This window comes from Bufo gargarizans, chromosome 3 (genome assembly GCF_014858855.1).
Source record: "Bufo gargarizans isolate SCDJY-AF-19 chromosome 3, ASM1485885v1, whole genome shotgun sequence".
Classification (NCBI taxonomy): domain Eukaryota; kingdom Metazoa; phylum Chordata; class Amphibia; order Anura; family Bufonidae; genus Bufo; species Bufo gargarizans.
In genome coordinates this window covers 408,141,355-408,285,533 of record NC_058082.1, presented here as the reverse complement: position 1 = coordinate 408,285,533, position 144,179 = coordinate 408,141,355, and the positions used below count along the sequence as shown (strand labels likewise).

Below are 144,179 nucleotides of genomic sequence, written 5' to 3'. Positions count from 1 at the left end.
GATGGGAAAAACAGCAATTCTTCCATTGCGTTTTTTCGTTATAAATTTTACGGTGTTCATTTTTCGGTATAAATAACTTAATATCTTTATTCTCTGGGTTAGTACGATTACAGTGATACCAAATACATATAGTTCTTTTTAATGTTTTGCTACTTTTTTTGCAATAAAACCTCTTTTTTTAAAAGGAACACCCATAACTTTTTTCTTTTTCTTTATATGGAGTTGTGTGAGTGCTTGATTTTTGTGGGACGACTTTTGGAGTAAATGACGCTTTTTGATCGTTTGTTATTAAAGTATAACTGTCATATATTTTTGTTTGTTTTTTGAGTATTGGATTGTGGTGATATATATCTACTTGGTGGCCCTATTTCAACTTTTCACTGTGTATTCAATTACCCCTTAAAGGGAACCTGTCACCGGGATTTTGTATATAGAGCTGAGGACATGGATTGCTAGATGGCCGCTAGCACATCCGCAATATCCAGTCCCCATACCTCTGTGTGCTTTTATTGTGTAAAAGAAACTATTTGATACATATGCAAATTAACCTGAGATGAGTTCTGTCCCCGACTCCTTTTACATACATGACTCATCTCAGGTTAATTTGCATATGTATCAAATCGTTTTTTTTTACACAATAAAAGCACACAGGGCTATGGGGACTGGATATTGTGGATGTGTTAGCGGCCATCTAGCAACCCATGTCCTCAGCTCTATATACAAAATCCCGGTGACAGGTTCCCTTTAAGGGGTAATTGAATACACAGTGAAAAGTTTAAATAGGGCCACCAAGTAGATATAGATCACCACAATCCCGGTGACAGGTTCCCTTTAATTCCACAGTTTAGTTCCCTGTACTGCCTATTTTTACTTGGGCTTAAAATCAGGTTGCTATGCAGGGTCCGTCTATGTGTTGAAGGACAGAGGACGCAGAAGCACGCAACGTGCAAGGTCAGATTACAGACAGCCAGGGACTGTAAGTAAATGATTAAAGCCAGGTCCTCCCCAGCAGCTGATAACAGTGCCTGGGCTGTGTGCACTCCTCCCTGTCCCTGCGCTTGGCAGATGCTCCCTCACTCAGCAGACTGGGACAATGCAGAGTCGAAGCAGCGCAGAGCAGGGAAGGGAGATCTGCCGTCTGCTCAGTGTATAAATGAAAGCAACGTGTGGTAAAAGGACCCCTTTGTGCTGCAGGAGATTAACCCTTTAGGGGGAGGGTTGTGGTTACTGACACTTTTGGGGGGCTATTGTTACTGGCTAGTGAGGGCAGGTGGGATTAGCCTTGGGGGGGGGGGGGGGGGCAGTGGCGGCCTTCTTAACTGAATAGTGAAATTGCAGTTTTATGCAGACTGGTTGGTAAGGGCTGAATCTTATTAAATATGGGGTAAGTCAGTCTAATTGTAACTGATTCTGGAATATCATGTTATTAGTAACTACATATATGAAAATTGAAATTAGGGTCTAAGTGTGACAGTTATCCTTTAAGTTTTTTTTCGTGGCAAGAATAAATGAAATAAAAAAAATTTCTACAGCTTTCACCTTGGGGGATAATTTACATAATATTTAAGTAGTCCGGGTCATTATGGATGCAGCCTTATCAAACATATGTGGGAATTTTTTTTTTTTCAATTCCATTATCAATGGACAAAAAGCGTTTTTTTTTTATGGAATTTTTTTTATTTAATAAATGTTTTTTGTTTGTTTTTTACCACTTAATAGTCCCACAAGGGGATTATAACAGACAGTATTTTGATTGTTTTTAAAATGCAAAACACTGTGCCTATAGTGCATTGCATTTTAATGGCAATGCTATTCTGACATTGACCTGCAGGCTGCGCTAGTGAGGTGTAGCCTGCTGGAAATTACTCAAGGCTGGTCTGGGGCCCCAGCCAGCCTTCACACACATTGGCACCCCGCGATTGCAAAGCGGCAGCCCAGCCTAAGGCCCCTTAGTGACCCAGTAAAAACACGTATGGGTGGTCACTAAGGAGTCAAAGGAGGGAGTAGGATTATGGTCTAATTTAAGATATATATATGATGATCCTGTAACATTTAGCTTTTGTTTGTAGCCATGATCATGCTTCTGCACCTTTTCTTGAATTGATGTTAGGGGGAGATGCCCAGGTTTACACTGTTACTTATTGTTAAGAAACTGCGGGAAACAAAACATTGATGGCAACTTCATGTAATCTTTTCTTAAAGAACCAGCTTTGATTGAAAATAGATTGGCACAGAGAAAACAACCTAAATGGACACTAACAAGAGCAAACATACTGCTGCACAAGAAAATAGATCTCATCTATTGGCCTTTAAGAAAAAGCCTTTGCGCAAAATAATCCTGCAGTGTTTGCCACCAATTATGGTATTGACATTTTACAAATCTGTTCTATTGTAAATTAGGCAGGTGCATAAATTTGGCCACCACAAAAAAGAAATGAAATCAATATTTAGTAGATCCTCCTTTTGCAGAAATTACAGCCTCTAAACGCTTCCTGTAGGTTCCAATGAGAGCCTGGATTCTGGTTGAAGGTATTTTGGACCATTCCTCTTTACAAAACATCTTTTAGTTCATTCAGATTTGATGGCTTCTAAACATGGACAGCTCTCTTTAAGTCACACCACAGATTTTTAGATATATTCAGGTCTGGGGACTGAGGTGGCCATTCCAGAACGTTGTACTTATTCCTCTGCATAAATGCCTTAGTGGATTTTGAGCAGTGTTTAGGGTCATTGTCTTGTTGAAAGATCCAGCCCCGGCGCAGCTTCAGCTTTGTCACTGATTCCTGGACATTGGTCTCCAGAATCTGCTGATACTGAGTGGAATCCATGCGTCCCTCCTCAACTTTGACTATGGTTGAACGATGCACAGTGACTCTATCTGCAGCAAGATGATGTTGTAGGTCTTTGGTGCTGGTCTGTGGGTTGACTCTGACTGTTCTCACCATTCGTCGCTTTGTCTATCCGAGATTTTTCTTGGTCTGCCACTTCGAGCTTTAACTTGAACTGAGCCTGTGGTCTTCCATTTCCCCAAAATGTTCCTAACTGTGGAAACAGACAGCTGAAATCTCTGAGACAGCTTTCTGTATCCTTCCCCTAAACCATGATGGTGAACAATCTTTGTCTTCAGGCCATTTGAGAGTTGTTTTGAGACCCCCATGTTGCTACTCTTCAGAGAAAATTAAAAGAGGAAGGAAACTTACAATTGACCTCCTTAAATACTCTCTCATAATTGGATTCACCTGTATATGTAGGTCAGGGGTCACTGAGCTTACCAAGCTAATTTGAGTTCCAATAATTAGTTCTAAAGGTTTTGGAATCAATAAAATGACAACAGTGCCCAAATTTATGCACCTGCCTAATTTTGTTTAAACAATTATAGCACACTTTCTGTAAATCCAATAAACTTCATTTCACTTCTCAAATATCACTGTGTGTGTCTCCTATATGATATATTTAACATTTTCTATCGTAACAACCAGTGATTTATACAGGAAATTCATGACGATAAACAAGGTTGCCCAAACTTTCGCATCCCACTGTAAATAGCTGTGTTGTAAATGGTCTGAACCACAGATATGACCTAACCTTGCACTATTAATTATATTTTTAAATTGTGTTATTTTGGACATAGGTGTATTTTATTTACAGCTGTGTATAATTTAATGTGATTTTTCTTTACATTTTTATTGGTTATTCACTACTATATACTGTAGGTGTCTTGTTAATCTTAACATTATATCATGAGTAAGGATCAGAATGTGATGAAATGCATAGATTGTGCTATTATTGTTTGTGCTTTTTAGTTTTATCCTTGTATTTAAATAAGCCATCAATTTTATTGGAAGCTGTACTTTTTCTATATTTTGGGGTGTATGTGAATTGTATCACTTTTTATTTAATTTAAGGCTAATAGCAAAACAAACTATATTTATTACCATGATTTTCAAGTTTACAGACAAAAACCATACTTGGTTGTTAACTGCTGTGTGGGCACATGGCAGGGCTTAGAAAGGAAGAAGTGCCATGTGATACCCCTACGGTGGGGTACCACTACAGTGGAACTCCTAAAAAGTAACCCCATTTTGGAAACTACACCCCACAAAGAATTTTCAGGGAGTGTACTGAGCACTTTAACCCAACAGGCATTTCATAGAATTTAGAAATGGCTGGAAAAAAAATAATATTCAAATAATATGACCCAAAGTTTTTATTTTCACAAGCGCTATCAGGAGAAAATAACCTCTCAATTTTTTACCCATTTCCTCCTGAATATGGCAACATGCCATATGTGGTCGGTAACTGCTGTATGGGGACACTGCAGGAGACGGGAAGGAGCACCATTTGGCTTTTGGAGGGCAGATTTTGCTGGGGTGTGTTTAGCATTTTGATCCAACAGATGTTTCATAGAATTTTGAAACACTTGGCTGTGAAAACGAAAAATTGCATTTTGTTTTTACAATAAAATGCTGTATTACCCTCAAATTGTTTATTTTAACAAGGGGTAACAGGATAAAGTGCACCCCACAATTTCTTACCCATTTTCTCTGTGAATATGGCAAGATTCAATATATGGTCATAAACTGCTATATGGACACAACATAGGACTCAGAAGGGAAGGAATGCTATATAAGCTTTCAGAAGGCAAGCCTTACAGTGGAAACCCCCAAAAAGTGACTCCATTTTGAAAACTACACTCTCCAAATAATTTTTCAAGGGTTGTAGAGAGCATTTTAACCCCACAGATGTTACTAAGTGAAAATTGCAATTGCAAATATCTGCCAGTGTGACCAGTCAGCCTTCAAATTATTGTGCTTTGCTTCCAGGTTTTAGAAACACCCAACATGCAGCCCTTTCTTTTGTCTGACATTTTGAGGGCCAATGTGGTGATTAGCACCACTTGTGCTGACAAATGTAGAGGCTCTGGGGCAAAATAATAATGGACCCCACTTTGGAAACTACACCCCTCAAGGTTTGTTTTAAGGAGTCAGCATTTTGATTTAATGAGTATTTCGCAGAAATTAATGCATAGCCTACTGTGCAAAGTGAAAATTGAAAGTTCTTCACTGATATGACATTTCAGTGTTTAATATGTTGTTCCTGTCCATTGCCGTGTAATACACACCACTCCAGTTAAGTTGTTAGGCGCGTTCTACAGGGTATGGAAATACCATAAATGTGTACAGAAACTGCTGTTTGTGTATGCTGCAGGGTTCAGAAAAGAAAGACCACGTTTCGGCTTTTGCGGCACAGATTTTGGATTGGTTTATGGGCGCCATGTTGTTTTTGCACAACCTCTAGGATACCAGAACAATCATTTTCTAACGACCATAGTTTTTTTCTTTTTCTCTTGACAGAGCTGTGAGGGCTTAAATTTTTGCTGGATGAATTGCCATTATCATTGGTACTATTTTGCAGTGCATATGATTTTTGATCACTAAATATTATGATTTTTCTTAGGCGAGGTGACCAAAAATGTATGTTTTGGCATTGTTTTTTTTTTTTTAAGGTATTAACCTGATGGGATAGGTCATGTGTTATTTTCATAGAACAGGTCATTACGGTGTGCAGCTATAACAAATATGTCAAAAAAAAGTATTATCAGTTTTACACAATAAAGCTGTTTTTAAAGTAAAACATGCTTTTCTGTTACCATTTTCTGAGGGCCTTTTTTCTGGCAAAGGCCTTTTATGAGGGCTCTGTTTTCTGCTGGAAGAGTTGACATTTTTGGTACATAGCAGGGGCGTAGCTATAGGGGAAGCAGGGGAAGCGGCTGCTTTGGGGCCCTGACCCAGAAGGGGCCCATCCAGGAAGAAGAGGACTAAAAGATTTTGTCAGTGCCCCCTCAACAGTATTACACATTAAAATTATATGCAGTGGCATTATAGACAGTGTAGAAAACGGATGTAACAGCTGCCGGGCCTGGTGTGAGAGAGCGATCTTTACTAGCCACAGGAATGGAGGAAGCATGAAAGGAAGGGGTTGTGAAAAAATGACTGGGGAAGGGGGGCCCCATTCAAAAATTTGCTGTGGGGCCCAGTCATTTCTAGCTACGCCATTGGTGCATAGTACTATTTTGGGGTACATAGTACTTTTCGATTGCTCGATATTATGCTTTTTGTGACGTGAGTTGACAAAGTAAAAGTGGCTTTTTTGGCACCGTTTTTTTTTTACTTTTTTAATGTGATATTTATATATAGGAGGTCATTACGGAGGCAGTGATACCTAATAGGTCTAATTTTTCTTTTTAATCGTAAATGGGTTGAATATTTCTATCAAATATTAGAGAGGGACTGCAAGAGAAAAGTGGCAGAGCTAAGATTTACTGAGGGGCTTGGGCCCACCCTGGGTACACCTAACAGCTCATTAATGTATTGAATTAAGTCTTTTTCTTGGGAATAAAGCAATGGAGGGCAAAAAGAAACCATTTTACAACAGTAGCATTTTAGTACACTAAACAAACTCTACCAGCCATTACAGTTTCATTGTGAATTTCCTGCGGACAGTTACCCTATAAGATCAATAGGTTTTGGAACCGCGCTGCTGGACACTATGTGTTCCGGTTACAGGTGAATGATACAAGGGTGTCCACCCTCTCCTCAATGCCAAGGAATACGATCCTCCCAGATCTCCTCCTCTACAGGGTTTAAGATGATACGAAGAATAGTGAAGCACCCTTGAGAATCTTATCTTTAAAAGGTTTTATTCTACTTACAACAGATCAGTAGACAAAAGGCATAAAATACAAGTAGATCGTCACAATCCTGCCCGACCCGGGTTTCGCTGCCTCGCTTCTTCAGGGGCAATGACTGAGCATGCTCACCATTGAGCCCTTTAAATAGCCCAGCTGTCTCGTTATACCAATGGGTGTGATTCCGATCAATATAATTTGCAATTTAAATCTTATATAATGACTTTAAAATCAACAATTCATTAGGTGTAGTCGCCTTTAAAATATAAACAGAATATACACACATACAAGAGCAACTTCTTACTCCCTATACTCAAATTGGACATCTTCAGGTTTCCACTAATATCCGCATTGAATATATAATCAGCCTTCTAGGGATCATTTTTCCAAAAAGTTTTCTTATACCATGCAGGTATTCCAACTCTAACTTTTAATCCTATCTTCCTCCTTCCATTCACTTCTAAATTATTTGACAAATAATGACCGTCTATTCTCAGAACATTACGTAGATTTTCACCGCCCATTTGCGGGGCGTTCGTTCATGCCTGGGGCGTCACTTATTTGTTCTCCGCCCATTTTTGGAGCGTCACTAAGGTGGACGTGTCATGGTCTTACCTCCTTGCTGTTCCCTTCGTTTGACATGTGCTGGCGGCCATCTTGGTTTCTGGGTTTTCTTGTAGCCTCCCACCCTGCGGCTCCTCCTTCCCACTGGGAGGAGCTGGATGCCCAGCTCATATATATAGGAGGTCTGTGGCTTCAGTTCCTTGCTTGGTCCCCCTGTGTTCACATGCTTCCAAGACTGCTGCTGCTTCTGGTTCCTGATCCTGGCCTCGTCTGACTACCCCGTTGGTTCCTGATTCCGGCTTCGTCTGACTACCCCGTTGGTTCCTGATTCCGGCTTCGTCTGACTACCCCGTTGGTTCCTGATTCCGGCTTCGTCTGACTACCCCGTTGGTTCCTGTTCCTGGCTTCGTCTGACTACCCTTCTGGTTCCTGACCTCTGTCTCCGCAAGACCCTGCTTCGGTTTAGCCATCCGTTCGGACTTTGCTTACGGCTTGCTCTTCAATAAAACCTTCTTATTTTCCACTTATCTCTTGTTGTACGTCTGGTTCATGGTTCCATGACATTAGGACCAAGCCATGAATTCTGACGGTACAGGGCCACCCTCGCTACCTACGCTGGTTGCCAGACTTGATCAGCAGGATCACCTGTTGGGTCGGTTCGCTGTGGCGTTGCAAACCCTGCTTGAACGCACAGCTCATTTAGCTTCCGTTGCCGATGGGTCGGTTGTCGCTCCTGGGCCCGCTCCTACTGCCGCTCCGGTTGTTGCGCCAGAGTCTACCCTGACACCTGTTGCTGCGCCTGTGGTGTTTCAGGGTATGACCGGTTCTGCCCCCCTTCCACAGCGCTTTGGGGGAGAGCCAACTCAGTGCCGAGGTTTCCTTAACCAGGTGGGCATTTACTTCGAGTTGCTGCCACATGCCTTTCCTACTGAGAGATCAAGGGTGGGCTTCTTGATCTCGCTGCTCTCGGACAAGGCCTTGGCCTGGGCCAGCCCTTTATGGGAGAACAACAATCCGGTGGTTGCCGAGTTTTCCGGTTTTGTTGCTTCTCTTCGGAAGGTATTCGATGTGCCGGCTCGTGCTGCCTCTGCTGCGAAGCTCCTTATGTCCATCAGACAGGGTTCACGATCCGTAGCTGAATACGCCATTGAGTTTCGTACCCTGGCAGCAGAGGTGGGCTGGAATAATGAGGCTCTGGTCGCTGCTTTCTCTCATGGTCTCTCGGATGCCTTGAAGGATGAGGTTGCAGCTAAGGACCTACCTCTCTGAGGCCAAGAGATTGACACCACGTCAGGCCAGATGGGCTCTGTTCTTGTCACGTTTTAATTACGTGGTCTCCTACCTACCCGGCTCCAAGAACATCAGAGCGGATGCCTTATCACGGCAGTACTCCGAGCTGTCCGGGGAGGAGTCGATTCCGACTACGGTCATACCCCCGAATCAGATCCTGGCCGCTATTCGCACCAGCCTGACTTCTCCTCTGGGTGAGCAGATTTTGGCGGCTCAATCTGGTGCTCCCTCTGGGAGACCCAACGGCAGATGTTTTGTGCCTGAGGAGTTGCGCACTCGGTTGTTGCGAACCTACCATAACTCCAAGGCCGCGGGGCACCCTGGAAAGAATCAGCTGTCCTGGGCGGTTTCACGTCTGTTCTGGTGGCCTTCTCTACGTTCCGACATCGCCGCATATGTAGCGGCATGCTCCGTTTGTGCCCAGAGTAAGTCCCCTCGGCACCTTCCGTTGGGCCTTTTGCAACCCATAGCCACCGGGGAGCGTCCATGGTCACACCTGGGGATGGATTTCATTGTGGACCTCCCTGCATCCCGAGGCCATACGGTCATTCTCATGATTGTGGATCGGTTTTCCAAAATGTGCCACTGTGTTCCTCTCAAGAAGTTACCCTCTGCACAAGAGTTGGCCTCGATTTTTGCCAGGGAGGTCTTCCGGTTGCACGGTTTGCCCAAGGAGATTGTGTCGGATCGGGGGAGTCAGTTTGTGTCCAGGTTCTGGCGCGCCTTTTGCTCCCAGTTGGGGATTCATCTCTCTTTCTCCTCGGCCTACCACCCTCAGTCCAATGGGGCCGCAGAACGATCCAATCAGGCCTTGGAGCAATTCCTTCGTTGCTATGTCTCCGATCACCAAGACAATTGGGTTGACCTCCTGCCTTGGGCTGAGTTTGCCAGGAACACGGCGGTGAACTCTTCCTCTGGGACGTCTCCCTTCATGGCCAATTATGGGTTCCAACCTGCCGTGTTACCGGAGGTATTCTCTCCCCAGGATATTCCGGCTGTGGAGGATCACCTTTCCGTCCTACGTGCTTCTTGGGTACGGATCCAGAGGTCCCTTGAGGTCTCTGCGCAGCGCCAGAAACTCCAGGCTGATCGCAGACGAGCGCCCGCTCCTTCCTACCAGGTCGGAGACCGTGTATGGTTGTCCACCCGCAACCTCAACCTTCGAGTGCCCACTCCCAAGCTGGCGCCTCGCTTTGTTGGTCCCTTCCGAGTGCTTCGCAGGGTAAACCCGGTAGCCTATGCCCTTGCGCTTCCTCCTGGCATGCGGATCTCCAACGTGTTTCATGTCTCCCTGTTGAAGCCACTGGTGTGTAATCGTTTCACTTCCTCGATTCCTCGGCCTCGTCCGGTCCAAGTGGGCAATCGTGAGGAGTATGAGGTGAGCAATATCCTGGACTCACGCCTGGTCCGCGGCCGGGTGCAGTTTTTGGTCCATTGGCGTGGTTATGGTCCAGAGGAGCGTTCCTGGGTTCCCTCCGCAGATGTCCATGCTCCTGTCTTGCTCCGAGCCTTCCACGCACGCTTCCCTCAGAAACCGTTCCTTACTCCGCGGAGGAGGGGCCCTTGAGGGGGAGGTACTGTCATGGTCTTACCTCCTTGCTGTTCCCTTCGTTTGACATGTGCTGGCGGCCATCTTGGTTTCTGGGTTTTCTTGTAGCCTCCCACCCTGCGGCTCCTCCTTCCCACTGGGAGGAGCTGGATGCCCAGCTCATATATATAGGAGGTCTGTGGCTTCAGTTCCTTGCTTGGTCCCCCTGTGTTCACATGCTTCCAAGACTGCTGCTGCTTCTGGTTCCTGATCCTGGCCTCGTCTGACTACCCCGTTGGTTCCTGATTCCGGCTTCGTCTGACTACCCCGTTGGTTCCTGATTCCGGCTTCGTCTGACTACCCCGTTGGTTCCTGATTCCGGCTTCGTCTGACTACCCCGTTGGTTCCTGTTCCTGGCTTCGTCTGACTACCCTTCTGGTTCCTGACCTCTGTCTCCGCAAGACCCTGCTTCGGTTTAGCCATCCGTTCGGACTTTGCTTACGGCTTGCTCTTCAATAAAACCTTCTTATTTTCCACTTATCTCTTGTTGTACGTCTGGTTCATGGTTCCATGACAGGACGTCACCGATTATGGTAGCGTCATGAAGGTGTTCTCAACCCCGCCTCCACCTCTAATGCTCTTACCACGAGTCTTCATGGACCAATGGGACAGCCAGAGTCCTGACGTCATTCGAAGGTCCTTAGGAGGCCAGGTAGGGAACAATCGGATGACGCCACCAATAACTTCAATTTACAATAAGCAGGGTTTTAGGTCAAACTCAATGTTGAGTCCACTGGGTTGGAGGGTCCCTAGCTGGTAAATCCACTCCACCTCTTTTTTATTGATTTGTGCCAGCGAGTCCCCTCCACGCCAGTGTGGCCCAACAATTTCCACTCCAGCAAACTTTAACCCATTAGGGTTTTTTCCGTGTATTAATTTAAAGTGTGCTGATACGCTATGGGTCATTAGGCCTTTTCTGATATTCCGTAGGTGTTCTTGTATTCTAACTTTCAAGTTCCTAATTGTCCGTCCTACGTACTGGAGCCCGCAAGGGCATTCCAGTACGTAGATAATGCCTTCATTTTCACACGAGCAATTACTTTTTATGCGAAATTCGACCCCATTCTTTTTGGATATTATATGTTTAATGTTTATTAGACGTTCTTTGGAGTTCCGATTCTTACAGCCTGCACAGAAACCACACCAGGTAAATTTACCTTCTTTTTTCTTTTTTAAAATTGTTGGGGGTATCGCACTACGTACGAGTTTTTCTCTAATGTTGGTCGCTTTTTTAAAAATAAAGGATGGGTTCGCAGGTATTATTTTACCTAATGTTGGATCGTTTTTTAACACCCCCCAGTTCTTTTTCACAATTTTTTTGATGTTGTCTGACATGGAACAAAATTTGGTCACAAATGAAAATCTATAGTCCCTATCTTTCTTATCCACTATTCCTTCTGCATGTTCCTTTTTCCTTTTTGTTTCCACCTCTACATTTTGTATACATACATCTAGATTGGTCTCATCATATCCTCTCTCCACAAATCTGTTTTTTAACACCCCACATTGTGTTCTATAGTCATTCACTTCTGTACAGTTCCGGGCCATCCTTTTGAACTGCCCTTTCGGAATGTTCTTAAGCCATGGACCGTAGTGACAACTCTTCATATCAATATAAGAGTTCACATCTGTCTCTTTAAAATAGGAGCAGGTAAGAAATCGCCCCTTTTCTATCCGGATGCATAGGTCCAGAAAATTAATACTTGTGTTACTGATTTCTCCCACAAATCGTAGATTCCAATCATTCTGGTTCAAACCCGCGATGAAGGACTCAAGTCCCTCCCTCCCTCCTTCCCACACTAGGAGACAGTCATCAATATACCTTCTCCAGAAGGTCAGTTTTCCCCCTGGGATGTCCACTCCTAGTGTGGGAAGGATGAAGTTGTCCTCCCACGCCCCCATGAAGATATTAGCAAAACTGGGGGCGAATTTCGCCCCCATCGCCGTGCCAATACACTGTACGTAATATGAATCTTTGAACCAAAAATAATTGTAATCAAGGCAGTAACTGAGGCATTCCAGAATGAAGTTACCTTGTTGGTTCCCCATTCTGACATCATTTTTAATTCTGTTCTTCACTGCATCCATTCCTAATTTCTTTGGAATCACTGTATATAAGGATGCCACATCAATTGTGGCCATCCATGTATTCACAGTGGGGGGATTTAGATCTTTAATGAGCTCCAATACAGACCCAGTGTCTTTCAGATGGGAAGGATTTTGCAATACATATCCTTGTAAAAAGAAATCAATGTACTCCGTGACTCTGCACGTCAGTGAATTGAGCTAATAAACTAGATGAGAATAAAGAAAATATTTTACATACACAAATGAAAGAAAAATCTAAATTTTTTCCGAAAAACCCTAATAACGAATGCATAGAGGCATTTAAAACCGGATTGGTAAAAGGACTGGAAGAGATGAATATGGAGAAGGTGAAATATAATCTCACCTATAAAGAGAGAAAAGCCCTCAAAGATCTGGAGAAAAATCCGGATATAATTGTGAAACCAGCAGACAAGGGGGGAGGGGTGGTTATAATGAATAAAGTGAAATATGAGGCCGAAATGGTAAGATTAATATCCGATACTGTAACTTATAGGAAACTGAAGAACAACCCTACCCAGGAATACAAACGAATTCTTGATGGTATATTAACAGGGGGCCTCGAAAAAGGAATACTTAATAAAAAAGAATTTAACTATCTCACCATCCCTTTTCCCTTGGTGCCAGTAATATACCATCTGCCCAAGGTCCACAAAAACCCAGTAGATCCCCCGGGGAGACCGATAATTTCGGGGCTCAATTCACTGACGTGCAGAGTCACGGAGTACATTGATTTCTTTTTACAAGGATATGTATTGCAAAATCCTTCCCATCTGAAAGACACTGGGTCTGTATTGGAGCTCATTAAAGATCTAAATCCCCCCACTGTGAATACATGGATGGCCACAATTGATGTGGCATCCTTATATACAGTGATTCCAAAGAAATTAGGAATGGATGCAGTGAAGAACAGAATTAAAAATGATGTCAGAATGGGGAACCAACAAGGTAACTTCATTCTGGAATGCCTCAGTTACTGCCTTGATTACAATTATTTTTGGTTCAAAGATTCATATTACGTACAGTGTATTGGCACGGCGATGGGGGCGAAATTCGCCCCCAGTTTTGCTAATATCTTCATGGGGGCGTGGGAGGACAACTTCATCCTTCCCACACTAGGAGTGGACATCCCAGGGGGAAAACTGACCTTCTGGAGAAGGTATATTGATGACTGTCTCCTAGTGTGGGAAGGAGGGAGGGAGGGACTTGAGTCCTTCATCGCGGGTTTGAACCAGAATGATTGGAATCTATGATTTGTGGGAGAAATCAGTAACACAAGTATTAATTTTCTGGACCTATGCATCCGGATAGAAAAGGGGCGATTTCTTACCTGCTCCTATTTTAAAGAGACAGATGTGAACTCTTATATTGATATGAAGAGTTGTCACTACGGTCCATGGCTTAAGAACATTCCGAAAGGGCAGTTCAAAAGGATGGCCCGGAACTGTACAGAAGTGAATGACTATAGAACACAATGTGGGGTGTTAAAAAACAGATTTGTGGAGAGAGGATATGATGAGACCAATCTAGATGTATGTATACAAAATGTAGAGGTGGAAACAAAAAGGAAAAAGGAACATGCAGAAGGAATAGTGGATAAGAAAGATAGGGACTATAGATTTTCATTTGTGACCAAATTTTGTTCCATGTCAGACAACATCAAAAAAATTGTGAAAAAGAACTGGGGGGTGTTAAAAAACGATCCAACATTAGGTAAAATAATACCTGCGAACCCATCCTTTATTTTTAAAAAGCGACCAACATTAGAGAAAAACTCGTACGTAGTGCGATACCCCCAACAATTTTAAAAAAGAAAAAAGAAGGTAAATTTACCTGGTGTGGTTTCTGTGCAGGCTGTAAGAATCGGAACTCCAAAGAACGTCTAATAAACATTAAACATATAATATCCAAAAAGAATGGGGTCGAATTTCGCATAAAAAGTAATTGCTCGTGTGAAAATGAAGGCATTATCTACGTACTGGAATGCCCTTGCGGGCTCCAGTACGTAGGACGGACAATTAGGAAGTTGAAAGTTAGAATACCAGAACACCTACAGAATATCAGAAAAGGCCTAATGACCCATAGCGTATCAGCACACTTTAAATTAATACACGGAAAAAACCCTAATGGGTTAAAGTTTGCTGGAGTGGAAATTGTTGGGCCACACTGGCGTGGAGGGGACTCGCTGGCACAAATCAATAAAAAAGAGGTGGAGTGGATTTACCAGCTAGGGACCCTCCAACCCAGTGGACTCAACATTGAGTTTGACCTAAAACCCTGCTTATTGTAAATTGAAGTTATTGGTGGCGTCATCCGATTGTTCCCTACCTGGCCTCCTAAGGACCTTCGAATGACGTCAGGACTCTGGCTGTCCCATTGGTCCATAAAGACTCGTGGTAAGAGCATTAGAGGTGGAGGCGGGGTTGAGAACACCTTCATGACGCTACCATAATCGGTGACGTCCACCTTAGTGACGCTCCAAAAATGGGCGGAGAACAAATAAGTGACGCCCCAGGCATGAACGAACGCCCCGCAAATGGGCGGTGAAAATCTACGTAATGTTCTGAGAATAGACGGTCATTATTTGTCAAATAATTTAGAAGTGAATGGAAGGAGGAAGATAGGATTAAAAGTTAGAGTTGGAATACCTGCATGGTATAAGAAAACTTTTTGGAAAAATGATCCCTAGAAGGCTGATTATATATTCAATGCGGATATTAGTGGAAACCTGAAGATGTCCAATTTGAGTATAGGGAGTAAGAAGTTGCTCTTGTATGTGTGTATATTCTGTTTATATTTTAAAGGCGACTACACCTAATGAATTGTTGATTTTAAAGTCATTATATAAGATTTAAATTGCAAATTATATTGATCGGAATCACACCCATTGGTATAACGAGACAGCTGGGCTATTTAAAGGGCTCAATGGTGAGCATGCTCAGTCATTGCCCCTGAAGAAGCGAGGCAGCGAAACCCGGGTCGGGCAGGATTGTGACTATCTACTTGTATTTTATGCCTTTTGTCTACTGATCTGTTGTAAGTAGAATAAAACCTTTTAAAGATAAGATTCTCAAGGGTGCTTCACTATTCTTCGTATCATCTTAAACCCTGTAGAGGAGGAGATCTGGGAGGATCGTATTCCTTGGCATTGAGGAGAGGGTGGACACCCTTGTATCATTCACCTGTAACCGGAACACATAGTGTCCAGCAGCGCGGTTCCAAAACCTATTGATCTGACTTTGCCAGTGTGAAACCTACCGCACTATTCCGGGACTAGCAGCAGCGCAAGTAATTGTCCGTGTTGTGACATAGGACTGACCACTTTGCTATATCTGTATTTTATTAGTTACCCTATAAGAACTCAGAGTCAATCGATATATTCAATAACAAACAAATAAAACAATATAGATAAGTCATGATTCTGATTAATTGTAATATGTTGCATATATAAAGACTGGGAATATAGAATAGCTTACTTACATGTATTTGCATGAGCAAGAAAGCAGCTGACACATATATTTCTTACAAGAAAAAAAGAAGCTATATGATACTATGCATTGTGATTTAGTGATTTACTTGCACATGCCGCAGTTCACTGCACTATGTTATGCACATCTTGGTTTAAAGAAACTTTAGGACAGGCATAATAGGAAGGAAGGGAGGAGTTGTCTATGTGAAAGCAGAACAAAGCAAAGAACTGTATTTCTAGCTATATTTGACTGTGGCAGTAGCAGAAGTACAGATGTTAAGAAATATGTCATACATTTTGCTTGGTATCAGTAATTGACTATGGGCAGTGTAATGAGAATGGACGGTGATATTTGCATATTTGTCAGGTTATATATTAACAATTGATAATCTAATTTCATAGCCATTCATTGTGTTAGATTGTATACCTATTGCACCCTGCTTGGTACCCTAGGGCACCTTCACCCTTGCTCTGTTCCTGACTCCCGGCTCAGGGCATCCAGTACCCAATCTGAAGTATGGCCAAAATGAACCATTGGCCTTTCTAAAAAGGAAGCTGATCATCTGACAAATGAGGTTGTTTGTTGGCAGAGTGGATATTTGATGTTTGCATAAAAATGATCTTTTGTTGGCACCACGCATTCAGCCTGATGGTGGTGCTAGCCTGATCAAAACCCAGAATCTAGCTTTAACAGACCTTATCGGAATGATAGTTCTGTTTGACTAATAACTCTCACCTGTCTGTACACACTCTTCAGTTGAGTTTTAACATGCATTTTTCATCATTAGTTACTAGAAGGAGCAGTGGTGTCATTCTGAAGCAATGGATTATTCAGAGAGTTGGATTCACATAAACACAATTCACAGTGAATATTACACCATCTTACAGCAGGGGCTCTGGGAGTGCGCTTGGCTTCAGAGCATGATAGTTCTATAGCAATTAGACTCTCCATTATTGAGAGAGCTGGATTCATTATATATACACAATGCAAGGCACATATCTCTGCATCTTCATCATGGGAGCTATTGTAGTATCTAACAACAAAAGCTATTTAACATTTTAAAATGGGGTTTGAACCACACTGCTTTTCTTTTTAATCCGGCCTCTTTCTTTGGTGCAAACAACCAAGTGATAAGACAAAGATACATGCATTCTTTGTTCCACGAACCTCCGAAGGATTCTCTATAAGGTATCAAGGATCACAAAATAGTGTAATACCTCTGATGCATTTAAATAACAAGTATTTATTATACTCACAAGCATATTAAAATTGCCAGCATATCATAAAATAAGTTCGCATCTCTGCCCAACCCAGGTTTCGCTCAAGGCTTCGTCAGGGGCGATGTCTAAAACTGCTCTGATGTGAATTCATTTTAACTTTACCATCCCCCAATCCCTGAACTTGCAGGAAATTACATCATAGTTCAATTACCATCCCATAGTGGGATCCACCCTATACGGTGGTAAAACCCATCTGGAAGGATTTATCTATATACCAGATCCACACTCCCTCCAAGTAGGTAAAATACCATCAACGTATGTAAAATATGCTTATATAAAACATTCAGGATACAAATATCTACATATATATATATTCATCAGAGGTCACATGTTCCAATTGACCAATAGACCAAGCTCTCATTGTTCATTAAAAGATCATATGTGCAAACTACACATCGATAATCACATCTTTCAAACAGCCAATAAGCACATGCTCTTGGTCTCCATTTATAATATTGTCCTGTCTCAGCGTTTTTCTACGGGCGATTCTCCCAGTTCACACCTACGAATTTCTATGTTTTTCTAGAGCGCCCCATAAGATGATCAATTGGTAAGTTAGGCCATATTAAATGGACGGTTATTGGTTATATTTACACCAAAAGAAATTCAATCTTCCCTTATTAACCAATGATTCCATCTTATCTTCATTTTGGCCCCTATAGACTCATAGCACCTTCACTAAATCCCAACACGTAGATATTAATCTAATACCTGTAATGCCTTAGTTTGCAACAGGATCAGACCAAACAAGGTTTTAGATCGAATTCTATGTTCATCCCTTTAGGTTGTAGAGTATTGAGCTTGTAGATCCATTCTACCTTTCGCTTGTTTATCTGAGCAACGGGGTCACCCCCTCGCCAATAAGTGTTTACTGTCTCAATCCCTACAAATTTGAGGCCTTTTTGAGGATTTTTTTCATGACATTGTTTAAAATGTAGGGAGACACTATGTTTTGTCAGACCTTTCTTAATATTCCTTATATGTTCTAGTATCCGAACTTGTAAATTTCTCAGTGTCCTCCCTATGTACTGGAGGCCACAAGGACACTCCAGCACGTGAATGCCATGAGATTGTAAAGTCCATGGCCAATGGGCAGGAGTTTAAGATAAATGGTCTGTCCTGTTTGAAATAGGGGGTCATTTACGTGCTGGAGTGTCCTTGTGGCCTCCAGTACATAGGGAGGACACTGAGAAAATGTAAAGTTCTGATAATATAACATATAAGGAATATTAAGAAAGGTCTGACAATACATAGTGTCTCCCTACATTTTAAACAATGTCATGAAAATAATCCCATAGGCCTCAAATTTGTAGGGATAGAGGCAGTAAACACTTATTGGCAAGGGGGTGACCCCATTGCTCAGATAAACAAGCGAGAGGTAGAATGGATCTACAAGCTCAATACTCTACAACCTAAAGGGATGAACATAGAATTCAATCTAAAACCTTGTTTGGTCTGATCCTGTTGCAAACTAAGGCATTACAGGTATTAGATTAATATCTACGTGTTGGGATTTGGTGAAGGTGCTATGAGTCTATAGTGGCCAAAATGAAGATAAGATGGAATCATTGGTTAATAAGAGAGGATTGAATTCCTTTTGGTGTAAATATAACCAATAACCGTCCATTTAATATGGCCTAACTTACCAATTGATCATCTTATTGGGCGCTCTAGAAAAACATAGAAATTCGTAGGTGTGACCTGGGAGAATCGCCCATAGAAAAACGTTGAGACAGGACAATATTATAAATGGAGACCAAGAGCGCGTGCTTATTGGCTGTTTGAAAGATGTGATTATCGATGTGTAGTTTGCACATGTGATCTTTTTATGAACAATGAGAGCTTGGTCTATTGGTCAATTGGAACATGTCACGCCTTGCCCTGTGAATGTGCGGAGATCTGCCAGGCTAGCTGCACATGTCTGACTCTTCTCTTTGTTTTGGTTTGGGTTTGAGCTGGATCCACCTTCCCTTAGGTGTACTGGGTTGATTGTTAGCGAGACTATTTATTCCTCCTTCTCCCAGTGGCCTGTGCGGGTTATAGTTCATTCCTGTGGGCTTTGGATGTGTTGTGGATCGTCTGCTCCAGCTCAGCTCAAAATAAGTCCGCTCTGTTTCTTCCCTTGGTGTCTTTTATTTAGGCCTCTAGGGAGACACTTGCTTCCTCCTGTTTGAAGAAGCAGGTCGCCTCTTCCCCTTTCCCTACTGCTCAGGGTTTTCCCAGGTTTTCCACCATAAGGGTATGCACATGTACACAGCAGTATAGGGAAAGCCTTAGGGATCGCTAGGAGGTGACCCTTTTCTCTCTAGCTTTTGGGCCTAGTCAATTGTTCTGTTTGTCTTCCCTGTGTCTGGTTATTTCCCTGCTTACCTACCTACCATGACAGAACATATGACCTCTGATGAATGAGCTGTGGAGAACATAGTAATTAGGAGCTGTAGTTTTACTTTAGACATGTGCATTGTGGATGTTTTATATAATAACTTTTATCCTTACATGTCTTGATGTTATTTTATTTGATTTTGGTGAAAACATAATAGCAACAGTCCCTTTTTAGTAGCGCCCAAACGTACTTGCTGATCGCCGTGTCGGACGCTCTGGGAGAAATATGTTGGTTCCCAGGTGTGAACTGGGACCGTCGGCCTTTGAAAGACGCAGAGGCGGGATGCTATCATAAATAAAGACTAAGAGCGTGTAATTATTGGCTGCTTGAAACATGTGACTAGTGATATAGAGTTTGTACATGTGACCATTTTATGAATGAATAATGAGAACCTGCTTTATTGGGAAATGGGATCTGTCGTTTTACTATAGATATTTGTATCCTGGGTGTTTTATATAAGAATCTTTACATATGTTGATGGTATTTTACCTACTTGGAGGGAGTGTGGAGCTGGTATATAGATAAATCCTTCTAGATGGGTTTTACCACCGTATAGGGTGGATTCCACTATGGGATGGTAATTGAACTATGACATAATTTACTGTAAATTCAGCGATTGGGGAATGGTAGAGTTAAAACGCACTAACCTCAGACTCCCTACAACCACGTTGAATCGGGTTTTGGACAAGGTCCAGCATTTCCTAATGGTAAAAGAGTCAGATAGTAGGTCGGTCTTCACGTCTCAAGCATTAAAACAATTCCCAGGGGCACACAGTACAACAACGTGCGGACCACGGCTAGCAGATAGCTATTGTCTGGGGAACTATTCAAGGATTCTCTTCCTATCTACATGGTTCTTTTTGGCCCTCATTCCTGCATAGTCTAGGCAGTTAGGTTTCGGTACCACAATCTCCTGAGGCTAGGGCATTGCCAGTACTTGCACTAGAACCAAAACTTTGCAAGGTTCAGTTGGTTTTCATGATACATTTCACAATGTATTCCTGGTCCTCCATGCTGCTTTGGGGCAGTATTCGCAATATTGAGCATCATGTCTCTGGCCTTGTCATCCACAAGATGGGTTGTAGGTCTCCTTCTGGTCTTGCCTCATACACCCCAAATTTTCTCTCTAGATCCCTGACGCCTTGCAGTTGGCTTGGGGATTAGTTTGCACATGCCATTCGAGTTCCTTTTCTATCCTACTTGGCTTGGTTTTTGCCCACTTATAGGCCTACCCATGATCATGGCTTGGGGCACACAACAAGCCATTTAGTCAGGTTAGCTAAGACACGCCTAGCTGGGTTAGGTTGTTCCCGTTGTTTTCCCTCACCTGGGTTCTTCGGATATCTCTTGGCCGTAGCCATGACCACAAATAAAAGTTTATAAAAAATTAAAATTACAGCCTGAAGTTTGGAACACATAGACATCACCAGACGCTGGGTTTCCTCCCTGGTGATGCTCTGCCAGGCCTCTACTGCAACTGTCTTCAGTTCCTGCTTGTTCTTGGGGCATTTTCTCCCTTCAGTTTTGTCTTCAGCAAGTGAAATGCATGCTCAGTCAGATTCAGGCCAGGTGATTGACTTGTCTATTGCATAACATTCCACTTCTTTCCCTTTAAAAATCTCTTTGGTTGCTTTTGCAGTATGCTTTGGGTCATTGTCCATCTGCACTGTGAAGTGACATCCAATGAGTTCTGAAGCATTTGGCTGAATATGAGCAGATAATATTGCCTGAAACACTTCAGAATTCATCTTGCTGCTTTTGTCAGCAGTCACATCATCAATAAATACAAGAGAACCAGTTCCATTGGCAGCCATACATGCTCACGCCATGACACTACCACCACCATGCTTCACTGATGAGGTGGTATGCTTAGGATCATGAGCAGTTCCTTTCCTTCTCCATACTCTTCTCCTCCCATCACTCTGGTACAAGTTGATCTTGGTCTCATCTGTCCATGGGATGTTGTTCCAGAACTGTGAAGGCTTTTTTAGATGTCGTTTGGCAAACTCTAATCTGGCCTTCCTGTTTTTGAGGCGTACCAATGGTTTACATCTTGTGGTGAACCCTCTGTATTCACTCTGGTGAAGTTTTCTCTTGATTGTTGACTTTGACACACATACAGCTACCTCCTGGAGAGTGTTCTTGATCTGGCCAACTGTTGTGATGGGTGTTTTCTTCACCAGGGAAAGAATTCTTTGGTTATCCACCACAGTTGTTTTCCTTGGTCTTCTGGGTCTTTTGGTGTTGCTGAGCTTACCGGTGCATTCCTTCTTTTTAAGAATGTTCCATACAGTTGTTTTGGCCACGCCTAATGTTTTTGCTATCTCTCTGATGGGTTTGTTTTGTTTTTTCAGCATAATGATGGCTTGCTTCACTGATGGTGACAGCTCTTTGGATCTCATCTTGAGAGTTGACAGCAACAGATTCCAAATGCAAATAGCACACTTGAAATGAACTCTGGACCTTTTATCTGCTCATTGTAATTGGGATAATGAGGGAATAACACACACCTGGCCATGGAAGAGCTGAGAAGCCATTTTTCCCATTACTTTTGGTCCATTCACAAGTGGGAGGCACATATGCAAACTGTTGTAATTCCTACACCGTTCACCTGATTTGGATGTAAATACTCTCAAATTAAAGCTGACATTCTGCAGTTAAAACACATATTGTTAGTTTCATTTCAAATTCATTGTGGTGGTGTATAGAGCCAAAAATACTAGAATTGTGTTGATGTCCCAATATTTATGGACCTGACTGTATGTACAGTATGTATTTATGCATTTGTGTTGCCATGCCAGCAGGCATTGATGAATTAGTTTAAGGCTGCATATAGGCCAAGATGTCCGCCCTCATACCGGGGAAAATAGCAGCCTGCTCCCCGGGGGTAGTTTGCACAGAGATGCTAAGCGAACGAAGATAGGCCCGTTTGCTGGTCACACTCGGGACAGGGGACAGCAGACTCTTCGGTGCCTTGTGTCAGCATGGGGGCTTACTAACCAGAGCATGAACCATAATTCGTAATCCTTCATAACTTGTTCATGAGAGAGCGGATGTCCCCAAAATCTAGCTTATCATCTCTGGTATGATGGGGGCATATCATGGACACCAGACATGGCATATCAACTCACCTTCATCTTCTTAAAATAAGGATCTCATCTTCCGAGTGTCCTGGACATGTAGCGTTTGATATGCTAGGAATCGTAACGATAAAATATGAATTATGGGGTCTGTATCTTCACCAAGGCAACTGGGAAACTAACTTTTTTTTTTGATATTTTCATACCTGTGCCACCGTTGTCCAGGGGGCCGGGTGCATGGGTAATGTAGCTTGGCCCAGAGGGGCTGAGCCACAGGTGGGAGTGAGAATCTCCCTTAGGCCTGCCCCTGGAGGAAAGGCATCAAAATGCAATCCCTGGATATTTGGGTGTCACAAAGTGGGAGATCAAATCGAATTGGTCTGTGCACCATTACTCTGCCCAAATCTCCTGGGAGGAAAGGACTTTTACCACACAAATGTTAAGTATTAGAACTTTCTTTGTTTTCTTCTTTTTATTTTACAATTGTTTGCCATTTATGTATGTCTCTTGTTAAACATTTTTAGTAACTAAGTACTGTCTATTTTTTTACATTAAACCTAAAAGTTTGATGGTTTGTCTTGTAACCTTAAGAACCTGTTAGCTCCATGAAGAGTTTGTGTGCAGTCTTTGTTGTTTTTCTGTGAGGCTTGCTATCGTGTGGGTGTCTGCTTGCGAGTGGAACACTCAGGGGTGTCCTGTTGACCTAATAACTGATGGGTGGTGGCAGTGAAAGTTTTGTGTTAGTGCGTCGGTGTGCTTGCAGGCTTCAGATGGTGATTTATGCTCAAGTTACTGCCCGGCATAGGGCGTAACAGCGTGTGAGGGCGTAAGGTGAATTGACCTGAAGGGCTTGGGCAACTCTTGTCACGTGACATGGTGGGCCGGTTTGGTCCCTGGTATGTGACAAGTAGAATATTACTTTATGTTTAGCGTATATCTGCACTGATGGTGGTCTGAATATGTCAACAAATCTGATCCTGAAATACTGGTAGTATAAAAACATTCAAAGTTTGAATTCCAAACACACATAAACTGCTAGTACAAGGCCATGGTGTATTTTCTTTGTTTATCCCTAGATGGCGCTAGTACTCCTATTTTGAATTTCCTGTATGTACAATTTAGTCTATACAACGGCTGCATTCACATTGTGTTTTAGCCCTCCACAGGACTTTCAGGTCAAATATATATATCGAAATACAGACATATACCCCTGATAAAAAAAAAACTGTCTTGGCTAATGTGAATGAAGTCTGTCTTGTTGTTGTCTTTACCCCTTGGATTATTTCTTAAACATTGTAATGAAGTAACAATGATTATAATGTATCTATCATGCGACAGGCACATTTCCAATAGTGGACAACTAAGCATAAAGATTATCTTGACAGATAGGAAACCAGTCCTAGAGTTTTTTTTTGTTTTTTTTTTACACGCTTACTGTATTTAGACCATGACTTGATCAACTGTAATTGGAAACCATAAAACATTTGAAAATATGTCAGTAAAGGGCCTATTGCTACAAATTATCCCTTGGAAATATTTATTCTTATTTGCCTTAAAAACATAGTTCTAGGGAAGAGGCATTTATATATAGGTCCCTGTATTTCTATCACTCTTGTGGTAAGTATCTGTTGTTGCTTTTCCGAAGGTCATTATCTGCTTCCTGCGCTGAAGTGCTACAGATCAGGTTCACATCATCTGAATCTTCAATGTGTGGAGTGATTTTATTGGTAATGTAGTATGTTGAAAGAGGTAAACTCATTGTAACCTCTACTTGGTGCACTACAAATGGTGTTCACTTGACTTAATGGGAAGTTTTTGAATGTCAGCTTTACAGAGGCCCCTTGCACGCCCTATTTCACAATGTACGGTATATGTTTCTTTAGATTCAATTTTGGGGACTGATTTGAATGTGACACAAAATGTATATTTTTTTATTCAGTAGTGTTATTGCTTTTTGCTTGTACGTTATTTAAGATACTCAAGATACTCTCTGGAATTACTGTGCCTCAGCCCTGGTGTAGAACTCTGGTTTCAATCGTGAATTACTACTTGGTATTTCTAAAAGAGGTTTCTTTGTTAGCTTTTCCATTTTAATAATGTCTTAGTTTTCATCGAGAACTTATGCCTGACCTCTTAAACCTTTGACTTGTTTATCCTCAGACCCATTGCCTGGGGATTGCTTTAAATACATCCAGCTGTGTCCCTTTAATGCATCTTGCCACCTCCACCATTATTCCAAATGCTTCAATCATTAGATATATCCTTTTCAAAAGTTCTGAAATACTGCTACAATTTAAGAATCTGGACACCTGACCATCACTCCTTTATGATCCTGTTGAACATCCCATTATAGAACTCATGGGTTGTTGGGGGATGAGGAGTTGGGGGTCTTTTCACAAATCTTTGGAGTGTGTCTGGGAAGCCATGAACATTTGTGAGGTCAGCACTGAAGTTGGATGACAAGGACTGGCTCACAACTGGTGTTTCAGTTTGGGTTGAGGGCAAAGCACTGTTCAGACTGTCAAGTCTAACTATTTGACAACCGTATTCATAGACCGTGGTTTTTGCACAGGGCCACAGTAATGCTGGAGCAGGAAAAGCAGTTTATCACTCTACTGCTCCAGGGGCAGCATGTTTTATATCACTCCAGTGATGCATTGCATTTCGCATGGTGAGTGTAGGCTTCTGTGGAGCTGGTTAACCATTTATTTCATGAAGTTTCTGACACAGATATTGTCCTGATGTCAGGTCCAGCGGCAGCTTGAGGCAATGTTTCTGCTGTATTTATTAGCAGTGCTTCCCTTTGCAGGCTACATTTCTAATAGTCAGTTTTCCCTGAGTTCTGCTAAAGGGTCGGTGGGCACTGAACTAAACTTGCGTCCTTGGAGTGCTCTCCATTGACGTCAGTGCCCTGTTCTTGAGATAGAAGTGGGTCCCAGAGATGGGACCAGCACCTACCGGACATTTATGCCATCTCTTGTTTATGCTTTTTTGTGTCAGAAAGTTAGTGTACGTCTTTGCTAAATATGCCCTTTAGTGTTACATGGCTTAGTACATCAGTATGTGATAACCATAACAACCCTGCTGACAAGCCGATAGCAGTTCAGTGTTCTCGTGCTGACTGACGTGACATTATGTATGTCTAATATGGCAGGGGTAGGCAACCTCCGGCACTCCAGCTGTTGTGAAACTACAACTCCCAGCATGCATACTTGCTCTGCTCTTCTAAGAACTCACATAGAAATAAATGAAGCATGCTGGGAATTGTAGTTTCACAACAGCTGAAGCGCCGGAGGTTGCTGATCCTTGATATATGGCAAGGAAGCGTTTTACATGATCTCTCCCCCACCTCCTCAGTAATGATTTCTGAGTTCAGTGCTTTTGATCCAGCAGTGAATATAATGGGAAATTTTAAGACATCTCCTGCAATGTTAATGTGAGGATTGCAATAGTAATAAATAATAGACAACTTACGTAGATTTAATCTGAATGTGTCAATCATTTACTGAAATAAGGAAGACATTACAAAGCTCAGAAATGTTAAAAATCTCTTTTAAGAATGCAACCGAGAAAATTTTAAGGCTGAACATTTAAAGCTTATATTCACATTTAAACCCCATTTTACAGTTACAAAATATAGTTTTAATGTACATCAAAAGTTACACAACTTGCACTGGTCCTGACTTACTGCCTTTATTATTCTCCAGAGCTTCATTCACAATTTTGTCAGAGTTTTGCCTGCTGAAGTACAGTTTCATTTACAGCATATACTGTTTGGCATGTGTGTGTAAAATGATTTTTGAAGATGGATACACCCTTTAAAATATGACATCCAAAAATCATGTTACCTATCAGAAAAGAGGCCATGTTAACATCCCCACATACACATTTATGTTTCAAAAGCTTACTTTAAAGGGATATTCTGGTTATATTAAGTTATCCTCTTTCCACAGAATATTGGATAACCATTTGGTTGGGATCCTACCGCTTAACCCCATTGTTAATCAGAACGAGGGCCCTATACTCCATGGAGCCCTGCTTGTTGGGCATGGACGCAGCTGCTCCATTAATTTCTATGGGAGTTCTAGAGATAGATAGCTGAGTATATCACTCAGCTATCTCTGGACGCCCATAGAAATTAATTGAGCGTCTGTGCTCATGCCCAACTGGCCACTCTGTTTATTTCGAGGGGCTTCACTGGGTACGGGACCCTCGTTCTCGTGATCAGTGCAGTTCCCAGGGGTAGGACCCCCATCGATCTTATAGTTATTCCACTGTCCTGTGGGTAGTGGATAACTTAATATAATTGAAATACACCTTCAAAGGCCATGTATAGCTTTGCAAAAAAAGTATTGTCTGTGTACATATAAAGCAAAGAACAGGTCTTTGCAGTAGGTTTTAATCAAAATGTTCCTATCGTTTTGTTTCTACAGCTCCTCTGCAGGCGATGCATCGCCATGGTGACTGACAATCTGGGTAGGGTAACCCTGCAGTGTCATACTTTCTTCCATTTCTTAGTTTCTTCCAATTGTTAATTTGGCCAAAAATAGATAAAAGTTGACATGACTGCATGATCAGAATATGCTGTATACAGTTTGTTGTCTGTTACCATAGCATAGGAGCTGTACAAAAATATAGTGGGAAATGTTTAATTAATATGTACTGCAAAGTTGCTTCATATTTATTTTATATGCATTCAAAAATGTTTGCAAGGGTGGACATAGCCTGTAACTTGCCAAGTGTTTTAGATGAAGCCGTCATTTGCACACTGCACACTAGATTTATTTTGTGTAATCTTTCCAAGCTGTGAAATAAAAATAAAATCTGATGACCACAGCAGAGGGAATGTATAGAAATCAGTCCAATGCCCACTGCCGTTTACAAGTCAAAGTCCGTAAATGGATCAGTCGCACTGTTACTAGTTTTCGACATGACCCCAACATGCCTACATTGAGAGTTCGAGGAAAAAAAAGCTTAGTCTTCTGGAGGTGCGATATTCAGAGGCTTTTTACATCTTTATTTGCTGTAAATAAGTAACAGTATCGCATCCACTGTTTGAGAAAAATAGAGTAATGTATTACAGGCAGTTAGGCTACATTCACACAGCTGTTTTCAGAACAATTGAAGTCTATTGGCTTATTCATGTGGCTGTTTTTTAAACAGCCCCTAAAAAATGTCCATAAAAAATAAGACATGTCCTATTTTGGCCATTTTCACGACCCCACAGCCCCCATACAATTTAAGGGAGCTGTTTTTAACGGCCATCTTTTAGAAAGCACCTGTTAAAAAAACGGCCATCAAAACCAAGAGTGTGAATGTAGCCTTAGAGCTCTTTCATATAGTGTCAAGAGTAGACTTTATGGGTGTAAATATCACCCAGCCCCCACAGACCTCACATTCTAAAAAACCTTTGTTACACACCCTTTAGCAGTCCCTCTAGAAAGTACAATGAAAGGGAATTATACAAGGTTTGCCCTTTAATCACTACAAAGGTAAAATGTCATTTCAAGTACGTTATGACAAATTAATGAAGAGTCTACTTAACTTTATGACTATATACAGGTTAGAGGTTACTGGTATCTGTGAAGGTATATTATCAAACTTTAAAGGGGTTGCCCACCATTACATATCATACTGTAGATGATCAAAAAAATAATACATATTTGCCACTTATATGGTGTTAAAGGGGTTGTCCGGGTTCAGAGCTGAACCCGGACATACCCTTATTTTCACCCCGGCAGCCCTCCTGAGCCTGGCATCGGAGCATCTCATGCTCCGATGCGCTCCCGTGCCCTACGCTAGATCGCGCAGGGCACAGGCTCTTGTGTTTTCAATAACACACTGCCGGGCGGTAACTTCCGCCCAGCAGTGTGTTCGGTGACGTCACCGGCTCTGAGGGGCGGGCTTTAGCTCTGCCCTAGCCGTTTTACTGGCTAGGGCAGAGCCAAATCCCGCCCATCAGTGCCGGTGACGTCACCGGGCTGCCTGTCAGCCCCATAAAGAGCCCGGTATGTCACCGGAACTCAGAAAAATGCCTTTGCCCTGCGCGATTTAGCGCAGGGCAAAGGAGAGCATCGGAGCATGAACTGCTCCGATGCTCATGTCAGGGGGGCTGCCGGGGTGAAAATGGAGGGATGTCCATTCTTGTGAAGCATTTTGACATTTACATACATAGTATGGTGCCATCTGGTGGTTAAAATGTATAGCAACATGCTATATAGCAACGTGCAGAGCAGCTAATAGAAATAGATTTCTTCAGAGAAGAGATACATTTTTGGTAGCTCCTCTGAGGTGAACACAGGTAAGAAAGCTATTTCTCGCTATACAGAGACCTGGCTGTGAGTCAGGTCAGGAATGAGAACTTAAACTGGCTGTGGAAAAAAAATCTAAAAGTACCTGCATATGAGTGGGCCTAAGTTGGCAGCAGGTGGGGCAACACAAGATATGATGTCAGCAAACAGTCAGCTGTAGCCACATTGATAGTATCACTGGATCTTTTTTTAACAGTATACAAATGGCAAGCATATTTTATTTTCTTTATGATTTTTATTTTTTTATTTTATGCACTGCTAAATTCTCCAGCGCTTTATAGACATTAGCATCAAGCTGTCCCCAATGGGGCTTACAGTCTAAGTAACCCTAAGGCCCCTTTCACACGGGCGAGATTTCAGCGCGGGCACAATGCGTGAGGTGAACACATTGCACCCCCACTGAATCCTGACCCATTCATTTCTATGGGGCTGTGTGGACGAACAGTGATTTTCACGCATCACTTGTGCGTTGCGTGCAGCATGCTCCTCTTTGTGTGTTTTCCACGCAACGCAGGCCCCATAGAAGTGAATGGGGATGTGTGAAAATCGCAAGCATCCGCAAGCAAGTGCGGATGCGGTGCGATTTTCACGCACGATTGCTAGGAGACGATAGGGATGGAGACCCGATCATTATTATTTTCCCTTATAACATGGTTATAAGGGAAAATAATATCATTCTTAATACAGAATGCTTAGCACAATAGGGCTGGAGGGGTTAAAAAAATATATAATAATTTAACTCTTGTTCGCGCAGCCCGACTTCTCTTCTGTCTTCATCTTTGCTGTGCACAGGAAAAGGACCTGTGTTGACGTCACTGCGCTCATCACATGGTCCGTCACATGACCCATCACCAAGGTAAAAGATTATGTGATGGATCATGTGATGAGCGCAGTGATGTGATCAAAGGTCCTATTCCTCAAAGAAGAAGACAGAAGAGAAGCCGGGCTTACACGAACAAGTGGATTAAGGTGAGTTAAATTATTTTAAATATTTTTTTAACCCCTCCAGCCCTACTGTACTAAGCATTCTGTATTAAGAATGCTACTATTTTCCCTTATAACCATGTTATAAGGGAAAATAATAAGGGAAAATAATACATTCTACAGAACACCTAACCAAAACCCGAACTTCTGTGAAGAAGTTCAGGTTTGGGTACCAAACATGCAGATTTTTCTCACACGCGTGCAAAACGCATTACAATGTACGCAACACACCCGCATCTTATCCGGGCCAAAAACATGACGCCCGTGTGAAAGAGGCCTAAGATAAATATGATAAATAATGTTTGTGCAACCCCTTTAAAGGTCTTCTTGATTTCAGTGCCTCTCTTGTCTGGTACTGCAGCTCAGCACCCAGTTATAAATATTAGTCTTGTGACCATACGAGAATAGCTCCCAGGGTAGGCCATTAATATCAGATTGATGAAGGTTTGACACCACTCACACACAGCACAGCTGCTTCAGAATACCCCTAGAAGGAAGTAGGCATTGGACCTATAGAGCTCTGTCTATCGTGCAGAAGATAGAACTGGTTACTGTAGGCCTGCTTACATTGAAGTGAATGGCCAGAGCTGTGTAGTTTTGGTGTGTACTTCAGGGCGGAGCCACTCTAGAACAGCTGATTGGTGGGGGTGCATGTTATTAGACCACCACCGATCAGATTTTGATGGCCTTTTCTAGATATAGGCCATTAAGATACAATACTGGAAACCTCTTTCAACTATCTTAATAGACTATATGACTGAGGCCATGGTTAAATGGGTTGTCCCATCTGGTACATTGATGGCAGAATGCTATAATAGGCCATCAATGTCAAATATGTGCAGATCTCTTCTGGGACCTGCTCCTATCTAGAGAATGGGGCCCCCAATGTGAAGGAGAGCACATCACTCATTTGTGAAGTGCTCTCCATCCATCACTATAGGAATTCCGAAAATAGCCAAGTGAGCATGTTGTACCTGCACTTATCGAAAATTGATGCCATAGCCTAGCGATATGCCATCAATGTCCCAGATGGGCCTACCAATTTAAGGAGATTTTAAGTCAGACTCCTATTGCCACTTTTTGGTCACTAAACCATATTTAATCTGCATCCCATAGATATGACTATAATAATAACAATGTTAATAAAATAATGTTCATGGGTAAAAAAAAAATTGTCTAGTCTCAACTCTTGGCTTAGTGAAAATGAAGGTTGTTCACTAAATACATTTTGCAAAGGAAAGATGGTCAAAAGTGTGAATTGTGATCTGTCCATTAAAATGTTGTCCATGTGGGACAGCGCTGAATATTATCATCCACCATTGGAAGAATACATGTCTTGTCTTGCACCAGGGTCATACTGACCCACCATAGTACTAGAAGATCCTCTAGTGGGCCCGGACTCTGATACAATAATGGGCTCCAAAGATCCAGGGGAGAAAGAAAAATATTTGGAGCTGCCTTTGGAGATAATCACTTAACGATAGGGTCTATTGCTTTAATTCGAAACCCATTACACATTGGTGATGTAAGGGTTGGACCCAGAGAATAATTTTCTCTGGTGGGCGCAAGGAAGCCCACTCTGACACAGTCTTGCACTTACTAAATGATGGATAAATTGCATCAATGTGATATTTTGCATTTGCCCTGATTGTATTATTATAATATGAAAGCATATTCCTTACAATGTCTAATTTTACCCATTATATGTACATATAAAGAGAGCCAAAGATCTTCACACTTTATCCAAACCATATCAATTACTTACAAGGCTGAAATTAGATTTTTCATTATAGGCTCCTATGTCTCCTATGACATTGGAGATAGTGGAATAGGGGAAGTGTATCAATGAAGAAAATTCAAAAGATTTGAGTGTTTTATACTTTATTGATACACCTAATGTATTAGGGATAGTTTAATGCAAACAGACTCTCTAAGGGTCCATTACTTTAATTCACACCTTTATGGTGTCTGGTGTTAGAAAATCGGCAAGATAAGGGTAACACCACTTTGAAGAAACATATATTTGGAATGAGCTTGTTTTCCATTGTACTAGATTGCTATGATAGATTTTAGCAACCCTCATCTAGCTTAATCAAATAACATATGACATAATCTGTATCTCTCTTAACAACCAAACAATGTATCTATTAGCACACTCATCTTATAGTTCAGTATCAGAAACGGTTTGTTTCTTAGTTGAATGCCCATTACTTGCAGCAGGGGAAACTGTTTGACCTGTTCCATTCTCCCGGGTCCCACTGTTTGGTTTGTCCTGAGCATGGGCAGATACAGACACCAGAGTGTTTCCTTGGCTGTCCGATTCGGTACAGTACGGGTCTTCACCCTATACAGGCATACAAACAGCAAGCAGGGTTAGTGTGGAAGACATCACAGCCAATAAGATTTCAAGCTGTTTCATGCATTAAAAACAGAAAACATGATGGCTGTTAGAAAAACAGCAGTATCTAATGATCTATACATGACGGGACATGCACTAAGCTTTAACACTCAGGATTATTTAACAGATTACAATGAAAAAGCACACAATAAATGCTGCAAAACAAAATAAGTGGAGCACTCTATGCACATTTATGGTACGTTCAATTTCCTTACCCATTCACATTACAATGCCTAGGACTGCCTACTGTCTGATCTACAAAGACTAAAAACTGTTCTACAGTGAACTGTACTTACATATAAATCCATTCACCATAGTGGAATGGTTATTTCTTCCTTGGTCTGACAAGGAATTGCACAGTACATTATTACTCTACAGTATATATTCATAGTGTTTTTTTAATGGAATAGGAACATCCAAAATATTCGACCTGTAACTACTGTCATACTCTATGCCATCATAAGATGACATCACATTATCAGCTGGCAGGGCAGTCATCAGGAATTTGAGGGCCCTATACAGTCAAACCATGTGCCCCACACACACACTGACTAAATTTTTTTGTGTGTTTCAGGCCATTTTACCATACACATAAGTAAGATTTTAATTTCTATCAGCTTTTTATTATAGGTTAAATGGGGGTGGAGAATCACCATATTTTATTTACACTGTTTACTGATCACCAACATATATAATGTGTTACCAATATTGTATGGGTTATTAAGATTACAAGGATAAGTATGTTACAATAATGTATTTATTGAAATGTTTTGTGCTTCATTATTATTATTTTAGCAACATGAACTTTGCAGAAAAAAATATTTTTTACCCTAAAAGAAAAGCTAGAAAGTAAGTTAAATTTTTCTGCCATTTTTATTAAAGAAAGTATTTCAGAGGTCTCTATTGTAACATGCTTATCACAATACAGTATTTGTTATTCCTGTTCTCATAATAATCTGTACAATATAGTGAACTCATCACTATGGTGATCGGTAAACAGCATAAATAAAAATAGAACAATTGTTTTTCTCATCATTTCAGTAATACAATTGATACTATTAATGTAATATTATACATGTGAAGAAAATCTTGCTAATATGAAAGGTCTATAGTGTAGAAGAGAATCTGCTGCCTGCCGTATAGAAGGTCTAGGGTTTGACTTCCACCAAAGAGCTGCCAATTCAAATAATTCATTTGGCCCCCTCCCCCAATCCACATCCAAGGGAAGGGCCAGACAGCCTGATTAGTACTTACTGCACTGAAGTGATTATTAATTAGGATGACAAGTCCGGACCCCTGACTGCATTACCACCCGTACTGCCCTGATGGTGGCCCTGCCAGCTGGGATTACCCCTTTAATTCATCTTTAACACAAAACAGGCAGCTTCAAACCTACCTACAAGGACTGTAGGACACTAGATTATCTCGGTCTATGAGGGGTAGGCAAGAGAAAAGTGGCATAGGATACAATTTTCTTCCCTCTCTTGGGCAGGAGGAAGGCACATGTCAATATGCCCAAAACATGATCAAGAGTGAAGTGACACTCATGCAATACTATTGCTGATCATACAAAAATATGTAGTTGTCAAACAAAATCTTTCTGCTGGCAAGAATGGACTGTTGGAAATAGAGTCCCCTAAAAATGTTAGGGTGTTGGGGATTAGAGTAGAGGAGGCAAGTTATCTTTGTTTATGTTGTTATAACTATCAGACTGCACTAAAATGATTTCTTTTTTATTGCCTTAGTTGTTACGTTTACAGTTGGTATTTCTTTGCATATGTACAATTTTGATATATTATTCTAAGGATCACATCATGGCTCCCTATCATAATGAAGCCATGACACAGCTACAATGGATCAGTTTTCAAATGAATCCTGTAGTCCCCCATTGATTTCCATAAACAATCCATATTACAATCCTGGGCATCAATACATATACTTTAATTGTGTAACCTAATTAAAAATATAACTCCTGCTACTCCTAGTGAACTCATTTTTTGTAGGAGTTATACTTACAATGGGGCCCATAAAGTTTAATTTCTAGTATTTTTTAATGGCAAAATTAGCACTGCATTCTTTTGTCAAAAATACAGAAGTTGCTAATGGAAAGGTAAAACCGCTTAAATGAACTAAGAATCATAGGGCATGTAAAATAATAAAAACTGAGGTCATGATAATGGCTGTGCCTCCATGGGACAGTGATACGGTGGCTGCACCCTCGACTGCCAATGGGCACATGAATTTATAGGTAATTCCTCCATTAACCCACCCCATAGAGTCCCAACCTTTGCATTGCTACATATAGAAATAAAGACTGTATATTTGACATACTCTCATCATATTTATTCTGCTCTATGAAAGCAAGACTTCAGTTCCAAAAATTAGATTAAGCTTATTGATACATTAGCTTGGTGATGGAAAGTACAAAACACCATCTGACACTAACTGCTACTTTGCCAGCTGTATAAACTAACCAGTCTCTGTCTTCCAGGACTCCAGCTCTCTCTGTTGGAAAGAAAGTATCCAGCCAGAATAAAAAAAGCCAACAAGACACCGCAAGTGACTAAGGCGATCATAGTCTTCTGTGATCTTGTCTGATGATCAGAAATTTGTCCCCATTCCACCTGGGTGGGTCTCTGTAAATGAGAAATAATATAACATGGATGTAGAAATATAACAAATTGGTGTGTTAAACATTCATCACCGTCAATGTACATGTACAAACCCAAAAAGAAAACTGTATTTCATGCTGTAAGGGAGCATCAACATTTTTGGGAATTTTCTTTTTCTGATTTTTATTTATTAAACAGTGTTCAAAGATGGATGGGACTATGCCCTAATCTTTTTATTAGGATTTAAAGTGATGCACCAGATTGCTAATCATACAAACTTATCACCAAAAATATTTTCAAAGAGGTATCTACCAAGAAAGAGAACCATCTTGCCAGCGACACCTATTGGAAGTATCTCTCTATGAGTCCAGATCCAATTTTCTGACAAGCTTTGGAATTTGGCAAGAGAATATAGCTAAGCCAGATAGCCACAAATATAAAAATCCTAAAATTCTAAAATATGAAATTACCTGGTGTAATTAGTGAAACACCCATAAAATGTCTACACCAATAAAGGTTAAAAAGCGGAAGAAGCAATAATATTACATACATTACATTGCAATGTAGTGTAGCACAAGCACAAAAGTTGTATATCTGCTTAACAACATGTTCCTGTGCTTTCCTGACTACTGGTGTCTTATTGAGAACATCTCACAGGGTTTTGGATCATTGACCTTCAGGTCTGGATTTCTGGCTTCCACCGCCCACCTGCTACTGATTGCAGTAGAAAAACTGCCAATCATTGACCGATGGGTGGTGAGAACAGGAGCTTGTGAATATTAGGATTCCTTGGCTTGCATTGGAGCAGTTCAGTACAAGATTTTAGAAAAAATGTAGGTCTCCCTAAAACTGGTGATGGATTCCCTTTAAAAGAAATATCAGTAGGATGTCATGAATTTTGTGTGAAACAAGCAAAGAAAAATAGTATGTTTGATAACAAAAATCCGCCCAAATGAATAACATTAAAGCCCTTTGCTTGCAGCCATTGTATAATTGCTAACAGATTTCCATGAGCTCATTGTCTTTATTGCTGTGAATCCTGTGCAGCATTGTTCTGTTTGTCTAGGTTGTTGGATTCATTTACTCTTTGCACTGAAGCCAAAGACGGGCGGAACCATCAAATTTAAAGGTTATTCAACTAGTCATACTGTGTCTAACAAAATGAACTGTGTACACAGATGGGATCCGCATAAGCACTCTGCTGACAGATTTGCTATGCTGTACTGCCCTCATATGTTAAACGTACTTTGATAACCTCTGTATTATTTTGTAGCCCTTGTTAATGTAGATAAATCTGATCTTGAGAAGGGCTGTTTTTTTCCATTTACTCAAGTTTAAAGCAATGATCATAAAGACGTAGAACCTGTAGCTGCTATGGGGCCCGTGGAGAGAGAGAGGGCCCAGTCCTGGTTTATCCCATCCCCTTTGTCACTGAATGGCAAAAGCCTGTGTAGGTCACCGCTCTCAAGGTGATGCACTGTTAGCACACGGGTGGGTGGGGAAATTGCCCAAGAGACATGGAAAGGTTGTAAAAGGGGTAACAAACACCCTCTTGTTTAGCTTTGGATATAAGATGATGGCAGTGCTTGTGCATCGCAAGGTTTGTGAATGGCTTATTTATTGGAGCATCTTCTATTTTTGTGCTCAGCTTGAGAACGCTAATATCATGTATGCTAGACATTGTTCGCATTTTTTCCCATCCGTTTAACATATCCAAAAACGTATACGGTAAATTGATGCCTCAGACTTATGCCATACAGTGGTATCTGTTCACCATAGAATTCCATTGTAAAAAAAAAAAGGCCTACTTTTTTTTACCATTATTAAAAAAAAAAGTATACATTTATTTTTATTTTTTTTACCAAACTCTGCAGGATACCAGAACGTGGTGTGCTGCATTTTTGTATCCTTTTTTTTTTTTTAACGTATACGTCAAATGGAGGCATAAAACTTGATGTGAACCCACCCTAACATGCTTTTTGTATGACACTGACTCATAAGGCTGTGCTCACATTCGCTTTATGGCTTTTATTTAGTGAAAGTATTCAGGACGGATATGACATCTTCATTATCATCATTGACTTGTTACAGGTCCATTGGGTTTTCATGTTTGTTTTCACAATGGTTACACAAGAAACCTGACAAACCACAATATAAACAGAACAGTGATAGTATTGTACGTCTTATAACTTAAAGGGGTTGTCCCATTGTAAACAGTTGTCCCCTATCCTCAGAGTAGGGGATAAGTGCCTGATTGGTGGAGATCCAACTGCTGGAGACCTTGCATGTTCATGGCTATTTCCAATAGTCCCTTAAGGTTGACTGGAGCATCAACACTCATGCATGACCTTCATTTAGACAGGGAAACACAGGTCCTCCATTTTTATGATCAGCAGGCACCCCAGTGGTTGGACCCCCACTGATGAGTATTTGTAAAGGTACAGTCCCATTAAGTACACCCTTGAAGGATTTCCTGCTTTCAGCTGACCACACACACATTAGGAAAAATGTGGGCAAACCAGCCAATTTTGGCAGGATTGGGTGACAATCTAATGAGTATAGGGGTCCCAACTGTCTCCTGACCTTGGATGTCATGGGAAAAAAGGGTTGGGTACACTGGTGTACCTACTATGGAGACAGATCACACAACTGCTATGGGCTCTAGGAGGGGGATGGGTGCGTCGTTGAAATGTTTCTCAGTTTCCCAACATAGATTCGCTGCATTTTACATCAGCCATTACTAGGCGCAGCTCAGTGCAAGGAAAATATTCTATTCATATATACAAACCGGATTCCAAAAAAGTTGGGACACTATACAAATCGTGAATAAAAACTGAATGCAATGATGTGGAGGTGCCAACTTCTAATATTTTATTCAGAATAGAACATAAATCACAGAACAAAAGTTTAAACTGAGAAAATGTACCATTTTAAGGGAAAAATATGTTGAATCAGAATTTCATGGTGTCAACAAATCCCCAAAAAGTTGGGACAAGGCCATTTTTACCACTGTGTGGCATCTCCCCTTCTTCTTACAACACTCAACAGACGTCTGGGGACCGAGGAGACCAGATTCTCAAGTTTAAGAAATAGGAATGCTCTCCCATTCTTGTCTAATACAGGCCTCTAACTGTTCAATCGTCTTGGGCCTTCTTTGTTGCACCTTCCTCTTTATGATGCGCCAAATGTTCTCTATAGGTGAAAGATCTGGACTGCAGACTGGCCATTTCAGTACCCGGATCCTTCTCCTACGCAGCCATGATGTTGTGATTGATGCAGAATGTGGTCTGGCATTATCTTGTTGAAAAATGCAGGGTCTTCCCTGAAAGAGATGACGTCTGGATGGGAGCATATGTTGTTCTAGAACCTGAATATATTTTTCTGCATTGATGGTGCCTTTCCAGACATGCAAGCTGTCCATGCCACACGCACTCATGCAACCCCATACCATCAGAGATGCAGGCTTCTGAACTGAACGTTGATAACAACTTGGGTTGTCCTTGTCCTCTTTGGTCCGGATGACATTGCGTCCCAGATTTCCAAAAAGAACTTAGAATCGTGACTCGTCTGACCACAGAACAGTCTTCCATTTTGCCACACTCCATTATAAATGATCCCTGGCCCAGTGAAAACTCCTGAGCTTGTGGATCTTGCTTAGAAATGGCTTCTTCCTTGCACTGTAGAGTTTCAGCTGGCAACGGTGGATGGCACGGTGGATTGTGTTCACTGACAATGGTTTCTGGAAGTATTCCTGAGCCCATTCTGTGATTTCCTTTACAGTAGCATTCCTGTTTGTGGTGCAGTGTTGTTTAACCACCTCCCGACCGCCTAACGCACCGATGCGTCCGGGAGGTGGTTGATTTGTTCCTCCTGGACGCATCGGGGCGTCATCTCGCGAGACGCGAGATTACTTCACAGCCGGCCCGCGCATGCGCATCGCGGGCCGGCATTTCGCAGCAGAGTATTTCGTCAGCAGCCTGCCGGCCACGATCATTGGTTGGCAGGTTGCTGATTTTTAAAAAATCCAATCAGCAGCCATTTAACCCCACATATTAGTAAATATGATGGGGTTATATGGCTGCTGTGCTCCTCTGCTCCTTCTTTTGGTCGGTTGGTTCCAGCAGAGGAGCAGAGGAGCACACATCACTGTGAGTACCCACTACACCACACTTAGCCCCCAGATCACCCCAATTAACCCTTTGATCACCCCTTTGATCGCCCCTGTCAATCACTAGTGAAAGGAAAAAAGTGATCAGTGCAAACTGTCACTTTTTTTTTCACTGGTGTGGACCGTTAGGTTTCAGTATAGTATAGGCCCCTTGGTTAGGTAGTTTAGGGATCAGTTAGCGCCCAGCCCACCACACCGCAGTCCGTTATTCGCTGATTAGCGTATCGCTAATCAGCATTTGTACTTTTATAGTATCTGGAAGTGATCAAAACTGATCACGGTCAGATCTATAATAGTACTAGTGTCACTTTAGTTCTCCCTCCACCCAAAACGCAGTGTTTGCCCGATCAGGCCTGATCGGTCTCCCACACGTGCGTTCGCCCACGCCTGCCCCACCGCAGTGACAAAAAATATATATTTTTTTTGATCGCTGCACATTCACTTTACACGCACTGCGGCGATAAAAAAAATCAGTTTTGATATTTTTTATCAACCGCAGCAGCCTCCGATACTTCGCTAGCCTCCCATTTGTAACACAGGCTTGCTTTTTTTTTCTTGGGTAGTCTCAGGGAATACCCCTAAATTTAGTTGCCCACATGTCTAACAGGGGGTATTCCTCTGAAGAGGCCTACAGGCTTCTGACCCAGTCGGATGAGGAGTGGGAACCCTCATCTGATGAATCCAGCGGGTCAGAATACGAACCTGTAGAAAGCAGTGGCTCTCTGACCCAAAGTTCGGACGAGGAGGCTGAGGTCCCTGATAGCAGCAGGCGTACCCGGCCCCGTGTCGCTAGACCGCAGGTTGCGCAGGATCCGCTTCAAGAGCAGCAGAGTGGGGCTGGTGCTGTCGGATTACGTGGTGAGGCATACACCAGCAGCCCAGCCCTTCCTGGACCTAGTACCAGCACTGCCGTAGAACATGGTGAAGTAGCGAGCACCAGAAGGGCAGTTGAAGCTGGTACGGTGGCACGTGCAGTAGTGACCCCATCGCAGCCACCGCAAAGACGTGCCCGTAGAGCCCCTAGAATCCCAAAGGTGCTGGCAAACCCTGATTGGCAGTCCCCAACTTCAGCCGCACCTGTAGTTCCCCCTTTCACCGCCCAGTCTGGAGTTCGGGTTGAGACAGCTCAGATCGGTTCGGCCCTGGGATTTTTTGAGCTGTTCTTGACTGCGGAGCTCTTAGACTTAGTTGTGGCAGAGACAAACCGGTATGCCACACAATTTATAACCGCTAATCCGGGAAGCTTTTATGCCCAGCCTTTCCGGTGGAAACCAGTCCAAGTTTCCGAAATTAAAACTTTTCTGGGCCTCCTCCTCAACATGGGCCTGACAAAAAAGCATGAATTGCGGTCATATTGGTCCACGAACCCGATTCATCACATGCCCATGTTCTCTGCTGCTATGTCCAGGACACGATTTGAGACCATCCTGCGTTTCCTGCACTTTAGTGATAACAGCACCTCCCGTCCCAGAGGCCACCCTGCTTTTGACCGGCTCCACAAAATTCGGCCCCTCATAGACCATTTCAACCTGAAATTTGCAGATATGTATACCCCAGAGCAAAACATCTGCGTAGACGAGTCCCTTATACATTTTACCGGGCGCCTTGGCTTCAAACAATACATCCCAAGCAAGCGCGCCCGGTATGGGGTCAAATTGTATAAGCTCTGTGAAAGGGCCACAGGCTATACACACAAATTTTGTGTCTATAAGGGAAAAGATCAGACCCTGGAGCCGGTCGGTTGCCCTGACTACCTGGGGAGCAGTGGGAAGATAGTCTGGGACTTGGTCTCACCCTTATTCGGCAAGGGGTACCATCTTTATGTGGACAATTTGTACACAAGTGTGGCCCTCTTTAGGCATTTGTTTCTAGAACGGATTGGCGCCTGTGGTACCACGTGAACTAGTCGCGCGGGCTTCCCCCAACGGCTCGTTAGCACCCGTCTTGCAAGGGGGCAGAGGGCCGCACTGTGTAACGAAGAACTGCTCGCGGTGAAATGGAGAGACAAGCGTGACGTTTACATGCTCTCCTCCATTCACGCAGACACGACAATACTAATTGAGCGAGCAGCCCGTGTCATTGAAAAGCCCCTCTCAGTCCACGACTATAACCTTCACATGGGAGGGGTGGACTTCAAAGACCAGATGTTGTCTCCGTATTTAGTTTCCCGCAGAACCAGACGCTGGTATAAGAAGGTGTCTGTATATTTAATTCAATTGGCTCTGTACAATAGTTTTGTTCTCTACAGTAAGGCTGGGAGAACTGGATCCTTCCTCAAATTTCAGGAAGAGATCATCGAGAACCTCCTGTATCCAGGAGGTTCCGTGGCCCCATCCACCAGTGTAGTTAGCCGTCTACACGAGCGACATTTCCCCAATGTCGTTGCTGGTACCTCAACCCACCCGTCACCCCGAAAAAGATGTCGTGTCTGTAGCAGGAGTGGAATAAGGCGTGACACCTGCTATTTCTGTCCTGACTGTCCTGACCACCCTGCCCTATGCTTAGGGGAATGTTTCCGAAAGTACCACACACAGGTACACCTAGCATAGGGATCATCTCACCAGGATAGGCACACAGGGCTATTAGGGCCCATTCACTCACAGCTGCTGCAAACGTCTCCTTTCACATGGGACAAAGTGCATAACGCACTTCGCCACATCTTTGGGCGATTTGCGCTTTGCACATTGACCCATGGGGAAGGAGAGGTTTGTTCTATAAAGGTAAAAAAAAAAAAAAAAAAAACACCAGTAAGCAAACACGTTAATGTTTAGTTCAAAAAGTTAAAGTTTACATGTTCTGTTCCAAAGTTAATAAAATTATTGCGTTGTGGCCTGGTTTTTTCTTTTTTTTTTTGTGTTTTTTTACCTTCCAGGTGGACCAACCGATCTACTAGCTGCAGCACCGATGTGCATTCTGACAGAAGCATTGCGCTGCTGTCAGATTACACGCAAGTCGGTGTATGCGGCGCTGCAAGACGGGATTTTCTCCTCTGCAGTGACAGATAGGTTTGCCAAGGCATACGAGCTGAGGAGGAGGCGGCGTTCCTATGCTTTGGCAAACACTTTGTATATATATATAAAAAAAAATTAAAAAAAATCCCGGCAATGATTTATTCATCCACATCGATTAATGCGAATGGAGAAATCTGGTTTGCCAGGGCATACGAGCTAAGTGGGTATGGATGTAGGGCGGAGCTCCTATGTCCTGGCAGATGCCTTTCCCCTCCATTATTTTTTTTTTGGCTGAGATTTTTTCATCCACATTGATCGATGCGAATGAAGAAATCTGTGCCGTTCATTTTTTTCTTTCAGCCCAGAGGCTGAACGGGAAAAAAAATCTCATTACCTGTATGCTCAATATAAGGAGAATAGCAGAAACTCCTAATGCTGGCCATACATGTAATGATTGCGGAGACCCTTAAATGCCAGGGCAGTACAAACACCCCACAACTGACCCCATTTTGGAAAGAAGACACCCCAAGGTATTTTCTGAGGGGCATATTGAGTCCATGAAAGATTTAAATTTTTGTCTTAAGTTAGCGGAAAGTGAGACTTTGTGAGAAAAAACAAAAAAAAAAAAATCAATTTCCGCTAACTTATGCGAAAAAAAAAAAAAATTCTATGAACTTGCCAGGCCCCTCATTAGATACCTTGGGGTGTCTTCTTTCCAAAGTGGGGTCACATGTGGGGTATTTATACTGCCCTGGCTTTTTAGGGGCCCTAAAGCGTGAGAAGAAGTCTGGGATCCAAATGTCTAAAAATGCCCTCCTAAAAGGAATTTGGGCACCTTTGCACATCTAGGCTGCAAAAAAGTGTGACACATCTGGTATCTCCGTACTCAGAAGAAGTTGGGGAATGTGTTTTGGGGTGTCATTTTACATATACCCATGCTGGGTGAGATAAATATCTTGGTCAAATGCCAACTTTGTATAAAAAAATGGGAAAAGTTGTCTTTTGCCAACATATTTCTCTCACCCAGCATGGGTATATGTAAAATGGCACCCCAAAACACATTCCCCAACTTCTCCTGAGTACGGTGATACCAGATGTGCGACACTTTTTTGATGCCAAGGTGGGCTAAGGGGCACATATTCCAAAGTGCACCTTTCGGATTTTGCAGGCCATTTTTTACACATTTTGATTGCAAAGTACTTCTCACACATATGGGCCCCTAAATTGCCAGGGCAGTATAACTACGCCACAAGTGACCCCATTTTGGAAAGAAGACACCCCAAGGTATTCTGTGAGGGGCATGGCGAGTCCCTAGAATTTTTTATTTTTTGTCGCAAGTTAGTGGAATATGAGACTTTGTAAGGAAAAAAGAGAACAAAAAATAAAATCATCATTTTCCGCTAACTTGTGACAAAAAAAATAAAATTCTAGGAACTCGCAGTGCCCCTCACGGAATACCTTGGGGTGTCTTCTTTCCAAAATGGGGTCACTTGTGGCGTAGTTATACTGCCCTGGCAATTTAGGGGCCCATATGTGTGAGAAGTACCTTGCAATCAAAATGTGTAAAAAATGGCCTGCGAAACCCGAAAGGTGCACTTTGGAATATGTGCCCCTTTGCCCACCTTGGCAGCAAAAAAGTGTGACACATCTGGTATTGCCGTACTCAGGAGAAGTTGGGGAATGTGTTTTGGGGTGTCATTTTACATATACCCATGCTGGGTGAGAAAAATATCTTGGTCAAATGCCAACTTTGTATAAAAAAAATGGGAAAAGTTGTCTTTTGCCAAGATATTTCTCTCACCCAGCATGGGTATATGTAAAATGACACCCCAAAACACATTCCCCAACTTCTCCTGAGTACGGCGATACCAGATGTGTGACACTTTTTTGCTGCCAAGGTGGGCAAAGGGGCACATATTCCAAAGTGCACCTTTCGGATTTCACCGGTCATTTTTTACAGATTTTGATTGCAAAGTACTTCTCACACATATGGGCCCCTAAATTGCCAGAGCAGTATAACTACGCCACAAGTGACCCCATTTTGGAAAGAAGACACCCCAAGGTATTCCGTGAGGGGCATGGCGAGTTCCTAGAATTTTTTATTTTTTGTCGCAAGTTAGTGGAATATGAGACTTTGTAAGGAAAAAAGAGAAAAAAAATAAATCATCATTTTCCGCTAACTTGTGAAAAAAAAAAAAAAAAAAACTAGGAACTTGCAGTGCCCCTCACGGAATACCTTGGGGTGTCTTCTTTCCAAAATGGGGTCACTTGTGGCGTAGTTATACTGCCCTGGCAATTTAGGGGCCCATATGTGTGAGAAGTACCTTGCAATCAAAATGTGTAAAAAATGGCCTGCGAAACCCGAAAGGTGCACTTTGGAATATGTGCCCCTTTGCCCACCTAGGCTGCAATAAAGTGTCACACATGTGTTATCGCCGTACTCAGGAGAAGTTGGGGATTGTGTTTTGGGGTGTCATTTTACATATACCCATGCTGGGTGAGAAAAATATCTTGGTCAAATGCCAACTTTGTATAAAAAAATGGGAAAAGTTGTCTTTTGCCAAGATATTTCTCTCACCCAGCATGGGTATATGTAAAATGACACCCCAAAACACATTCCCCAACTTCTCCTGAGTACGGCGATACCAGATGTGTGACACTTTTTTGCTGCAAAGGCGGGCAAAGGGGCACATATTCCAAAGTGCACCTTTCGGATTTCACCGGTCATTTTTTACACATTTTGATTGCAACGTTCTTCTCACACATTTGGGCCCCTAAATTGCCAGGGCAGTATAACTACCCCACAAGTGACCCCATTTTGGAAAGAAGACACCCCAAGGTATTCTGTGAGGGGCATGGTGAGTTCCTAGAATTTTTTATTTTTTGTCGCAAGTTAGTGGAATATGAGACTTTGTAAGAAAAAAAAATAAAGAAAAAATCATCATAATTTTCCGCTAACTTGTGACAAAAAATAAAAAGTTCTATGAACTCACTATGCCCATGAGCGAATACCTTAGGGTGTCTACTTTCCGAAATGGGGTCATTTGTGGGGTTTTTCTACTGTTTGGGCATTGTAGAACCTCAGGAATCATGACAGGTGCTCAGAAAATCAGAGCTGTTTCAAAAAGCGGAAATTCACATTTTTGTACCATAGTTTGTAAACGCTATAACTTTTACCCAAACCATTTTTTTTTTTTTGCCCAAACATTTTTTTCTTATCAAAGACATGTAGAACAATAAATTTGGTGAAAAATGTATATATGGATGTCGTTTTTTTTGCAAAATTTTACAGCTGAAAGTGAAAAATGTCATTTTTTTTGCAAAAAAATCGTTACATTTTGATTAATAACAAAAAAAGTAAAAATGTCAGCAGCAATAAAATACAACCAAATGAAAGCTCCATTAGTGAGAAGAAAAGGAGGTAAAATTCATTTGGGTGGTAAGTTGCATGACCGAGCGATAAACGATGAAAGTAGTGTATTGCCGAAGTGTAAAAAGTGCTCTGGTCATGAAGGGGGTTTCAGCTAGCGGGGCTGAAGTGGTTAAGGGCCCAGAAATCACGGGCATCCAGTATGGTTTTACGGCCTTGACCCTTACGCACAGAGATTGTTCCAGATTCTCAGAATCTTCGGATGATGTTATGCACAGTTGATGATGATAGATGCAAAGTCTTTGCAATTTTTCGCTGGGTAACACCTTTCTGATATTGCTCCACTATCTTTCTGCGCAACATTGTGGGAATTGGTGATCCTCTACCCATCTTGGCTTCTGAGAGACACTGCCACTCTGAGAAGCTCTTTTTATACCCAATCATGTTGCCAATTGACCTAATTAGTGTTAATTGGTCTTCCAGCTCTTCGTTATGCTCAAATTTACTTTTTCCAGCCTCTTATTGCTACTTGTCCCAACTTTTTGGGGATTTGTTGACACCGTGAAAATTTGAATCAACGTATTTTTCCTTTAAAATGATACATTTGCTCGGATTAAACGTTTGATCTGTCATCTACGTTCTATTACAAATAAAATATTGACATTTGCCATCTCCACATCATTGCATTCAGTTATTATTCACAATTTGTTTAGTGTCCCAACTTTTTTGGAATCCGGTTTGTATTCTCTTATAGATATATACACATTCCTATGTACTAAGCTCCTCCTACTGTACATACATCTGTAGGTGTAGATTTATCAATATATTTATGCCACTTGTCTGGTGAAAATACATTGAGAAGTATGGTGGTCAGAATGATTTTTGAAGCACTTGTTCCACTTTTTCCAACATAGAGGTCAGAGTGGGTAAGGCAGAGGACAACTTTGTTTCATTACAATTAAAAAAAAAAAGTCTTGCTTTGCATTCTACTTTTCCTGGGAATGTTTGCTGGGTGGTTCGGGTGGGGGTGCTCATACTAACTTTTACTATGGGGCCCTTTGAGATCTGTGTATGCCCAGAGTTGGTCATGTTTAATTTTAAAAAAAAAACAAGCCTTTTCTTCTCAGAGAGATAAGCTGCCATGAGAGATGTCTGACAGAGGTTTAGGTGGATTTACACTGCCAGATAATCAGGCAGATTATTGGGAACTAGCGTTCCTGCGAATGCTCATTCCCAACAATCTGTCCGTCTAAGTGCAGCCGATCACCCGACGAACAAGCAAAATGCTCATTCATCGAGTTATCCTGTCGTTTGTGCAGGCACACCAATTATCGTTTTGAGTTGTCCAGCTTTTATGACTTTTTTAATCGACCCCCTGTAGCGTATTGTTCCTGTTGAATACTCATCTGCTCCTGCCGCTCCATTCCAGCTCGCGGCCTCTGTTCAGAGGTCTTACTGTCCCCAGCCTGTAAACTTCAGGACAAACTGGGAAATGTGCACCACCGCAGCCAATGACTCACCTGGCATGTCACTGCTGGATCATGTGCCACTTGGGGACACATCATTGCTGAACAGAGCAGGGAGCCAGACATTATTGGGATTATGTATCAAACTGGTGTAAAATAGAACTGGCTTAGTTTCCCATAGCAACCAATCAAATTCCACTTTTTATTTTCCAAAGGAGATGTCAAAAATAAAAGGTGGAATCTGATTGGTTGCTATGGGCAGCTAAGCCAGTTCTACTTTACACTAGTTTTTCAACAGGTAAACATGCTGCAGAGGTCTGTTAAAAAAAAATATGGACAAGCCCTTTAATTGTTGTACCACGATTGATGTTTTCTAACTATGTGCTTGCAACCATGAAATGACATTTTATGTGTAAAAACTGTCATCATTTAGGACAAAGTATCTGTGTGGGACTCTGGCTTGTGGTGTTTGTGGCTTGTACATAAAAACAAAAGTATAAAAGTGACCTATAGTTTTGTAACAAATGTCTGCGGGTTCTGCTATGTAAAATGTTCATGATTTCTCAGTTTAAAAGAATGCAGTGGATACAAAACATGACACCTGTAGCGTGACAGGGTCAGAGGCCCTGTATCTTTTGGGATGTCAAGGATACACCAACTCACATATAAACAAAAACATTAACTTGGTGAGTGCTTGCATTCACATAGAAGGAAGTTATTCTAAGGATAAAATCCAAGATTTAAATGCGAGACGCTTGCTGAAAAACATTCCCCAACAATGAGATATTTTTGTCTATACAGGGGAAGAGTGTTTTTATTTCCCCTGACCTGTTAGCTGTTTTGGTCTCAGAGAAACTTGGCAAATGTTGTTGGACAGGATTCAAAATCATTTTAAAGTGGTTCAGGAACTGCATGAACATTTGCTGCACCGATTGCTGAACCCTGTCAGATGTTATTGGTGGAAGATGATGACCCAAGCCAAGACCCCCGCCAATTTCTAGACGGAAGGGCTTCTGCATCCTAACTAGAGCTATGTCCACAAGATTAGTACAGTATTACAGTCCTTGGAAAATAGTCCAATTGAATGAGTGAAGGAAAAACCTAGGGTCACAGTTCTCAACATCCCTTAAAGGGCTTGTCTCACTTCAGCAAATAGCATTTATTATGTAGAAGAAGTTAATACAAGCCACTTATATACTTGTATAATCCATATTGCCTTCTTTGCTGACTGGATACATTTTCCCCTCACATTATACACTGCTTGTTTCCATGGTTACGACCACCATGCAATCCATCAGTGGAGGCCGTGCTTGCACACTATAGGAAAAAGTGCCGTCCTCTTTTGTGGCTGGGACCATGGGAGTGCACATAGGCTGGCGTTTTTACCTATAGTGTGGAAACACGACCTCCACTGATGGATTGCAGGGTGGCTGTAACCATGGAAACAAGCAGTGTATATTGTGATGGAAAAATTAATTCAGCATGCCAAGGAAGCATTATGGATAATAACAATACATTAATAAGTGGCTTGTATTAACTTCCTGTACATAATAATTTTTTTTCACAAGCTGTACACATATAGAAACACACACAGTATTTTTGTAGCCATAAGTATGCCAAGATGCTTATACTTTATTCCAAAAAAACATACCTGGTTATTCGTAGGAAAGTTTTCATCTTGAAGCCTGCTTTCTGCATCTGAAAGAATAATTATAGCAATTCAATGAGAATAATTGTGGTCTTAATTACAAGTATATTTCAGCTTTCTGTACAAATATACTATACTTTACCCAGGAGGCCTTCAAGAAGGTAGTTAGGACTCAGCGACATACTATTATGATTCTGCAAAGGCATTGGATCAGGAACTGTGCCTGCACCAACCCTTGTGGGTTGCAGCTGTGTTATACAGTTGGCATTCTGTTTTCACTGATGGGATTTAGGTTAACTCCAATTCTAGCATTTTAACCATTTAGATACAGCTGTCAGTGCTGACCACATCATCCCTTGTCCCCTTCTCCCCCGAAAGGTTGCGAAGGCAAACAAGTTTCTAACAATGAGCCCCTAGGTATCATGAATGGATGCCTGTTCAGCCTTGCAAAAGGGATGCTGTCAGTTATAGGCCCCATTCAGTTGTGCTTAGAATCTGGTAGCTTGATCCAGCTTAGGATCAGGCTACCAGAGCTCACCTTATCCTGCATTGCTGGATATGACCGTGCACTGCCAGATCCCCAATGACTATAATGGGATCTGATGGAAATCTGGCCTCTGAATTATATGCCTGGATTTGCCTGGACAAAAACTGTTGCATGCAGCGTATTTTGTCCAGCCGAATTCTGTTATATTTGCCAAGGAGCAGCAAGATATCCGCTGGATTTCATTATAGTCAATAGTGATAGGGTAAGCTCTGGTAGCCTTATCCTAAGCTGGATCAGGCTATCGGTTTCCCAATGCAACCGTGAACGGGGCGGGGCCTTAGTCTAATTGGCATAATACACAGCAATACAGTAGTATTGCTGTGAATTATATGAGTGATCAGAGAATGTTCAAGTCTGCTAGTGGAACACCATTTTTTTTGCTTGCAAACACATTTATTTGCTTAAAATATAAAATATATACATCATTGGTATTGCATATCTATAATGAACCTTACAATTAGAGATGAGCGAATTTTTAAAAAATTCGATTTGCCGGTTCGACAATTTTTTGGGGAAAAATTTGGTTTGATCCGAATATATTCACTGCAAATTTCGGTAAAAAATTGTTATTTCCTGTCTGCAGAGAGCCTTTATAGTGGTGTAGAACACTGTGCCTTGCAGTAACACGCTTTGGCAATTAAATAATACTGTGAGTCCGTATGACATGCAGATGATAGGATTCTGCTTTTAGAATCACTGCACACTTCACTTATTTGGGCAGTCATGGGGCCAAAACTGACCAAATAACTCAAGTATGAAGCGCACTCACAGGTCGAAGTATGAAGCAACCTTACAGGTCGATGTTCGCATCAAGAAGAAGCGCACTCCTTTTACACCGTCGGCAGCTGATTCCACATAGATGTCTACAGAACCTGTTCTATTAAATGCTTATCCAAGTAGAGCCCCCCCAACAGAGTGGAGATTATATCAGCAGTAAGTTTGTGTTGATATCACAAATTATTTTGCACTTCCTCTGATCCGTCAGAACAATTACCCACAAAAAACTGATCCTGTCTGTGGAGCATCTGCCTTCACTCAGTCAGCATTTGGTCAGTAATCCATCAGTATTGGTAATACAAAAAAAAGACAGGAGTGGATCCAAAACAGAGATGACTTGTGAACTGAATATTTGCAAGTCTTTTGTGTTTTGTACCCACTCCTGCTTTTGGCTACCAAATCATAAGCCAATTCTGATGGGACCATACAGCTGCTACACAGAGAGGATCTGTTGTGCGTCTCATTTTTCCTTATTTTTGACAGATCAGAAGAAGGGTCAAATAAATGATGATGTCAGCCAAGCCAAAAAGGCTAAATAGTGGCCCAGTCATGAAGTGGGGAGGGTGGGAACAGCATGATAAGTCCACAGAGTGGACCTATGACATAGTGGTGAGGCGGAAGCAGCATGAGAAGACCACAGAGTCCAATGACAGAGTCTGGAGGTGGTGGCAGCATCAGGAGGAGGCCACAGAGTGGCACAATGACAGTGTGGAGGTGGCTGCAGCATCAGAAGTGGCAAGGTGGCATAGTGTGGAGGTGGCAGCAGCATTAGTAGACCACAAAGTGGCAAGGTAACATAGTGTGGAGGTGGCAGCAGCAGGAGGCCACAGAGTGGCAAAGTGACATAGTGTGGAGGTAGCATCAGCATCAGGAGGGAACAGAGTGGCAAAATGACAGTGTGGAGGTGGTAGCAGCAGCCAGAGGCCACAGAGTGGCTAGGTAACATAGGGTGGAGGTGGCAGCTGCATGAGGAGACCAAAGTACCCGCTGAAGATGGTGGGTGATAGAAGACGCACTTGGAATCAGATGTCTGGCATCAGGTGGGTGGCAGCATGAGAATAGTAGCTGAGGCAGGTAGCCAGTAGAGTGGAGCACAAATATTTGAATAGCGAACTTTAATCGCAAATATCTGCGAATATTTAGAATATAGCACTATATATTCGTAAAATTTAATATTACGTTTTTTAAAGTTTTTTTTTTAAACACAGTACACATCAGGTGATCATCCATCCCTTCTTCTAGCTTGTGGGGCAATGAGGAGGCTTCGTCACAGCTTAGCAACATCCCTAGAAACCAATAGAAAAGTTGCCTACCCCTTACTATTGCCAGAAATTTGCAAGCGCAAATATATTGGAGCACTATAAAGCTATTCTAATGTTCTGCCATGCCAACCATTTTCTCTAGTCTCAGGAAACTTATACCAGTTTGAAAATATAGCATAAGTGACCCACGCCTGTATTTCACGGACATTACGTGAATATTATATTGCCGACTGTCACAATCAGGAATATGATCTTGAATTTGCGAATATATGATGAATATTCTACAAAATATTCGAGAAATATCGCAAAATTCAAATATTCCCCCTGCCTCTTATCACTAGTAGCCAGAAGAAACCAGTCTCTTTTGTCAAAGTGTTGGTGTGGCACCCTGGATGATCTAGTCTGATGCATCAGGAATTGGTCGGTGGAAATCCTGGCTGATCCACGCCTAATTCGTATTGACAAAGGTCAGTCTCTCCAAATTTTTGGTGGCCAGGCGAGTTCTCCTTGGAGTAACTATGGCCCCCACTGAACTAAACACCCACTCTGATGCCACACTACTAGCCGGGCAGGACAGCTTTTCCAAACTCGGCCAGTTGCAGCCACAAATCCAGTTTAACTGCCCAGTAGTCCAGCGGATATTCAATGCATGCTGGCAGGGTACACTCCAAGTATGTCACCACCTGCTGGTTCTGGTTATGCTCTATGTCTAGCTGCTGGTGAGTAGTTTCTTCACTATGCGGGTGAAGAAAGCTGCTCATTGGTGACTCTAGACTCTAGGCTGCTGCAGATGGAGCTGGTACTGCTCCTGGCACCCCACCCCTCCCCAGCAGCCATGGCAGGGGAATGTGAGCGCAGAGGGCCCCCCCGGTCAGACCTGCGAGAGGATGGACGATGGCGCAGATAGGCAGCGGCCAACTCACTACATAGGATGTCTCTATAGTAGTTCAGTTTGTCCTCCCTCTCAGGAGGTGTAAAAAAGGCCCCCCATTTTGGACCGGTAGCTAGGGTCCAACAAGGTGGAGAGCCAGAAGTCATCTCTCTGCCGAAAGGTGACAATTACCTAAGCAAGTGAGCATGCAGTGGGCCATTTGCGTAAGTGACTCAGAGGGACTCCCTGCCTCTATCCCCACTGCATACTGCCACGGTGTGTCTGGTTCCTCTGCCTCTTCTTCCTCATCGCCCTGTAGCTCCGCTGGCTGCTCCTGCCCCTCCTCTCCTGTCACCTGTGTAGAAAAACCACCCTTTTAGTTGCTTGTGCTCCGAAGTCCTCCTCGTCCTCCTGCAGTTCAGCCCCCACACGGCACATGTGGCCGTGAGATGTAGGAGCCAAGTCTCCAGCCCCCTGACCAGCCATATTTACCAGAATCTGTTCCAGGACATGAAGCAGTGGAATGACATTGTTCAGTCCGTAGTCCCGGCGATTGACAAATAACGTGGCCTCCTCAAAGGGCCTGAGCAAACAGCAGGTGTCACGCATGAGCTTCCACTGGCTGACATCAAAGTTACACAGGGGATTACTCCTGTCTGTTGGCTCATCAGGAAATCTCTTATGGCCTTTCTCTGTTCATACAGTCAGTCCAACATATGAAGGGTGAAATACCAAGGGGTAGAAACGTCGCATATTAGCCTATGTGAGGGATGGCGTTCTGCCACTGCAGCTCAAGAAGGGTGTGCTTTGCAGTGTACGAGTGGCTGAAGTGCATGCAAAGTTTCCTGGCCATTTTTAGGATAAAAATATGGTAAGGCTGCACAAGAGTGTTAGACCATGGAATAGTGGTGCTCACAGCTGATACAGACTCACTATACTATAGAAAGAATATGGTAGAAGAAGCCCGGCACTCACTAGTACTTGGAACCACACAATAATTTTATGTACAATAGGAAATTCAAATAAAAACAAACAATAAATGGCTAATCAATAAAATCAATAACATATAGTAAAATCGATACTATGCAATAAAATATAAAAATATCGTAGGGAGGATTGTCCTGGACTGAAAAATATTTTAAATAGTCTCTCTTTCTATGATATGAGATTTTTAGGATGTCTTGCAGATGGGTGGAAGACTTCAGGAACCGCTTGACAACCAGATTGAACATACAGTCATGTGAAAAAATTAGGACACCCTTTGAAAGCGTGTGGTTTTTTGTAACATTTTTAATAAAAGGTTATTTCATCTCCGTTTCAACAATACAGAGAGATTAAAGTAATCCAACTAAACAAAGAAAACTGAAGAAAAGTCTTTTCAAGATCTTCTGTAAATGTCATTCTACAAAAATGCCTATTCTAACTGAGGAAAAAGATAGGACACCCTTGCCCCTAATAGCGAGTGTTACCTCCTTTGGCTGAAATAACTGCAGTGAGACGGTTCTTGTAGCCATCTACCAGTCTTCGACATCGGTCTGAGGAAATTTTACCCCACTCCTCAATGCAGAACTTTTTCAGCTGTGAGATGTTTGAGGGGTTTCTTGCACGTACAGCCCTTTTCAAGTCACCCCACAGCATCTCAATGGGATTCAAATCTGGACTTTGACTTGGCCATTCCAGGACTCTCCATTTCTTCTTTTTCAGCCAATCTTTGGTTGATTTACTAGTATGTTTTGGGTCATTGTCATGTTGCATGGTCCAGTTCCGCTTCAGCTTTAATTTTCTAACTGATGGTCTCACATGTTCTTCAAGCACCTTCTGATACACAGTAGAATTCATCGTGGATTCTATGATGGTGAGCTGACCAGGTCCTGCTGCAGCAAAGCAGCCCCAAACCATGACACTTCCACCTCCATGCTTCACAGTTGGTATGAGGTTCTTTTCTTGGAATGCTGTGTTTGGTTTACGCCAAACATGTCCTCTGCTGTTGTGTCCAAATAATTCAATTTTGGACTCATCTGTCCAAAGAACATTATTCCAGAAGTCCTGGTCTTTGTCAACTTTATCTCTGGCAAATGTCAGTCTGGCCTCGATGTTTCTCTTGGAAAGCAAAGGTTTCCTCCTTGCACACCTCCCATGCAAGTTAAACTTGTACAGTCTCTTTCTGATTGTAGAGGCATGTACTTCTACATCAACAGTAGCCAGAGCCTGCTGTAGTTCTCGAGATGACACTTTAGGGTTTTTGGAGACCTCTTTTAGCATCTTGCGGTCTGCTCTTGGGGTGAACTTGCTGGGGCGACCAGTCCTGGGCATGTTGGCAGTTGTTTTGAAAGCCCTCCACTTGTAGACTATCTTCCGGACAGTGGAATGGCTGATTTCAAAATCTTTTGAGATCTTTTTAAATCCCTTCCCAGACTCATAGGCTGCTACAATCTTTTTTCTGAAGTCCTCTGACAGCTCTTTTGCTCTCACCATGGTGCTCACTCTCACTTCAACAGTCAGGAGCACACCAAACTAAATGTCTGAGGTTTAAATAGGGCAAGCCTCATTCAACATGCAGAGTAACGATCTACTAATTATGTGCACCTGGTGTGATATACCTGTGTGAGATCTGAGCCAATTTAAGAGGGAATACATGTGAGGGTGTCCTATCTTTTTCCTCAGTTAGAATAGGCATTTTTGTAGAATGACATTTACAGAAGATCTTGAAAAGACTTTTCTTCAGTTTTCTTTGTTTAGTTGGATTACTTTAATCTCTCTGTATTGTTGAAACGGAGATGAAATAACCTTTTATTAAAAATGTTACAAAAAACCACATGCTTTCAAAGGGTGTCCTAATTTTTTCACATGACTGTATGTGCCATGCAGGGCGCATGGCACAGCCCTCCTTAATGCAGCACCGACACAATGTTCTTCCCGTTGTCGGTCACCATGGTTCCGATTTTCAGTTGTCGCGGAGAAAGCCAGGATTCCATTTCTTGCTGAAGGACATGGATCATTTCCTCCCCTTTGTGACTCCGTTCGCCCAGGAAAACGAGATGCAGAACAGCGTGACACCGCCACATGCCCTGCACATGTGGATTGCTGGAGGGGCACTGTGAATTGTCCCTGCAGTGGAGGCTAAGGACATGGTGGAGGATGAGGAGGCAAAGGTGGACATTAGGACACGGTGGAGGATGAGGAGGCAGAGGCGGACATTGTCGCTGGACCAACAACGTGGCAACATGGAGGAGGAAGTGGTGTCACCTGGCCAAGTTGCTGGAGTGGCCGTGCACTTTGGCAGACACCGACAGGCTCAAGGACTAGCCCACCATGTGTGTTCAGGGCTGGTACTACCTTTTCGGCAATGAAATGACAGCTTGGGACTCTCCACCACTTGGAAAGGGAGGGACTGCAGCACCAGAAACTTGGACAGGAGCACATTCAGCTTCTGCGCTGTTGGATGAGTGCATGCATACTGTTGTCTCTTGGCAATCACTTCGGTGATTGATTGCTGATGGAATGAGTGATGAGGAGAAGGAGGAGCAGGAGCATGGGGACCAGCAGATGATGGGAAGGACAGACAGCTCCTTTTGGCTGAGGTGGTGGAGCTTTGACTGTCTGAAACCGGGTGCGTGCCACTGGGTGATGCAGCAGTTGCTGCAGCAGTCTGAACCACCACATCGGAGCCACGGTTCTCCCAGGTCACTTTATGGCGACGCTGCATATGTTTATGCAGGGCCGTAGTGGCAACATTGGCACCCTGGCCACGTTTCACCTTCTGCCCACATATTCTATATATGGCCACATTCACCTCCTCCGGCAGCTTAAGAAAAAACTGCCACACCGCTGAGTAGGTGATATTACCACCAACACTACGCACTGACTGACTGCTACTAGGCAGCTAGGCTATCGCGAAGCAGGTGGTCTACCCCTCGGATGTTTGGCTACCGACCTCCTACTGCTGCCAGCCTGCTGACTCCTGGTCATGCTAGAGACTTGCTTGCTCTTCTGCTGCCTCACGGGCAAGGCTGCCATCCTCTTCTCCCGATGATGATGAAGCCCCTTCGTCACCCGGCTCCCAAGTGCAATCAGCTACATCATCATCATCAAGTACTGTCTGCACGTCACTGATGTTCTCAACCGTCCCTAGGTCAGGAGCCTGACCGCTCGCAACACCAGCTCCAACGCCACTCTCCTCATCACTACTTGCCTGCCTAGCTGAGGAAGCGGCGGATGTCTCCTCCATATCTTTGCTGGGCAGTAGCTGCTGACTGTCCTCTAGTAGCTTTTCCTCACTGAAAAGTGGAGCCGAGCCTATGGCATATAATACATACAAAAGGCTTTACAACAGATAACTACACCGCTGAGCGGCAAATATATATTTTTTTCTGCTAATACAAGTCCCAAAAGGCTTTACAACAGATAACTGCACAGCTGAGCGGCAAATATATATATATATTTTTCCGCTAATACACGTCACAAAAGGCTTTAGAACAGATAACTGCCCCGCTGAGCGGCAAATATATTTTTTCTTTTTCTGCCTATACACGTCACAAAAGGCTTTAGAACAGATAACTGCACCGCTGAGCAGCAAATTAATTTTTTCTTTTTCCGCTAATACACATCACAAAAGGGTTTACAACAGAGAACTGCACCACTGAGAGGCAATTATATATTTTTTTTTACGCTAATTCACGTCACAAAAGGCTTTACAACAGTTAACTGCACCGCTGAGCGCCAAATATATTTTTTCTTTTTCTGCTAATACACGTCACAAAAGGCTTTAGAACAGATAACTGCACCGCTGAGCGACAAATATATTTTTTCTTTTTCTGCTAATACACGTCACAAAAGGCTTTAGAACAGATAACTGCACCGCTGAGCGACAAATATATTTTTCCATTAATACATGTCACAAAAGGCTTTAGAACAGATAACTGCACCGCTGAGCGACAAATATATTTTTCCATTAATACACGTCACAAAAGGCTTTAGAACAAATAACTGCGCTGCTGAGCGGCAAATATATATTTTCTTTTTCCTCCTAATACACGTCACAAAAGGCTTTAGAACAGATAACTGCACCGCTGAGCAGCAAATATATTTTTTCCGCTAATACACGTCACAAAAGGCTTTACAGGTGCCTAAGGGGCCACTCTACTAAGCTCCTGTTATAAATGGCACATGATAGGTAGGGACCCTGTTATAAATATTGCATTGGGGCCCAGAGGTAATACCAGTAGATTCATGGATGTCAAACTCATCGCCCTCCAGATGTTGCAAAACTACAACTCCCATCATTCCCTGATAGCTGTAGTATGCCCAGGCATGATGGGAGTTGTAGTTTTGCAACAGCTGGAGGGCCACGAGTTTGACATCCCTGCAGTAGATTGTAAAATTGCTACTAAAGCAACTCTCTAAATACTTACAGTACTTAGAAGTTTCCAGCATAATTTGTGTACCTCAACTTGGTTGTTATATAGGGTAGTATATCAATGACTTGTGCACTGTTTTGTAATAAAACAATGTACAGTTTAACAAACAATAAATATCAAAGGACAATTCAGGATTATATAAACATGGCTGTTAATTTGTGAAAAATTTTGCCACATGTTGTGTATATATTTAAGAGTTAGTCAAAAAAAATCTGCACCCTGGCTGTATAATTTACTTTGATCAACTTGTAGAAAAGACAAAATATCCCTGCTTTTCAATACAATTTGTCCATCTGTCAACAAACTATCGTATTCCCTCATTAAATATTCTTTTAGGCTGAGCTGCGAGCCACTATTTCATCACTGTCTTCCCCTCTTCATCAGACATGAATCTTAGTCCTCGTGAGACTTCTTTCAGGGGACCAAACAGGTGATAGCCTGACGGGGTAAGATCAGGTATATAGGGAGGATGTTTTAACACCTCAAGACAAACCACAAGTTTGGCAGCCATTGTTTCTCCCACTGTAGTAAAAAATGAAATGAAGTAACACGTTCAATCCTGCATAGTAGCGACTAGGGAAATTATATAGAAAAATGGTGTATTTGTCATTTCTGAAACAATAAGTCTTAAAATAAATTCTACAGCTTTATGTCTGTCAATCTTGTTTATACAGACTTGGGCCTGTACTAGGCAAAACACTAGTATAACCACCTACATATGCCTATGACTACATGCATAGTGCATCCTGAGGAATTTTGCTACTGAAGGTTTACTTGAACATATATAGGTTTTATCGTGCCTATAAACCTTCTTATTTCCTGTATGAAACCTTATGTTATATGTATTTTTCTTATCAGATATTAGAGGAAAGTAGTGAGTTTTTTTTTTTTTTCTCTGTGCAAGCTTTCTGAATAGACAAAGCATTATTCAGGAAACAAATGAAGCTATTTTTTTGCCTTAACTGGGCTCAAAATACTACAGTAAAAACATAAGTATACACTACTTGGCCAAAAATATAATGGATAACTAAACATCACATCTATATGGGCTCGCTGGCCATCTCATTCCAAAACAATGTAGTTTTGCATGGACTCATCTATTGTTCTTTTTGTTATACATGCATCTACATGCTTGGAAAGCCATTGATAGATTTTGCAACATGGCTGTGACGGTTCATATATATTCAGCCACAAGTATATTAGTGGACCAGACATGTTCTTACATACTAAGCTCAATCCAACTGCACTTCTCAACATTGAAATTTCAACACTAAGGCATCATGCACACGGCCGTTGTTTTGGTCAAAACGGCCAAAACTGCGCCTCGGATGCGGACCCATTCACTTCAATTGGGCCACAAAAGATGCGGACAGCACTCCGTGTGCTGTCAGCATCTGTTGCTCTGTTCCGTGGTCCGCAAAAAAAATATAACCGGTCCTATTCTTGTCCGCGTTTTGCAGACAAGAATAGGCAGTTATATTAAAGGCTGTAAGTGCTGTTCAGCAAATTGCGGAACGCACACGGACGCCATCTGTGTTTTGCAGATCCGCGATTTGCAGACCCCAAAACACATAACAGTCATGTGCATGTAGCCTAAGGAGGAAAAATTGTGGAATTATGGAAATCACAGAATCAATAAACATGTTAATGATATGTAAATGCTAAAAAATAAAAACTCAAATGTTCTAAATATCTCGATTTATTCAGTATTCTGTATGAGCGCCATTTGCAGAAATACACGTACCTACACGCCTTGGCATGCTATCAGTGAGGTTATTAACGGTTGTCTATGGAATGTTCTGCAGCTGAATGCACTTGGACACGCAAATCATCAAGATCCACTGCTGGCAGCAGCCTTTGCAATTGATTACCAATGATGTTCATGTGTGATCAATGGGAGACAAGTCCAGAGATGCTCCAGGCCATGGTAGCACGTTTAGGCCACACAGGCTGCTCAGAGTAGCATGAGCCACATAGGTGTTGTTCTGTTGGAAAACAGCTTCTAGGACGCTTTGGAGAAATGACCATACCACTGATTCCAAAACCAAATCCTGACGTCCTGCTGAGTGCACGGGCGCACTGTGTCATTGGTTGCTATGACACTATGCGCTTTGTGCCGCCTCCGCTGTACAGTAATACACTCATATAGATCATACGAGTGTATTACTGTACAGCGGTGGAGGCACTAAGCACAAGGCATCATAGCAACCAATGATGCTATGCGCTTGTGCACTCAGTAGGATAGCAGGCCGTGGTCTCTGAAAATCCACATATGTGTGAATGAGGCCCAAATATGCTAAAATAACAAGAAAAATCAATATCCACTCCTTTTCCAACCACTGCTATGAGAAATCCCTGCTAAGGCCAGTAATTGGTTGCAGTATTGACCTGTGTGCAGGAAATGTTACCACTGCAGCCAGGAAAAAACACAGTAGTGAGGAGAAGTGATGGCCAGTTCGCAGTGTTTGCCCGCAAACACATGCGAGCTGCCATCTTAAATCACAAGTCCAGCGAGGCACAGGTAAGGACTGGTGAGGAGGACTGGAGCACAGCACTGGAAGAAACAGAGGAAATAATGGGTGAGTTGCTCGAATTTATATTTATCTCGGACAACCCTTTAAAATGCCAAAGTCAATAGCAACCGTGGGGTCATGTGCTGCTTGGTTTGAAACATCTCTCCCGTGCCAAATATCAGGGTAGCTGGGAACCTACAGAAGGACCTGAGGTCTGCAATGTGGGTGAGCCTCTTATTGACCCTGTAGCGTATTATTTAAGCAAGCAAAAAGATTTTAGGATCAAATCCCATGGGGTGAATAAAAGAAGGTAACAAATAAATAAAAAACTTAATAAAAACATTTATTCTCAACTTACAACATATTTTATAAAAAAAAAGAGAGATATTAAGATATTAAAATATACACTTCATTGGCACCACCTCAGCTGTAACAGTCACACTATAAAATTAACATGGTTGACATATCCTGCATAGCAATAGGGTAAAATTGTATGTTCTTATGGGGATCATTTATGAAACAGAAAGACGCCTATATTAGGCGTATTTCTTGCACAGATTTTGGTGCAAAGGTTCTTTGCGCCGCAATCTGTGACTTTTCCCTGCTCACACCAGGTCTAAAAGAATGGATGGGGAAGGGAACGGGCCGGTACGCCCACCTCATTTGCCATTTTCTACACCTGTTTTAGGTGTAGAAAATGGTCTAAATGTAAGACAGCTAAGGAATTTTTCCCTACATTTTGAAGCGGCGGTGGATCAGCCAAAATTAGGCAGATCCGCCACCAGCACAGGGCTTTATTAAGACCGGCATCTAAAATGTCGGTCTTAACAAATGTACCCCTTAGGCCTCATGCACACGACTGTTGTGTGTTTTGTGGTTCCGCAAAACACAGATGGCGTCCGTGTGCGTTCCGCAATTTGCGGAAGGGCACAGACAGCCATTGATATAACTGCCTATTCTTGTCCGCAAAATGGATAAGAATAAGACAGGTTATGGAACGGAGCAACGGATGCGGACAGCACACGGAGTGCTCTCCGCATCTTTTGTGGCCCAATTGAAGTGAATGGGTCTGCAACCGAGCCGCAAAAACGCGACTCGGATGCGGACCAAACCAACGGTCGTGTACATGAGACCTTAGTCTGTAAATTAACCACAATACTGTCATAGTATGGCTCAGTTCACATTTGAATATTGGCCACCTGGAATTAGAAAATTAAAAAGAACCCTTGACCTTCTTTTCTTATGTAGTCAAAAATCTTTCTAGTTGATTTCCATTTATGTTTTCTTGGTCTTACCTTTTGAATTTGGGACCCAAAGAATGCATTTTGGTTTTATTTCTGAGGAGTGAATGGTTACATTACACTGAGTGTTGTTTATTATTTCACAAAGAAAAGACCTTAACTCCTCTTTCTTTTTTTCATTAAGTTTTTCCTGAAAAAGAAATTGTGTTTAGTACAATATTATACTGACTGCCAGCACAACCATAGAAATAGACAAGGCTGGAGAACTTCATTTGACATCCATTGTGACTTTAGTTGCGTTGCAGCATTGGAGTCCTGGATTCAGATCCTACCAAGAACAGTATCTCCATAGAGTTTGCATGTTCTCCTCATCTTTGTGTAGATGCCCTCTAGGTATACTACGGTAGATGCTTCCCACTCCCAAAACATACTTATAACTTAATTGGCTCCATATAAAATTTGCCATGATGTGTGCATAACAAGATAGGAACTTTAGATAATTTCAGTGGGAACAAGAAGTGTTTTGTCCTAAATCAGAATCTAAATTCTCTGTCTCTCAAACATGCAAAAACTCACACCCTCAGACCAATTTCAGTATGTTTTAGAGTGTGGGAAGAATCTGAAGTACACAAAGAAAATTCACACAAACATGGAACGAAAATAAAAACTCCATGCAGATGTTGCCCTCACCCTCTTACCCCATTATGTGACATGAGTTCTATTTTAGACTAGATTATGTGGTCATTGATTGTGTTGAGAGTATTGACATAAAAAATATTTATTTCAGTCCAAATTTTAGGAAAATTTTATTCACTATAAAATCTATTTTCCTTGCGCCTCATGGTAACAGATCAATTTTTCCAGAAATGGCCATCTTGATAGAAGAAACCGTGCAAAATCTCGAGCACGATGACATGTGACATCCCCACATCAGCGCGTTAGTCGGGCGCAATGACGTCATCTGTGATGATGTCACTGCACCTGGCCAGCATGATAACACAATTTACATTTTTCACACTGTTTTTTCAATCAAGATGGCCATGACGGCCTCTCCTAGAGCAAATGAATAAGGTGAGTATGTTCTTTTTTACCCTGATTAACCTCTGAAAGGCCTCAATTTTAGTGTTAGGTGCCGGGGTAAATGCGGAATCTGAGGAGTTCAATGACAAGGAGGAGTTCCCTGTCATTGCGCCCACTACATACAATGGAATGCGATTTGTGACTAAGTATTTTGTAACTAAACAAATTTCTTTGTTAAATTCGACGAAGCAGCCAAATCGAATTTTTGATAACTTTGCTCATCTCTAGTCATTGAGACAAAAAATTATATAATTTATCCGAAAGATGCAGACAGCAGACCGTCATTTGGTGCAGAAGGGGCAACACACAAGATGATTGCAACAATATTGTAGCTCACACTGGAAAGTTAGTGGTCTCCACCAGTGGTTTTCCTACCCATGTAACAAATTTGTGTGCAGGTGAACAAAATCACAAAACATCACTAGTTACCAAAAGCTCTCCAATCTGAGGACTCTGAGGTTACACCTGAATTTGTAAGGTTTGACAGAAATTACCGTAAGTATTTTCTTATAACACCTGCACATACAGTACTTTACTCACTTCCTGCCTTTGTTCCATTGGCAAACATTTCATTTTATGAGGACAAGTCATTATTATTGTTAACTTTCAATTAAAAATCATTTTATTCAAGATTGTTTTTTATCTCTCCTTTTGTTTTTGAAGTAATTATAAAACATAAGACATTATTCTGGATCTGCATATAACACTGCACAGAACCAGGAATGCCATTATGTTTCTTAGCATGGGTTTATGCTTTCTTCCATGTCCTTGTGCCATTTATAGAACAATTATAGGAAGGAGGCAAAAACTGCCACAAGAGAATATTTACTTGTGAAGCTAAGAGCAAGGGAACTTGTGTTTACAATATGTCTGGCAGGAACATGGTCATAAAGTTGTTATTTTCAGTCACATTTAGCTTAATGGGGATCTACCAGAAGGAAATTATATCTGGCCATTTAAGGTACATTAAAATTAGAGATAAGTAAATCAGTTCGTAATGAACCAGGTTACAAACGTCCCAAAATTTTGTCCGCCTGATGAACCCAAAGCTTTTCAGGGTCGCTTTGGACGAATCCAGTAAAATAGCACTCAGCCCCATTTTACTGCCTAGTTGACGGGAAAAAGCATGCTCACATGACCCTGACAGGAAGTGGGGAGAGGAGTGCTTGCCCAGATTGGCTCACAGGCCGACAGACAGCCTGAATGAGTCAATCAGTGTGGCAGCAGGCAAGCAGGTGCCCTTGCAGAATGAGCAGAACGTCATTCTGTGTTTGGCTGTGAATGCATGTGAATGGATCTATGCAGTGTCTGAAGAAAACGAAGTTCACAATCAAACTTTTATTCTTGTGTCAGGAACAGTTTAGGGAAAGGTTAGAAAGAAGAAAAAAATGTGTAGACTAGGGCAGAGAAAGCTTTCAACCAGGGAGTGAAAATGGAGGCGCTGAAGCTAGGTATGACTCTTAGCCTCCAGCTGCTGCTACCTGGAAGAACATATTTTCCCCCCATTTGAACAGAAATACAGTTTTTTTGTGGGGAAGTAAGCTCAATACAACTGCACAACACATGTTATATCATATATGGCATTTGAAATAAAATGTTAGTGAAAACACCTGAAATACTTGACAGAAATCTGTTTCAGGACATCTCCAGACAGTTCAAGGGTTTTTGGGGGATTTGGGAAAATAACAATATGTGTGTGCAACTTGTGTCTTACTATACAGAGGGTAAACATGTCTGAGTGAAATCATGGGAATACTAGACCGAAATCTGCGTCACATCATCTCCTTGGGTTTTTTTTTGTCTTGTTTTTATGGGGGGGGGGGGGGGGGAGATAGCAATACAAGTGTGAAACGTGCAAGCTTTTGAAATTTGAAAATGTGAAATACTAGTCCGAAATCCATGACATGTCATCTCCAGACAGTTCAAGGGTTTTTTGTTTAGTGAAAAATAGCAATGAAAGAAATATGGAGTGTGGTCCCTCAGGGGAAAAAAGGTTCTGTGGCACCCACCCCCAGTACTGCTCGGCAGTTAAGACTATATGAAACAAAGGGGGCAGCAACGTGTTAAAACCTAACTTTTAATGTTAAAGATTAAGATCCCTGAAATGGGATTTTTTTTAGATCAAACAACGCATTATCCGTTACGGAGTCAAAATACCCTACCTCCGCCCAACCAATAGGGCCTACTGAGGACAGACTGGTAATTAACCTGTCATCGCGCCCTCTGACCGAAGTAGAGACTAAGGTATTGAGACGAGGCTTATCCTTTGTCCCTACCACTAAATTCGAATTCGGACTAAGGATCTCCACCTGTTCGCCTGCAAGCTGAAGTGGCACAAACACTTCAAGCTTAGAGACAAAAAAGAGAGCCGTGAGCTGGGCGTACCGGTGGAGATCCTGGAAGATGTTCACCTTTTGTATAACCTTGACACCATGCCTAATAATCCCAAAGGCACAGGTCCTTTTACAGACCTTAAAAATAGAAGTACCAAAATGCCTCCAGTGGGAGATATCTCATGTATTGACGTTTTTCTAAAACAAACCATCACTGAATTAACTGGGGTAATCTCAAATCCCACATGGTTCAACAATCTATGTAGATCGGATATTGGGGCAGATTGTACAATCCCTACCCTCTTATGTGAGAGACACGGGTGATTTACTCTCTAAACTAGATAACCTCTACCTAGAACCTAGTTGGTTCCTGGCATCAATTAATGTTGAGGCTCTGTATTCTTCCATCCCCCATGATAAGGGTCTTCTAGCTACAGCACACTTCTTGAAAGCCAGGGGCCAGCATATCTCTGCACACAATGAGTTAGTCCTCGATCTTCTGAACTTTGTGCTGTCTAGCAACTGCTTTCTCTTCGATGGTCGGATATACCACCAGCTCAGGGGCACCGTGATGGGCAGCTCATGCGCGCTATCTTATGCGAATTTGCTCCTGGGCTGGTGGGAAGAGACCATCGTATTTGGTGATACACCTAGTTGGCATGCTGAATATATCATCCTCTGGGCCCGCTACATAGATGATATTTTCATTCTATGGAGTGGGTCAGAGGAGGACTTCAAGAGGTTGGTGGAAGAGCTCAATCACAACACCATTAACCTCAGGTTCACCTTGCTAATTGTACGTAACAATCTACCATTCCTGGACATATCTATATCCAGGGACATTAAGGGGGGTTTGCAGACTACGATCTATCGGAAAGAGACATCTACGAATTCACTGCTTAGATGGGACAGCTGTCATCCTATCCCACTAAAACGGGGGATCCCCGTGGGTCAATACTTAAGGCTGAAACGTAATTGCTCGGAACAACGGGAGTTCAAATGTCAGGCAAATGAACGGAGAAAACGTTTCCGGGCACGAGGCTACCCAGATAATACACTGAGACAGGCCTACCAGAGAGCACGGCATGAGACACGCACTAGACTTCTGCATCCCACTGGGGACCTCAAAAATGAGCCACAAAATAAAATACAAGTCATAGGCACATTTGACTCAGCGGCCACTCAAATTAAAGAAATCCTTGGACGCAACGGGGATACCCTCCTGATGGATCCAGATTTGGCCGATGTAGTCAGTCCCCACCCTTCAGTGACCTTTAGGAGAGGTACCAACCTCCAAGATCAATTTGTCCATAGCCACTATAGTCCCCTGAAAAAAGGACATGGCTGGACAAACCAGTCATTGGATGCTTTAAGTGTGGCCACTTCCGCTTTTGCAACTTTGTTACCCAGGGCAAATCACTGGTATTGGACTCCACGGGCTATACCTATTTACCTCCTTACCTGCGAGTGCGGAATAAGATATGTAGGCAAAACCCACTGGGAATTACACGTACGTATGGTTGAGCACATTGGTGATATACGTAACAACAGGGATACCCCGGTGGCGAGACACGTTCACTCCGCTCACGGCGGACGGGCGTCAGCCGTCACATTTTTAGGCATTAAACTAATCAGGAAGCCACCACGAGGGGGAAATTGGAATAAACGGATCCTCCAGAGAGAATGCTGGTGGATATTCAAACTTAAAACCACCAACCCCCATGGTCTGAATGACCAGCTACAATTTAACTGTTTCCTGTGACCTGGAACGATGCACCCAATAGTGCTCTCTGCCCACGTACAAGATTGGGTGATCAATCGAGTGGAATAAGGGGCAACTATATCATCTTCATATGCCCCTTTCCACTATCTATTCACCCATTTACCTTCAAGCCCCCCCTTTTCTCCTACTTATGTTATGCTTTATTAATAATCATTTATTGCTCAATGTTCACTTTCCCTATCTAGAGCCATAAGTTTGACTGTCAATAATGTCCCTTTTTGGGTCCTATGCAGGAGGGGACGCTTATTGATCACTCCAGCCCTAGCACGAGTGTAGTCGCAGGAGCCGATTTGGTTTAACTAATAGCCCCTCCCACTCCAGCTACTTTACATTGACAGCCCGTGCTGCGCTTTTCCCTGAGGACGCCCCTACGTTGTGACATTGGTGAGGCTGCGCTTTGTATGGGCTGCCCTACAAGCTGGTGCGCATGTGCTAATGGATACGGAGCGTGCCGCATCACGTGACATATGCATAGTCATGTGAACGGCGGCTACGTCTACGTGCATGCGCAAACCGTCATCCCCTTCCATTTAAATCATACAGGGTGCTTAGTCGCGCTGTCAGATGCCGACAGACCGGCAGCACCTTCCTCCGCTCTGCCGCACTCCCTGGTAAAGGCCACACGCGCTCCAAGGAAACAGTAAGTAACTATCTTGACATGCTACTTGAATGTGCCGCAGCTAGTCCCTCACCCTGATTGGATTCCTTTTGATGTTTTCTACTCTACAGGTGCCTAGGTTGAATAGGACTAAACGTCCTTCTAAGTCTGCGCCACTACAATTTCCCCCCCTTCCCCTCTGTTTAAACCATATAGTTGTTGCAGGAGAGGGGGTTCTCCCTCTATCTAAGACCCTTGTCCCCTGATGAGTTATGGGGTCTTCCACAGATATATTCCCATATGAAACGCGTAGGAACATTGAGTATATCGCCATATAAGCTTTTCACCACCTTTACCTTTTGATACACCCCGGGTCCATCTTCTCTGCCCCTAACAGGGCCACCTAGGGTAATTAATTTAGGATCAGGTTCCGGACTGGCCACCCCTTGCGGGGATAGGACCCCGTGTTAGGAGGCTTACTTTAGGGCACAACAGGCCAAGTAGGGCATAAACAGAGATAGATTCTCCCTGTGGCCCTCCATCACAGAGTAACCACCCACCGGAGGATTCGTTCAAGCTTAAGAACCACCTCTGTTTGTGTACTGCACGAGTGGGTCCAGATTGTCCTCCACTGGTAAGACCTACCCTTTTCTTTGCCTATTGGCATGTCTACAGACCTTTAGGCACACTGCCGTGGTCTTAACTTTATTTATGTTTATTGGGCTATCAGTCCTACTTTCGCCCTGTTCAGAGGCAGCATTGTGGACTCGACCAAAGGCGACCTGGCACACCAGGTTCCTTGCTGTTGTCTGTATTGTTTGAAAAATAGCAATACAAGAGTGATATGTGTGTTTTACATCACAGAGGGTAGCATTTCAAATCTCTGACTGAAAACATTAAATATTAGTCTGAAATCTGTGTTAGGGCATTGGGAGACTGTTCTAGTTTTTTTTTATTTAGCAATATATAGCAATGCAAGTGTGCTATGCTGTGTGTTTTACAATACATAGGATAGCATTTGAAATATCTGAGTGAAAATATTAGTTAGCAGTTCAAAATCTGTATCAGACAGTTCAATTTTTTTTTATTTTGTGAAATATAGCAATACTAGTGTGCTACGTGTGCGTTACAATACAGAGGACAGCGGTTTTAATATCTCAGTGAAAAGTTAAACCATGAAATACTAGTCCGAAATCTGTGTGAGGGCATCTCCATCTCCACTGTGCAATGTGTGTCTTACAATACAGAGGGAAGCATTTTAAATCTGACTGAAAATGTAAAATACTAATCCAAAATCCATGTCAGGGCATCTCCACACAGTGTTGCTGTAGGGGGAGGGGGGGGGGGGGAATAATCTCTTAGAAGGTTAACAACTTGTATTTTACACTAGAGAAAGCTTTTTTTCAGACTCTGCATATTTGAACACGTGTAAGACATTAGGCCCAAATCTGTTAGGGCCAGAAGTAGCAGTATTAGTAGTAGGCTGTAGTTCTCCCTGGCACAATATTTTCATTAAGGAGGAAGAGAATGCGATTGTGGATTGGATTGCTCAATCCTCCTATTCCTTCTCCCTGCAGTCCCAGAAAATCCTTTCGGTTGCATCATCTCTGTCATCACTGCCCAGTAGTAGTGGAATGCCTCCTACTTTCCTAAAAAGAGGCAACAAAACTCTGCCTCGCCCAGTGGCAGACAGCCAGGTCTCCCTGTTGATGACTTGTGTAAGGGTAGTCACCGTTTGGGCTGCCCTGAGGGGGAGATTCAAGAGGAGGCTGAGGACCACATACATATTTTTTTTTTTTTTCAAAACCTCAAGTTTCTACATAGGCTTAGTGCCAGTTTATTGCCAGAACAATACCTTAATTGCATTCTGCTGCTGAGCAATGGCACTTTTTTCAAAAGTGCTTTTTTAAAAGCACTGCATTGCAGCAAAAGCATTTATGTTGACAATAAGGCCATTTTTATACCAGTGAAATTAAATGCAAATTACACCATAGACAGAAATATTACCTCCTTTCCTGCATCATTATATTGGTGGAAGGGGGTTAAATAGTGGTCTGCAATGTTGCAATGTGTGTATTAATAATGAAGAAAAGTATTTTTGGTACCTGCATTTCGAATAACACAGTAGATATAAATCTTACCAACCATTCCTGCATCATTATGTTGGCGTTTTTTTTTGTTTGTTTTCTTTGGGGGGGGGGGGGGGGTGAATAATCGCATTCTAAGTTTGCAATGTGTGTCTTAATAGTGAAGAAAGGTATTTTTTTAAACAGCATTTTTAAACATTAATAACACAGTAGAAATCTTACTGATGCCAATGCTGCAATATTTCCAAAGTAAGTTGTCAATACCAGTGAGTGTATTTGTAGAAGGGCAAGAACATTTAATTGTGCCTCTGTCTTTAAATTACAGAAGAACACTTGCAATTTTATTATAACATTTAGGAAAATTGGGAGTTTTCATAAGGCCTCATACAGGGGCGTACATAGAAATCATTGGGCCCCATAGCAAGAATCTGAATTAGGCCCCCTAACCCCGCCCACTACCCTGGCCCATCCCACCTCCTGACCTGGCTCCTCCCCTTCCACACCCCTATTTGCCAATAAGGAAATGTATACATGACCTATTGAATACGTTAGGGACACTGGCGTAATTAAAAATGACTAGGCCCCACAGAAAATTTTTGAACGGGCCCCACAGAAAATTTTTGAATGGACCCCCCCAGTTGTCCGGCAGAGACCCTTGACTTCTTCCCTAATACAGTCCAATTATTGTCCAATAGACAAGTCATGGAAATATATGTATACTGTAATATTATATTTTAACACTGTCTATTGCACAATAATTTGACTGTATTAGGGAAGAAGTCAAGGGTCTCTGGCAGAGGCGTACATAGGAATCACTGGGCCCCATAGCAAAAATCTGAATTGGGCCCCTTAACCCCGCCCACTACCCACCATGGCCCCTCCCACTTCCTGACTTTGCTCCTCCCATGCCACACCCCCATTAAATAAATTTATACATGACCTACAGAAACTGTTAGGGGTTTCCTGGGGGTGACCTGTCACATGGGATATCTGCTGCAGCCTGCAGGTCTCCTTATTGGGGTGCCATGTTAGGCTACTTTCACACTTGCGTTCGGGTCTCCGCTTGTGAGTTCCGTTTGAAGGCTCTCACAAGCGGCACCGAACGGATCCGTCCAGCCCTAATGCATTCTGAGTGGATGCGGATCCGCTCAGAATGCATCAGTATGGCTCCGTCTGTCCTCCGCTCAGCAGGCGGACACTTGAACGCTGCTTGCAGCGTTCGGGTGTCCGCCTGGCCGTGCGGAGGCAAACGGATCCGTCCAGACTTACAATGTAAGTCAATGGGGACGGATCAGTTTGAAGTTGACACAGTATGGCTCAATTTTCAAACGGATCCGTCCCCCATTGACTTTCAATGTAAAGTCAAAACGGATCCGTTTGCACTATCATGAACAAAAAAAAAAAATGTTATTTTTTTTTTGTTCATGTTAATGCAAACGGATCCGTTCTGAACGGATCTAAGCGTTTGCATTATAGGTGCGGATCCGTCTGTGCAGACACCAGACGGATCCGCTCTGAACGCAAGTGTGAAAGTAGCCTTAAAGGGAATCTGTCACTAGCAATTTACCCCCAATTTTTTTTTCATGAATCCATGTTTAACAGAGTACCTGTTTTCCATCTGTCTTGTTCTTTTGATTGTGAGTCTTGTCATTTCTTCAAAAAATCGATTCTTATGATATGTAAATGAAGCTGTAAGGAGCACAGAGGGGCGTTATTCTTTCTCCACGGTGCCCAGGAACGCCCCTCTGAAGTGCCGTGCCCGGCTAAGTTTGAAAACTAATAACGCCTCCAAGTTCATCTAAATCGCCTCCCAGAGGCACGGCTAAGTGCTCAACAACCCCCCTCCTCAGTGCCGCGCTCTGCGGCAAACACCCCGATCCTCCTCTCGCCGGCATCCCAAATCCCGCGCAGGCGCAGTGCCGTCAGTCATCTTATCATAGCGCAGGCAATAGCCGGCACTGCGCCTGCGCGAGATTTGGGATGCCAGCGAGAGGAGGATCGGATTTGGGAGGCGATTTAGATGAACTTGGAGGCGTTATTAGTTTTCAAATTTAGCCGGGCACGGCACTTCAGAGGGGCGTTCCTGGGCACCGTGGAGAAAGAATAACGCCCCTCTGGGCTCCTTACAGCGTCATTTACATATCATAAGAATCGATTTTTTGAAGAAATGAGAAGACTCACAATCAAAAGAACAAGACAGATGGAAAAAAGGTACTCATGGATCCATGTTTAATAAAGTACCTTTTTTCCATCTGTGTTCTTCTTTTCCATGTCAGTCTTGTCCTTTCTTCTAAAAATCGATTCTTAAGACATGCAAATGACGCTGTAAGGACTGGAGCCCAGAGGGGCGTTTTTCTTTCTCCACGGTGCCCAGGAACGGTGCCCCTCTGAAGTGCCGTGCCCGCCTAAATATGAAAACTCTAACACCTCCATGTTTAGCTGAATCGCCTCCCAGAGGCGCGGCTAAGTCCTCAACACCCGCCCCCCTCCTCAGCGCTGCGCTCTGCAAACACCCGATCCTCCTCTCGTCGGCGTCCCAAATCCCGCGCAGGCGCAGTGCCGGCGATTGCCTGCGCCTGCGCTCTGATAATACGGCTGAGGGCAACAGCTTCAACATCGTCACTGGGCTCGGCGCATGCCCAGTGACGATGTTGAAGCTGTTGCCCTCAGCCGTATTATCAGAGCGCAGGCGCAGGCAATCGCCGGCACTGCGCCTGCGCGGGATTTGGGACGCCGACGAGAGGAAGATCGGGTGTTTGCAGAGCGCGGCGCTGAGGAGGGGGGCGGGTGTCTAGGGCCTTAGCCGCGCCTCTGGGAGGCGATTCAGCTAAACATGGGGGGGGGCCCTGGGGAGAAAAGCAGCCGCATAGCCGGCTGCAGATCATGAGTGGGCGGGGCCTTATCTGCGCTACGGGCCCCCCAGTGCCGCGGGCCCCATAGCAGTGGCGTGGTCTGCCTCTATGGGCGGTACGCCACTGGTCTCTGCCATTCAGAGGTGACAGACAACTGCAGGGGCCCATTCAAAAATTTGCTGTCGGGCCCGTTCAAAAAAATTCCTGTGGGGCCCAGTCATTTATAATTATGCCAGTGAAGCTTAATGATCCGGGTTGGGGTTCTAAAGATAGTGACTAGGGGCTGGGACAGTCTTACTGTGTGGGCGGGCGGGCTGGCAGTGGCTTAGGTCCGGACTGGCTGGTGACACTGGCGAGGCGGGCAGCACAAGTCACTCTCAACTTCTTCCACTCTGGGTGCGCACCTGCTGCCTGCCAGCGAAACACTGGGCCAATCAGCAGCAGGATCTTTGCACACTCCTAATGCTGATTGGCCCATTGTGTGAAGCTGTGCAGGCGCACGAGCCGAGGGAGCGCACGGCCAGGCTAAGTACTAGGAAGCACTGGGAGGCGGAGCCAGTGAGAACTCGGGAAGGGGGGGGCGGACTAGGTGTTATTGGCGGCGCTGGGAGCCGGCCTGCCTCTGCCCTAAGCTGAGCCTGCAGTGAGTGCAGTTGCAGGGGGTTGGGCCTTCCGTGCGCTCCGGGCCCCCCTGTGCCGCGGGCCCCATAGCAGTGGCGTACCCTGCCTATATTGGCGGGACGCCACTGGCCTCATAATAAAATGTCTGGAATACGGAAGAGTTAAAAATGAAAGAACCAGGCCTCATCCTCCCAGAGCCAGAATGTGGGTAGCAGCAGCAGCAGCAGCCATCCAGTCATTAGTAGTAATGGTAGGCCACAGTACTCACTGCTTTCAAAAAGGTGCAAAAAAGAGGAGGAAATTGTGGACTGGATAACTCGCTTCTCCTCTCAGTCACAGCAGGATAACGCTGAGGTCATCCTCTGAGTCTGACACTGTTCGTTGGAGCTAGGGGTCACAGATTCTCCTCCTTGTAGCCCCAGAAAAGTCTTTCAGTTGCATCACCTCTGCCTTCACTGCGTCCTTTTAGTGGAAGACTTTATTCTTTCCTAAGAAGAGGCAACAAAACTACAGCACACCCTATGGCAGACAGTCAAGAGAGTTTCCCTGTTGACATCTTGTGTGAGAGCATTCACCGTTTGGACTGCCCTGATGAGGAGGTTCAGGAAGAGACTAGGGACCCCATGCATATCTATGTTGGCGATGGTAATGGTGGCACCTGTAGCCATGGTATTGGCGGTGGGAGCAACAACAGTGGCAGTCAGGGCAAATAGAGAGCAGGGAATGAGAGGCTGGCCAAGGGACCTACCATGATATATCACAGTCTGATAAAAGTGGGAGGGAGAGAAAAGACTCCAATGGTGATTGTGTGTTGGACAGGACCTGGTAGCTGAATCAGGTTCCGGAATGGAGGAGAAAATCTGAGGAGATGGCTGGTGGCTGCAGTGGCAATATAGAGTGGAGGCAGTGTACGGCCAAAACCTCCCAAAGAATTGGCATGGCCAGATCTGCTTATATTTGGGTCAGATCAGGAACTGATGTAACAGACCTACACCAAGCTTGGCTTCCACTGGCTCTGTGCGAGCAACTCTCATATGATGTTTTTTCTCCACAAGGCTGACACACAAAACTACAGCCGTGTGCAAGATCTGCAGGATTAAAATAAGCCACGGGCATTCAAACACAACATAGGTAACGGAGCTCTTTTGCAGCACGTGAGGTGGCTTCACCGGATCCTTTGGGAAAATACAACTCAATCAGAACAAGTCTCTCCTCTTTCTTCTAGCCCTCTTTGTGGCATTGAACTCACATACCAAAGCAATACAGTGTTCTTGTCACCATCATCAGCTTAATGTGCATGCTGTCATTTTATTTTTCACTTCAAAAGAAATGTCCTATCATTTTCCACAAAATGGACAAGAATAGGACATGTTCTATCTTTTATGTGGGGCCACAAATGGACTTGTGGATGCAGATAGCACACAAGTGTGCTGTCCACATCTTTTGCGACCTCGTTTAAATAAATGGGTCCGCATCGATCTGCAAAAAATGCAGATCAGATGCGGACCAAACATTCGGTCGTATGCATGAGCGCTAACTTGTATTTTGTTCATTTAAATTCCTGATCATTCTGAGCTTTGAAGACAAGGAGATAGTCCTAACATAGATAGCTGTTACAGTCACTGATAGGACCGCCTCCTTGTAGAGGGAAGGCTGTCAGTCACTGATAGGACCGCCTCCTTGTAGAGGGAAGGCTGTCAATCACTGATAGGATCGCCTCCTTGTAGAGGGAAGGCTGTCAGTCACTGATAGGACCGCCTCCTTGTAGAGGGAAGGCTGTCAGTCACTGATAGGACCGCCTCCTTGTAGAGGGAAGGCTGTCAATCACTGATAGGATCGCCTCCTTGTAGAGGGAAGGCTGTCAGTCACTGATAGGACCGCCTCCTTGTAGAGGGAAGGCTGTCAGTCACTGATAGGATTTCAATCATCACTTATAGGACCACTGTCTCATAGAGGGAAGGCTGTCAGTCACTGATAGAACTGCCTCTTCATAGAGGGAAGGCTGTCAATCACTGATAGGACCAATATCCCATAAAACTATATATCACTCTGCTCAGATTCTCCTGCTCCATTACATGCTGCCTGCAGATTACACAGCATTTTTATGGTGACAGGTTCCCTTTAAGTGAAAACAGGGTCAATATAGTGTGGTACATATAATATCACAGTTGTAGATCATGAAATTGCAATTTGTAATATGTAAAGGTATAGTTGCCTTCAAATTGTTTCCAGTGTTACTGATGGTTTAACATACAGAGAAATGTAAGCTATACAGGTAGCTACTCTTTTAGAAACTCACACACGTTGTTTCTTCTTCATACTGAAAGCAGGCCACTTGTGAAGTTGATGTGAGGCCCCCAAGGCCTCTGCAAGTCTGTAAGTTGAAAAGAAAAAAAAATTAATTCTAATAAGTTTCACAGTTCTTAATTTTACTGTATCTGTAAAGCATAAATACAGGTACCATAAATTATGAAACATTGGCTATGTTAGTAATTTATTACTAATTTGAGGGCGCTCACCAGCTATTGTGGAGCTCAGTCAGCGGTTCACCCTATGGCATCAAACCAAGTCCAAATAATATACTAATTGGACTGGCTCTCGACAAATCACTTTATTTATTCACCATACATATAAACATTCATTAAAATATAAAAAAAATACATCACAAAAATATACATTAGTTATTGACCCAGATATACATTTTGTGAAGCTCATGCATAAAAACAAAATGTATATAAAAATGGACCAACAGATTTACAGAATTTATGTCACTGGATGGTAATTCATTCAGTCAATTTTGTTTTCATTTCATCATCGACTTATTTGCAGCTAATCCCATTTATTGTTTAATTGTATTTGTATTTATTGCGTGTTGAAACAAACTTGTGGTGTATGCACCACTGAGGAAAAAACACGCTTGATTCGAAACACGTCTGGAGAAAGAATGCCAACAGAACGATAGTGTGGACGGAGATCTACATTTTCATAACAATCACCGGACTGATACACAACGTTCTTGGCAGTATCTGTAGGAGTGCGCTAGTGTGCTGAGACGGCGGGGAGTAGAGCCGCATAGCGTACCACGAGCCGATTGGACACCACGGAGAGAGACATAACGGCCAGAGACATGCGTGGTGCAAAATCCTGTATAGCACACCGTGATCGTAAGTAACCCAATAATTCATCTGGCTTTATGTGAATACATCCTAACAACACAGGCACAAAGCGCAGGTATAACCTTGCCATCTACATTAGAATTCACACTGTAAAATTACCAGCCAGTGTGATGATAAAATCCTATATATATTATTATTATATATTATTATTCATTGAAAGGATAAGACAGGTTATAAAGGCATAAATACATGCAATATTAAATACAACTAAACAATAAATGGGATTAGCTGCAAATAAGTCGATGATGAAATGACAACAAAATTGACTGAATTAATTACCGTCCAGTAACATAAATTCAGTAAATCTGTTGGGCCATTTTTATATGTACATTTTTTATGTTTTGACGCGTGAGCTCCGCAAAATTTATACCTGGGTCAATAACTGATGTATATTTTTGTGATGTATTTTTTTTATATTTTATTGAATGTTTATATGTATGGTAAGTAAAGTGCGGATGATTTGTCGAGAGCCCGTCCTATTAGTATATGTTAGTAATTTGTTTTCATAGCAATCTACAATTAAAGCAGATCTTTCAGCATACTGTGCTGCCCTGTTTAAGGACAGTATAGTATAGGCAAGAGCGGACTGGCCATAGACCTTACAAGGACATTTCCATGTGGGCTGATGCCCAGGGGGGCCCTCCTCTGAGTACATTCTGATGCTCTCAGCATTATTTAATGCTAGGCGCATAGGGTACTTATGCACCCTCCAGCGGTGGTATGTGTCCTCCTGAACTCAACTGTATAATTGTCATCAGGACGATACAGTTGAATACTGCAGCTGGGATTGCGTGATATTTGGTTTGGTTAGTGTGATATTTTGTGCTGCACTACAGTATTGCTGGTCCAATCAACTTATATTGGCCCTGCCTTCTTTCAACTTAGACCCACCTACAACATAAGGCCACTTTTAGTTTTTTTTTTCCAGGGCCCAGTTTAAGTATAAGGACATGTCTATTCTTCTAATTGCCTAAACAAAACAAAAAATGTTGGTGTGATGACAGAATACAGAACTATAATTCATGAGCGGGGTGTTCCCCTCTCCTCCTTTTATCTACTAACAATGATTGATTGCTTCATGTACACATGCACATATGCAGTAGCTGCTGAGATGGCTGGCGGAGTGCATGCCTCATGAATACAGAAGACTCATAATGATGAGACCTCTCTATTCTTTCCTAATTATTAGTTGCCAACATTTCTGAGCTGCTTTGGCGAAAAAATGGCACAGACTTGTCCTCACAATTTGCTTTCAGATCCGCTTTAAGTAAAAATGGATGGCCTTTCCTTAGTGTATTGCCTGTGGGCTCCAACCTCCAAGTCCACATTGCCATTATTTGCACTAAATTTGTTATCCCAAGCTATTTGATAAGTTTGGTGCATCTTTGAATATGTCTAGAGAGGTTACTTAAATTTATATGCCACCCTATCCTTCTATAGTGAACTTGCAACATTTGTGTTTTTAGTCACAATCTGGCCAACTACAGTACGCTCACTCTTCAAAACTAGAGCAAATTTTCATACAAGTAATCCCAAAAAGCTACAAAAGCCCTCTTTTGTGACTTTTTGAAACCAGAATTCTGGACTGCATGATTTGTAAAAACATCATGAAAATTCATGTTTTTGGGATGCCATTTTGTTTACGCACATAGACAGTCAGTTATCAAAATTGGTCTAATAGAGCACTGAAAAATGAAAGGGGGAATCTGATTGGTTGCTATGGGTAACTAAGCCAGTTTTCCTTTACACCAGGTTTGATAAACCTACCCCATAATGTTTTACTTGCGCTTGTTCATTTATCCATCACATTATATAAAACTCATTTCCACCATGGTTACGACCACCCTGCAATCCACCAGCAGTGGTCATGCTTGCGCACTATAGAAAAAAGCAAGAGCCTGTGTGCACTCCCATGGTCCTGGCCACGAGAGAGGCCGATGTCTTTTCCTATAGTGTCCAAGCACGGCCATCATTGCTGGATTGTACGGTGGTCATAACCATGGAAACAAGCAATGCATAATGTGATGGAAAAATGAATCCAGCCAGCAAAGGAGGCAATATGGATTCATATCACATTACACAAGTAAGTGCCTTGTATTAACTTTCTCTACATAATAAATGCTATTTGCTAAAGTGACAATCCCTTTAAATGGGTTTTCCAGGATTACTATGGTTTTTAACAGATATGCTCATGTAGTTGCTTACCTCATCTACAGTAAATATTCCCCACGTTTTGTTTCACTTTGCTTTGCTCGCATCCTGTATGTAACACTTCCTGTTGCTGTATCCATCCAAACCCATGATGCAGTTCTCCTTTCTCTGCGACAGTTTCAGCACCACCCCAAACAACCCAGCTAGTTTATAGCTCCTCCCACCAGCTAGTTACATAGACAATCCACTATCACTGCCTTTAACAACGCCCAGCTAGTTTATAGCTCCTCCCACACATTGTTACATAGACACTCCCCTATCACTGCCTCTAACACCCCCAGCTAGTTTATAGCTCCTCCCACCAGCTAGTTACATAGACACTCCCCTATCACTGCCTCTAACAACCCCCAGCTAGTTTATAGCTCCTCCCACCAGCTAGTTACATAGACAATCCACTATCACTGCCTTTAACAACGCCCAGCTAGTTTATAGCTCCTCCCACACATTGTTACATAGACACTCCCCTATCACTGCCTCTAACACCCCCCAGCTAGTTTATAGCTCCTCCCACCAGCTAGTTACATAGACACTCTCCTATCACTGCCACTAACAACTCCCAGCTAGTGTATAGCTCCTCCCACCAGCTAGTTACATAGACACTCCCCTATCACTGCCACTAACAACTCCCAGCTAGTTTATAGCTCCTCCCACCAGGTAGTTACATAGACACTCCCCTATCACTGACTATAACAACTCCCAGCTAGTTTATAGCTCCTCCCACCAGCTAGTTACATAGACACTCCCCTATCACTGCCTCTAACAATGCCCAGCTAGTTTATAGCTCCTCCCACCAGCTAGTTACATAGACACTCCCCTATCACTGCCTCTAACAACGCCCAGCTAGTTTATAGCTCCTCCCACCCATCTAGATATTTAGACACTCCCCTATCACTGCCTCTAACAACCCCCAGCTAGTTTATAGCTCCTCCCACCAGCTAGTTACATAGACACTCCCCTATCACTGCCTCTAACAACTTCCAGCTAGTTTATAGCTCCTCCCACACATTGTTACATAGACAGTACACTATCACTGTCCTACTGCTGCCTTGGACATGGTCATGTGACTACAGGCATCCGCACTTTTCCATATCATATCGTGCAGGATGTTTTTATCTTAGTTTTTTCTGTGTTTGTTCAGAATGAAAGATAAGAACAATAAAGGTAAAAAAAAAACAGCTATGTTCATAAATGATTAATTTAAAGGTTGTTCATGTAAACTGAAAACCCATTTAGGCTGGCCATAGATAGAAAGATTGGGTCACAATATAACAAGCATTCTGATTATTTGAAATTGTAATAGGGCTATCCCAGGAAGAACCTTCATCTTCTTCAAACTAGGATCTGATCTGGATCTGAATACTTTTGTAATTAAACATTTAGTATAGCGACTGAGTTATTCAATAAAATGTATCTGTATAGCGCCACCTGCTGATCTTTCCTTATTTCTGCTTCCACATACCCCCATGAATGGCTAAGATGAGAATACCCCTTTAGCATGATATAAACAATTTTAGCCGTAGAGAAGTTACTCAGTACTACTGGAAACTTGTGTTGTTCACAAGTATTTTTCTCTGCAGGAGCTATCTAAACTGTACAATCGCAGGGTCTCGCTCTAACAGCATAAAATATCAAAGCAGGAACCATAATCAATGAAGCAGATGGGTTACTTTTAATGTAAAATAGCAATGCAAATAGCATTAATTATCATAAAATTGGTCAGCTGGTTAATATGTTGTTATGTATTGTATGGCTAAACTTAAAGAGGTAAAACTGTTGCTGCATATTCTGCTTGATGACACATTTCAACACATACTCACAATGCTGCCCGGTGCCGCTGTTGTCTGTGCAAATAATATTTCCATTCTTAAACTTGTAGCTTGTGGCACTGTCGTTCTGTCGGTTGCCTGCACAGCTCGAGTTGTAGGCTCAGTCATTATCAAGGTGGTTTTTTCACTGCCTTGTGAAACTAGATCTCTGCCTTCAATCACATTAGTTGTTGGAGATGTAAAGTTTCTTTCAGGAACTTCTGTTTGAGTTGAATTTCTGTTATTTGGTCCATTCGTTTCAGCGAGTGCTGTTGAAATAGGTCCTGAAACTATAACTATGGAGATAAAATGTTACAATTCTACTGATGTACCATATATCGGTATAAATGCATGTATCATTTCAATGAAAAATGAATGCAAGGAAACAAGGTGGGAAATTCTTGGGAGACAATGCTACATTGGTCACGCTACTTGATATTTGATAGTGAGTACCTACAGACCTCCCCACTTCAGAGGAATGGCACCATTAGCGATCAAGGGGATGGGGAATTGGCCCAAGTGTCATGGAAAGGATTTGGATGGAGAAATATCATTCCTTAATGGGTGGCACAGTCAGATCACGTCAAATCGTCTTTTCTTTGCCACTGAACTAAAACCTAAGGGTACATGCACATGGAACAGAAATGCTGCAGATTTTCGATTGCAGATTTACTGCACATATTATATGATACCATACATGCCAACAAAATCTGGGACTTTAGGGCCCCTATTAATCCTCAGGAAATGGCTATAAACTTCCCACCTTGGGATACATTTAAGGAAATCCCAAGGTTTGCCCCACACTCTTCCTGTGATTCCTGGGACCGTTGGCTTCTTTTGTAATTATGGCTTTACTTTACTCTATTTATCGTAGATTTTGCCATTGCAAACTTCTTGTGGATGTACCCTTACAGGTTATCATTGTATTGAGGAAGACATTAACAAAGCCGTTAAGAGATGTCATGCTACTGTTATGGTATAGTTGTTATGAATCTTACTTTGTAAAATTAAGTGAATATAATCAACTAAAAAGACAGTGGCAGTGGCCCGTTTCATGACAAGCTTCTATTTACATTTTCTGAATTATTTCCAATTAAATGAATTTCATGGTCTTTTTACAAATTTCTGGATTCAGTTCTTGGTGAAAACAATATAAGGGAGATTTGTGAAATCATCTAAATGAAAAAGAATGCTGCCCCTAGCAACCAATCACAAAAGCTTTAATTTCTTACACTGCTTTTAAAAATGAAAGCTGTGCTGTGATTGGTTGCTGTTGACAAAAAAGGCAGTTTTTCTTTCACTTTTCATAAATCTGTCCCTTAGTCTAATTTAATAAAATAAAGGTTTGCAAGGGAAGTAAGGATGAGCAAATTGATTCTACAAGTTTGAAATATGTCCCGAGTTTACCCAAAAGTTCAGACTCTAATGAACCCAAATTTTTTGAGAGAGAGACTTCCCTTTAGAGACGAGCAAACCTTTTAAGATTTGGTTCAAGACTAGTATACTACTCTGGGTTTCTCGGCAATATATATGTGTTGTCTGAGGGGGAGGGGGGGTACTGTTTCTCATTATTAAGAGCATCTAGTACGTGTATGGAGTATTGTAGGTCAGTCAGTGCCGTAGCTTGCATGTATATTTTCCAGAGAAGTATTATGTGGAGATGCAAACACAGCCATAGATTAAAATCTTATTATGGAAAAGCACTGATGGAACAGTTCGAGGCTACCACTGAAAACGTTATAGAAAAAATAGGGCATGAAACACAAGGACATATAAATAAAACTGCCAAAGACAAGCAAATCTATTCAATTAGTTTGAAATTTATCCTGAGTTTTCCCCAAAAATTTGATTTTTACTATTGATGAGCGAACTTTACATTTGTTTCTGGTCCAATTCGTCAGACTTTTTGAAAAGTTCAATTCAGACCCAAATCAAATCCAAATCCGGATTAGTTAAATATGCTTCAATTAGCCTAAAAATTGTTATATAACATGCCCTAGTCTCTTAAGACTCATTTTTTTTCTATAAAGCCTCACCAAATAAACATGAGGCTATAAAACCCACCCAATATTCAACTGAAATTGAGGCATAGAAACCTAGTTTTCCATCCAAAACAACTAGAATATCCCACTCAGGAATACACTTCTCTCAATGAGACATTCCAACTAGCTCTCCTTCCAAAAAGACAAAATAACAGTAATGTCTCAAGAAAAAATTGCCTTTGCCTTGCTCTTTACCACTAGGGAGACCAGAAAATGTTCATGATGACTATTGCATGCCAGACAACACTGTTCTCACTTTCTGGGAGGAATAATTTTGCATCTCTTAAAGAGCATCTGTCAGCAGATTTGTACCTATGAAACTGGCTGCTCTGTTGCATGTGTGCTCGGCAGCTGAAGGCATCTGTGTTGGTCCTATATTCATATGTGCCCACACTGCTAAGACAAATTATTTAGAAATATATACAAATAAGCCTCTAGGAGCAATGGAGGAGCTCTGCTCTTTTTACAACTACCACACCCTCTCCACTTTGATCGACAAGGCCAGGTGTGATAATGTTTTAACTGCCTGTTCCTGTCAATTAAAGTGCAGAGGGTGTGGCAGTTGCAGAGAGAGCAGATGCCCCCTTTGCTCCTAGAGGCTCATTTTCAGTTATTTTTTTCAGCAATGTGAGCACATATTAACATAGGCCCAACATAGAGAACTTCATGCAACATGCAACAGGTAGAAATATGCAGACAGATGCCCCCTAATTCTTCTGCCATTAGACAGGATATTACCAAATTTTTGTCAGGCAAGCTAATTTGCATACCTTTGGAATTGTGGTAAAGATATTGAAATTAGCTTTTCTTCCAAAAAAAACAAAAACAAAACGCTAATCTTATCTCATGTAGTTGTGAAATATTCATTTTTTTTTATTCTTTTGGAAAGAATGCTGAGTTGCACACTTGTTTTTCACACTTGGATCTTGGAAAATTGAGGATGAATTCCAAATTGATAAAATTTATTTGCTTATTTCTAGTAAATACATTTATACATACCTCCTTGTGCTTCATAGATCCCTGTTTTTTCTACTGTTTTTGGTGGTAGCCTCAAACTGTTCAATCAGTGCTTTTTCATAATAAGATTTTTATCTATTGCTGTGTGTATAACCAATAATGGAAAACAGAGTGCCTCATACCAGGAACCAAACTCTTTCTGGGTAACCACCCTTTAACAGAGAAAACTTTGCTTGGCTGCCTGAGAGGCCTTGGCTGGGGTATTATTTCTTACTATGGAGGGACAGGAGTACGCATGAGGCATATGGTAAGCCAGTCAATTTTCTTTTGGCTTTCTGGGAAGAATATATGAAAATTAGCACATGTCACATCTGTTGGCATCAGATAGTCTTAGAGAAGCTGTTTGAATATCTTTCCCAGAAACACAGAGGAACATTTTTTACACACGTACTATGTATACTAGGCGCTCTTCATAATGAGAAAGAGTAACCCCAGACAATGCATATATATTGCCAAGAAATCCAGAGTAGCATACTAGTCTTGTTTCAGGGAACCTGAAATTAACCAAATCTTAAAAGGTTTGCTCATCTCTAAAAGGTAGTTAAAATATTCGAATATAGGGATTCTGGAAATTATATTTTTCCAAGATTTAAGAGATGGGAGGAAAGTCTCACAGATATTTCATCATTAGACTTGGTGACAAAGTAAATGGACAAATTTACTTTCAGGAACCACTAAATACTTTGAAGATTAAAGGCCAGCCTGCTAGAATTACAAGTGGCATTACAAAGATTTAGGAAGGACATTAGGGAATTAGAGAGAAGAAGGTTGTATATTACAAAATAAATACTCAGTGCAGTTGATGAAAAGCTTATTGGGAATGTGAATATGAATAAACCCAGATGAGAAAAGTTTTGGTAATATGTACTAGCTACAGGCATGAATTAAGGGTCATAGGGGGAGAATTTATCAGACACTGCACTCAAGAATTCCAGAGTAAAAAAAAAGTTGCAAAATAGGGCTTTGCAACTTTTTGGACTTGCTTGCACAATATTTTTACGACTTTTTGCATGTTTACATCACTCATTACAGTTTTGGAAAGAGGATGGGAAGGTGGGTGTGATTAGTTATGTTAATGAATTTCACTCCAAATTAATAAGACTAATAAGTGGTAAATAAAAATGTATTCCAGATTTATCACTGCAATTTTTTAGATAAGTTCAAAGATGTGACAACGCGCAACATTTGATACAGTTGGGGCAATGCAGACTCAGCTATTAATTTCATGATAAATTCCACCCATAATCTGGAGCAAAGGTTCTCGGCTTTTTGGACCTTATGGGCCACATTCAACTCTGATCATGATCAGCCACATTGGACTTACAATAAAGAAGTGATATACACAGCCAAGTCACATTATTATGACCACCTAACATCCAGAGTAATCGTCGTGTGCAGCATAGACAGCAGCTAGATGGGCTGGGAGTGACTCAATAAGGTCCTGGTAGGTTGTCACACGTATCTGGAGCCATGCTGACATCAGTGTATCTCACAGCTACTAAAGGTTGCATGGGGAGAGGATCTATAGAGTCAACATGATTATTGAGGTCGTCCCACAGATGCTCAATAGGGTTCATGTCTGGGGAATAAGGGGGCCAGGCTAGTACTTGGAAGTCTTGGCCATGCTTTTCTAACCACCATCGGACATTTCTAGAAGTGTGATATGTTGAATTGTCTTGCTGGAATATTCCATCTGTCCTAGGGAAGACGATCAACATGTATGAGTTTGCATGATCTGCAAAGATGGATTCATAACCAAGTCAGTTGAGAATGCCTTTTACATGGATAAGTAGACCCAGAGAATGCCGTGAAAACATTCCCCAAACCATAAAGCTGCCTCAACCAGCCTGTGTTCTTCCAGCAATGGTTTTGGAGCGTATTTCTCACCTGACACAACAACATCCATCCGTTTGATGAAACAGAAAATGTGACTCATGTGAGAAGCAACCCCCTTTTATCATCTCTTTTTGCAACTCTAATAAATTTCCCCTTTTACCCATGACTGTAACAACGGATATGTGTGCAGACAGTTCATGAAACACTTTATATACCCACCAAACCAGCTCACAAAACGTGACTTCCTTCATGAGCTATGTGCTGCCGACTTCGAAAGTAAGAAGTGGTCATAATAATGTCACTCGACCGTATTTAAAGAAAATATAAAATTAAACATTTAGGTAAATATTTTTGTGCGAAATTTGTCAGTCATGTCTGTAAGCCCAGACGGCTTCAGGACTTCAGTTGATAGTTCTTCAATTACAAATTAGCTGAAATTAATAAAGTGGTACAAGTGCTATTGTATGGTGCATACCAAAGTAAACACCTTTCAAAATGGCACTGTTCTAAGCTAGGGGTCTTAAGCCACTTATTGGGGAACACTGATCTGGAGAATACAAGCAGTCAGTTCAATGACTGGTGGCAATGTCAATAATAACTAAATATTTAGGAAGAAATTGTTAAATTGCTTTTGTTGAAAATGTTTAGAAAAATATCCTGGTTCTTGGAAAAATTGACAGAATCTGTTGTACAAGAAGAAAGGCAATACAATAAGTCTACTTTTGGGGCTGTATGTGCAGAGACACAAAAACATTAAGTCAGTTATGTTTACACTGGCAATAGATCTTACAGTGAATTTTCCCGGTGGGTCAATGCTCATAGGGCCCACCTTAGCCCTCCTCTCTGCTGCTGGCCGTATACATGCTACTGAAGGAACATTAGGGGTCACTAATAGAGGAAGTCCAGAGAACATGCTGGAGGTAGGGCTGGCTTTGTGTTGTGGCCCACATCTCACCTCTCAAGCCCCCCTGCTCCACAGCCATATTAGAGACAATTGGAGCAGAATGAAAGAATGTGGCAGCTATTGATGGCCACCACAAAGGGACAGCTTCTGGGGGATGGTATTGTGTGCTGCACTAACTGGTATTGGCCCCATCTATTTTCGTTGCCCTACCATCTGTCAATCTGAACCCACTTTACAACATTGGGGCTACTCTTTGCTTTTTTTCCAGGGTCACTTTAAGTTTCCAATCCACCCCTGTACACTGGCATCCATATTTATACCATATATTACGAGTATTAGGGATCTTTTAATATCTGTTATGACACTTCTGGATCTATTTTTTTCATACTCATTGACTTAGAATTTGTAATTTCCATTTCCATTAGGTGTCATTGTATGTTGTACTCCATACAATACTGAGGCATACTGCACTATTATGACTTTTAAACTCTGATGGAAGTGAGCCTAAAGCCACTTTTCCTCTGCATGATACTGGCTCTTCCCCACTCTACTCTGTTTTGGTGCCAGTTAGATTGTTTTCCACTGTGGATATGGTACCCGCTAGAGATGAGCAAATCACTACTAAGGAATCAAACTAATTCAAAGTCAGCCTCCTGGAGCCCATCTTGATTGACAGCGCCAGATATCTTGCAATCTTGCACCTGTGCTATTGCTCTGGGAATCTGCTGCTACCTGAGCAATGCAGATAGCAACTGGTCATGTTCAGCTGATGTTGGGGTACACCAGGAAGTGGAGGCGGCAGCTTAGGATGGAGGAAGACGTCTTCACTTCTGGGTGTACGCAGACATCATCAGCGCATGCTCAGGTAGAAGCACAACCATTGTGCTTACACCAATACCGGGCCAGGTGAGATGTCTAGTTCTGTCATTTTAGAAGGTGTCTTTTGAGCAATAGAGCAAGACCAGCGGTCCCCCTTCGGTGCTTTGGGCATCCAATTTTGAATGAATTGAATTTGTTTTGAATCTATTTGCCTATTTCTAGTGCCAAGTTGGTAGCAGTGTGGTGAAGATTCTCCAGGACCAACTACCATCACCTCATGGTAACATTGCTTACTTGCAACCTAAAGATCAGGTACAGAAAAAGTACCAGGAACCAGGCACTAGTTTCAACTTTGGCCTAGTGAAAAAAAAAAAGGGTAGAATTGGGTCAAGTTGAGCCAGTTGCATGCAGTGGAAATGGGGCTTAAAGAATGCAGGACATTGAATTATAAGACAGAAACAATTTTCATCTATTGTTTAGAAAAATTATTTATGAAAAATATGAGAGCTAGAATTATATATATAATAGTAATAACTGTAGTATTACTAACCCTAAATGTACAGTACAGTGTACGGCCTCATGCACAGCCATGTACACAGAGCCTGTTTAGCACTGCAAGGAGGCAGTATGACTCCATGCCTGTTCTTGAAACATGGCCTCTGTGTGCTGCTGTACATTCTCTGTTCTTGGGTGTCACATGCATAGAGATATTCTCCTATTGATGGAATGATACAGGGAGGAAATCTGTATATACACAGTATCTAAGGAAGCATGCTATAATTATGCATCTGTATGAAATCATAGGAAGATGCAGGTACAGTAAGGTACAGTGCCAATTTTATGTAGTGTTATGTTTTTTTGTTTTTTTTTACCTTGAGTGCAATTGTTTTTAAAAAGTAGAATGGATGCCAGAAAGAAAACTTTATGGATTATATGAATATAATGTACTGTCCTAGTCTTTCCTAAAACTGGCAGAACACAATTTTGTGTGTTGAGACTATTAATTCTGCAGCTTCGCCAAAGTTTGACAAGAAATGTCACGAATTGCTATAAATCAGGTATACCCAAGCCACTCTGTCTTAGTGTATGGCCACATGGAGCGGCCATGCTGCGGGCAGATTGTGGCAATGCTGTGGTAAAGAACCATGTGGCGAATTAGCCCTCAGCTGCCTTTCATTTTATAATGAAGACTGCACTGTATAGTCAGTTTTTATTGTTAATGGCCATGTGGCACCTTTTATGCACCTTTAAACAGGGGCTGTACCCACTTCTCCAACCACAGCGCTGTCTTGCCCTACAAGTGGGAGCCCTTCTTCTGCCATCTGCTTTTCCTCCTTTACCACATTATCTAATATCGATGAGAATATGTCATCAGGACCATCCACCTCCTCCTCTCGTATCTTGCTGACTTTTCTAGGATATGGGGACTTTGAAGGATGATTTGGAAGAAGTAAAGCCAGCAAAAGATGAGGATGGTCATCATTAAGACCTGACTCCTATAAGGGGTGCAGAGTGGATGGTATTGTTTGGCAGGCTGGCACTGGAATAATAAAGGCTTCCATCTTATTGGTATTAAATTACATATCTTAATTTACGCTGATGTAAAACTGTCCCTAGCACATGAGCACTTGCTCTCTTCCTACGCTTAGCTCATAGGACAATAGCGGAGACCGTGCGGGATGAGGGTTTTATAGGGCTGTGACATCACAGCGGACGGCTATCTGCGGATTGGCTGGCTGCACAGCTTTATGGGTGATCTTGCGTTCCCGGGCTTGTCTCCTCTACACTTAGTTTTGCTTTGTAACACATGCAGCCACCATTTAGGAAAACCTGATACGTTACCACAAAGTGTGAGAAGATTTTGATTTGTTGCAAATCAACATTTTTCTAAACTTCGGACTGAATTCCATTTTGAATGCTTTACTTTGCTCAACACTACTATTAAGCAAAATACAACATCTATGTCAGTCTTAAATGACTGGTGGTTACTGGTAATTTTTTCTCTCGTTGACTAAACAATAGACAGGGCCTCTGTTTTATCAAAATTTGAAAATATCCAGTCATCAGCAGCAAATTCAGTGTGATAACCCACCCACAACTCAATATATATTAGCTTCTTCATATTTTGGAGTTTGGCTCTGTTCACACTGTTGTATGTTTTCAATTTATAACAGAAGGCTTGAAGCTGTGCCAGATCTGTTGTACGTTGTATTAAACCAGTGCACTAAAGACGCCATTGATTTAAAATTGGTATTCTATCAAGGTTTCCCTCATTTTGGTGTGAAAAATACTGCTGCAAACTACCAGAAGGCAGAGCCATTGTTAGTGTGAATAGAGCCGTAGGCTTATGAAGGGATTGTACGGACAACACATGTGATGCGATAAAAATATATCATTACTTACCTGACAGATCCCGCACTGCCATTTCAGCTCTCCTGGCTCTCTTTATCTGGCTACAGCAGTGACAGTATATTGACAACAAGTGACCGCTGCATCCAATCACTGGCCTTTTTGGTACAATGCTGAAGCCAATGATTGGCCTCAGTGGTCACAAGTTGATGACATGAGGTCAATAGACCAGCTAGATAAACAGAGCCCAGCCATGAGAACCAGAGTGGTGGCACAGGATCTGTAAGTATGCAGGTGGATTGCATTTGTTGTCCGGTTTCCTCCTAAAACTGGACAACCCCTTTAAGTATGTTTCATAATATTTCCATGAACACAAAATGTAAATAGCTGATGCTCCTTTTATATTTACCTCCAGAAATCATTATAATATGTGGTATGAAATGTAGAGTATAATTTTCTGTTACCTGCTGTACTGTGCACTGTGGGTCCGGTTAGCATTGGCGAGGCAGTACTTGTTTGGTTATCACTACTACTGTGCACTGTCACACTAAGAGGACTGTTTCCTGGGAGGCTCTGAGCGGAAGCAGTAACATTAACAGCAATTTCTGCAGTAGTTGTTGAAGATTCTGATGCTAGTGTGGTATCTGCAAAACAAGAAAAAAGGTTCCAACATATTAAGATTAATACGAGTGAGTTTATAAGCTGTATATACACATCTACATATTGTACAGCTATAGCCCTAGCTCTTTACATCTACTGACTGGCATTGCCAGACTACACTGACTTGTATAACTACTGTTTTTTCTTTGTTTTCAGCCCTCAATAGGATCTAATGTCAAAAGAATACCATTCCAGTACTAAAAGGCATAAAATTGACTCAGACGTACAGACATGCTCAATACAAACCCTCGACAAAAGCTATTTTCACACAGCAGTATTTGGGTCCATATTTGTAAGTGTGAAAAAATAAAGAGAAAGTACAAATCTTATAGTATTTCTTTCTGAAGGCTGTGTTCTTGGCATTGGCTTTCAAATGAGAATGCAAGTGATCTACTTTTATGTTAGCTTTAAGTGCCTGTGCAAGAATGGGGGCAGGGGTTGGGAAAGTTACCCTCCCACTTGGCTGGACCTGTAAAGGGAAGCTTATTTACTGGCTCCCTGCTCCTTCTCCTCCTGGTCTGAGACGCTCTACGGGGATCCCTCTCTGTAAACATCCCATTTGACATCACCTGCAGCCAATCACTGGGTGCGGCAGTGGCTGTCTCCCTTTATGTCATGACAAATGGTCACACGACACAAGGGGATCTGGTCTCTGTTGTGGCCAGTGATTGGCTGTGACACTATCAAACCAGATGTTTGCAGTGATGGACCATAGCGGAGATGCAGATCGGGAGGAGAAGGAGCAGGAAGCCAGTGCCTGGAGGCAGGTAAGTAAGCTTCTCTTTACTGGTCAGGCCAAAATCTCCTCTTCCACTGTAGTAGCATGAATACACATCTGAATGGGCTTTAGTAATTAATTTCTAAAAACAGACATAGACCCTCTGAAAAATCCATAGCTAGCCCTGGGGCTAGACAACCAAGGGACTACTTGTCAAATATAGAGAAGTGAGCATTTGCATCTATCTATCTATCTATCTATCTATCTATATATGTAAAAAGGCCAAGGCAGCACTCAAGTATCCGTGAAAAAAGGGTATTTTAATCACCCATGTGAAAAACAGCAACGTTTCAGCTCACTCCATGGAGCCTTTGTCAAGCCAATATCTATCTATCTATCTTTTATAATCTATCTAATATCTATCTATCTATCTATCTATCTATCTATCTGTCTATCTAATATCATCTGTCTGTCTGTCTCTCTTTTGGATTCAGTCTTGCATTTGGATAACAAAATGCATGAAAAAAAAATCACAGAGTGTGTATGTAATAAACACCATGCACATGTCAGATCGGTATAAACTGTATATTTTCTCCTTATATTCTCGAAGTCCACCATTCATTTTATTCACTTTGCCATGGCCCAATCATGTACTAGTAATATAATCTTCTTTAGAGTCCAGACTTGTAAAATTATATGTATGATTAAAGGATTATTCCACACAAAACGTATCTTTGCCATCTCCCTGATCTCTCCCAGATGTGCTTCTACAACATACTCCAGATGCTATATAAACATTAGCTCTGGGCCACTTCTATGAAATGCCATTAACCTTTTTTCTGACCCGGTTAATTTATGTTTTTTTACCTCCCCTTTTTATTTTGTTTTCTGTTAACTAAGAATACAATTTTTATTATAGATGTACATGTGCTACATGTATTTACCAGACAAATATCCCTTAACATGAAGAATAACAGTGTACTTTATTCTACTATGTGTATGTTACACCTTTTAGAAACTTCTTACAAAATGTGTGATTAATGGAAAAAGAAGGTTTCAGTGAAGATGTGAAATCATAAGGTATGTGTCAAGGAAGCCAAAATTTCCCAATAGCTCAATATGATCAAAACCAGCCATTCCTAAACTACACCCTCTTCATCAATCTTACGTCAGTAAAATGGAGGAGCTTTGTAGCAATATGCTATCTCCCAGAGAAGAACGGGGGATGTGCCTGCTAGAATTTAGAGTCTGTTCTAATATTTTTCAGACCTTGCATTTTTTCGATATCTTACATAGTTTAATTAGATAAGAAACATAAAACTGTATCAGAAAACCTTGCATTCTGCTCGTATTCATACTGCAATCCAAATTACTTGAGGCAGACCATTAACAAGGCATAATACAAGATGATACAAATTGTTTTAGGCCTTGTCACACTTGGTGGGTGTTTTTAAGGCTGTGTTTACTTTTACATCGGAGGTTCCATTAGGGACTTTATATTTCAATTTCATAAAAAATGGCAGCTAATATAGCACAACAAATGACGGACCATATTAGAAACTCAATGCACCCCATCACCCCATTATAGTCAATAGGGTACATTGTACACCGTTAGGTGTCTATGATGTGATGGATCCCTCACTGCCATCAAAACCATTCTTCTGCTTCAATGATGGAGCAGAACAATGGAAATTAACAATGCACATGAGAACATAGTCTAAGGTGGCCATACACATTAGTCTTAAATTGATCAAAATGGACGATTTCAATCAAAACAATCGTTCATCAGTTGAAATGTAACAACGAATGATCAATGATAGACCATTATCATTTGCAAAGAAGTTGTCCATGTTTAATATTTTCATCCAATAGTTGGACAAAAGAACTTGCATTCAGAGATAGATTACTTGTGAAGGAAAGATATTTCTTTGAAAGAACATTCCCAAAAGGATCTTTCATCCATCACCCCATTTAATTGAATGTGTATAGGCAGTATGAGCCACTGTGCTGGTCAATATAGACTAAAATGTGTATGGTCGTGTCTGTGAAATCATCGTTCCCCAGATAACTGTATGTTTAGCTCCTGTACAACCATCAAGCAAATGCTATCTAATGTGTATGGCCACCTTAATACTGAGGCTCCCTTCTAACATTGTGCTGGTCTGACACACCCTTGTCAATGAAAGTGATATAGGCTAAAAACAAGTCAAGACTGGACTTGCCAATGTCTAAGGACAACATTTGGGAGAAAAAGTTAGTGAATACATTTGCTAGGTCTGTAGCCCCACCCACTTTTAAAGAGAGAATAACAAGTAGGGCAGTGGCTTCATAAATATGGAGTACAGCCAGAATGCCATATTTCTACTTATGCCAGAAGATTTGTCGTGATTGCATTGATAAATCTAAACCCAATTTTTTGTGGCAAAAACAGCAGTGGACGGCCATCACAACACTGGACGCCGCGCCATACATGTGGCCAAATTATTTCTTTGGTGTTAACTGTTAAAATACTAGGCCCCTGATGATACAGTTGTATAAAAATCGTAGAGCCAGCACCTTGTAAACTACTGCTTTAGTGCCCTAGTGTTGTGCCTGTATGCACGCTGGGCAGCTTGGGGCATTAAGCACTTAGCTATCTCAGCAAGACCTGACAGTACATGCATTCGAGTCGGGGATCAGCTGAAAGTGCTTACAATAAGGGGGAGGTGTGTGGATCCTAGTAATAGCACTGACCAAGAATGTGAAGTAGGCGGATGTGAATTCCCTCCTAGTCTATATTTGGTTCTTCTAGCTGGGACCACTCCTAACCCCCAACATATACTATAGATGTGTTGCTGCTGCACACTGGGTGGCAAACACTCTCGATGTGACTTTGAGTGCTGTCTGCACTCTTATTTTCTCTACATACACGTAGCCCCATACTTTATACATCGCCTATACAGGCATGGGAGCTAGGCGTAGAGAACTCACTGAACTTTGATACAGACCTGTCGATTGGGTGTCCCCCCCCTTTTAGTTTATTGGCTTCAAATAAATATTTATTTAGTTTGTTTTTAGAGTCTTGAGCAGGCAGTGATTTATTATTAAAAACAAGAGTGGATCTAAAACTAGGGAAGAAAATACTTATTTTTTATGGAGTTATAGTGTATTCTGTTTGTATAATATATGGATAAATCACACCAAACTGTACTGTGTGCCAATATATACAACAAAGTCCTGTATAATGCAAGAAACAAAAATCTGCTTCCTGTTTATAGGCTTGTGGGGAGTTTTACATTTGCAGAATGCTAATTTGTTGAGGTTATTTTGCACTGAATATATCCACTACAACACAAATGGTGAAATCTGAAATCTGTGATGAATTTCACCACTCGGATTTTATTTCAAAGAGCCAGTAAGTTGCACTAGTAAGTGGGCATGATTTATGATGAAAGACCTTGCACCAAAATGGTGCCAGAATTGTGATGCATTCTGGTGCAAAGTAAACTAATACATGGTATAAATTTAGACTAGACCAGAATGCACAATCCTTTCTGGTCACAAGGTCACTTTGCTAGACTGAAGTCCCAAAACTTTAAAGGGTTTTACCATCTGAAAGTATATTCCATAAATATTGGATAAGTGCTGGTAAGCCTAGTTTTACACAAGCACTAAAATGTTCCAGCAGGCTGTTCCTGTAGAGAAACAGACTGCTGGAGTTTATCACATTTGGCATAGTTGGAATTTGCCAGAGCACAACCAGGTAGCATTGACTATAATGGGCCCCAGTGATGATCCGGGCTGTTTCCGAAATTTGTGCTGAGATTCGGCCGAACAAATACCGCTGCAAGTGTTTAGTACTAGTGTGAAATTAGCCTAACACCATTAGAACTCCCACTTTTGAGAAGATTGGGAGTCCCCTTTCGCCCTGTTCACACCCCAGAAAGAGACTTATTCCACTTTAATTCAGGCGAGTTGCTTAAACAGCCGAGTGCTTAACTATTTCCAAAAAAACACAACTCATAACCACCTCTCCACTTCATCTACTCCTTACTGGAGGGTCATACAGAAACATAGAAACATAGAATGTGTCAGCAGATAAGAACCATTTGGCCCATCTAGTCTGCCCAATATACTAAATACTATGGATAGCCCCTGGCCCTATCTTATATGAAGGATGGCCTTAGGCCTATCCCATGCATGCTTAAACTCCTCCACTGTATTTGCAGCTACCACTTCTGCAGGAAGGCTATTCCATGCATCCACTACTCTCTCAGTAAAGTAATACTTCCTGATAGTACTTTTAAACCTTTGCCCCTCTAATTTAAAACTATGTCCTCTTGTAGCAGTTTTTCTTTTTTCTATCATATCCCCTCTGTCTCGTCTTTCTCCCAAGCTATACGTGTTAAGGTCCTTTAATCTTTCCTGGTAAGTTTTATCCTGCAATCCATGTACCAGTTTAGTAGCTCTTCTCTGAACTCTCTCCAAAGTATCGATATCCTTCTGGAGATATGGTCTCCAGTACTGAGCACAATACTCCAAATGAGGTCTCACTAGTGCTCTGTAGAGCGGTATGAGCACCTCTCTCTTTCTGTATACAAATGTATACAGGGATCAGAAGACCTCTATTCTGCCAATACACAGCTGGGTCTTGGAGATAGCCAAATAGTGCATCATTAGTACTTCACTGTCCCTGTGTCTATCCTATGGGCCACTCCTTTCTCACACAGAAATGTATGTTAGCAGACACCGACAAGCATGTGTGTGACCAGATGGTCGGAAGGCCACATGAAATGGCATCATTGTCCACATATGACCCCCAGGCTGCAGGTTGTGCAGCCCTGTACTAGACAGTATAAATGCACACCAGAATTATCAGACTGTCTTATCTAAGTTTTAATCAGGAAAATCATGTCTGTGTGTTAGTTTCAGACAGTTTTCTAACTTTTTGCAACTGGCATTTATGCACCCATCTCTGAAATTTTCTCTTTTATCCAATACCATCGTTGAAGTAAGCAAAATATCTTATTTCTATTTGAGCAAAATTGGTAATAGCTTCCACTATGTTCTCCTGAGACATAACAGAGTTTGTACTAGAGAAAAATTCCAACACAAATACATTACACAGAATCGTTTATTTAATGATTTAATTGTTCCAAAATCAGGGACATCATGAACACCAGTGACTTCAACGGAAAGACAAATTGACTGCTCCATTTGGCCTAGAATCAGAGGCTTTGCTTCAAAATCGGAGTGTAGCCTGTATGTATTGTATGAGATGAATTATTAGTGCATTGTGATTGCATTGAGTTATGCCTACCAGTGTCATGCCATATGACCAATTGTTTTTGTCCAAAAGCAAAACCCCTTAAGCAAAGTAAGAAGCGCCAGAACTTCTTTATGTAAAGATTGAATAGAAACAAATCTATGCTATTTGAGTATTAGCTTTCCATCATTCATTATCAAACAGGAAGGCAGATCATGGACATTCATGGGGGCAGAAAATGTGCTGTCTGGCAAGTTCAGGAGCTTTACAAAATTAAAGGTGAAATCTGATTAATTGCTCTGGGCAACTAAGCCAGTGTCCCCCTAATTTAGCACTGAATAGTGAGGAAATTGTTGTATACTATGAATGAAAACCTTGTGGGAAGGATCTGACTATAAATCTTTTATTTATCTTTATCATACTTACCAATGGTTTAGTTTGTAAAATCGGGGCATCTAAGCCCCAACACTGGGAAAGCCCCAGCTGTGACCAGGAACTCCCACCTACGGGCATGATATACATTAGCCCCACCCAATTTCAGTCCGGGACAGCCTAAATTTGCCGGTATTGTTTCTGAAAATCAGAGGCAGTTGCCAACTATGCTTGATTATACACTTGGGCACATGGATTTTTTCTTTCCTCATTCTCACATACAGGGAGATTTATCAAAATTGGTGCAAAGGAAAACTGTCTTAGTTCCCCATAGCAACCAATAAAAAAAATGAAATGTTGAATCTGAGAAAGTAAGGCAGTTTTCCTTTGCACAAATTTTGATAAATCTCCCCCTATGTTTGAAACATTCTCAAATGTATGCCACAGACACTTGTAACTGTATGCCTATACCATTGCATATGTCAGTTTAGTAAAAAAAAAAAAAAGCTGTACTAACAACCTCTGTGATGGTGACATCATTGTCAAGAATTAATGTTTATCCCCTTCCCCGTCTGCCTCACTTAGATTACTGGGTGAATAGCACAGTCCTCAATATTTTTCTTGAGCCACAGATGTCTTGTCCAGGACCCCAGAATGTTTTGGCCTCAGACTATACAACTGTATCGCCGTCCTTAGGATAGTAATACAGTTGAATCTCTGCAGCCAATGTCTCCCTGTCCCGCCGCTCACTCTCATAAGCAACAAGCCTGCTTCATAGGTGCCTGTGCTGGGGGCACTATAGGGGACATTATACCTACTGGGGACACCACAGAAGGGCATTATATCTACTTGGGGGCACGACAAGGGCTATTATACCTACTGGGGCACTACAGGAGGTTATTGTAACTACTGGGGAGCTATAACTTACTGGGCGTGCTGTAGGGACTGGTGCACTTCAGGGAGTTATTATAATTATTGGGGGCACTAAATGTTCAATATTAAAGGTCAGGTGAGGAAAGTCTATGACGCATTGGTGGTCTTCGATTTGCAACATTTTGACCCAAAATGCAGTAATGTAATGCATTCAAAAAATGATGATACAATTGTGCTAGATGAAGCAATATTACTATATAAATGAATATATTTCATAAATGCATGCAGATTAAAAAATACCATGTAAAGATCATTGAAATTAACTAGTTTTGGCAGGAAAGTACTTATGCAATTAATGAAGAGAGCTTCATTGATACCTCTGTTCTGGAGATAGTTGTGGGACCTCAATTGGTACCAACCACATATATATGACCTGTGGATATGCCATGAATGTCTATTTTATTTATTTTTTATTTTAATTCAGCCAATTTACAAGATGTTGTAATAATAGGATGTCCTCACATTTAAGCACATCTGTCTTAGCTGAAGTAAAGAAGACTATACACACTCAATAGTTTTCAGTGAACTACTTGTGGCAGAGTGGGCATGCCTTTTCAATAGTGAGAGAGGATAAAAGCCAGACACTTCAAGCAGCAGCTTATCTCTTGGGAGAACAAAGTTATTGGGTAGTGTTGAGCCCTGAATCCGCATTTCCATGTGATTCATGGTAACAAAACATATTTTTCCTAAAATGGTGTCTGCACGTGTTACAAAGTGTAAGTAAGAAGCCCCGGAATGCGAAATCACCCATAATGCTGTGCAGACAGCCCATCAGCAGCTAGCCAGCCCCTGTGATGTTACAGTCATGTAAAAGCCTCATCCTGCACAGTGAAAAGCTCTAGGGACAGTGTTGCTAAAAGCTTTTAATTGTGGAAAATTGGATAGGCAGAGTGCAGGAACAGTGTATGGAGATCGTAAGAAGAGCTTTTACACATTGTATGGATAGCATAGGGAGAATACAGGGACAGTCAGGGACTGTAATCTAAGGCTGAAGGGGTCCATAGGAGACAGAGCAGTTTGCATCAATTCCTGTGTAGGGCACAGTGTAGCTGGCCAGCTAAGACCTGTTCTAGGTTGCTAATATAGCGTATATGTTTATACAGCTAGACATGCCAATAACCTTAATACAGTTCCTATGTTTATGTGTTAAAGACAAAAGCAGAATTATTTACTGTGAGTTCATGTTTTCGATCTCATGTAACAGTTATATGTTGTGTTCACAGAAGCAGAAAAGATAGTATGCCTTTAAGATTCATTATATAATGTAAAGTAAGCGTAATGACACAGCAGAAACAACAGAAAGCATAGAGTTAAACTGTTGTTGCTGGGCAAGAGTCTTCACCAATCACAGCCAGCCTCACACACAGCAGGAGTTTTGACCAATCACAGCTATCCTCACACAAAGCCGGTGTGGGAAACTGCTAAAATCATTACACCAGAGGAGAGGAGCTGAACAGACATTCACTCCACTAAGAGCTGTATTTTATGGAAGCAGAGAGGCCAAAATAGGTATTTAGAACAGTTATACAATGTTCCTATTGTTAGTATTTTGATTAGAACTGTATAATGAACCAGTTATTTATGTTTACTTACAGTTCCACCAAACCACAAATTCAATTGCATACAAACGAACTACTGAGCCATACATTCATGCAATCCAAACAATTTTCATACAAATGCAAACTGCTCATACCAGATCATAAGCAATTGTATAAAGCAAACTGCAAACCAAGTAGAGCAAGTGAACCATTAGTTAGACCCCAGATATACCTCTCAGAGAGACCATGTATTGCAGCCAGCTATTTTCCCGCCACTAGGCCAAAGACTGCAGCAGCGTATCCAAGCCAGCACTTCGCAAGTCTGCACAGAGTATCGCAAGTCTGCACAGAGCATCACAAGTTATCGCAGAGCATCGCAAGTCAACGCAGAGCATTGCATCATCAAGAAAAGACAACTCTCCATTAAGACAGACATTTGTTCCTGCTCTTCAGAATAAGGTCAGAGCTTTCCTTCTTACTTATCATTGCACATAGGTTTTGGTATAAAGTGACATTTTCATGTTCAGGAATAAGACAAAGGACAGTTTGTAATACACAGACTCTGTTACATTTAAAGTGAAAGTCATTTATTTCTGCATTTGTCAGTATAGCATTTAAAGTGAAAGGCATCTTATTATTTGTATTGATTGTTATAGCATTTAAAGTAAAATGTCCAAGCCTAGTATTACTATGCCACTGTTAGAGGATGCAAAGATAGATAGGGTAGAAGGTGAAGAGCAAGAGAACCTGCCTGAGTTAGAAGAGTCTAATGCAGCACTAGTCTTGCCTCAAACAAATCTAGCCCAAACAAATTAACTAAGAAGTTCATCACATGCCAGAAAACGGACCCCAAAAATGCTGGAAATTTTGGAGCAAGAAGCAACACTGAAAGAGAAAAAGTTTTCCCGGATGTATGATAGGTGAAAATCATACATTCAAGCTTATGGCAGCACATGTCAACCTGCGGTCATCTACGACACCTTCCCAGGATATTGTAAGGAACATGGACACATGTACTGCGGTCACTAAAGATTTAGTAAATCTCATGAGAGAACTTTCATCTGCAGCCAACTATGATGAAGTGAAGCTTTTTATGAGAGACTATGCTAGGTCCTTAGGGGGAACCGCAATCTCAAGTGTGACTTCCTTCGCTAGCAGAAGTGCCACCCATATATCAGAGTCCTCAAGTACTTCAGCCAAAAGAAAGATATTACCTGAACAACTTGCTGTCAAGAAAGCAGAAATTGAGATGGAAGCTGCCATCAAAGCACAGCGCTATCAAATGGAGGCACAGCACCATCAAATGGAAGCTGAAATGGAGGCACAGCGCCAACAGATGAAAAGTCTGGAAAGGCAGAAAAAAGTTAATTCATAGAAACTAGACTAGCTAGATAGCTTATGCTGGTCCTCCCAGATGTTAGTGTGCAGTTCCACTAACATCTGGGAGGACCAGCATAAGCTATCTAGCTAGTGGCTATTAGGCCATTTATCCATCTGTTTATCCCCTGATGATTCTGTCACAACACGTGTGACAGAGGAAACGCGTCGGGAATTGTTTGTTTGGGAGAAATACGTTTTTTAGAGTCAGGTATCTAGGGTCAGCCACCGAAAAGTGGGGTCGCTCTATTAGGGGGTGATTCTCCCGCAGTTAGGCAGGGGATTTCTCCACTTTTAGGCAGGGCCATTATAGCACTGTAGGGATATTATCTCCCCTTTTTTCCAGCCTGATTTTTTGGACTATTCTCTACAGTGGAAGGGCCATGCCTACAGCCTGATAAAGGAATCCGCAGCCTTGGAATCCGAGACCGTGAATCCAGCACAGACATCTGAAAACACTGCACATCAAAACCGTGAGTGGTTGTAAGCAATTCAGTGTAATAACAAACATTATTATATGTTCTGAGGTGCTTTATACCCTAAAAAAAAACGCTAGATAATCATCTGCAGTCATCTGAAAGATATATTTTGTTTTGTGGGATTTATTTAATTGAATATTCTATATAAAAGTTAAGTTTTAAGTAGGTTTAACCTTCCAGTGACTTATAGCATGTAATCTAGTAACATCATCTTACGTCTTAAAATCCTTAGAAGAAAGCCCTGCAAGAGAGATAAGACATGCAAGAGCAACTAGCTTTGCAACCAACACAGCAACTAAAGGTCCAGATACCTACGAGAGCAAGTTCAAAGTCACTACTGGGATCAGTAGAGAGACAGAACCGACAAATCTTCAGAGTACCTTCAAATGTATGTTCTGTAGACAAAACCACTCCATACACAAGTGCCAACAATTGAAGGAGAAGTCCCCAAAACAAAAGAAAACATTTGTACTGGATAACCAAAAGTGTTTTGGATGCTTAAGAAAAGGCCATGTTACTAAGGAGTGTAAGAAAAAGTCCACATGCAGCGTTTGCAACGGATGCCATCCTACACCACTACATTAAGAACGTCCAAAGAAAGATAAATCCTCAATACCTAAAGATATTGAGGAAGGAAATAAAGTATCGGTATTCTCTTGCAGAGTGAGGGAAGGAGAAAGCAACAGCAAATCAATGGTTGTACCAGTTTGCATTTCAAATCCTAAATGGAGGAACAAGAAGGTATACACCTATGCGCTACTGGATGCCCAGAGTGATGTCACCATTGATCAAGAAATCTGCCAGAAATTACTAGTGGCTACAGAACCAGTGACACTCAAACTCAGCACAATGATGGGGAGAGAAGTGAACAGTCAAAGGGTCAAAGGACTGATAGGTCAAAGGGTCAAAGGACTGAGAGTTAGTGGACTACATTCACACTGCACATTAGATCTACCTCCAGCTTATACAAAAGACCATATACCTCTAGATCAAGATCGCATACCTACCTGTGAAACAGCCAATGAACGGGAGCACCTATCTGTCATATCTCATTAAATGTCCCTGCTGAAGGAGTTTTTTTTAATAGTGTTTATTTATAGAAAGCATTTTAACTTTACAAACCTTCTCTAAATCCCAAAAGGGAAACAGAAACAAAGACAGCCAGACAATAAGTCTGAAGACCCGTACTCATACAAGAAGTACCTCAGAATAAGTCAACTTGCTAAAGGAGTTTGGTGTTGGACTGTTGATACGATTGTCCCAAAGACTTGGTACTACGAAAGGTAATCACTGGAAGAAAGGGTGAACCCTACGCTGTTCAAACTGATCTAGGATGGGGTGTTGTTGGAGGAAAACAGCAAATCGCTAACTCAAGACAGGTGACAGGATTGTGTCATTGAATATTTGTCCAAGAGTTACCAATGGTAAGTCCAGCAAAAGTAATCAAGATCCTTGAATACGACTTTGCAGACATAGGTTCTAAAGAAAATAGTTCATCCCAAGAAGACATAAAGTTTGTACACACTCTATAAGAAAGTATTCAGCAGAATCAATAAGGTCATCTTGAAATGCCCTGACCTTTTAGAGAACAAGCTCGTCTGCCAAATAACAGAAATCTTGCCCTAACAAGATTGAAATGTTTGAAGAAAAGTATGGTAAGAGATCCCAAACTGAATAATGATTATTTGAAATTTATAGAAGGCATCCTTGAAGAAGGACATGCAGAGAAAGTTAATAATCAACCTAAAGAAGGGGAAGTGTGGAACATCCATATCAAAGTGTTTACCACTCAAAGAAACCAGATAAGATTAGAGTAGTCTTTGATTACTCGGCAAAGTACGATGGTGTTGCATTGAACGATCATCTACTAAAAGGACCAGATCTTACAAACACTCTGCCTAGTGTACTCTGTAGATTCAGAAATTATCCCGTAGCAGTCATGTGTGACGTTGAAAAGATGTTCCACCAGTTTCATGTGAAGAATAACGATAGAGAATTCCAGAGGTTTCTATGGTGGGAGGACGGAGATACAGATTCAGAGCCAGCAGAATACAGAATGAAAGTACACTTGTTTGGAGCAGCGTCTCCAGGTTGCGCCAATTATGTTATGAAGTACCTGGCCAATCAGATTGAAAAGGATTGCCCATCAGCAGCTAATTTTCTGAAGAAAAACTTTTATGTAGATGATGGTCTTATAAGTCTAGAGTCCACAGAATCTGCAATCAAACTAGTGAAAGAAAGCCAAGAGTTAGGCTCCTTTCACACCTGCGTTCAGGTGTCCGCTCGTGAGCTCCGTTTGAAGGGGCTCACGAGCGGACCTGAACGCAGCTGTCTGGCCCTAATGCATTCTCAGTGGAGGCGGATCCACTGAGAATGCATCCGCCTGCCAGCGCTCAGCCTCCGCTCCGCTCAGTGAGCGGACACCTGAACGCTACAAGCAGCGTTCGGGTGTCCGCCTTGCCGTGCGGAGGCGAGCGGATCTGTTCCGACTTACAATGTAAGTCAATGGGGACGGATCCGCTTGAAGATGACACCATATGGCTCAATCTTCAGGCTACTTTCACACTTAGAAAATTTTCTACGTTTAATGCAGACGGATCCGTTCTGAACGGAGCCACCGTCTGCATTAATATGAGCGGATCCGTTCAGAACGGATCCGACCGAACGCAGGTGTGAAAGTAGCCTTATGCGCAAGAGGAAACCTGCGCCTTCACAAATTTATCTCACAGAGCTATCTAACTGAACAGTGTTCTCCTTATTTAATATATAAGCAATTCTATTAGGCCTTGATTCTCAAATTGGGGTAAATGAGCTGTCTAATTTTACTGGTATTGGGGTGTCCACCTTGTTTAATAGATAAGCAATTCTATTAGGCCTTGATTGCCAAATTAGGATGAATAAGCTGTCTAATACTACTGTTATTGGGGTGTCCACCTGCCTGTCACAGTAACTGTTTCACTACCAGAAAGGACTACCTATGCATGTTGCTTCAATGCACAGTGATTTACACTGAGATACATTCTCCCTGCAGGCCGGGATATAGCTGATTTAACATGCTTTGCGACAAATTAATTTGGAACTAAGCAAATTTCTTAATAAAAAAAAGTCGGCAAAGCGTCTGAATCGAATTTTGGAAAACTTTGCTCATCTCTAGTATTGGGTGTTTAAATTCACTATGCCTAATCCTTCTCTTTGTTGTCCAGTCCCACCAAAAACGGCAGCTTCGGCTGACAACGGTCTAATGTGTGGGGCCTTAACAGCTAAGCCTGCAGCTTTTGGCTATTATGGACTTGTCTATTGCAGAAACATTGTGGGAGTATCTGAGATGGGTAATTTATAGGAGTATCTGTGGAAGATATTTTGTACTAGACATCTGTTTCAGGCTGCTAAGGTGGATATCCTTGGCAGACACTTTGTAATCCATACCACAAATGTCCATTATTTGTGTCGCAGGCATTGAAGGCATGGGGCTAGGACATTCAAACTATACTTATAAGCCAAATACTGAGGCTGAGATCATTTCTGCAAGCAGGAAGCAATAGCCATGTAGATGGTACAAGTGTGCAGGCCAATACATTCACTCTTGCTTTGAATAATAAAAGTGCTGATCCTTGCTGTAGATGCAGATGACTTTGATACCTCTGTCATATCAAACTGAATGCTGTTATACAGCAGCATAAGCACTTTTCACTCTGCAGATAGCATCTGAGTTCCCTGTCCTTGTTCCTCTGAGCTGTGAGGTCTGATGGGCCTAGATGTCAGTGATGGAGCTCAGCATCTAATCTTACAGTTGCTTTTTTAATGCACATTTGTTTTCTTAGCAGGGAGATTAAACTGAATCCAAAACAAAGCTCATAGTTAAGGCATGGCGGTGACGTGATGGAAGGAATGGACAGCCAGGTCTGGGAGAGCTGCAGACTCAGCGGTCTCACAGTGAGTGAGGGTTAAAGGTGGGGCGGGCTAGCAGTGCGACACAACTGCTGTCTGCCTCTGGCAGGGGTCAGAGAGATACCTAAATTCACTATTATTCAAGAAAAAACCTTGGCACTCCATTTTGAATGCAAAGAATAACAGGTTGTTATTTGCTCAGAAAGACAATAGTGTGTATGGCATACTATATGACTATACTATAGCACTATATCAATAATGATATTTCAGGTAAATGTAAATCCAGAATTATAAAGAAATTGCATAGCTTTGTGGTCCAACAGGACCTTTATCAAGATGTATCTGGAGTTGCAGAGAGTGAGACCAGTGCATCCGCTGTCTGTATCCAACTTAGGAAAGGTCTCTTCTGGACCAAAAAGACATGCAATTTTTATTTATAATTCTGGTCTCACATATACCTAAAATATCAACTATGTATAAAGTACACATGTAATGATATGCCATATTGCCTTTATGAATTAATGAAAACCTGTTATTGTTTCAAAATGGCGTGCCAAGTTGTTTTCTTGGCTTTGATGTGGATTGCAGAATCCTCCCACTGGAGCATCCAATATAAGAAGGTGTGCGGTACACTATTGGGTGACTGCAGTGGGCTTTGATAGTTATTCATCATTACATTTATATGATATATATTCAGTTCCCAATTATTAGAAATTATAATGTTTATCGTTTCCTATCAACAGATTTAACTAAACAGACCTGTCATCACAATATACATGATGCGTGCATATAAGGAAATGTGTATTTGGTTTCATAAATGATAATAAGAAAACCCAGTGCCCTGGAGAAAATTCTAAAAGTGGCCCCATTTTGTAGTTTGGTCCAAATTGATGGAAGGCAGGGCTAACACAAGTAGGCGGGGCCAGCAATAGCATATTGTGGCACATTATACCACCCCAACAGAGACAACAGTCCACCCAAAAATACTGCCAGAAGCACAAAATACATTCCCAAAAACTTCCACTAGCTGGCCCCCTGGGCATTGGCCCACTGGGTAATTTCCCTCTAAGTCTATGGCTAGTCTGCCCTTGCAGTGCACGAACGTTTGCTCCAATTATGTGATTGAATATATATATTTTCCCGGAGGAATTAAGATATTGTTCTGTAGCTATGGGTGCACAGTGTGATGAAATAGCTAACTGGATCTAGAGCCCCCTCCTTCACAGGGTACTGATATCTTGTGCATGTGCAAGATTTCAATACAGACACAGACCCCTGGACATTTTAAAATTAAATGTACATCACTTTTAATAATAATGATCTTGGGGAATTTACTCATTCAAATGTGTAAGAATTATGGTGCAAGTTGCAGTAAAGAGCTGGTGTAAATGCTTTGCACTACATTTACACATCTACAAGTGTTTTAGACACTTTGTCGACTTGTCCTACAAGTGGTTGTGATTTAATGGAAAGGGTGAAAATCTAGTTTAGCACATGCTCTAAAGCTATCTATCAGGCTTTTTGGGAATAGGAGCATCCTACCACAGTACTGTGTATCTGACACAGCAGGATAGTGCCGCACACTACCAGACCCGTAGACAGTTTTTGGAGAGACAAGAATTGTTGCATGCAGGGATTTCTGTCTGGCTGGATCCCTGCATTTGTTTTGGGGAGCGGCTGGATCCCATTATAGTCCATGGGGTCTAGCAGGAATGGGGCACTATCCGGCTGTGCCTGATCCAGAGGACTCCGTCAGAACAACCTGCTGGATTATCTTTGCTGCAAGTGTGAAAGTAGCCTAAACATGCGATAAGGTGAATCAAAATTCAATTGTCACAAAATTCTGGCGTAAAGTAAGCCAACTAATAGGTTCATGGACGTTAAAACAAAAAAATGTTTAATGGTATCCAGTATTAAAAAATCAAAGGGTTGTGTAACCTCCAAACGTGATATAATATTGAAAGTACAGGCCAGGTATCACATAAAACCCCTAGGGTAATCGTTGGCATCTAGTGTGTATTGCCACAATAACACCTCTCCCCTGTAGTTCACCAGGGCTAAATGTACTGCTTGGTGTTTTTGTTGTCACACATATAATTATTGTCACATTTAACGTGCCTGCCCAACATATGGATAGATATATTTTTGGACGTCTGTATCACAAGATCATCATTCACATGATATAGGGATCAAATTGGGCCATATAGAATGTGCAATAATTATTCCCTAGGGCTAAAGACCACCGACCTCTGAATGGATTTCTGGTAAGAAAGCCAGTGCTAGGCACGGTAACCGCACCGCTCTCGCCACTGGGATATGACTGTTCACTATGCCATCCACCAGGGATGAAATAATGCTGCTATACTCCCGCTAGTAGATGTACCAGCTGATATGGCTCATATACAGACAACTATCAGCCACAGCTAGCAAGAAGTTCTAGTACTGGACAGCTTGAGGCGTTTCTGTGCGCCTGGTACGCGCACTTCTTGAGGAGCATAGAGCACCAGTATAGCAGAAGAGCCTTGCCTAAGCCGCACTTCTCTAGTGTTAGAGTCAGTGTTCTAATGTGGCTTGATGTGAGCCACGGCACTATGATGGCCGCGAACTAAACTACGTGTACAAGATAGCATCATTGAGGCCATTGGGTTTAATGGCATGCAATCTAAAAATCCATTGGGCCTCTTTTTGCAACAAGATGCAGTTCAAATCACCTCCTCTTGATAACATGTTGATCTGTTCAATGCCCTGAAACTTTATGGGGTGACACTGCCCTCATGACAATCTGCCACATGCCGAGCTATTGAAGTGTCATTAGATTTAGCAATGTCTGAGATGTGTTCACACATACGTCGCCTCAGCTCACGTCTCGTTTTTCCAATGTATTGAATGCCACAAATACATGTCAGTAGGTAGATCACCCCAGCCGATTTACAGTTAATAAATTATCTATTGTAGTAGATCTTGCCAGATGTATTGCCCACAAAGGATTTACTTTTGTTGATATATTTGCAGAACTTGCAAGACCCACAAGGGAAATTGCCAGTCAGAATATTTCATAGCCAGGGTTGTTATTTAGGACTCTGATAAAAACTGTGGACCAAGAGATCCCGAATATTCTGGCTATGGCGATATGTAATAGCTGGCCTTGATGAAATCAAGCTCCCAATAACAGGGTCTGATCTCAGAATGTCCCAATTTTCTGCTAGAACCTGGTCGTACTTCATTATGGGCCCTGTCATAGGTCCCCATGATTCTCACAGCCTCATCAGCATCCTCTCGATATTTGGAGAGAGAAGTTGATCTCTATTAACACCCAGTGAATGATGATAGGCCTGCTTGAGCACTTTCTGTGGGTAACCATGATGTACAAATCTCTCCTGTAATTGCTTTGCTACATTTCTGAAATCGGCTAGTTGAGAACAATTCCTTCGAAACCTCAGATACTATCCTTTCGGAATGCCCTTTTTTAGGGCAACAGGATGCCCACTCTCCCACCTCAAAAGGTTATTGGTGGCAGTGGACTTCCTGTATACATTAGTGATGATCTGGCCTGAGGGTTTAAGGGTGATAGATAAATCCAAGAACGAAATCTGGTTCTCATTTCAGACGTGAAAAAAAAGGCCAAGGCTGTTATCATTGAGGGCTGTCATGAACTCCTGGAACTGTGCTCCACTGACAAACCATAGGGCCAGCGAGTCATCAATATACCTGACCCACAATGGGATCAATGATATGAAACGTTCCAGGTCATCGCTGAACACCACCTCTCTCTCCCACCAGGCCAGGTAGAGATTTGCAAAAGTGGGGGCACAGGGACTGCCCATTTCGACTCCCCTGAGCTGGTGGAAGATATGGCCGTCAAACAGGAAAATGTTATGTGTCAAGATAAATTCAAGCAGTTCCATGACAAATGCGTTATGACGTCTGCAGTGTTCTCGCCTCGGTTGGAAAAAAGAGAGTACCGCTTTACAGCCAAGGTCGTGAGGGATAGAGCTGTAAAGGGCCTCTACGTCCAGACTGGCCAAAAGTGAACCTGACTCGCAGTGAATATCATTTAAACGGCCCAATACGATACCATCGCATCCCTTACGTATGAGGGTAGACTGCTGACAATATGGCCTAAATATGATATCTACATACGTACTAATATTGGCAGTGAGACTCCCCATACCAGACACAATAGTAAAAAACGGCCATGACAGGTAATTCTGGGAAGAGGAATGCATATTTAGTTTTATTAATCAGCTCTGCCTCCAAGGTTCCATTTATTCCCCCCCTTTACCTTTGCGTAGATACGCCTTCCCCAGGGTGTACTTTGTTCCTCCTGCCTGTCAGCTGACCGGCGATGCTAGAGCTTGTGTCTCGCCAGGATTGGCTGAACATGCGGGGGCACGCCTGCCGGGTGAGGTTTTCACCCTTTTTATTACTGCACATACACGGACGCTTCGCGTCCATCATAGTCCCGTGGCTCAGATCAAGCCACAATAGAACACTGACTCTAACACTAGAGAAGTGCGGCTTAGGCAAGGCTTTTCTGTTATTACTGGTGCTCTATGCTCCTGAAGAAGTGCGCATACCTGGCGCACAGAAACTCCTCGAGCTGTCCAGTACTAGTACTCCTTGCTAGCTGTGGCTGATAGTTGGCTGTATATGAGCCATATCAGCTGGTACATCTACTAGCGGGAGCATAGCACGATTATTTTGTCCCCGGTGGATGGCATAGTGCAAAATGTAGAAATACAAAAAGAGGATTACGGTACAATTTGAACTCCCTGGTCTTAAAACGGACCAGGAGTCACAGAGTAAGTACCTAGAGTAGAGGTTATCAGAGGCGCCAGTCGGCGGAGGTGAGTTCTATAGAGAACAATATATATATATGTATATATGTATATAGGAGTTATGCTCGTATGCAATTATGGAACAAGATAGGCAGCTCAAGTGTTTCAGAGGGTCAAGGATTACCCTTGCCCACGTTTGAAGAGATATAGGCGGTGTAGAGAGGACAAAGAAAGAGAAGCCCTTTACACCCGTGGAGAAAAAGTTTGAAACACGTACCAGGCGCCAGATCACTTAGTCATTAATCGTGATGAGGATACAGATTAGTTCTTATTTGTGTATAAGATATAGAAAAGACCTTCACCTAGGTCTGTTTAGAGAGCTCGGAGTTTAGAAAAAACACCTCAGCTCTATAGCGGTGATGTTGGAGATCATAAAATAATGATAATATTAAAATCAAATTCACTCACTTCACAGGGGGGGCAGTCGCCAGGATAAGCTCAAGACACCTGGGACTATTCCCCCCCCCCCCCGGCCAGGATCGCATGTAGAGATGCAAATAATTGAACGCCTCCTACAAACGTGGCTTTTGGTCAATTATTTTATTAATATAAGACTCAACGCGTTTCGAGGGTCTGAAGGAGTGTTTTAACAGGTTCTGAGACCAGTCAGGAGTGAACAGCCATCTCTTGGGTGACGCTCATATCTCAGTGGTGGGAGCGGTGCGGTCGATAACCTCGTGATACTGAGGTCCAAAAATATATCTATCCATATGTTGGGCAGGCACGTTAAATGTGACAATAATTATATGTGTGACAACAAAAACACCAATCAGTACATTTAGCCCTGGTGAACTACAGGGGAGAGGTGTTATTGTGGCAATACACACTATATGCCATAGATTACCCTAGGGGTTTTATTTGATACCTGGCCTGTACTTTCAATATTATAAGATGTTTGGAGGTTACACACCCCTTTGATTCTTTAATACTGGATACCATTAAACTTTTTTGTTATTTGAGTTTTAACGTCCATGAACATTTATATTTGCTTGAATAATTAATCTGGACGTATATCTTTTCTCACCATATTATTTGTTTATAGCAACTAATAGGTGGCCTAAATTTAGACTTGATGGTCTAAAGGTACATTTTATTTACTGTATAATCCTGCATCAAACATTTTCATAAAGGTGACACATTTTTAGTCTAAGTTTTCTCTGTCCAAAATTAGACTGAATTTTCAAACTTGACCCATTGTTCTATCTTCTATTTGGGCTACTTCATCTGATGAAAGGTCAGAAGCAGGGTCACAAGGAAGAATCAAGTTTTGTTTTTTTTCAAATCAGATAATCTTTATGCATTTAAACCAAACCCAACTCACAGACCTTCTGTTTAAGAGAAAAATATGCATCACTTATCATATACATAGAAGCATGAGAAGATCATAGTATCCAAAGTGCAAAAATATAATGATCTAAATTTTTGCTCAAAGATCTTAAAATGATGTTTCAGACACAAGGCACCAAAAACATGAAAATGAGAGATTAGAAATGAACCGGTCTCCGATAATGTTACCCAATGTAAGCCCTCCTACTTTGTAACAGACTAATGACCATGAAGCACACCATTTTTAAAATTTAGCATAAGCCCCTCATTTTTATATATTATTATCTCATGCATTAAGAAGGTGTTTACTTTTTCTATGAATTCCCTCCTACTAAGGTCAATTGGTTGAATCCAGTAATAGGCTATTAGTTTACAGGCAATATATAAAAACAGATATTTTATAAGTGTCTAATGGTCTAAATCTTCCATCAGTCCTAAGAGACAAATTGCCGGATTTCACTGGAGAGAAACAATATATATATATATATATATATATATATATATATTGTGGGGATTCGCTCTGGTAGGCAGCTTAGCGGACGCAGTATAGAAGCAACAACAAAGTATTTAACTTAAACAGTTCAGTGTTTATTCACACTTGGCAGGGTAACAAATATAAACAAAGTCACCTTAGTTTAAATCCTGGTGTTCCATTCACTTCTTGCTGTAGGTACCACATAAGAAGGTCAAGTCCTGGTGTTCACTTCACACCATGCTGCGGGTACCACTTAAAGAGTCCCAGTTCTGGATGTCGTTCCCTTGTCCTCCCAGACAGGTCGCAGGCATGAATCCAGCCACAACCCTCAGATCCCAATACAGAGATCCCCTGATCCCAGCTGTCTTTTAAAGGCAGCTAGGTATGAACAAAAACCCGGACCGACACCTGCGATCCAGTCCAGTGTTTGACCTTACCTGACTGCTAATTAATCCAGCAGCACACATTGGGAGGAAAATACCTGCATCCACATACAATTATATATATATATATATATATATGTATATATATTTATATATATATATATATATATATATATATATATATATATATATACATATAAGATCCATATGATGTTGTCCAAAAAAGTGGAAAGGTCATCACAGCCACAAAGCATGTTAAAAAGATCTGCCAGTTCTATGGCACATCTAGGACACTTAGCCTATAGTAAACATCCTATCTGAATTAAAAAAAAACAGGGGTATACCCTATGAGTAATATATAATTGCAAAAGTCTATGTCCCTTACCTAAAAATAAAATAAGAACCAAATATAAGATACTAGACCACTGATCTTCTGAGACATTTCCTAGGTCCTTCTCCTATTAATGCATCCACACTAAAGGATGGAACACTTTCTTCCCGACAATCATTTGCTCAATTTTGCAATGTAAAGGGGCCTTTAGAGTCAAGTTTAAGCTTAGCCTGGGTCACAGTGCAAGTTGATGGAAAACAGGATGCAATTTTAAGTATTAACTTACACCAGAGCTCCTAATTTAAAGATACAGAGATATGGGCTATATTCGGATATGTATCTGATGAGCTAAGTTTGAACTGCTGGGATCCCCAACATTTCAGAGAACTGTTAATAGACACTGCACCAATCTTTACCAGATACTGTGTCCGGTATTGCCGCACAGTCACATGTAAGTGAATGGTGCTGTGTTGTAGTTACTATAAAGCCATGGTATAGTACTGTAGAGGAAAAAGGGGCCATAGTCTAATATATGAAGCTAAGTGTATGTGTATATGTCCGCTAAAGGAATCAACACCGTCACATTTAGAATCACGAAATTTGGCACACAGGTACATCAGGTGTCCGGGAAGATTTTAGAGCAGGTCTCAGCTCTCTAGCCAGTACTGTTCCTGAGATATTCCCAAAAAATGCATTAGCCAATAGAAGCCTGGTCACATGACCCCTTATCAACTAATAGAAGTACGCAGGCCCTTAGTTTCCACATACACAGTTTTACACCATGTTTCCATAATAACCCAGCCATTTTTCTTCACTGCTGTAGGTCAGCTTTAAATGGGCATGGCGCTGTGGATGACACTGTTAAAGGAGTGGAGTGCTGTGGAGGTCACAGTTAAGGGGGCAGGTAGGGTGGCCATTCAGGCCACCTTCAAAAGATGGACTTGAAAACCCCACCCCAGGCCCTGATAATCCATGCCCCCAACCAAGTTAGGCCATGCCCCTCTAACTCAGCAGCCGATGGGGATTGAAAAAAATCAGCTGCAGGTGTGGGAGGGAGAGTCACTTTCTCACTGCAGCTCACGCTCAGACAGCACAGTGCTGCTGTTCAAAAGGACATCCCTGTGTTCGTCCAGGCACTGCGCCGGGCAGAGAACAGGGAGTCTGAAAGCTGGACTGTCCGGCCTAAAACCGGACCTCTGGCCATCCTAGGGGCAGGCTGCTGTGGAGGTCACAGTTAAGGGGACGGTCCGCTATGGAGGTCAGTGTTAAGGGGCAGATTGCTGTAGAGGCCACTGCTAAAGGGACGGGGTGTTGTGGAAATCACTGTTAATGAGATGGGGTACTGTGAAAGTCACTGTTAAAGGGGCTGACTGCTGTGGGGGTCACTATTAAAGGGCAGGGATGCTGTGGAGGTCACTGCTAAAGGGGCGGGTGCTGTGGAGGACTCTGTTAAGAGGGCAGGGAACAGTGGTTACATTGTTAAGGGGTGGCGTGCTATATAAGTCACTGTTAGGGGGCGGGGTGTTGTGGAGGTCACATTTTAAGGTAATGGAGCTCTGTGGAGGTCACTGTTAAGGGAGCGGGGTACTGTAGAGGTCACTAATAAAGGGGCATCCGCTATGGAGGTGACTGTTAAAGGGGAGGGCGCTGTGGATGTTACTGTTTAGGGGGCAGGCCACTATGGAGGTCACTGTTGAAGAGGCGGGGTACTGTAGATGTCACTGTTATAGTGGATACTGTCGATAATCAGTGGGTGTTCCAGTGGTCAGAGCATTACTAATTAAACCTTGATACTTTAAGGGGTATTAGAGAAATGCTAGAGAAAGACTATTCAGTGGATAGAGATAACTGTTAGATCAGCAGGTATCTGGCTATTCCACCTCCTATTCTGGGGAGTGAGTTAAATAAAGGTTAGTATACCGATGCATCTGGAGGGCCTGGCTGCAAGATACAGGAGGCCGATCGTTTTGAAACAAGCTCCAACCTGTGAAAGCAGAACATGGAAAAGTTTTAGCCTCTGAAAATAAACAATAAAGTGTCCATTCAATGAAATTCTATAAGCACCAATCTTGGTGAGGCATTGAAACACAATTTTTTTATTAAAAAAATGCTGTACAACTTCACTATACAAAAAACTGTCAATGCAAAGACGGTAGAATTTCTAAAGTACAGCCCGGTTAAGTTCTCACTTTCTTATAAACACTGTGTGCACTATTTTTGTCCTTGCAAACATTTGGGAAAAAATAAAGTTTACCTTAATTTTAATTATCCAAGTTTGGCTATTTGTGGCAGTAAGAAATTACTAACGTTACCCTTGACGCTGACATTTGCTAAGATCCATCAATCAGTAAGGTTGATAAATGTCTGTAGATTTTCGTAATGTGGCTTGGAGGCCTGAGACATATCTTGTTTAAACTATAATATCCTGTAGCCCACCCATGAAAGGCTGACGTGTTTATTTAGTGTAGGTATCCTCTAATTAAACCATGCAGACATGCTAAACATTTTTAGCATCCAGCTATAGGGTATCTAGGACGTTTACTGGTAGAAATCAACCAGTAGAGACTAGCAGTGGAGACATTTGTGATATTAACGGCGTAATGAAAAAAAAATTCTATAATTTGAAATTCATCATTTTCTCATCTGTGCTCTATCTGCAAAATAAATCAATTGGATATCAAATCATGTCACTTTATATTTTGGAAACACCACCTATCATGTGATAGGTGTGGTTTGTGGCCCCAGGATGTCAATTTTAATAAAGATTTGATTTTACTTTTTACCAAGCCCTCATCAATGTTTTCTCATTGTCTCAGATTCCAGACATTGATCAAACAAGATCTGTCATTCCAGTTTAAGGCATGACTAATGGGTTTATAAAGGATCCCTCATATTGGAATTTCATAGTATCCTGGAATAAAGAAATCAATGTGAAATATACAGTAGGCACAGTGTATCAACATAAAATATAAGTTGATGAGTTCAAAGCAGGAATGGGCAAGCATAAGGTTCCAAAAAACTTGGACCTGGGAGAAATTGTAATGGCTAGACAACAGAGCATCTCTAACAGAGCAGGTCTTGTCAGGGGTCAAGTCCTGGGAAAAAAAGTGTGGGAACTCACCCAAGATCCAGTGCCTCCGCGTGAAGTCACGGCACGCGGCGTACGCAAAGGGCAGGGAAGGTCACTCTCTTTCCCCTCCCTTATCACTCTCTTCTCCCCCCTCCCTCCCATGTCACTCTCTTTCTCCCCCCTCCCTCCCTTGTCACTCTCTTTCTCCCCCCTCCCTCCCTTGTCACTCTCTTTCTCCCCCCTCCCTCCCTTGTCACTCTCTTTCTCCCCCCTCCCTCCCTTGTCACTCTCTTTCTCCCCCCTCCCTCCCTTGTCACTCTCTTTCTCCCCCCTCCCTCCCTCCCTTGTCACTCTCTTTCTCCCCCCTCCCTCCCTCCCTTGTCACTCTCTTTCTCCCCCCTCCCTCCCTTGTCACTCTCTTTCTCCCCCCTCCCTCCCTTGTCACTCTCTTTCTCCCCCCTCCCTCCCTCCTTGTCACTCTCTTTCTCCCCCCCTCCCTCCCTTGTCACTCTCTTTCTCCCCCCCCTCCCCCTTGTCACTCTCTTTCTCCCCCCTCCCTCCCCTTGTCACTCTCTTTCTCCCCCCCCCTCCCTTGTCACTCTCTTTCTCCCCCCTCCCCCCCTCCCTTGTCACTCTCTTCTCCCCCTCCCTTCCCTCCCTTGTCACTCTCTTTCTCCCCCCTCCCTCCCTCCTTGTCACTCTCTTTCTCCCCCTCCCTCCCTCTTGTCACTCTCTTTCTCCCCCCTCCCTCCCTCCCTGTCACTCTCTTTCTCCCCCTCCCCCTCCTTGTCCACTCTCTTTCTCCCCCCTCCCTCACTTGTCACTCTCTTTCTCCCCCCTCCCTTCCTTGTCACTCTCTCTTCTCCCCCCTCCCTCACTTGTCACTCTCTTTCTCCCCCCTCCCTTCCCTTGTCACTCTCTCTTCTCCCCCCTCCCTCACTTGTCACTCTCTTTCTCCCCCCTCCCTCACTTGTCACTCTCTTTCTCCCCACTCCCTCACTTGTCACTCTCTTTCTCCCCCCTCCCTCCCTTGTCACTCTCTCTTTCTCCCCCCTCCCTCCCTTGTCACTCTCTCTTTCATTCCCTCCCTCCCTTGTCACTCTCTCTTTCATTCCTTCCCTCCCTTGTCACTCTCTCTTTTTCCCCACCCACCTCGGGTGTAGCGTGGCCGAGCTCTGTCCGGTCCGTGATACAGGAGCATTTGCTGTACCCGGCCGGACTGACAGGAAGTGCACACTAAGTAAGCACTTCCTGTCAGTCCGGCCGGGTACAGGAAACAAAAGCTCCTGTACCACGGACCGGACAGAGCTCGGCCACGATACACTTGAGGCGCTTCCCTCCTGTCAGTCCCTCTCTTCATGCTGCGCCAGAGCGGGGCGCCGACAGTGTTGAGGGGCACAATGCGCTGCCCTGCTGAAAGGGAACGGCGTTCCTGCTAAGAAAAAAGTGCAGGAACGCCGTTCCCACGCGTTCCTGCAGGACTCGAGCCCTGGGTCTTGTAGAGTGTTCTACATGGTTAGTTCCTTCCAGTGGTGCAAATAAGGAGAATCGGTAAATCAGCAACAGGGTCAACGGTCCCCTGGGGAGCAGAGACTAGTCTGTCCTGGCATCCAACAATAGAGTTCATGTAACACAAAGGGGTAGATTTATCAAAACTGGTGTAAAGAACTAGCTAAGTTGCTAATAGCAACAAATCAGAGTCCATCTTTTATTTTTATGGCTAACACATAAGTACAGTATAAGGACAGAATGGTTAGTCTTATCTACGTCACATGATGCAAGAAATTAAAATAAAGGTGGGAATTTTTGGGATACACTAAACATCTAAAATGTAACTTTATTAATATAGAAGGTTTAACGTCTATTTGAAATGCAAGTCTGAAAAAACCATGGTAGCGGTTCTTTAATGAGAAAGTGAAAATAGAATTTTAGAAATGTGTGCAAATGTATTAAAATGGAAAAACTAAAATGTTGCATGGACATAAGTATTCAGACCCTTTCCTATGACAGATGTTGAGCTCAGAGGCAGGATTGTGTAGAGGCACAGATCTGTAGAAAGGCACAAAATATTACTGCTGCACTGAAAGTTCCCAAGAGCATAGTGGTCTCTATAATTCTTGAATGGATAAAGTTTGCAACAACCTGGACTCTTTCTAGAGTTGGCCGTCCCACCATACTATACTGAACAATAATATAAACAACACTTTCGGTTTTGCTCCCATTTTGCATGAGCTGAACTCAATGATCTGAAACATTTTCTTCTTCTACATACACAAAAGACCCATTACTCTCAAATATTGTTTACAAATCTGTCTAAATCTGTGTTAGTGAGCACTTCTCCTTTGCTGAGATAATCTATCCCACCTCACAGGTGTGGCATATTAAGGTGCTGATTAGACAGCATGAATATTGCACAGGTGTGCCTTAGATTGCCCACAATAAAAGGCCACTCTGAAATGTGCAGTTTGATCACACAGCACAATACCACAGATGTTGCAACATTTAAGGGACCCTCCTCCTGGAGTAAGATTGCGACTTTTTTTTTTAAGTCTCAATGATAAATCTGGAATGAAACTCATTAACATACCTAACCACACCCACTTTCCCACCCATATTACAAAACTGGAGTGAGTGGTATAAATATGCAAAAAGTAGCCAAATTTTGCGCAAGTGCTTGTAAAACGTCACAAATTTTGAGCAAGCACTTACATTTAAATTTTGTGCAAACAAATGCAAAAAAAGTTGCAAAAGCCCTATTTTGTGACTTTTTGACTCCAGAATTCTTCAGTTAAGGGATGATAAATCAGGGCCTAAGTTTGCAAAAAAAAAAATCCCCTAAATGACTAAACTGTGAGAAACAAGATTCTCTGGTCTGATGAAACCAAGATCGAACTTTGTGGCCTCAGTTCTAAGCGTCATGCCTGGAGGAAACCCAGCAATGTCCAATACCATCCCTACACTTAAGCATGGTGGTGGCAGCATCTTGTTGTGGGGTGTTTTTCAGTGGCTGGGACAGGGAGACTGGTCAGGGTTGAGGGAAAGCTGAATGGAGCATAGATATTTATTCTTAATGTAAAACTGATCCAGAGTGCTCTGGACCTTAGACTGGTCCCAAGCTTTAACTTCCAACAAGACAATGACCCTAAGCACACTGCAAACACTACACAGTTGTGACTTAGGAACAAGTCTTTGAATGTGGTTGAGTGGCCCAGGCATTGTAAACATTGTTGCAGACCAAGTACACTTCATAGCAAAATCCATCAAATCAAACTACAGTATTACATAATGGTGATGGTCTCTTTCAGGAGGACCCTGCTACACTGCCAAAACTGTTCAAGAATGGTTTGAGAAACTTAATAAAGAGCTCATGGTGTTGATGGGGGTCTACAAAATATGAATAATTTGGTTTGAATGCTGAAGAAAGTATGAACACATTTTAGTTTAAATGGCTAACTCAGTTTACAAAACCCTTTTTACTAAACCCAAATTGCTACTTCTGAGTTAATAGAGATGAGTTCCCCGTTCAGGGTCCTCATCTCTTCACCAGAGTCGAAAGCTTCTACAAACAGCATCTCATACTCAGGAGGACCTGCCCTATAACAAATTATACAAGCAACCCATTGATTTAAATGGTTCCGCTGTTGTAGTGCTACAATGAAACTGAACGCGAAGGCCTCTCTCACACTTACAATATGAAAAGTGGCAGAGTCTGTTCCATGAAAAATTGATGATTTTGTATGCAAGGGGAATCAGTTTTGGCTGTGACTGTGTTATGTTTCTATTTTTTTTTCCATCCAGATTCCTGCTGTTTGTCTTCCATTTTTCATACGCATAAAAAACACAACATCTCCTACTAACCATCAGTGAAAAATAGGTGAACATAAAACTCGCTGTGACTTTTCGTGAACGGATAGATGGTCAGTCAAAACAATGCTCATGTGCATATACCCACTGAAATGAATATAGTTGTCGCATTATTAGAAAAAGCTGGTTTGTTAGCAACGCATCCTCCAGGATAAATGGGAGGCATTGCTGACAAACAAGCATTATGATGCTGCTGTTCCCTATCCAATAACCTGAAAAACAAGTGATTGCTCATTTGTCGATTGATTTGGTGCATGTGTACACAGAGTAATGAGCGGCTGAATGAACTGTGTCTGAGAATCGGCTCAAATAAAAGGGACCTTAAGCCACATTCAAATGACCCTAATATAGCTTCTGCCACGAAATCTATTTCATCCTGCTAGAATAAAGGAGGGAAGCCTTTTCCAAACATAAAAGTTTGGAAATGTCACCATGATTTGTCCTGATGGGCAGCAGAGTGTAATTCAATTGGTAAAACCTGCATCAAAATCATGTAACATATACTGTACAGTGAACTGGCATTTTGTGTTGGTTTTTAGGCAATCTCCGCAGTGGCAACATGGCCTATTAGTTTTGACCAAAGCGTTATTTTAAGGGGGTTCTGCAGGCCTGTACATAAAAAGCTTTTTTAAGCTAACCTGTGGATAGAAATCACTTTGAGCAGTACTTACTCTTCTGTAGCCCTGCCAATTCTGCAATCCCAGCTGGAATCTCTTCTTCTTAGGCCTCATGCACACGACCGTTTTTTTTGCGGTCCGCAAAAACGGGTTCCGTAGTTCTTTGATCCGTGTCAGTTTTTTCTTCCGTGGGTCTTCCTTGATTTTTGGAGGATCCACGGACATGAAGGAAAAAGTCGTTTTGGTGTCCGCCTGGCCGTGCGGAGTCAAACGGATCCGTCCTGACTTACAATGCAAGTCAATGGGGACGGATCCGTTTGACGTTGACACAATATGGTGCAATTGCAAACAGATCCGTCCCCCATTGACTTTCAATGTAAAGTCAGGAGTCCCTATTAATATACCATCGGATCGGAGTTTTCTCCAATCCGATGGTATATTTTAACTTGAAGCGTCCCCGTCACCATGGGAACGCCTCTATGTTAGAATATACCATCAGATTTGAGTTAGATCGTCAAAACTCAGATCCGACAGTATATTCTAACACAGAGGCGTTCCTATGGTGATGGGGACGCTTCTAGTTAGAATATACTGAGAACTGTGTACATGACTGCCCCCTGCTGCCTGGCAGCACCCGATCTCTTACAGGGGGCCGTGATCAGCACAATTAACCCCTCAGGTGCCGCACCTGAGGGGTTAATTGGGCATATCATAGCCCCCTGTAAGAGATCAGGTGCTGCCAGGCAGCAGGGGGCAGACCCCCTCCCTCCCCTGTATTTAACTCATTGGTGGCCAGTGCGGCCCCCCCCTCCCTCCCCTGTATTTAACTCATTGGTGGCCAGTGCGGCCTCCCTCCCTCCCCTGTATTTAACTCATTGGTGGCCAGTGCGGCCTCCCCCCCCTAATTAAAATCTCCCCACCCCCCCATCATTGGTGGCAGCGGAGAGTTCCGATCGGAGTCCCAGTTTAATCGCTGGGGCTCCGATCGGTTACCATGGAAACCAGGACGCTACTGCATTCCTGGCTTCCATGGTTACTTAGCAATTTTAGAAGCATTATACTTACCTGCGCTGTCTGTGACCGTCCGGGCGCTCCTCCTACTGGTAAGTGAAAGGTCTGTGCGGCGCATTGCATATAGCACAGACAGCACAGGTAAGTATAATACTTCGACAATTGGTAAGTAACCATGGAAGCCAGGAATGCAGTAGCGTCCTGGTTTCCATGGTAACCGGTCAGAGCCCCAGCGATTAAACTGGGACTCCGATCGGAACTCTCCGCTGCCACCAATGATGGGGGTAGGGTGGGGGGGATTTTAATTAGGGGGGGCCTGCACTGGCCACCAATGAGTTAAATACAGGGGAGGGAGGGGGGCCGCACTGGCCACCAATGAGTTAAATACAGGGGAGGGAGGGAGGGGGGCCGCACTGGCCACCAATGAGTTAAATACAGGGGAGGGAGGGAGAGGGGGCCGCACTGGTCACCAATGAGTTAAATACAGGGGAGGGAGAGGGTCCGCACTGGCCACCAATGAGTTAAATACAGGGGAGGGAGGGGGGTCTGCCCCCTCCTGCCTGGCAGCACCTGATCTCTTATAGGGGGCTATGATACGCACAATTAACCCCTGCAGCACCTGAGGGCTTAATTGTGCGGATCACAGCCCCCTGTAAGAGATCGGATGCTGCCAGGCAGCAGGGGGCAGTCATGTACACAGTTCGTAGTATAGTCTAACTTGAAGCGTCCCCATCACTATGGGAACGCCTCTGTGTAAGAATATACTGTCGGATCTGAGTTTTGACGAAGTGAAAACTCAGCTCTGAAAAAGCTTTTATGCAGATGTCAATCTTGTGTGCATCCGTGTTTTTTTACGGACCCATTGACTTGAATGGGTCCGTGAACCGTTGTCCGTCAAAAAAATAGGACAGGTCATATTTTTTTGACGGACAGGAAACACGTATCACGGACGTGGATGAACAACGGTGCATTTTTTTGAGTTTTCAATGGACCTATTGAAAGTCAATGGGTCCGCAGAAAATCACGGAAAACGGACACGGATGCACACAACGGTCGTGTGCATGAGGCCTAACATTGTGACCGGAGGTGCTCTTATGTCTTCTTGTTCAGCTAGTAGATGTTAATATTGTAGATGAACAGGAAGAAAGCCAGCCAGCGTTCATGTGATCCCAGCCAGGATTGTGGAATTGAGCGATGGAAGGGTAAGTAGCAAGTGTCTTCTGCCCACATGTTAGCTGAAGGAGACGTTTCCAGTACAGGCCTGAAGAACCTTATTAAGGTCTGTAAGGGCTCTTTCCAGCAGGAGTGGGAGGTTTTTAGCACGAATACACTTGTAAATCTAGATTGTCAATTTATTAACTTTTTGCTTTTCTTGGTATCAATCTGCATATCGCTACTAGTAAACACACTCTTTATCTGACATGTAGTTTGTCCTAATTTATTGGTTGTTTACTCCCTAGGAATAACTTCTTCATAACACAAATCGTAACAGGCAAGGCACTTGGATTATGAAAGATACATGTTACTAATGGAAAAGAGGAATTGTCATAGGAAGATCTAAAATAGACATCATTGTCCCACAATAGCAGCGATATGGGAGTCTGTTCTAAATTAGTCATAGAGACTTCAAGTGTGACATGTGGAAGGAACCAGAAGGGTGGGACCTTCTGCCCTCTGGAAACAACTGATAAAATATGTCCCCTTTTCACTCAGTGCCAGACAGGATGCGGGTGAAGTGTGTTCAAAGGCATGCAGGAATAAACATAGGAAATCAATCTGCACTATGACATCACTCTGACCTGGTACACGCTCTCGAATCAGACATCTAACCCGCCTGAATCGTCACTGATAAGACAAAGGAATGTGAGATGGATCACACTAGGTGTGTCAAGCTCAGAATGCCCATTACTACAAACTTTCCAAAACACAGCAACATAAAAAGATATATTTTATCTATAGAGCACTGATAAAACTGTAATTCTAAAAGACAAGTATTAACAGTAAACAGATCATATAAAGTTTAAAGAGGTTTTCCAGGAATTATTTAAAATGGTCACCAGCAACCTGACCTAGAATGTGAGGAGTACTGGTTGCATCCATTTGCAGATCTGATTAGGGGCAGGTTCGGACTGGATCACAGGTGAATCAACCGTGGGCTCCTGAGCAAGGTGGGCCCCTAGTCCCCCTTGTACAAGTAGAATATGACAATGTTGACTGACTGAACTACATATAGATAGGCAGCTTCCAGCATCCCAACCAGTCTATGGTCATATAAAATATTGGGCAGGTTAACAGAGTACCCAGTTTATTATTATAGAAGCATCGGTTGGCTGAGATGACTTCTAGGTACAGAGGTATGCCAAACAGTATCCTCTTTACCCAGGGACTTGCCCGGTCAAAATCGCTGCACGGATCCTAATAATCAGTCATCTTGTAGTGTCTTGTTGCTGCTGCCATTGTGTGAGCAGGTAGTATTTGCATATAGCTGTACAGTGGATCCCCAGAATGAATTTTACCGGTGGGCCCTTGGTAACTCAGTCTGATAAGAGTGAGGCGCACTACACTGGTTTACAATAGACGGTAGTGATGTGATCCTGCCTGCAATAAGCCATCATGGCTGAGCAGCCTGACAGGCATTCAGCAATATGAAGTATATGTAAGTGCCAGAGTGTAGTGTGTAGTGAGGCCTTGCCTCTTCAACCCCATAGCCATCTGATGCAATCAGTCCTGCTCTTATTCTAGGACAGGTTGCTGGTGGCTATTTTAAAGCATTCCTGGAGAACCCCTTTAACTATTTTACTGCAGTCTCTAAAACCATTATTTACAATATAGCACTGTGTGACTGTGAAGCTTAGATTTTCCATTTTTTACTATATATCTTTACATCAAGCCATTGTTCTTGTGCTGTTACATTGCAAGTTTAAAATAGTGTTTTAAATTTCCCATGGCTGGTTGACAGCAATTGTTTTAGGGCTTCCGCTGAAAGGACTTCCATCATCCCACCAGAATATGATGCCCAGCTGTAGAGTTGAACTTCACCACAGCACTGTGTCTGCTCAGCAGCTGACCGGTTTCTTGGGAGGGTTTCACCATATGTTTTGTGCTTTTATGCCACAGTGTACTTTAAGCGTATCTTTAGGGCTTCATTCATTATTCATCATTACTTTTATAAAGGAAGATGGAATACCATCATAGACCACCCTTTTCAATTCAATGGTATCCAGTAAAAAAGGAACTGTTCCATATGACTGGTACAAAAAATCACTGGTAGGTTTTTGCAAGGTAGAGCTAGGTGACTACCCCACGTGACCTCTAAGGGCAGTGACTTGCTGCAGTGGTCACATGGAGTTGTCAGGACACGCTATTGCTGTAGAACCAGAAAGAAAGACCACCAAGGAGCCCCCAATCAGAGCCACTGGAACAGTTGAAGCTTCAACTGATGAGTAAAGCTACATGCACATGACAGTAAAAGTCAGTTAAACATGGATAAACTGTCAAGTTTTTATGGACGTTTTTTCATTGATGCCTTTCTGAGAAACAGATGCAAAAAATGGACCCATTCAATTGTATGGGGGAAGTCGGTCATCGGACAAGATAGAACATGTTCTATATTTTGACTTCTGTTTTTCACTGACTGTCAAAAAAACTGCCATGTGAATAACCCCATAGATTTCCATTGGTCTTAAAACGGACATATGATGGCTGTTAAAAAACGTCCATCACATGTCTGTTTTTTACTGTCGTATGCATGTAGCCTGTCAGTTTAATTTTTGTGGAACTTGAAAACTTAATTTAAAAGATCCCATGATTATAGGTCCCCAAGATTGTTTCCCAGGCACCGCTTTTGCACTATTAGTAGTGGATGTGCCTTGTATTACAGCTCAGACCTATTCACTTTAATGGGACTTATCTTTTATTGCAGCTCTCCGAAGCTAAGTCACAGTCACAAAAAAGTAGCGAGTGAGCCTAGTAAACAATGAAGGGGATGCAGTGATTGCTGAAGCATCGCTGTCCCTTCCAAAAGCTGATTGTGGGTGTGCTAAGATTTGGATCGCATTAATCTAATTTTGATGGCCTACCCAAAGGATAAGCCATCAATATTATATTCTCAGAAAAGGCCTTTAAGGTAAAGCATGTATTTAAAATAGTTTATAGAGCCCTGCAAATATGTACCCTGGTTGCTCTTTTGCTTAGTGATTACATCGTGAGACTGAAAAGAAAGTCATTTTTCAGACCAAGAAACATAAATTTGTGAGGAACCCCCACCTTATACCACCCCCAACAGAGCCAAATACAGCAGTCCATCACAAAATACATCCCCAAAAACTTCCACTGGATGGCCGTGAGGAGGGCTCAAGCGGCCCTCTGGGCATCGGCCCACCGGGAAATTTCCCTGTAAGGTCTCTGGCCAATCCGCCCCTGGCCCCAGGTATCAAAGAAAGTGACTTTACCTGCTTTATAGCCAAAGTAATATAAGATGTATGCATTATAGGCAAAGGGGACAGAGGGGTTCTTTTAGTACGTTACTGCATATGAAAGCAAGCTTTGGATACATGTACTTTTAATCTAAAATGCAGTATGCGATCATTTATATTTTTTGCATGTAAGTATAAGTAAAAGCATGTATGAGATGATATGGTATAACACATTTACTACGGAGAAACAAGGCAATCTATAGCTTAGAATCTCTAAGTATGGACAGAATGCTAATCAGTGACCAAAATGTGCTAAGAGCTTAGCAAATATATTAACTCATTGGGATATAATAACATTTCAGTCATGTAGGAAACTCAGAAAGCAATCTCTTATACAACCCCAACCCAAAGTGGCCATTTTGTTGGTGTTCTGTGGGTGTTTTGGGCGCTATCCTGGATGAAGCAAATATAAAGGCTTCAATTTCCAGATACTTTTCAAATGTTAGTAGAGGACTGGAGCTAATCAAATCACACAAAGTGGAATTCGATCCGAATTTCAGGATAAATTCTATTCGCCTAGAAGCCGAATTTCTTAGTGCTTCGTGGCAGCGAATCGATTTATCCTGAAATAGTATAAAAAACAAAAAAATTCAAACTTACCTCCTCCATTTGCTTGCAACAAGATCTTCAAGCAAGATGGCGACGGCCCATCGCGAGCAAATGGAGGCAGTAAGTTTGATGTAATTGTTTTTTAATTGTTAATTTTACACAGTTTTTAAACTCAGATGCTGCGATCATGTATGAACGTGGCATATGAGGGGTACAATGATGTGGGCGGCGCCATCGCAGCTGCCTGTTATTGCACCTTGCTACTTACAAAAAAATGCGCTCCATGACTAAGTTTTTTTTTTAATTCGGCGAAGTAGCCAAATAGAATTTTGAAGAAATATGCTCATCTCTAAAAGTACGCTAAATGTCACCAGTATTTTACAGTAGATTATTCAATATTATAATATAAAGTTTTACAATATAACCTGTTACTATGAAACACAGTGCAATGTGCAGGCAGCAATGACCTGAGAAGACTGATATTGAATTTTTTTCCTGCACATTTATATAAAATGTATAATTTTCTACATTTAAATCTCAGCTCATTCTGAGCACAATATGGCCCATTCTGCTATTATCAGTGATTTATAGCATTCTCTGTGTGAGTGTACATACAGGGATAAAATGGCCGCCATGTACAATTGAGCTCAGAAAAAGCTGAGATATAAACGTATAAATTACAAGTTTAAGGCCTCATGCACACAACCGTTTTTCGGGTCCACATCCGAGCCGCAGTTTTTGTGGCTCAGGTGCGGATCCATTCACTTCAATGGGGCCGCAAAAGATGCGGCCAACACTCCGTGTACTGTCCGCATCCGTTGCTCTGTTCCGAGGCCCTCAAAAAAATATAGCATGTCCTATTCTTGTCCATTTTGCAGACAAGAATAGGCATGTCTACAATGGGCCGCCTGTTCCGTTCCGCAAATTGCGGAAGCCACGCAGACGGTTTCCATTTTTTGCGGATCCACGGTTTGCGGTCCGTAAAAATCAGCACGGTTATGTGCATGAGGCCTTACAGAATCTTTTCCCACAAAACTATATATCAATCTGTTCAGCTCCTTCCACTCTATAACATGGTGCTTGCAGATTGCACTGCATTTTGTGTTGACAGGTTGTTTTTAAGACTCAGTATGGACACTCAATATTTTCAGTACTGCAGCGCTGCTCCTGTAGAAGTGAATGGGAACAGCACTACATTAATGAACTCTGTCCACTATACGACAGACAGAGCTGAGTAGTTCCAGCATCTATTTCTGGCTACTCGGGAACAGTTGATCGTCGGGGTTGCGGGGTGTCGGATCTGATTACTAGACATTTGACTTCTGTCCTTGGTAAACCGATGTTGGTTATCACTTATAATATTATTTACAGTCACATACTCCTGTATATAGTCCCTTAAGAGTCCTTCAAACATATTTCCCAGAACAGAATTTAAACTAACTGGTCTATAATTACCTGTGAAGTGCCTAGATCCTTTTTTTTTTATATGGGCACCACATTTGCCTTGCGCTGATCACTTGGCACTGTGCCAGTACGTAGAGAGTCTTTCAAAATTATAAACAGGGCACAACAATGACTGAACTGAGCTCTTTAAGCACTCTTGGGTGTAATCCATCTGGACCCAGAGCCTTGTTCATATTTACCATGTTTAACTTATCTTGGACCATGTCTACAGTTAGCCAATTACGGTAAGTATATTACTGGATGTGCTAACAGCCCCAGCACCACAGATATCAGGTCCTTTCTCTTCTTTTGTATATACAGCGCTAAAAAAAATATTTGTAACTCTACCTTTTCCTTATCTTCAGTGACTACCCCCTCTTTACCATTATTTAGGGGACCAACCTGCTCGGACCTTGGATTTTTAGCATTTATATATTTAAATAATTTTTGGGGATTTGTTTTGCTCTCTTTTACTACCTGCTGTTCATTTTGTATTTTTGCTAATTTTATCTCTTTTTTACACATTTTATTAAGCCCTTTGTAATCTTCAAATGTTACAGCTGACCCCTCAGATTTGTATTTTTTAAATTCCCTTTTTTTGTCTTTTATTGCCCTTTTTACAGTAGCGGTAAGCCATGGGGGGTTTAATTTTAGCCGTTTATACTTGTTACCTAAAGGAATACATTTTTTGTGCAATTACTCAATGTGGATTTAAAGCTCTCCCATTTATCCTCAATATTATTATGTGACAGTAGCTGCTCCCAGTCTGTGCCCTGAAATGCTGCCTTCAACCCAGGGAAATAAGCCTTTTTTAAAATTCTGTGCCTTTGCTCTGTCTGACAGAGTTTGCTTTTTATAGTTTAGGGGGAATATAATTATATTGTGGTCACTATTACCTAGTGTTTCTCGAACAGTAACATTTCCAACAAGCTCTGTATCATTAGAAATTACCAGATCCAACAGAGCATTGCCCCTAGTGGGAGCTTCTACAAACTGGCCCATAAAGTGGTCCTGCAGCAAGTTGATGACTTTTCTCCCCTTTGCGGTTGAGACAGAATGATTATCCCAGTCAATGTCTGTCAAGTTAAAATCTCCCATTATGACAACTGTACCAGTGGTACCTGTGCAGTCCCCTTTATTTTGTTATACAGTTGCATTTCTATCTCCTCTGTGATGTTAGGGGGTCTATAGATTACATCAAGTATTATTTTTCAGTGTTTATATCCCTTTGAACTTCCACCCATAAGTTTTCTACATACTCACCATCCTCACCCACAATTGCCTCTTTCACACCTCTCTTCAGATCACTCACATACAGGCACACGCCAACACCTTTTCTATTGACCCTGTCTTTCCTAAATAGTGTAAGACCCTCAATATTTACACACCAACTACATCTATGTGTTCTTCTCGTACCATAGCCTCCAGTCCCCCCATTTTTCCAGCTAGATTTCTGTTATGTTTACAATAGATACTGTATGTACTGTATGTTACATCAAGGTTGTTGTTCTTTATACTGTATGTCACTTTCTTGCTAGGAGAAAATTACATTTAATACAACTGTGCTGCAGTAGAAAATATAAACCAGCAGAGATTAGATGCAGAATTGTCCAATTATCATTTTACCATATTTACAAAATATAATTAAACTTTTACTCAAATGTCAACATGTGCTACATGGGAAAGAGCCAAGTCTTCCCTGGAGCCTCAGTCTTTCCAAAGTGGAGATACTGTTCGTGACAAACTTGGTTTAAGCTTCCTTAACTTCAAAGTGAAGCTAAACTGGTTGCAAGTGGTGTGTTCTTTTTTCTCTCCAGTTCTGGCACGTTCTCAAATTCATTTACACATTTGTACTGTGATGCTAAAGTAACTTATTGGAAACATTGAACAGGAAGGGAGTTCCTTGACTTTACAGTGTTCTTAAGAAGGGCTTGAGACAAGGTTTGCACGTGTCCATCCACATGGGCTACAGAATTATTAGTCGTGAGTACAACTGTTAACCCCTTTCATGGTAATATGTCAATGGTCCTGCCACTGTAATTTGTGGTAAGGGGCTCTGAAAAAAAATCATAAAGGAATTACAGAACATCAGACTTCTTTCAAATCAAATACTGATAAAGTATAAAGGGGTTGGTGTGGCATCGTAGGTTTCAGACTCCTGGGACCCTAACAGATCAGCAGAACTAAAGGACCTTTTAGATGGGCCAATGATGAGAACAATTATCAGGGACAAATGTTTGTACACTGATTGCTGGTTCCTGATAATCTTCCTGTGTAAAGTTGCCGCTGATCACCCAACGAATGAGCAAATTCGAATTGTCAGGTGATCACATCTTCATCCTTAAATGATAGCAATCCGCAAACAGAAGGGATGATTGCTGCATGTAAATACCCTGAAATAATGTAAATGCTTGGAAATCATCAGCAACAAATGTTTTGTTTTCAATAACTGTCCTGAGTATCAGGCTATGTAAATGAGCCCTTAGGCACTTGAATGCAGCTGAGATGCAGTACCAGCACAGATACATATGCCTTGATAAAATACGATGGAAGTGCTGCATATTCTGGAACACCATGACCCTTTTTTTCTGGTAATTAGTTGGGGCCCTGAGGTTTGAACCAATCACACATTAATGACCTATCCAGTAAACTTTTATTTTACCTGTAACAGAGAAACACAAGATTCTTATATCATGGAGATGTTGAATAAAGAAATTGATAAATGGGTGTTACCAGATGAGGGTGTCTCTGCACCCCCTTTGACAAGTGGGATAATTCTGGCCAGTTTTCAATTTATTCATAAATTTCTAGTAAAAAAAAAAAACAATATAACACAGAGTTCAAAGAACAGGTGCTCCAGAATTCTTATGATATGAAGGATACAAGTATTTGCTAAAACAGTCATGTGAGGAGAGCTGACATATCCTCCTGATTAGTGCTCGGGTGCTCTTGTGCTCGAGTAGAACACTTTGGGATGCTCAGGTGCTCTACAGAGCACCTGAGCACAATGGAAGTCAATGGGAGAACCAGAACATTAAACCAGGCACCCCCTGCTCTGAAGAGGGGAGGGTGTCTAGTTCACAGGAAAAAGTCAGAAATTGATGGAAACACCACCGAAATGGTTCAGGAACAGCATGGGGAGGATGTTTGGATGCATCTTGGACTCCCAGGTCGCTGCTGGGAACGATGTTGTCCAAGTAGTACGCCACTTTTACAGACTGACAATAATACGCACAAAAGATTTTAGAGGAAAAATTGTTAGGAAACTCCGATACAACCTGTATATCACATAAAGGAGGGCCTCATTCACATTGTGGTACAATTGTTCAGGTAGTGGGACTCCTACACTCATAAAGCCTATGCACTAAGTGAAAGGGCTGCCAAAAATTACAAGGAAGCGGCACTCCTATGCACCCTTTACTACACATAAAGGTGGGCATCATACACATCTTAAAAAAATTATGATTGATGGCTTGCTGGTGACCCTCAAATACATTAGGAGCAAGGGCCTGCTGGTGACCCTCTAAAACATTAGGAGCAAGAGCGTGCTGCTGATATTTACATCTAAAACATTAGGGGTGTGGGTCTGCGCTGAGTTGACCGTCTAAAACATTAGGGTTGAGGGTCTGCCCCTGAGATGACCCTCTAAAACATTAGGGGCGAAGGCCTGCTGCTGATATGACCATCTAAAACATTAGGGGTTAGGGTCATCCTCATGACTTGTTGACCTAACAAGAACCTCACTTATTGACAACTGTGTCTCATCCTCATCATCCACCTTGTGAAACACTAATTACTATTCCCAACCTTCATCTTCTTCTGACTGTGGATGCTTAGGAGTTTGGGAATCAGTGCACAAGATCTCCTCATGTATCTCTTCAAGCAGGCTTGGCGAGAGGCCCAAATCAATGGCGCTGAAAAGAGCTCCTCGGAATATCTGAGTGTTGGATCACTTGTTTGCCAATACTCTCCATAGTGGGAGGAAGGAGGATCAGGGTGAGAATTCTGTTGAGCAGACTCTCGGCTACTGAGACTGGACTTTCTAGAAGACAGGGTGGTGCTTAACCGACTGGAAGCATTATCGGCTGCAATCCAACCGACCACCTGGTCGCACTAGTGTGACTTCGAGAGTGGTGTCTTGCGCCCCCCTGCAAACTGGGTCATGAAGCTAGGTATTGTGGATGAGTGTGTTTCTTGTGCTCTGGCTGCAGGACCAGTTTCACCGCGCCTGGGCCACAGGCTCTGCGTGCACCATCAGCAGAATGCCCATTTCCCTGTCCCATACTGCTCGCCTTGAGCATAATAAATGGTATATATGCTTGCAAGTATGTTACATGTACAGTAGCGCAGGTTTTGTAAGTGTATGCGCAAATAAATTACACTGAATGTCACAGATATTTAGGATGCGCAAACGTTATACAGGAGATGTAGCGCAGGCACTGTCGCTGTCACCAGCGGCTAAGAAAAAATGACACTGAATGTCACAGATATTTAGGATGTGCAAACGTTATACAGGAGATGTTGCGCAGGTAATGTCACTGTTAGCAGCGGCGAAAAAAATTACATTGAATGCCACAGATATTTAGGATGCGCAAATGTAACACAACAGATGTAGCAGAGGTTGTGTCACTGTCAGCATCGGCCAAACAATTCCACACAATTTAGCGTAGGTTGCGCTAATAATATATATTGCAGCCAGATAAAACAATTGTTTCTAATACCTTTCAACAGTAAACACTGCCTGAAAAAAAAAATATAATAATCCTGTCCCTACACTATCTGTCCCTTCTGCTGCAGCTCTCCCTGACTAAGACTGAGCCGAACCACGTGTCATCGGGTGCTATATAGCACCCGATGACACGTTCCGTCCAGCCAATCACTGTAATGCCAGTAACCAACATGGCTATGGCATTACAGTGAGTGCCAGTACTCACCCACACGTTTATTGGCTGCGTAGCAGCCAACAAACATGCCCGGAGGAGACTTGAGCATCGCGCTCGAGCACACGTGGTGTTCGGCCAAACACTGCAATGTGCCGAGCTTCGTGATGCTCGAGTCAAAATGGTGTTTCATGACTTTTTAACTTTTTACGACAGCCTCGCCACTACTCCAAAAAGTGGGCAGGAAAGGGCAGCCACAGGTGAGAGCTCTGTGGCCTGACTCATTTAACAGCATGTGTGCCAGAAAATTTCCACACGTTACCACAGAAATCTTCTCCAGCTCCAAGCTGGAGTAGATTTCAGTTCTTTTACACAGACAGCAGTAGATTTTAAAAAATGTATAAAGAGCCTTGCGCTTCTTAATAAATTAGTCAAATCTTTCTTCACTGGGCTCTTTACTAAGACTGGTGTGTGTGTGAAACACAGATCTTAGTAAATGACCCCCAAATTTGCCACTAAGACATCGTAGGTTCCACAATTTTCTTAAATCCTCCTCTTGATGCTCCAACAGTCTTATATTACTGCTACCCCCAATACGGTGCCAGTTGTGTCCCCCAATGCCTCTAAATACAATTCCTACAAAATAACAATACCATTCAGTCTCCAAAGAGCTCCCAAAAGTCCTACCAATAGTAATAATGCTCCCTCAGAGTGCCATCATTATAAATAATGCCTCCTACAGTGATAATGCTCCCCAAGGGTCAGCCTTGTTATTAATGCCCCCCATATTGTGCACAAAAATAATAATGCCCCATGGACCCCCCCCCCCCCAGTATTAATAATGCCCCACAGGTCCGCAATAGTGATAAAGTTACCCAAAGTTTCCTCAGTAGTAATAAGGGCCCCTAAAGTGCCCCAATAGTAAACATGCCCCTCTGCAGAGCCCTCAGCTATTACAATGATACCTACAGTGCCCCAAGTAGTTATAATGCCCCCTATAGTACAACCAATAGATATAATGCCTCCTAAAGTACCCTAAATAATTTTAAAGGCTCCCTGTAGTTTCTCCCAGTGTTTATAATGCCCCCTTAGTGCCTCCTGTAGTTATATTGCCCCCTGCAGCGCCAATAGTAATTATAATCCCCCCATAGTGCCCCCAATAAGGATAATATCCCCTCTTGGTCCCTCTGTAGTGCCATAAATATGTATAATGCCCCCTATAAGTGCCCCCAGTAATTATAATGACTTCCTTAAGAGCTCAAGGTGGTATAATGCACCAGTAAGTATAAGGTTCCCTACAGTGCCCCCACTAAGTATAATGCCTCCAGTAGCGTCACAATAGTTATAATGGCCCTCTATAATGCCCTCAGGTATAATACTCCCCTGTAGTGCCCTTAGTAGGTATGATGGCCTCTATAGTACCCATAGGTATAATGCCCTCTATAGTACAGTGCCCTAGTAGGTATAATGTCCCCTGTAGTGCCCCCAGTGCTTATAGTGTTGCTATAGTTATAATGCCTCCATATAGTGCTCCCAAAAGGTATAATTCCCCCTTTAGTGCCCCCAGTACTTATAGAGCCTCCCTGTTGTTATAACCCCCCAACAGTGTCCCCAATACCATTGTCTACCAATGTCAGTTGTGCAGGCCACAGCCTCTTCCAACCTGCGGCCTCTGATGCCAGCTTCTGGACTCAGCTGGTCAAGTTGAAGTCAACACTGCACCTACATCTTGGCAAGGCATGCATGCTGACACCGTCTCCGACATGGTGCAGATGATTGCGAAGTTCTATTCTCTCATAGGAGAGTGAGTGGTTGGGCAGAGAACCGTTGACTACTGTGTCCTGCTGCAGAAATTCAACTGTATTGCTATCCTAAGGATGGTAATACAGTTGTATAGTGTGCAGCCACAACATTCGGGGCCCTGGAACAACATCCGTGGCTTGAGCCCGGTGATCCCCCTAACACTGTCCATTTTTTGCGCCACCATTCACTACATCCTGATGCTGCACTGCATCAGGTTTGAGATCAGTGCCATCTTGATTTGAAGAAGAGCTGGTAGCGAGGAGGGTAATAACAATAGAAAGACCATTACCTAATAGATTAATCCAATAGCTAATGCAGAACTGCAGGTAGGTTTCACCAAGAGCAAAAGTTCATTTTTGTGGTTTTAGCCATGAATCTAAATATCATGGCAAAGACAAACTGACTTGGTGGGGCTCTCACTGGCACTCAATGCACTTCCTCCTGAAAATTGTATATCACCAGGTGAGGGACCCTAGAAACAGAATGACTCCTGGTAAACTGGGAGAGTAGACATGTCCGCAGTCAGTCAGTTATAACCATACCTTCTTTGAAAGTGGCATATTCATCAATGTATTTGGATTCAGACTATGCCATATTCATCAAGCCTGCCAACACTTTTTCTGACACAAATTTTCCTTACAAAAGAGGGTGTGACCTGCACAGTACACTGGTTGTACAAAAGACTTCTATCACCTTTCTGCCCAAAGTGCCAGTGTGCCAAATAGGAGAGATCAGTAACTCTATCACATTCCACAAGCTGCTTGTGTCGCATTGATACATACAGTGCGCGCTGCGCAAAAATTCCATACTAACTCTATATTACATCTGTGTTAGTAAATATGTTACAATTTTTGTAGGGTCATTGAGATATCCAGTTTAAACCATATAGACTAGTTTTTAATGAAAGTGATATATTGCTTGCTTTTAATCATTTAATATTTTTTTAAACTGACAATAATGCCTAAGTATAGTATGCTTTTCTACAACATTTTGTCCGAGCATCTCTATCCACAAAACATAAGTTAGGCATAAGGAACAATCTGTGGCTCAGCTCTACTAAAAGTCATTTTCTACAAGTATCTACTCACCAAGTGCAGCCAGGATGCTCATCGCTAGAAGGATTTGCCCTCTTGTCCAGGTTCTAAGGCTGCATGGAAGCATCTTTTTGCCTGTCGGTAATAGTAGTAGAGCAGAGGAAACCAGGTCCTGGGTTGCAGTGCCCTGGAAGGTCAGAGCTGCAGAGGGAGAGAGATGTTGTGTGTGTTCCAGCCTCAAGCACAAGTGAGGTGGAGTTACAAAGGTCCCATGTTTCATATGATATGTTATGTGCCCCCCTTCAATGCTATTACGTAAAGTAGGGGGAGGATTAACCTTTCATGCAAGGCACTCTACTACTTCTCCAACAGAACAGTAAATATCACTAGAGGGTTGAACATGATGCTGTTTCTCAGAGTCTACAATAGTGAGATTTTACTCACTTTGGTTCTTTTTTATTATAAAACCTTGTGTAGATATAGCTGAAAAGTCAGATCAGTAATATTCTCTGAGAATGCACGCTTCAGAAAATCATGGAGAATAAATGCATACTGCTGAAGCCAGATAGTTTTGATTTAAAATGTATCAATTCTTAATTTATATTTCACAATTTATTATTATATTTCTATGTATCCTCTTTTAGGTCTCAAAGGTCCACAGAGCTCCAACCACAGTTTTTTCCCTTTTTCCAGCAGCAGGGTAACAGAGGATCTCCAGGAACAAACACTGATGGTCCTCACTGATCAGCAGACACTGAGAAACTGAGCTGTAATACCATGCAGAGCTGCAGGCAAGGATGGGGTGTAAACAGGCTTAAAGGGGTTGTCCATTCTCAGGAGGAAACTGGACAACACAGGGGATTCGTCTGATAGAAGCTGATCATTGCTTACCTGCTAGATCTTGCACTACTGCTCTGGGTCCTCTGCCAGAATCTATTTACCCGACGGCATCGGTGACGTCATGTCAACAACCCATGACCTCTGCAGCCAATCACTGGCTTAGGTGCTGATACTGGAAACCCCTTTAAGGCCTCTTCATTCTACTTATGGGTAGTTGTGGGTACTTATAGTATGGGACTGATTCTCCTAATCCTACCTAATCACTGGCAGTGGTGTGTATAGTTTAAAGATCATCTGTTAGTAGGGTCAACCTTACTAATTCAGACAAACTGATAGGGTTGATCCTGCTTATTAAAATGATGCCATGTGAAAATACCTGTGGCATTCCTGATTTTAAAAAAGGATGCTCATCCTCTATGCAAATAAGCGCCCTCATTTGCATAAATAATATATATATTTTTATTTCTCAGGAATGCTGCAACTGATTTTCAGAAAAACACAAGAAATGGCTTGGAATAGTCGCTCAGCCAATCACTAGTTGAGGCGGGTCACTGTGGCAGCCAGTGATTGGATGAACGGCTATTCCAATTAATTGTTGACCCAAGATCAGGAACTGGATATCAACAGGTATGTACCAGAGTAGCATTGGAACTTCAGTGGCAGCTGCAAAGAGGTATCTGCCAATAAATAGGACCATCTCGCCAGTACCACCTATTGGTAGTGGCTCCTATAAGTCAAGATCCGACTTTTCAGCAAGCTTTGCAATTTGACAAGGGAAAACAGCCAAGTCAGATAGCCATCCATAGACGGAGTGGTTGCCCCTCATCAGTATGGAGGAAAATTCTGGCTGGTTCAGTGCAATGGCTTGGAAGCAGCTTAAGGTCCCTTTACATGGGACGACGATGTACCAGAAGATTGTCGATTTGCCGATTGCTGGTGAAGGAGACTGGTATACTTCCATGCAGCGATCACTAATGCCATTGCTGTTCTCCATACCGACTGGAGAGTGTGGCACAATCTGCTGCTGGTAAACAATCATTTTTGCATGCGCACAAACGATCAGAATACCAGATGAACAAGCATTTTACTCGTTCATTGGGTATTCAGCGGCACATTTACACCACCCGATCATCGCTGACTAGCGTTACTGTGAATGCTTGTTATCGATAATCTATGCGATTCTCAGCCCATGTAAAGGACCCTTTAGGCAGGGTGCTGAATCTCCTTAAAGAGACCTGTCCTGAAGGGAGATTTATGGCAAGGGCTAATTAAGTCAAATACTTACTAATAGGCTTATTATGAATGTCTTGCAGTAAAAGGATGTGGTATACACATGTCAACCTACTGGCTGTTCCATCCCATAGATCGTTGTCACCCGTGTATCTGTAGAGAGAGAACTGGTAGGCGCACCGGACATGAAAAGCGATGTCACTGTAGTTTATAGCTGCTTATGAGTACATTGAATAATAACACAACCGTAAAGTCGGTCACACTGTGATATTGTCTGAAATGCTAGACCCTTTAGATCCAAAAAATTATACTAACATAACTGGGTAGCTTATTTAAGTTAAGACTTAACATTTAATATGATATTTGAAATAAAATAATAGGCCCTTAAATATTGAACACACAATTATTGTAACCACTGGTCACACTAATCTCCTAATAGATGGCGGAGGTGGGAGAGGACCGTATATAGGGATAGCAATATGACAGGCAGGATAAGGGTATTTAGATAGAGAAATACAATGCTGGGACGAAACCCTAATACGTCCCTTCAATCTGTTAAATTGAACCCGGCTGATGCTCTAACCCTAATGTCGCCCTCCCTAAACGTGGACTGCCCAGCTTTGCCCAAAAGACAGAATAACGGTCATATTAATAAACGGCCAAATTGGGTTACAAAGGGGACATATGGACTGGTTTAATACGTGCAGTGAGTATGGTCCAATATGGATCTCCTAAAAATAAAGGGCAACCTTGACGCGATACTCAATTTAAATCTCGCACGTATTAATCAATATAGGTAAATATACCTGAGCATATTCGTTCTCGTCCTTTTGAACAATGTGGCGTAAGCAGGACGGTGTAATATACACAAATATATGCACCCTAAAAAAGTGTTTTTGAGGTGTCCCAAAAAGTGTTTTTAAGGTGTCCCTGTTTAATATAGGTAAATATACCTGAGCATATTCGTTCTCGTCCTTTTAAACAATGTGGCGTATGCAGGACGGTGTAAATATACACAAATATATGCACCCTAAAAGAGTTTTTTTGAGGTGTCCCAAAAAAATGTTTTTGAGGTGTCCCTGTTTTTGAGGTGTCCCGACGCGTTTCCTCAGTGATGTCTGATTCATCAGGGGACAAAAAAGAAAAAACAAAAAACATCAAATTGCAGGAGTTCCTTTTTGTTTAAGGTCTATAACTCCAGTCACAGGGGTGGAGTCACGAGGCTTATATTGCAGTGTGAAAAGGCACGTCAAAAAGAGCATGGTATTGGCTCTAAATAACATTAAGAGATTCACTTAATCTTCTAATCATACAAGTAAGGGATGATGTCAAGTTAAACAATTATTTCCGTGCACATGTATCCGTATCTCACAATCCGGACCAATACCCGGAGAAAAGTCCCATGCACTCTATGCCCTCGTGAAACTCCAGTCCAGCGGCAATAGTGTTTCAACCAAGATTTAGGTCACAAGATGTATCACAAAGACTTTGTAGCAGATCTCCCGGTGCTAGTATTACCACCAGAGGTTAACAAGGTCTCCACAATGTATAAATTAAATGGTGCTGGATCCCGTTAGTGTACAGGTATCCCAGCACTAGTAAACTTATCTGTCCAGTCCTGAATGTCGACTGATTCCAGACAACGATGGGCGAGGGTGTTCCCCGGCGTCCCGCGTGTGGCAGTGGCAGTAGCGCCATATTCGCGGGTCATTTAAATAGCCGCATGGTACCGCCCCCATCGCACACCCACTCACCGTCACGCAGCGTCATCATCGCGTCACGTGCCAGCTATCTCGAGCTTTCGTCACGTGACCGATCTTCTTCCTGAGACGCAACATGTAGAGGCTTGTTTATCGTTGCCAGGAGACCCTCGGAGCCTACGGTCCTCACAAAAGAGCCGTAGTCCGAGAGAGTTTGGTCCACCCAGCAGCCGGCCACGTCCACCTGGTATGTGTCAACGGCCAAGCGTTCTCTACTGCGCATATATGAGACGGATGGCTAGTAGTGCAGAGTAGAGTCAATGGGCAAATTTGCAAATCCTCTGCTAATGCTAGTTCAACACATGAACCAGTGGTCTGCATAGTTCTGCAGTTATCCCACTGGAGAGTTGGAATTTATAAGACGGTTTCCTAAATATAACTGATCTCCATACACAGCGGCTCAAATCGGCCTTCAAAATCATGCTCTTTATCAAGTGGCTTTTACAGAAATATAGTTTGGGGCAGTAAAGTGTTTTGCTCCATAACACTATAAATATTATGTCCAGGGTGGTGACTGGGATCGGTCCCCAAATGTAGGGGAAAAAGAAGAATTTCTCAGGAGGCACTTTAGGACTCTATATAACAGCTAAATGACAATTGCTCATTTAGACCTGTAGGGGTCACAGTTTGAAGGTGGAAGATCCACCATGTCTCTCTCTGCAAAATTCTCCGATCCCAGTCACCTCCCCTTTTTGGCCTTGCAATGGCCTCAATTCCCATAAATTTCAAATCCGACGCATCTCCCCCATGCACCGAGTTGACATGTTTTGCCAGGGGAGTGTCCCTGTCATTCCTAACGTCACCAAGGTGCTCACCCACCCTTCGTCGTAATTCGCGGGTCGTTTTCCCTATATACTCTAAACCGCATATACAGTGGGCCCTGTATATAACTCCCTTCGTGCGGCAGTTGATGAACTGTTTAATTTGGTAGGTTTTACCCGTGACGTTGGCACAGAAAGACCGTCCCTGTGTAATGTGTCGACATGCCACACAGCCACTACACCGAAAACAACCGATTGGGCGTTGAAGCCATGACCCTTTTTGGTCGCGTGTCTCAACGTAGTGGCTGTGTACCAGGCGGTCTCTTAGGCTCAGACCCCTACGATAAGTGATCTGTACTCTTTCAGGCACCGCCCCCTTGATGTCCGGGTCCAGAAGAAGGACATCCCAGTGTTTTTTTAGGATCTGTTTGACTTCTTCCGAAGCGTCATCAAATGTGCCTATAAGGCGTATCTGACTATCCTCAGTTTTTTTAGGTTTAGGATAGAGTAGATCATCCCTCTTGCTTTCACAAGCCCTCCTAAAGGCCGACTTCAAGACTGTATCAGGATAGCCCCTTTCCCGAAAGCGACCTCTCAGGTCATCTGCCTGTTGTTTAAAGGCCTCCCAGGTGGAGCAGTTCCTTCTAATTCGCAAGTACTGCCCCACTGGGATACCCCTTTTTAGGGGAAAAGGATGGTGGCTTGTCCAATGTAGAAGTGCATTCGTGGAAGTGGGCTTCCTAAAAATGTCTGTTTGTATCTCGTCGTTCTTACCCCTTGTGATTAGAATATCAAGGAAGGGCAAGTGGTTGTTTTCAAAAACTGAGGTAAATCTCATATTGACGCTATTGTTATTCAATTCCTTAACGAAGTCAAAAAAATCGTTTTCTTTACCCTTCCACACCACAAAGACATCGTCAATAAATCTAGCCCATGTGACAATGCATGGGACATGTCTACTGGGTACATCGCTGAAGACCAGTGTCCTCTCCCACCAGCCCAGGAACAAGTTGGCATACGACGGGGCACAAGAACTTCCCATCGCTGTGCCCCTGAGCTGGTGGTAGAGGACCCCAGTCAAACAGGAAATAGTTCCTTGTGAGGACAAAGTTGAGTAACTGCAAGGTAAAGACATTATGGGGGTAGAACTGTTGTCCTCTAGTCGAGAGGAATGATTCCACTGCCCTCATACCCAAGTCATGGGGTATGGAGGAGTAGAGAGCCTCCACATCAATTGATGCCAGGGAGGCACCCTCCTCCAACGTGATCCCCTCCAGACGGCCAAGAAGGTCGCTAGTATCCCTCAGGTATGAGGGCAGTGTTTTAACAAAGGGCGCTAAAACTTGGTCCAGATAGATACCCAGGTTTTGGGTCAAGCTATTAACACCCGAGACGATCGGGCGTCCCTTTACAGGGGAGCCACCCTTGTGGACTTTGGGTAAGCTATAGAAGGTGGCTATAGTAGGGTGCTTTTTGTATAGATAGTCAAACTCCTCCCCTGAAATAAGGTTTTCCGTCTTAGCTTGTCGCAATATTTCAATGAGATCCCTCTGATACTTCACTGTAGGGTCTCCACTCAACCTCTCATAAGTGTCTTCATCGTTAAGCAAAGTCTGGCACATATTTTTATAGTCGATAGTTTCCATCAAAACTATATTCCCCCCTTTATCCGAGGGTTTGATTGTTAGGTTGTGTTTTTTCTCTAGTTCTAGCAATGCTTTATATTCATTTTTACTACAATTGAAGCCACCATGCTGAGAGGTGAGGCTAGATAAGTCCCGACAAACCTGATTGACAAACACATCTATACAGGTGGGGTCCCCCATCGGAGGCATTTTAACGCTCTTATTTTTGAGCGATGTGAAGGGGCCCCTACCTTCCTGTGGTGTGCTGTCGCTCAGGCTGTATAATAAGCGGACATCTTGGAGGATATCTAAAGGGACACCCATCTCTTTGCTTTCTCGCTTTGCGATCAGCGCTGGTCGCAAAGCGAGAAAGCAAAGAGATGGGTGTCCCTTTAGATATCCTCCAAGATGTCCGCTTATTATACAGCCTGAGCGACAGCACACCACAGGAAGGTAGGGGCCCCTTCACATCGCTCAAAAATAAGAGCGTTAAAATGCCTCCGATGGGGGACCCCACCTGTATAGATGTGTTTGTCAATCAGGTTTGTCGGGACTTATCTAGCCTCACCTCTCAGCATGGTGGCTTCAATTGTAGTAAAAATGAATATAAAGCATTGCTAGAACTAGAGAAAAAACACAACCTAACAATCAAACCCTCGGATAAAGGGGGGAATATAGTTTTGATGGAAACTATCGACTATAAAAATATGTGCCAGACTTTGCTTAACGATGAAGACACTTATGAGAGGTTGAGTGGAGACCCTACAGTGAAGTATCAGAGGGATCTCATTGAAATATTGCGACAAGCTAAGACGGAAAACCTTATTTCAGGGGAGGAGTTTGACTATCTATACAAAAAGCACCCTACTATAGCCACCTTCTATAGCTTACCCAAAGTCCACAAGGGTGGCTCCCCTGTAAAGGGATGCCCGATCGTCTCGGGTGTTAATAGCTTGACCCAAAACCTGGGTATCTATCTGGACCAAGTTTTAGCGCCCTTTGTTAAAACACTGCCCTCATACCTGAGGGATACTAGCGACCTTCTTGGCCGTCTGGAGGGGATCACGTTGGAGGAGGGTGCCTCCCTGGCATCAATTGATGTGGAGGCTCTCTACTCCTCCATACCCCATGACTTGGGTATGAGGGCAGTGGAATCATTCCTCTCGACTAGAGGACAACAGTTCTACCCCCATAATGTCTTTACCTTGCAGTTACTCAACTTTGTCCTCACAAGGAACTATTTCCTGTTTGACGGGGTCCTCTACCACCAGCTCAGGGGCACAGCGATGGGAAGTTCTTGTGCCCCGTCGTATGCCAACTTGTTCCTGGGCTGGTGGGAGAGGACACTGGTCTTCAGCGATGTACCCAGTAGACATGTCCCATGCATTGTCACATGGGCTAGATTTATTGACGATGTCTTTGTGGTGTGGAAGGGTAAAGAAAACGATTTTTTTGACTTCGTTAAGGAATTGAATAACAATAGCGTCAATATGAGATTTACCTCAGTTTTTGAAAACAACCACTTGCCCTTCCTTGATATTCTAATCACAAGGGGTAAGAACGACGAGATACAAACAGACATTTTTAGGAAGCCCACTTCCACGAATGCACTTCTACATTGGACAAGCCACCATCCTTTTCCCCTAAAAAGGGGTATCCCAGTGGGGCAGTACTTGCGAATTAGAAGGAACTGCTCCACCTGGGAGGCCTTTAAACAACAGGCAGATGACCTGAGAGGTCGCTTTCGGGAAAGGGGCTATCCTGATACAGTCTTGAAGTCGGCCTTTAGGAGGGCTTGTGAAAGCAAGAGGGATGATCTACTCTATCCTAAACCTAAAAAAACTGAGGATAGTCAGATACGCCTTATAGGCACATTTGATGACGCTTCGGAAGAAGTCAAACAGATCCTAAAAAAACACTGGGATGTCCTTCTTCTGGACCCGGACATCAAGGGGGCGGTGCCTGAAAGAGTACAGATCACTTATCGTAGGGGTCTGAGCCTAAGAGACCGCCTGGTACACAGCCACTACGTTGAGACACGCGACCAAAAAGGGTCATGGCTTCAACGCCCAATCGGTTGTTTTCGGTGTAGTGGCTGTGTGGCATGTCGACACATTACACAGGGACGGTCTTTCTGTGCCAACGTCACGGGTAAAACCTACCAAATTAAACAGTTCATCAACTGCCGCACGAAGGGAGTTATATACAGGGCCCACTGTATATGCGGTTTAGAGTATATAGGGAAAACGACCCGCGAATTACGACGAAGGGTGGGTGAGCACCTTGGTGACGTTAGGAATGACAGGGACACTCCCCTGGCAAAACATGTCAACTCGGTGCATGGGGGAGATGCGTCGGATTTGAAATTTATGGGAATTGAGGCCATTGCAAGGCCAAAAAGGGGAGGTGACTGGGATCGGAGAATTTTGCAGAGAGAGACATGGTGGATCTTCCACCTTCAAACTGTGACCCCTACAGGTCTAAATGAGCAATTGTCATTTAGCTGTTATATAGAGTCCTAAAGTGCCTCCTGAGAAATTCTTCTTTTTCCCCTACATTTGGGGACCGATCCCAGTCACCACCCTGGACATAATATTTATAGTGTTATGGAGCAAAACACTTTACTGCCCCAAACTATATTTCTGTAAAAGGCCACTTGATAAAGAGCATGATTTTGAAGGCCGATTTGAGCCGCTGTGTATGGAGATCAGTTATATTTAGGAAACCGTCTTATAAATTCCAACTCTCCAGTGGGATAACTGCAGAACTATGCAGACCACTGGTTCATGTGTTGAACTAGCATTAGCAGAGGATTTGCAAATTTGCCCATTGACTCTACTCTGCACTACTAGCCATCCGTCTCATATATGCGCAGTAGAGAACGCTTGGCCGTTGACACATACCAGGTGGACGTGGCCGGCTGCTGGGTGGACCAAACTCTCTCGGACTACGGCTCTTTTGTGAGGACCGTAGGCTCCGAGGGTCTCCTGGCAACGATAAACAAGCCTCTACATGTTGCGTCTCAGGAAGAAGATCGGTCACGTGACGAAAGCTCGAGATAGCTGGCACGTGACGCGATGATGACGCTGCGTGACGGTGAGTGGGTGTGCGATGGGGGCGGTACCATGCGGCTATTTAAATGACCCGCGAATATGGCGCTACTGCCACTGCCACACGCGGGACGCCGGGGAACACCCTCGCCCATCGTTGTCTGGAATCAGTCGACATTCAGGACTGGACAGATAAGTTTACTAGTGCTGGGATACCTGTACACTAACGGGATCCAGCACCATTTAATTTATACATTGTGGAGACCTTGTTAACCTCTGGTGGTAATACTAGCACCGGGAGATCTGCTACAAAGTCTTTGTGATACATCTTGTGACCTAAATCTTGGTTGAAACACTATTGCCGCTGGACTGGAGTTTCACGAGGGCATAGAGTGCATGGGACTTTTCTCCGGGTATTGGTCCGGATTGTGAGATACGGATACATGTGCACGGAAATAATTGTTTAACTTGACATCATCCCTTATTGTATGATTAGAAGATTAAGTGAATCTCTTAATGTTATTTAGAGCCAATACCATGCTCTTTTTGACGTGCCTTTTCACACTGCAATATAAGCCTCGTGACTCCACCCCTGTGACTGGAGTTATAGACCTTAAACAAAAAGGAACTCCTGCAATTTGATGTTTTTTGTTTTTTCTTTTTTGTCCCCTGATGAATCAGACATCACTGAGGAAACGCGTCGGGACACCTCAAAAACAGGGACACCTCAAAAACATTTTTTTGGGACACCTCAAAAAAACTCTTTTAGGGTGCATATATTTGTGTATATTTACACCGTCCTGCATACGCCACATTGTTTAAAAGGACGAGAACGAATATGCTCAGGTATATTTACCTATATTAAACAGGGACACCTTAAAAACACTTTTTGGGACACCTCAAAAACACTTTTTTTAGGGTGCATATATTTGTGTATATTACACCGTCCTGCTTACGCCACATTGTTCAAAAGGACGAGAACGAATATGCTCAGGTATATTTACCTATATTGATTAATACGTGCGAGATTTAAATTGAGTATCGCGTCAAGGTTGCCCTTTATTTTTAGGAGATCCATATTGGACCATACTCACTGCACGTATTAA

The 144,179-nt window shown here is 42.5% G+C and overlaps 1 protein-coding gene across 2 annotated transcripts; it reads right to left on the bottom strand.

The window, feature by feature from the left end:
* Positions 1 to 29,904: 29,904 nt before the first annotated feature.
* CD34 (CD34 molecule) lies at positions 29,905 to 134,041 on the bottom strand. Of its 2 annotated transcripts, none has more exons than XM_044288342.1 (8): positions 133,862 to 134,041; positions 88,963 to 89,142; positions 79,544 to 79,827; positions 74,639 to 74,713; positions 61,040 to 61,175; positions 48,361 to 48,407; positions 34,617 to 34,778; positions 29,905 to 32,088 (listed from the first exon to the last, which is right to left on the bottom strand). In XM_044288342.1, exons 1-8 carry the CDS (start codon positions 133,932 to 133,934, stop codon positions 31,906 to 31,908), a joined length of 1,140 nt encoding a protein of 379 aa, XP_044144277.1. In that variant the 5' UTR covers positions 133,935 to 134,041; the 3' UTR covers positions 29,905 to 31,905. The 2 variants fall into 2 exon arrangements, with proteins under 2 accessions (XP_044144277.1, XP_044144278.1); XM_044288343.1 differs by having other exon boundaries at positions 79,544 to 79,800.
* Between the last annotated feature and the right edge of the window lie 10,138 nt (positions 134,042 to 144,179).

What these genes read in the sequence shown, in the direction of transcription:
- CD34 (XM_044288342.1), bottom strand. Translation starts at nt 133,934, where the DNA reads ATGCTTCCATGCAGCCTTAGAACCTGGACAAGAGGGCAAATCCTTCTA. An exon ending in ATGAAGAAGAAACAACGTGT is followed by an intron (nt 61,176 to 74,638) that starts GTGAGTTTCTAA and finishes TTTCTTTTTCAG; the next exon opens with GAAAAACTTAATGAAAAAAA. An exon ending in ACTTTCCTACGAATAACCAG is followed by an intron (nt 34,779 to 48,360) that starts GTATGTTTTTTT and finishes TCTCATTTACAG; the next exon opens with AGACCCACCCAGGTGGAATG.